The 121,896-nt window shown below is 36.9% G+C and overlaps 3 protein-coding genes across 10 annotated transcripts; 1 reads left to right on the top strand and 2 right to left on the bottom strand.

The window, feature by feature from the left end:
* Positions 1-283: 283 nt before the first annotated feature.
* On the bottom strand, positions 284-51,155 carry CHMP5 (charged multivesicular body protein 5). 3 transcript variants are annotated; one of them, XM_074205868.1, is made up of 9 exons: positions 50,775-51,155; positions 23,513-24,008; positions 18,036-18,140; positions 14,565-14,611; positions 11,952-12,045; positions 11,799-11,870; positions 7,247-7,355; positions 3,438-3,550; positions 284-1,591 (listed from the first exon to the last, which is right to left on the bottom strand). In XM_074205868.1, exons 2-9 carry the CDS (start codon positions 23,579-23,581, stop codon positions 1,541-1,543), a joined length of 660 nt encoding a protein of 219 aa, XP_074061969.1. In that variant the 5' UTR covers positions 23,582-24,008; positions 50,775-51,155; the 3' UTR covers positions 284-1,540. The 3 variants fall into 3 exon arrangements, with proteins under 3 accessions (XP_074061969.1, XP_074061970.1, XP_074061968.1); XM_074205869.1 differs by lacking the exon at positions 50,775-51,155 and adding an exon at positions 50,740-50,757; XM_074205867.1 differs by lacking the exon at positions 50,775-51,155 and adding an exon at positions 43,505-43,551.
* BAG1 (BAG cochaperone 1) lies at positions 29,569-79,321 on the top strand. Of its 6 annotated transcripts, XM_074205860.1 has the most exons (8): positions 29,572-29,797; positions 40,474-40,602; positions 51,410-51,492; positions 55,771-55,884; positions 64,643-64,750; positions 65,654-65,782; positions 73,133-73,195; positions 78,236-79,321. In XM_074205860.1, the coding sequence occupies exons 1-8, from the start codon at positions 29,761-29,763 to the stop codon at positions 78,323-78,325; spliced, it is 753 nt and encodes a 250-aa protein (XP_074061961.1). In that variant the 5' UTR covers positions 29,572-29,760; the 3' UTR covers positions 78,326-79,321. The 6 variants fall into 6 exon arrangements, with proteins under 6 accessions (XP_074061967.1, XP_074061961.1, XP_074061964.1 ...); XM_074205863.1 differs by lacking the exon at positions 65,654-65,782 and having other exon boundaries at positions 29,582-29,797; XM_074205862.1 differs by lacking the exons at positions 29,572-29,797; positions 40,474-40,602 and adding an exon at positions 44,550-46,842.
* Positions 79,322-92,851: 13,530 nt separating this feature from the next.
* On the bottom strand, positions 92,852-109,738 carry SPINK4 (serine peptidase inhibitor Kazal type 4). Its single transcript, XM_074201943.1, has 4 exons — positions 109,516-109,738; positions 105,517-105,557; positions 101,653-101,765; positions 92,852-93,009 (listed from the first exon to the last, which is right to left on the bottom strand). Exons 1-4 carry the CDS (start codon positions 109,571-109,573, stop codon positions 92,964-92,966), a joined length of 258 nt encoding a protein of 85 aa, XP_074058044.1. The 5' UTR covers positions 109,574-109,738; the 3' UTR covers positions 92,852-92,963.
* Positions 109,739-121,896: the final 12,158 nt, after the last annotated feature.

Here is a 121,896-nt window from a genome sequence, read left to right as displayed (position 1 = left end):
CTTGTTCAAGGCTTTCAGAACACAATACCTACCTTGAAACAGTAAAAAATTGAATAAGAAAATTGGATACATATCTTCTAGTTATAGATGTTGTACCAGAGTTACTTTTCCAAAATATAGTCCCAGAAGACTAAAATGTCATTTTTTGCTGCCCTCCATTCTATTACTCAGCAACAGGAATAAGCTAACAAAGATGAGATTAATGCAATGTAACAAGATAACACTGACAACAAGGTAAAGAGTAAAAAATCACAATGATTATCTCAACGATAAATAATACATGCAATTCTCACCAACAATATTTATCCAACAAATATTTATTGAGCACCTATAATGTGGTAAAAACATTATGCATGTATAGTACTTTACAAAGAGTGTATCCATATGTTATTGAATACATATGAAGTTGCACAGAATAGTGGAAAAAACACTGGATTTATGGTTAGAAGACTCAGATCTGAATCCCAGTTCTGCTTACTAGCTGTGAGATCTTGGACAAATCACTTCACTGCTCGAGGCCTCAGTTTTGTCATCTGCAAAATGATGATGGGCTTAAACTACAAATCTCTTAAGATTCTTTCTAGCTCAAAATCCAACAATCATATTTTAATTCATTTAATCTTTCCCATAATCCTGTAAGACAGGCAAGAAAATGTTACTTCTATGTTACGGATAAGATGACTAAGGCCCAGATAAATAAAATGACTAATCCTAAGTCATCCAATTAGTCAGGAGAGAGATACAGACCTAGGGTCCAGGTCTTCTGGCACCCAATGCAGTGCATTTTCTACACTGTCACTGTCCACAACACAGTCATTGGCAAATCTGGGTTTTTAGTGGAGCCTTTAAGGTTGAAGGAAATGTTATTAAATTATATCCTTTTGAAAAATATTTATTGAGTACAAATACATTTAAATGTTAGGATATAATTTCATTAATGATTACAACTCAGCTATAATATTGAGGAAATCTCGTAATTAAAACTATGTCCAGATTTAAGACAAAAAGCATAGGAAGAAAACCAATTTAAGATAGTGATGATTCACTGACATGAAGACACAACAAAACCCACATATTAATTGAAGACATTTTAAATTAGTGTCTGATTCCATAATGATATTTGAACTATTTTAAGAATTACAAGAATGGTCCAAAATAGTTTAATAATCTTGATAAGTAAATAGGACTTATAAACACATTACTTCTTTATCAAGCTAACAGGAATTTAAAGAATTTAAATCATATAACCTTGGTTTTAATTATTTCCAAAATATAATATAAATAAATGAAAACAGAATCCTATACAACCTCCAATACTTTACAAATTTTCCTTTTATAAGAAAAAGAATTTTAAAATCTGAAATAAAGTTTCTATTAAATGAATCAGTGTTCTACATGAAAAAAAAATTAGTGTACTAAACTTTTTTCAGGGAAAGGAACAAGAATATGCTAATTGATAATGTGACATTGGAAAGGCAAAATATTTCCCAGTTTTCTATAATTTGTGTTTATTATACATGAAAGACTGAAAGACATAGCTCTATGTAGCTGGAATCTGTGGCAGTCCAAATTCATCCACCAGGACACCATCCTGTAGGGGGGAAAAGATCTCTTAATATCAAAGATGAAAAGAGGAAAAAAAGAAAGCAGCAAAAAATATGGAAGTTACAGTTGAAAAAAGAGGGTATGATATTAGGTATACACACATACATAATACTTCACTTTAAAGTGAAGCATATTCCTTTCTTGAATCACTTTGATTTACATCATTTAAATTGAAACTACCTTCATTAACACACTAAAGTGTGGGGCAGCCAGGTAGCACAGTAGATAGAGCACTGGTCCTGGAGTCAGGAGGACCTGAGTTCAAATCTGTACTCAGACACTTAATAATTACCTAGCTATGTGACCTTGGGCAAGTCATTTAATCCTATTACCTTGCCAAAAAAAAAAACCCAAATAAAAAAATCAACTATGTAGAGAATGACATGTTGTAATACTTCTATTAATGATGAGTACAGATTCCAGTGACTCAACTTGCATACAAAGCCAAAAAAAAGGGAAAGGTCAGGAGGAAGGGCAGCATGTGATACCCATGTGCCAGAACAGAGGAAGCTTCAGGTCCTAGAAAAATCTAGGATACAGTTTCTTCTTCCTTGTTAAGAATTAGACATTTAGACCTATAAAAGTCATAACCGCCCCCCCCCCCCCAGTTCATTCTATGAGGATAGGAGATATTTTTGAAGACTAATAATCATTCCTTCTAACCTTATGGCTCTGGCTCTCTCCCTTGGAGAAAAAAACTCATAATATGATATTAGTTCCCTCTTATGCCCTACCACCTCCTCAATTCTTACCACCTCACTGATGATGCCTTGGATCCTTCAATATAGAACAAAGCCAGTAAGTTTTTTAAATTTCACACACAAATAACAAATTAATATGGAATTCATTTATACATTAGTGCAATCCCTTCACTATTCAAGTAACTGACTGATATAAAAAGAGAAGCAACATAATGAATGGTGGAAAGGGGCATTGATTTGATAAGAAATTACCTAGATTCAAGTCTGATTCTTTTATTTATTACCTGTATGACCTTGAGAAACTCACTTAAACCTTCCAGATCTATTTCCTCACCTATAAAATGAGGGAGTACCTAATGGCTCTTTTAACTCCTAATTCTATGTTCCTATGTAAATAATTTGCAATTAATAACAAATATGATGCAAGATTGAGGAAATAATAGGGAAGCTAGGTGGCATAGTAGATAGAGCACTGGCCCTGGAGTCAGGAGGACCTGAGTTCAAATGTGAACTCAGATGCTTAATAATTGCCTAGCTATGCGACTGTGGGCAAGTCACTTAACCCCGTTGCCTTAATCAAAAATTTTTTTAAAAAGTTAAGATTGGGGGCAGCTAGGTGGCACAGTGGATATAGCACCAGCCCTGGAGTCAGGAGTACCTGAGTTCAAATTCCGCTTCAGACACTTAATAATTACCTAGCTGTGTGGCCTTGGGCAAGCCACTTAACCCTATTGCCTTGCAAAAAAAACCCTAAAAAGTTAAGATTGGGGAAATAATTAACAAAATAAATCATAATTAAAAAAAAATTCTATCAATAGATGGGAGAAAAATATAAAAATGGATGTCAAAGATTGACATCTCTTTTATGTTAACTTATAAAACAAAATCATCATGATAACATGGACTGTGATGTTTACTGGATAGGAGTACTTCTGTATCAGTGTGCTGTCATCTGTTGGACTACATTTATACTTCACTGCAGGAAAATTTGATTAAGTTGAACCTGAGCTTAAAGGAATAAAGACTGTTACACTTCTTTTCACCTTAATACTTCATGAGTGACTTTCACATTCTCATGGCTGAATGTCAAGAATAAAACCTTATTTTCCTATTAAAAAATAATCTTCCCACCTTGTTTTTTGCATCACTGGGAACACCTTCAGGAATTGCAGGTGCAGATGCTGCTTCGTCTAAGTAAGAGCTGTCTTCATCAGCTAAGAGCTCATCTCCAAGTGCATCCAATTCTGAAAGAAAATCAGTGAACTCTGTATTAACTAGTCAATTTTCTAGTAAGAATATATTTGAGAAATCAAGACACCCAAAATGCCAAGAAAGCAATTCCTTTGATTCATATACGTTAATTAATTTGTTGAACCTATTTTCTTAGTAGAGGAAAAAAATCACAAAACCATGGAGAAGCCAACATTTTGCTTTGAAAAAGAGGACTTGATGGATTAAGTCTTGCCTCTGCAACTCATTTTCTGTGTGCACTCTTCACTTTTCCACAATGGTCTTAGCTTCCTCATCCATAAAAATGGGTTTAGCTCAGACTGAAATTTCTTAGAGTTTGGTCTGGGAACTCCTCAAAGGGTCTGCAAGGTCAAACCTATTTTCATAATAATACTAAGATATTTTAATTGCTAATATAGTAAATATCAATGAATATAACACATAAATAAAAACACTTGGGGGGAAATGTTCCCTAATAATTTTTAAGAATGTAAAGGAGGGGCAGTGGCTAGGAGGGGCGGCGGCTAGGTGGCGCAGTGGATAGAGCACCAGCCCTAGAGTCAGGAGTACCTGAGTTCAAATCTGGCCTCAGACATTTAATAATTACCCATGTGGCCTTGGTCAAGCCACTTAACCCTTAAAAAAAAACCTAAAAAAAAAAAGTATGTAAAGCAGGTTCTAAGACCAAAAAGTTTGAGATCTGCTATCCTATTTTCTTTATAATATACCTATCTATATCTGTGTAGATCTATAGATATATATGGGATCTTTTTTCTTCTTTGGATTCAAATCTAAAAATTGTTCTAAAGAATAACAACTGAGGGGCAGCTAGGTGGCGTAGTGGATAAAGCACCGGCCTTGGAGTCAGGAGTACCTGGGTTCAAATCCGGTCTCAGACACTTAATAATTACCTAGCTGTGTGTCCTTGGGCAAGCCACTTAACCCCATTTGCCTTGCAAAAACCTAAAAAACCTAAAAAACCTAAAAAATAAAAAGAATAACAACTGATCCAGTGTTATATAGAGTAGAAACAGTATTCAATGGATTGCTTTTTTTTGACAATCTTGAAACCAAAGATTATATGAAATGTGCACCTTAAGGTTGTTAACCTTTAAAAACAAAATCTTATATAGGGTTAAAGTAAAACAACAGAAAATATCTGTTAGATAAAAAGTTTTATTCTCTGGGATTTGCCATTAATCTGTAGATGGAGACCATTCTATTAATGACCACAACTAGCTGTGGGAGATCATAAAACTTAAACTATAGGAGACAACAGAATATACATTCAGAGGGGCGGCTAGGTGGCCCAGTGGATAAAGCACTGGCCCTGGAGTCAGGAGTACCTGAGTTCAAATCCAGTCTCAGGCACTTAATAATTACCTAGCTGTGTGGCCTTGGGCAAGCCACTTAACCCCATTGCCTTAGAAAATAAAAAAAGGAGAGAGAATAAAATTCTGTTTGTTACTTCAACTTTGCAGTCCCTTTATTAGAAACAATTTTAGAAAGAAGTTATTTCTTACCTAAAAGACCACAGATTCACTAGTGAAATCAGGAAAAAATTTATGTTCTGGCAAGAGTGGGAGTCTATCAAAAGATAAGCACACCTTTGGAGCAGGCAGACTCTCAATCCCTGTCTGGAACTCAAGTCCTTCCCCTGTTTCCCCATTGGCTGGGTAGTCCAGAGATTGTAACTCTATACTACCAGGCCTAATTTACTTTCCCATTCTTCCCACATAGACTCCATTATTCCCTTCTAAACTAATTTTATTTTCCCTAAATCTTCCTTAGGGTTATTGAAAAGAACTTTTGTTTACTTTCTAAGTTCTCTTCTAAAAATCTTTATACCTTTAAGATTTTTTTGTTTTTTGATTTATTTAACTTTTTACTATTTAAGATGGTTTCCTTTTGTTCACAATCAATTGCAAATCAACTTGTCCTTCATCTCATAAGTCTGGATTCCTTAAGGTCATGTGTAAATTAGTTTGTTCCACATGCAGTAGACTCAAAATCCTTACAGTCAAGTGTAAATTAGTTTGTTCTCCTAGTTATACATTATTCCACATTATAGTCTTTTCCTCATCCTCCCTAGCTTAAATAGTAAAATATAAACTTCTTTCCTCAGCTTATTATTCTATGTCAATATGGAAATGAAACCTTAATCTCTTCAGTACCAAAGTCTGTTAACAATTTTCAAAATTGTAAAATTCCAAATGCATTGACTTAATACCTTCTCCTTCATTTTTTAATGAATTAAAAAGTGAGAGTAGAAGAAGACTTGAACAACTTGAATACAAAAATGATTAAATAAAATTCAACTCAAAAGAATAGTTTTATATTTCCTGGTAGCAAAATGAGTTGGATTAAAAAGTTTAAGTAGGACAAAATGGACAGGAAGGGGAACACCTCAGTTAAATGCAAAATTATCAATTTTGAAGTAAAAGAAACAACAATCATGATTATTATAAATTTTATTTGTATAGAGATTTGACTTTTATCAAATAGTTTCTTCATATAACCCTATTAAACAGGGAACATAAGTACTATTATTATCATCATCCCCATTTTATATAGTAAGGAAACTGAAGCTTAGAGAGGCATGACCAACAGTCACACAGCTAATGTGAGAACTGACATTCAAATCCAAAGATCTCCTTCCTTCAGGTGCAGTATTCTTTCCATTACTCTATGCCCCCCATAGTGATGCAGTAATGTAGTTGAGGAAATATTGGTCAGAGAAATATGGACTTTCTTTTTTTTTTTTTTTGCAAGGCAAATGGGGTTAAGTGGCTTACCCAAGGCCACATGGCTAGGTAATTATTAAGTGTCTGAGACTGGATTTGAACCCAGGTACTCCTGACTCCAAGGCCAGTCGGTGCTTTATCCACTACACCACCTAGCAGCCCTTGGTCAGAGAAATATGATCTATAACTAATTTGTTCCTTCTGCCATGATGATGTCAAATAGTTAAGCCTCTGAGCTGGCTTTACATTAACACTGAACTCCATTTCATATCCAAGCTATGGAGATGAGGACAGCAAACATGAGGGTAAGAGCTGATACTGTCATGAATTTGTCATAATCATATCTGAAACTAGACCACCCTAAAAACATTTTAAAATTTCTTCAATTGGTTACCTCTTCATCAGTAACAATGTTTTGAATAAATAAAATAAATAAATGGGGAAAAAGAGAAACAGATTAGGAGAAACAATGAGGTATGAAATAGAATGGTAAAGGAATCCAAATAAATAAAAGGAAAAAACATTTTATTTAAAAAAAAAAGTTGGGGGGGCACAAGAATTTCACAATATCTTATTACTTGTGTAATACAGGGATTCCTCTGACTGAGAGTGGTCATCATCCTGGCCTCTCTCCATAACATTTCTTTTTTAAAATTCTGCTTTACTGATTCTAAAGGAACTGAACAAATAGATATAGAAAAAAAGAAAGTCTGTCCTTTCAAATAAGGCAGGAAAGGACTAACCCAGAAGGTTCTCAGGAACATGTGCTTCCCTAATTTTTCCTCCTGAATTTCATTTAATGAGATAATTGCTAAATGGAAAAGATAACTCAAATGCCTGACATTTCTATTTCATATTCTCCTTCCCTTGAATTATTTCATATTTTTTGCCTTTTCACGTGGAAAAACTGGCAGCCTCAAGCACTAAATGGAAAAGACCAAAAACAACCAGTTCTCTATTACTCACCTGCCTCTAAGTCATCTTCATCAATATCTGGTGTTCCATAACTGCGGCTCAGGGCCTCTTGGATTTCATTTGCATCTTCCATCATATCTTCCAATTGATCCTGTATATCCTAAATGAATTTTTTAAAAAAGCATTTAATTATATATATATATATATATATATATATATATATATATATATATATATATACACACATACATACATACTTATATATTACTTTTTTTTCCTGTACCTTCTCCCTTCAGTTTTGAGAAAATGACCAAATTTGTCTTCTAGGTTTTCTGGTTGTTAGCAGCAACAGGAGAAGTTATATGGTGAAGGCAGAGAAAATTTAATGGGAAGACAAGGAATAAAGCAAAGCTCCAGAAAAAAGTGTTAGTAGAAAATAAAAAAGAACACTTAAAGAGCAATTAACAATGCAGCACATAATTCCTGCCTGTTTTTAGTAACAACGAGCTACTTAAAATGGGAGAATCTGTGTGAGTAAATATACTAATTTTTTCAGTTAAACTTGTGTCCTCCACAAGCTTTAAAGAGGAGACTCAGATTAAAGATATAAATTAAGTAAGCACTTCTGCTGGCAAACCTTGATTATCTAAGTTAATGGATGAAAGCATGATCTGAATAATCACCAAAAGGAGGCATAAGGAAATTAGTTGGGTTCCACAGGGCAAAGGAGAAGGGGAAGCTCTGCTGGATAATACTGAGAAAAGACAGAAAGAGAAGCTCTTATTAGGTCAAACATCTTAATCTTTTTTGTGCTATTCACCCTATTTCCAAATAATTTCTTTAAATGAATAAAATAAGGGGGCAGCTAGGTGGTACAGTGGATAGAGCACCAGCCCTGGAGTCAGGAGTACCTGAGTTCAAATCTGGCCTCAGAAACTTAATAACTACCTAGCTGTGTGGCCTTGGGCAAGCCACTTAACCCCATTTGCCTTGAAAAAAAAATAAATGAATAAAATAAAATATATAAGATTACAAAAGAAATCTATTATATTCAAACAGTTACCAAATAATAAAAAGAACAAATTTATCCCGTGGAGACATTCTGTTTTCCAGAGCCAAGGCCAGCAAGAAGGCCCTGAGCTTGACATAACAACAATCCTTTATACTTGTCCTCTGTTTAAATGTACTGTTCTGACAGGCACCAGGTATTCTGAGGGATTTGTGATTTTTTATAATAATCAATTTTCTAGGGATCTGAGAGCCAAAAGCAACTGATATGCTGCAGCAGAAAGTAATCAATCAAAATCTCCTGTCATGCTAACAAGTGCTGAATTACTTACTGTACTACAACTGCTAAGTATAAATAATCAGGGCTATATTCCTGTTTCTGTCATGCTACATTTGAAACAATCCCAGGGCTCAATCATTCTAATTAACTCAGGGACTGTTCCCATAGGATCCAAGAGGGCCTTTATTATGCCCAACAATGCCAACCATGGAAACTGTTTTTTCAAGACCAAAAATGATTGTATTGTGGGTCTGCCTTTTTTTTGGTTTTCAGGCTTAGAAGCCTTAATCAAGCCCCAAAATGGCAAACCCTACTTCTCAGGAAGGTGGTCTTCCAATTTCAAGCATTTTTCCTCACTCTGAAATTAAACTTCTATTTGATTCCTGACTGTCTCTAGTCTGCTTTGTTTGACTCACGCCACCTACAGGTTAAGGACTGGTTCTGGTCCAGGTGACACTTGAAAGCTGTCACAGTTTACAGATTAAGAATAACTATATTAACTAGACAAATGGAAAGAAGCCCAGGAAAGGTAAGAACTACTGCATTCAGGACTATTTTTAACCTGACCAAGAAATTAAGAGTTGCTGAAGATTATTAGTAGTAATGATAAACTTAAGTCCAAAAGAATGGCATACAACCTTTAGGCTACTTCAGAGTACCCATAACCCCTTTCCCTTTTCTTGTTTTGACATATCCAGTTAAACTGATGCCAGTTTATTCCTTTGGAGATGTAATATAAAGCATTTCAAAGTTTCTTTCTAGTCCAAAATGTGGATGATTTTTTTTCAGTGCAAAAAAAGGTAGAAATATATATCAAGTTAAAAGAGAGAAATTGCTTAGAGGCACATTTCTGCATTTCTAAGTACTACTTTATTGAACATAAGTCTACTAAAAAAATTAGCTTACATCAAAGTAAAAGAAATAGAGAATAAAAGTGATAGTTAATAACAAAGAGAAACAGAGTAGGCAAAGACTAAGAACAAGAAGAGAACTGGACAAAGAAAGTAAAAGAAAGCTAGAGAGAAGCTCTTCCAAAAAATACAAACAACTAGTAATAGCTTTCATACTAAAAGAAAACTATCAGTAGCTATATGGTGCTGCTATCTCACCAGCTCTAATACATAAAGAATTGGCAAAGAACATAAAAAGGGATAAAAATAAGCCAAGACAAACAAATACACTGAAAAAATATAAACAAATTTAGAGGATCAAGAAGAAATGAATTATATGTGTACAGAAAAAAGTAAAGGAAAAATAAAAACATATAAAGACATACATAAAAAAAAGACCAAAGGAAGTTTTAGAAGAATGAAAAATTTAGGAAAAATGACAAAAATGAGCAATGGGATTCAAAACAACATAACAAAAATAGGACAAAGAAATTGAGATTCAAAAAAGAGTGAAAAAAATAACAGAAGACAGAAAAACCAGGCGAAACACAACTAATAGGCCTATAGAGATATTTAGATTGAGGAAAAGAAAGGCATGAGCATAAGACAGCAGGGCAGATGGTATAGGAAAAAGGAAGTAAGGCAGGTAGACATAAGAGGCAGACAAATGAATAAATTGGTGAGAAAGAAACAGACATTGGACATTTGTTATTTACAAGTCAGAGGAAAGGCAGAAAGGACATGGCACACATAAAGTATAGAATGATAAACAAAATTACATGAAAGATAGCAGAGGGGGTGGCTAGGTGGCACAGTGGGTAGAACACCGGCCCTGGAGTCAGGAGTACCTGAGTTCAAATCCGGTCTCAGACACTTAATAATTACCTAGCTGTGTGGCCTTGGGCAAGCCACTTAAGCCCACTGCCTTGCAAAAAACAAAACAAAACAAAACAAAAAAAGCAGAGGATTTCTTTGGGAACAGTTTGAAGAAATATTCTTTTTATTTTGTTTTGTTTTGCAAGGCAATGGGGTTAAGTGGCTTGCCCAAGGCCACACAGCTAGGTAATTATTAAGTGCCTGAGGCCGGATTTGAACCCAGGTACTCCTGACTCCAGGGCCGGTGCTCTATCCACTGCGCCACCAAGCCATCCCAAAATATTCTTAAAAAAAATTTTTTTTTTTACATTTAAGGCAATGGAAAGGAGAGTGCCATCTGTATCCAAATAAGGAGCTATGGAGTTTGAACAAAGTTCAAGGACTATTCCCTTCAATTTAGAAAAACACAGATATCTTATTGTGTGATCTTGTTACCTCTTAGACTTCTTGTCTCTTCTCTAAGGATATGATTTCTCTCTCATCACACCCAATTTGGATCAAGGTACAACATGAAAACAAAGTAAAGACTGACAGATTGCTTTCCGGGGGGTGGGGGGAGGGAAGTAAGATTGGGGGAAAAACTGTAAAACTCAAATAATATCTTTAATAAAAATAAAATAGGGGTGGCTAGGTGGCGCAGTGGATAGAGCACCGGCCCTGGAGTCAGGAGTACCTGGGTTCAAATCCGGCCTCAGGCACTTAATAATTACCTAGCTGTGTGGCCTTGGGCAAGCCACTTAACCCCGTTTGCCTTACAAAAAAAAAACCCCTAAAAAAATGTGTTAAAAAAAATTTAAGGCAATGGGCAATTATTAAGTGTCTGAGGTTGAATTTGAGCTCAGGGCTTCCTGACTCCAGGGCCAGTGCTCTATCCACTGCGCCACCTAGCTGACCCAAGAAATATTCTTAAGGAGGGAATCTATAAAACTTAGAAAAAATAAAGAGTGAATGCCCTTTTCTGAAAGATACAGCAAGACCTAAATCTCTATAGAGTGAGAGTACTGGAGGCTAAGACCCTATTAGTCTTACCACTTTTAAAAATCTTATAGATAAGCAAGGACACAAAACCAAAATAAAACAAGACAAAACTCAACAACAACTGACAGATTTCTATAGTACCAGAAAGGAAGTCCCAAATCCTTCCAGTTAAGGAACACAGTTTTTTTTACAAATGGCTGCTTTGATAATGAAGTTAAAAACTGAATTTTTAACTGAAAAAGGTTGAGAGCAATTTGAATTAATATAATTCCCTAATGCCTTCTGGAATAAAATTCCATTTTAGTGATTTATTAAAAATATAAAGTTATTAAAAACAAAGATTTAACACCAGCTGGTGTTGTTCTGACAGAAAATATTATGGTCTCTTGGGGCGGCTAGGTGGTGCAGTGGATAAAGCACTGGCCCTGGAGTCAAGAGTACCTGGGCTCAAATCCGGTCTCAGACACCTAATAATTACCTAGCTGTGTGGCCTTGGGCAAGCTACTTAATCCCAGCACTTGCCTTGCAAAAACTTAAAAAAAAAAAGGAAAAAAAAATATTATGGTCTCACCTCAATTTGGTCAATTTTGACTTGCTTGTATGCTTTCTTCATTTCTTTTACACCTAATTTCATAGCATCCACCTAGAAAGGTTAAAAAAAATTAAGTACATGTTATGGTTCTGATAGATTTTAAAGTTTAAAAAACATGATTTTATTCATTACCGTTGTTTTGGTGTCTTTCAATGACTGGATAGTATAATTTGCTTGTTCCATATTAAAAGACTGTTGTGAAAGATTGTCCCGTTGTTGTTCATACCTATTCACATTCAAAGGAGAATGTTAAACATGAGTCAATATTGAGGTGCACAGAAAAAAAAAACTATAATGAATGCTGCTGAAGGCAGCTATCCTCAAAGCTGAAAAATATAAATCACCGGTTGTCTGGTTATTCACTAAGATTCAGCAAAGCTTGTTCTGCAGAATTTCCACAACTGCCCAAGGATCCTGTCTTATCAGACATATCAAATGATCACAATTCATCAAATCCATAATCTTTACCTCCAAGGTCAATCCTACTTTTCTCTAATCCTGCCCTGGATCCTAAGGAAACTTTGCTCCTATTTCTGCAACAGCTATCATCTGAGAAAAGTGATGTTACCCTTGCCTTGCTTAAGTTCTTACCCTACTTCTCTCATACCTAATGGGAAAACTGCTTTAGGATTTTTCCTAATCTCTATTTCTTTCGTCCAAGGAGCAACTGTCCTTCCTTGGAACTCATGTTCAACTGCTAAAATCCCCTACCTATATCCATCAATCCTCACTCTAATAATAATAATAATAACAACAACAACAATAACATCTTTCTAGGTGTCAGGCACTTTATGATTATCTTATTTGATTCTCCTAACCACCCTGGGAGGAAGATATTATTATAATTCCCATTTTACAGATGAGGAAATGGAAGCAAACAGAAGTTATGTGATTTGTCCAGGATCACACAGCTAGTAAGTAGATGAGGTTGGATTTAAGAACTCAGGTCTTTTGGCTCTATCCACTGTGGCATCTCATTACACCTCTTGAAACTATCCACCATTATGCCCTTTTCCACCCTTACCAGAGTCTCTGCAGTAGCTGAGACAGATGGGGGAATAAGGGATGAACAAAGAGAGTCTCTACTGTAGTATAATGTAAGGGGGAATTTGGCACTAGAATTTTTCTTTTATGGGGGGGGGGAAGAGGAGAGACCTAAAGGGATAACAACAAATAATAATAATAATGGATATTTCTATAATTTACATAGTGCTTAAAATTACATAAATTAGCCCCACATACAGTGAAGTAGTTTATTTTTACTATTTATTATTCCCATTTAAAAGATGAACATACTGAGTCAGAGAAATTAAATAGCTTGCCTGTCTATGATCATATAACTATGGCAGATAAGTGATCTAGCATTGTCTATGCTAGAAATTTTCAAATTTTCTGGTCTCAGGATCCCATTCCACTTTTAAAAAATGTACTGAAAACCTCAGTGTTTTTGTGTATGTGAGTTACAACTATCAATATTTACTGTATTAAAAATTAAATTGTCTATTATTGTGGTCTCATGTTACTATGAAAAGTCCTGTCCTAACAAATTTCCTCAGTGTCCTAGGGGTATTCAGACTATACTTTGACAACTGCTGAACTACGCTATGCTGCCATCAATTCATGCTCTTTTTAAGTTAAATTCAAACCACATTTTTCCTATAGAAATAAAGGTAGAAACGTAGATTTCACAGTGAAGTTCAGCTATGCCATAGATTAAATAGGTATATGTGGACTATCCTAGAACTCACTGATATTTCTTTGTAGACAGTTTCTATTGAAAACCTGTCATGAGTTTCAATCATCTAAACATGAACTTTTGAAATAACAACCTGCATGTAAGCTGTGAACAAAACAATCTCAATCTCAAACTATCAAACACTTAAATTCAATCAATGAAACAAATTTCTTGTATTTTTCTTTTTTTCTGTTTATGCTAAATGTAGACAAGGACAGCATGGGAAAATGAAGACTATATTATAATCCTCAATCTTTATTTCAACTACTTGTATCAATTTCATCCTTGAAATTTTATATAAAATTGGCTAACAAGGAACAATACTGATTTTGCATTTGATTTCTCTTTTCCATTCTTTGGTACTAAAATAAAAAAAGCAGGGGAATACACAAAAGATGTCTAATAACATGAAGATAAGGAAGGAGAATTTTTTTTTACAAATTTCATTATCTATTTAAATCAGATAATTAAAAATTAATTATATATTAAAATACTGATATCACTCAAAATAAGGAAGGTATGAGAATTCTGTATCTATTATATGCAGTTGAAATGGAGGAAAATTGGGGTAGCTAAAGTGGATAGAGTACAGGTTTTGGAAGTCAGGAGGACCTGAGTTCAAATTCAGACTCAGACACTTGATATTTACTTGTGTAACCTTGGACAAATCACTTAACCCCACTGCCTTGGAGGAAAAAAAAGATAGAAATGGAGAAAATTCTCAGAAAGATTTGTACAATGTAGACAATGGTCCAGACTAGGGAGTTACTAATTTTTGTGTACTTTATAGTACTTGCAGTCATAGAAACAAAGTCAGAAGGTCAACTAGCTCTAGTTCAACCTCTTCATTTTATGGGGAAACTAAATAAGGTAATAAAGTGATTTGCCTCACATAATTGTATATGTAAATTGAGAATGCTCATAAAATGTTAGCCAAAACATAAAACAGAAGAAAGTATTTTTCTTTTTATAAAACAAATTTGATTTAGGGAGATTATGGCATAACTTACATCCGTTTCTGCTTTAACACTCTCAAGGCTTTCTGTTTGACCATATTCTGAAAAAGAAAATTACACCTGAATTTAAAGAAACTGAAAATTGACCCAGCAAAATAGTACAAATTCCTCAATTTTACTGCAAAGGTTGAAAGCTATGATTCCAGTTGAGTGGGATAAAGTCTGAGAGTCCTACAGTAGAATATTATAGATTAGAAAAATAGTTGAACTATGTGCCCCTCCTCCCTTGACAAGCAACTTCTGGGATATTGGTGAAGAGTCAACTGACCCTGTCTTATCTGTAGAAGTCCAGATGACCATTCAATTCCTGGGGCTGAAGAGATAATCCTGTTTTGGTTTGAATTATATGCTTTTTTCCTTAGATTAATTTATGAGTTTAGATTGTGAAGACCACATTCCTCATTAATGAGGATGGGTCAGTGGGGGGTGGGGGTGGGGGAATTTCTCCCTTTTCCTCAGTCTCTGTAATTGATTGAGGTCTGTCTCTCTGGAGAAATGAATAAAACTTCATACCTTGAGAGAACTCTGAAACTTATTTAAGTGGCATCCCTGTATCAGTGGAGTTTATTTCTCCCTTTTATATAAATGTTCTTGAATTCCATAACCCAAAACCAAATTCATCTTCTTTATGTTTATTCCCTACATAAGTATCTAAATACTTACTGTCTCCCCCACTAGAATGGAAGTTCTTTGTAAACAGGAATATTTCATTCTTTGCATCACTAGTATATACATATCCTAATGCCTGGATCTTCCCAATTCCAAGCTGCCTCCAATTAAACTATACCCTCCCTTCTAACAATTCATTAGATTGTTGTTTAAACTCCTAAACTAGTTCCATGGAAGTAATAATCCATCCACCCTATAAGGTCTTAAGCAAAGGAGTAAGTTAGTAGGATGACAAGCCCTACTACTCTCTCACTACTGGGTAGGGTACCAGGTCTCTTTCCTCTAGTCAGAGCCCTCGGCCTTCTGAATTCTGTGTCTGTGGGTGTTTTCTCATTACCCCTTTCACTTGTGCTTTTCCAAACCAATCAGTGAGTGTTTACTAAAAGTCTACTTACTATAAATCAAGTACAGAGCTAAACACTGAGGATCTAAGTACAAAGAATGAAATAACTCCTCTTGAAAGGAGCTTACACTCTAGTGGAGGAGACAACATATAAATTATATGTATAGAGACTTTATAAATTAAGTATAAAAGACTATATAAAGCATATGTAAAATATAAAATATTACTAAATACAAATATATATGCAAAGTAACTTTCTTTTTTAAAAAGTAGTTTGGGAAGATACATGCTAGTGATTGAGGAAAGGAGAAAAGACCTTGCAGATGGTACTTGAGCTATGTCCTACAGGAAGAAAGGGTCTTTGAGGCGGTGTAAGGAGGGGATCCTAGGCCCATGGGATGAAAGGTAATGGGAGATGACATGTTACAGATAAGAAACGGTTTTTGGCTGGGTCAAAGGGTGCATGATTTGGAGTAGTCCCCAACGAAGCTGAAAAGATGGATTTGAGGTCTGATAAAAAAGTTGAACCAGAGATTGCATTTTATCCCAGAGGCAATAAGAAATCAAAGGATTTAACTGAATAGGATCACATGGTCAGAGCTGGGTATTTAAGAAAAATTACTTTGACAGTTTGGGGAGAAGAGACTCGAGGAAGGAAACTCATCTGGAGGATGCTACAATAAGCCAGAAGGCCTGAACAAAGGCAGCAGCTGTATGAATGGAGAGAATGGGGCATAGGTGAGAGATGTTGGAGATGTGACAACTAATGAGAGATTTCTTTCTCTTCCTAGTTGCTTGACTTCTCCTCTATGCCCAAGGAAGCTCATTACTAGAATCACCTCATTATCCTGCAAGATTTCACCAGTCTTGGAATTCCATCTCATCCTACCCTCTGCTTCTCTAACCATAGAGTAAAGCCAGGAACTTCAAACCTCCATTTAAGTAGAAAGCTCAGCTCAGAAATCTTATATCTCACTGGGCTGCAGTATTTGGAGACTTTCTCATGCCCCAAGCTGGCTACTTTCCTCCTCCTTTTCAATTTACTTTTATGTATTAAAAATTAGTTTGTAAGCTCTTTGTTTCTGAGCAACTTGAGGGCCTGTTTATTTACTATTGATATCTGGGATAAGGAAGAGTAAAGTGGCAAGGACAACTGGAGGTTATAAAACTGGGCTACTAGAAGAATGGTGTCTTTAACAGAAAAAGAGAAGCTGGGAAGAGGGCAAGGTTTGGAAGCAAAGGTAGTAAATTCAGTTTTGGACATGTTGAGTTTAAGATGTCAGTCAGTTAATTTTTATTAAGTGCCCAACATTGTATTAAGCACTGGGGATACAAAAAGAGATAAAACTCCTTGCCTTCAAGGAGTTCGTGTCTAGAGGGGGAGACAAAAGCAAACAAATATATGCAAATTATGTGCAAGATAAAAGGGAAATCATTGAGAGGGAAAGAGACTAGAATTAAAAAGGGGTTGGGAAAGGCTTCCTGAAGAAAATGGGATTTCAACTGGAAGTTAATGAAGCCAGTAAGTGGAGACTGATTGATAGTGTAGGGTAGATGGTCCTGGAGAGAACTGAGGAGTCAAGGTTTGGAAATCACAATGATGAAAAGTAGGATTTGGTAGGGAGAGGTGACAGAGTCAATAGACTGTGATCAGATAAGTGGATTTCAGAATTCTTGAAAAGGATACATTTGTGGATAATAGTAAGATCAAGGGTATGACTATTTTTGTGTGTGGCTAAGGTAGGGGGAAGAGTTCATGGGAGGTGACCAGGTTGAGGAACTTAATGGTTAGGGTATTTGGGGGGGGGGGGGCAGTCAATATGTATGTTGAATTCTTTTAGTATGGAATTTTAGATAGGAGTTGGAGAGAAGAGAAAAAAAAGAGTGACTTGCAGTCTGTGGTCAACAGCTACCAGAATTTTGACTGGGTAATAGATACGAATAACATATTGCTTCCTCCTCCTCCTCCTCCTCCTCCTCAAAAGAATAGAGATTTCTGAACAATGGGGAGAAGAGAAACAGTGATAAGAACCTTAAAGAACCTCTGCTTTGGCAAGTGATGAGGTGTGGTCAGTACTAGAAAGTGATCAAAGGAGGTTAGGAAAGAAATTTTGAGGAACACTTCTTTAGTATTTATCTTTGAACTTATATTTGTGTTTAACTTTCCCACTATTAGGCTGCAAGCTCCTTCATAGAAAATACCATATCTTATCAGTCTCAGAATTGATCTAAAATTCCTAGCATATAATAGATATTCAATAATTGTTTGTTGAATTTAATTCAATTGTGTCCTCCTTATGGTATTTCTATTATAATTCTCAATAGCATCCATCACAGTACTCTCCTTCCCCTCTCTACCCTCCATTTCCCCATTTAAGTCACATGATCATAGAAATTTTTGTATACAATTTTTGTATACAATACACCAACTTCTGAGGAACATTCCATCTTACCTTTGCAGGTCCTTCTCGCATCTTTTTTATCTGATCTTTATATTTTACTAGCTCTGAATCAAGCCTAGAAATCTTCTTGTCAATTGATTCTGCTCTGCTATCAACCTTTAGAAAGAAAAAGAGTAATTATTTCACTTTAATATATAATTATGAAATGCAGGCACACATGGCAAAGGGAGAAGAGGGAAGAAAGAAAAGAGGAAAAAAGGAAGCAAAAACACGTCCATCTAGTAGGGAGAAGCAGATAATAATATCACCTTACACTGGTATAGTCCTTGGGCTTTCATATATATTATATCATTTAATCCTTACAACAACTCTATGAGATAAGCAGGACCAGAATTATCATTCCCACTTTATAAGTTAAGGGACTTGTGTGAGGCCACATTAACTACTAGGTAGAAGAGCTGCCATTAATACTCAGGCTTTTTGCTCCAGTCTAATGCCATTACCCCTATATCTAGGGAACCACAGATAATCATTTAAATTATGAAGTTGCCACTCTATTGCCCTGATGTTATACCCTTATCCTAGAACTGAACATTCAAGGACTGCAAAAAAGGTCATCCAGTCTATTAATTTTTATGAATTCATGAAAATTAAGTGTTCTCAATATTAGATTAAAGGCTTTATTTGGCATGGTTCTTTCATCCATTGACCTATAGTGAAGAGAATCTCAGTATTAGAAGATACATCAGAGGTCACTTCCTAAAACCTTTATCTGGAAAAGAATCTATTCAATAACATCCCCAAGTGGTACTCTTGCCTTCTCTTGAAAATAACTATCGAGGGGAAGTACGTAGGGCAGTCCATTCTTCTTTTGGAAAAGGGAGAAAGATTTTCCATGTATCAAGACTAAATTTGTTTCTTTGTCTAATGGCTGGGCTCCTAATTCTAACTTGGGGGCAAGCAGAACAACCTTCTCTTTCAGAAGAGGGCCCTTTATCCACTTACTATAGATAGTTATCTTATTTCCCTAAGTCTTCTCTTCTTCAGGTTAATTTCCTCAAACAATCTTTATATGGAATGATGTCATGGCTCTTTATCATCCTAATCCTCCTACTCCAAATTATCAATATCTCTCCCAAAATGAGGTCTTCATAACTGAATATAATGCTCCTGAGGAAGTGATTTGATCACTGGGTACATTAGGACTATTACTTCCCTGATTTCCATAGGCTAAGGTTCTTTAATCCTTTCTGTTAACTCATATTTAGTCTACAAATCAGTAAAACCCTTTAAAGCTTAATAGCCAGTTTTTGTGAACTTCAGTGGTCAAAAATATCATCATCTCATGGCTGCCATGAACTCAGGCTCATACTGGCAAAACAGACATTTGGTCTAGTAATGGGGCTATAGCTAAAGTCTTTCCAACTTGGTAGGAAGCGACAAAACATAACATCTGGCATTCATTTTCAAGAATTCAGGGTAACCTCCATACTAGGCATCAGAGAGTAGGAGGTTCTTACTGAAAATTTTATGATACAATGTTCACATCTTAGGATGATGAATTGCTATGTACTATATTATAAATAATGGTAGATAACTATGACAGACTTGCCCATCTCAGTAGTACAATAATCAAAGCCAATTCTAAAGCACTTGTGGTGGAAAATGCCATCCACATCCAGAGATGTAACAATGGAGTCCAAATACAGATCAAAGCTTACTATTTTCAATTTTTAAAATGTATTTTATACTTTATGGTTTTCTTCCCTCTCATGGTTTCTTTTCCTTTTTGTTCTGATTCTTCTTTCACAACATGATTAATATGGAAATGTTTAACATGTATAACCTATATTAGATTGCTCTCTATCGGGGGAGAGGGGAAGAAAAGTGAAATTCAAAAACCTTACAAAAAAAAAGATTGCTGAAAACTATCTTTATATAGAGTTGAAAAAATAAATAATTTTGTTTAAAAAGATGATAAGACAAGAATCAGAAAACCTGAGTTACAGAGCTGACCATGCTAATTCTGGTTGGGTAACTTTAGCTCAATTACTTCATCCTTCTAAGACTCATTTTCCTCACTTGTGGGAAGCAAGTAAGAGGAATAAAAATCTTTTCCCTACATACTTTACAGATTTATTGTAAAGGTAGTGAGATACAGTAGAAAGTGCTGAATTTGGAGTCAAAGGTCCCAAGTTCAAATTTTTTTTTATTCCTTTGGTACTCCTTTAGTACTCTATGCAAGCCTCTCAAAACCTCAGTTCTTCATATGTGAAACAAGATATCTACACTAGAAGACCTCTGAGATCCTGGTGTTCAATCTATGAACCTATGATAAAAAACAAAAATAATGTATATAAAACTCAGTACAATGACAACTAATCCTTCCCATTTCAGGAACAACCATTTATTAAGGGCTTAAAAACACTGGAGTTAAGTGGCTTGCCCAAGGCCACACAGCTATTACCAAGTGTCTGAGACTGGATTTGAGCCCAGGCATTCCTGACTCCAGGGCCGGTGCTTTATTCACTGTGCCACCTAGCTACCCGATACTTCTTTATTAGACCCCCAGATACAATGATGAAACAGACACAGTTTTACACAGTAGCAGCAGAGAAACAGTATGACCATTGGTAGAGAGCTAGCTTTTGGGTCAAGATGATCTAGGTCTAATTGACATGATATTTACTGTGACTCTGGACAAGTCCCTTGATTGCTCGGTGCATCTGGCATCTCTGAGACTGTAAATGAAAAACAAGTTGCTGATATGTATTGGTTGAAGATATCAGCACTTTAGGGGCAGCTAGGTGGCTCAGTGGATAGAGCACTGGCCCTACAGTCAGGAGTACCTGGGTTCAAATCCAACCTCAGACACTTAATAATTACCTAGCTGTGTGACCTTGGGCAAGTCACTTAACCCCATTGCCTTGGAAAAACTTTAAAAAAAATCAGCACTTTGTACAAAAACAACAAAACAAACTGTCATCGTGTTTCCTAGTAGCATGAGCATTGGATCTGAAGTCAAAGCACCAGATTTAAATCCTGACATGGCCACTCAATACTATGTCCATTCTCTGTTCATCATTTTCCTCCTTTATCAAAAAGGAAGATATCTATGAGATTCTATAGGACATTATCATACACCTATATTTTTGACAGATTTAGTGAAGCCTAGGAACTTTTTCTAAGAATAATTTAAGATTAATTTTTGAAGCAAATGCTAAATTCACTTAGAATTAAGTGAAAATAAAGATGTTATTTCTAACACCCCCACCCCCATTCAAAGATTCTCTGAAATCTAAGAAGTGAGTTCCATCATTCTCTAGTCTCTCTGGAGGGTGGGGCAGTGTTTCCAAACCTTCACCTCAAGTGACAGCTCTAATTTGGCTCCTTACCTGGCTATAAGACTAGGATTTCTCAGACTTCTCCCCTAAACTCCTATTGGATCTCTCATTATACTGAAATATCCCTGAAAACAGGAACTGTCTTTTTTTTTCTGTATTTGAATCCCCAGTACTTTAGCCTTTAATGTTTATTAATTAATAAATGTTTATTGAAGGGGGATCCATGGACCCTAGGTTAAGAAGTCTTTCTCTAGATTTGTTTTATTTATTTATTTTTAGATTTTTGCAAAGCAAATGGGGTTAAGTGGCTTGCCCAAGGCCACACAGCTAGGTTAATTATTAAGTGTCTGAGGCTGGATTTGAACTCAGGTACTTCTGACTCTAGGACCAGTGCTCTATCCACTGTGCCACCTAGCTGGCCCTTCTAGATTTGTTTTAGATTAGATCTAAGTGACAGCTAGGTAGTCAGTTTTGGATTTGGGAGTCTGAAAGACCAGTTCAAATCCAGTCTTAAGACACTTTTGTTATCATGTGGCCCTTGGAGCAAATCATGTAACCTCATTTGCTTAGTTTCCTCAGCAATATCTATGGTTTATTTTGTTGATGTTCTATTTTATTTATAACATCTGTTTTACTGTATATTTATTTTGTTAAATATTTTCTAATTACATTTTTTTGGGGGGGGGTAAGACAATAAGATTAAGTGATTTGCCCAAGGTCACATAGCCAAAAAGTATCAAGTGTCTTACAATAGATTTGAAGTCTGGTCCTCCTGACCCCAGGGTCGGTGCCCTAACCACCTAGTTACCCCCCACCCCAAGTAATTACGTTTTAATTTTTAATATTATGGGCCACATTTGTGCTTCTCACCCGATTGAGACAGTGAGATCCAACAATGAAAACATAGCAGCAACAGGGAATCACTATTGTATGGGGTATTGAAACCCTAACCCAAAATGACTACTCCTCGGAGTCCTCTCAAAGTGGCAGCAAAGAGTTAAAATTTAATTCGGTTCTTGCAAGAAGTGGGGCAGTTTCTAACTCTCTATGAAAGAGAGAGAGAGAGAAGGAAAAGCTGAATTACAGAAACTGAAGCAGGATTAAAAAAACCCCACAAAAACCACAACCCCCTTCCCCTCCTCTTTTATGCAGACCCTTACAACAATTGGTCAAACTTGATGGTCTCAAGAGAAGGGGAGTATACAGTATACCTAAGCTTTCCCAGGAGGGTCTGTCTTTGTTTACATCTTATAAAGTTAGGGTGACACAATTTTTCTAGCCGGAGATTTGGGTTCTCATGCTCACCTGATTCTTGAGAAATAGAAACTGAGGCCTTCGGCTTAGACTAATTTAGCACTATGTTTCTGAAAAGTCAGCACTTTTGCGTCTCACACTATGACCAGGGCCATTGGGTTGGCTTTGATGACAAGAAGACCCAGGTTTGGGGCGGTTAGGTGGTGCAGTGGATAGAGCGCAGGCCCTAGAGTCAGGAGGGCCTGAGTTCAAATCCAGCCTCCCACACTTAATAATTACCTAGCTGTGTGGCCTTGGGCAAGCCACTTAACCCCATTGCCTTGCATAAACCTAAAAAAAAAAAAGAGCCAGGTTTAACTCCCAGAAGATAATTTGTTGTGACCCTTGGGGGCAAGTCACTTAAGCTCTGTGCCTGCCTCAGTTTCCCTTAAATGGATAACATCTACCTCCCAGTGTTCCAGTGTGTGCGCCATCTGGCAAGCTGTAAAGCTGGCCACTTGGAGGTCTGTTACCGTCTGCATCATTGCCCTCACTGCACAGCAAGACTAGATGAAGCAGGGTCTCTGCTCCTGAAGGGGCCGGGGGTCCCCTGGACACCTCTCCCCAAGTTAGGGAAAGGAGGTGCTGCCTGGAGGACTTGAGGGCTGGCGCGCCCACCAGCTCCCCAAGGGGGCACCGGCCCTTTTCTTCCTCTCCACCCCCGTCCCATCCCCCTCATTCTTTCTGACCCCCACCTTCCAGCTCCTTCCCTGGAGGTAAAGCCCCCCACCCCCAGGCAAATTCACTTCCGGGTTCGGGGGGAGCAGCCCTGCCCCTTTCCCGCCTCGGCGGCCCGACTCCCTCCCCCATCGCCGTGACCTCGGGCTTATTCCCACCAGGGACGTCGGGGGAAGGGGGCTGGGGGGTCCCACGGAGACAGCGCTAACTCACCGTGCCGATGCAGTCCGTCAAGCTGGGCGGCGGCGCCTTGGGCTTCGCTTTGCCAAAAAATCGGTTCATTTTTTTTTCCCGGCCAGAGAAGGGCTAAGCCGGGAGGGGAACAGAATTCCAAGGAAAACCGGAAGCGAAACCTCCACACTTCCTCCGCCCACCGCACCCCGGCCTCGCTGGCCCCGCCTCCTTCGGGCTTCCGCCCCGCCGGAAGGCCCCCGCTGCGCGTGCTCAGTCTGCACGCCAGAGACGATCCGGGCCTAGCAAGATTCTCTCGTCCGGGTTTTGGAGGCGACCCGCGATCTGGGCGTTCCCTGGGCGGTCCTGCTTCGGGAGATGCTACCGCGGCTGGGACGCGAACTGCAGTTTCCTCGGGGAGCACAGGGCGCTGGGCTCGGGGATGTGGAACTGCAGGGACCCCTAGACATCCTGTGCCTCAGGGCTTCTTTTTAACCTTTTTTTGTGGCAGATAACTCCTTCATCCGTCTGGTAAAGCCTATGGAAACCTCACAATGTTTTTAAATACACAGGATTACAAAGTAAAGCAATTTTTTATATTTAGTTACCCGAATTTTTTTTTCCTTTTTATATTTATTTATTTATTCTTATTTTTGTCAAGTGATTTTTTTATACATTACTAAAATATCCTTGTTTAAGAGTTAACAATACCCTTCCCCCCAAATAATATAGACCCGCATGAGCAATAAAGAGAAAAAACTAAAATAATAATAATAATAATAAAAATAAGTGCTGTCAGGTGGTGCAGTGGATGAAGCACCAGCGCTGGAGCCAGAAGCACCTGGGTCCAAATCCGACCTCAAGACACCCAACAATCACCCATCTGTGCGGCCCCAAGCAAGTCACCCAGACTCTACCCAAATATTTTTCTAAAAAAATCCCTGGACTCAAGGTTAAAAATTCTTACTCTACAACTGTGAAAGACTTAAGTTAATCTGATCAATCAATATAAGAAAATGCTGAAGACTTCATAATGGCAAAAACCTCCGGAGAGATAACTAATGAATTCTGATTAGACACTGAAGCCCCTTGCTTTTCACTTTTTTCCATTTTTTTGGCAACAAGTCTAATATAGAAATATATTTTTCATGACATCACAAGTATACTAAGCATCATATTGCTTGCCTTTTCCTTGGATGTGGTGGGAGAGAGAAAATTTGGAACTCAACATTTAAAAAATGAATATTAAAAATAAATTTTAAAAAATTCCTAATCTAACCCACCCTATCATTTTGTAGACAACTATAAAATGTATGTATTAAAAAGCAAGAAGGAACTTTAGATGTTTGTCATCCTAAAAAAAAAGATGTTTGTCATCTTATTCACCCCCAATATTTTACAGATAAGAAAATTGAGCCCAGAGAGAGGACAGGCCTTGTCTTTTTGGACACACTCCCCTTTGAAACAAATATTTTGTAGTTATTTACTCATAGACTTATATTATTCCTCACTCTTCCTTATAAGTTCCTTAAGAGTAGGGACTGTAGGGGGCAGCTAGGTGGCTGCTAGGTGGCACAGTGGATAGAGCACCAGCCCTGGAGTCAGGAGTACTGAGTTCAAATCCAACCTCAGACACTTAATAATTACCTAGCTGTGTGGCCTTGGGCAAGCTGCTTAACCCCATTTGCCTTGCAAAAACCAAAAAAATAAAAAAAAAAGAATTAAGGACTGTGATTTAAAAAAATTGTATACCTATCACTATCATGATGCCTGATGCATAGCAGATACTAAATACTTGTTGAATTAAATAGGGAAAAACCTAGCAAAAGATGACTTGCCCAAGGTCACATAGGTAGTAAAATAAAGAACAGGATTTGATATTCTCTGATTTCAAATACATTTTCCATATTTTCCCTCCTTTTAGGAAACCAAATTTCTAGTAATGCTCATGGGTATAAAGTAGCATGTTTTCATATTTCAATAAATGTACAACTGATACTACCTTCAGACCACAAATTTACATAGCACTATATACATAGACCAAGATTTCAGCTGTATTTGACCTCACCTTCAATTCTATATTCAGATTCACTGTCCTTTTTAAAATTTCTCTAAGGACCATTTGTGTGCTACCTCATCTAAGAAACAAAATGAACATCAATCAAATAACCTTCTCCCACTCTAATAATAATTTTATTTTTTCAATTAATATAAATGTTATTGGTCTTTGATCATGTCCACAGTCAGTAAGAGACCAGAATTTTGGGAAATTCACCATGTCCAAGAGGTCTGTCCTTCTTTCCTCCTCTGCCCTCTGTTGGACAGGTAGGTTGTTTCCTCAGATTCCTAAGTCTTTTAGTCTTTTAGTTGCCAGGGGACAGAGCCAAAGGTAGGCTATATTGATAATGCATCACAATGAATAAAATCTAAATCTACTTAATCATGATTCTATAGATGGAAATTTAAAAGTCTATAGGTTTACAAATGAGGAAACTGAGACCTACATGGGTTAAGTGCCTTGACCAAGGTCCTACTGAAGTACAATATCAATATTTGTGTAATTCCTGTAGTCCTTGACACCTTTCTGGACCCTGAGAAACTCCTTAGAAATATAACTTTGGCTAGGTGCCTTTGGGTCTGAAAATAATCTGACAGCACCCAAATGCTTGACTCTGGGGGTCACAGATGTACCATAAATTTGCCTAAGATTCACAAAGCACCCTTGTTAGCCTAATTATCTTGCTGTACTGTAAAATTCCTGCTTCCTCCCAGACTGCCTCCCTTCCCCAGATTAAACTGGAACCATAAAATAGTAATTTCACTCCTTCAAACCTGTGGGGAAGCCCATGAATATTAGACTTCCTCCATCTCAGGAAACATGTTCAGACATAACAGAAAGACCTTGACCCTTTCCCACTCTGACTAGTCCCCTATCTATACTGAACCATATGTTTACATATGTTTGTAGTAGTCAAGAAAATATATCTAACTACTGTCTTTGCTTCTGTATCCTGCTTGTTCTCAGTACCCTGCCCCTCAAAACACTATAAAAAACCCTATCCCCTGAACACTTAGGTACTGTCTGATTTGGGTATTTTTCATCCCCAGTCAGTCCCTGGGAAATTAAAGATCTCCAAACATCAAATTTTGGTCTCCATCTCACTCTTTGGGTTCAGCAATACCAATAGCAAGTGGAAGATGAAGCTTTCAAATTCAAATAAATTAGATTCCAAATTCATACTGATGAGATTAGACATAGATGTTAACAATGAATTTTTTAAAAAATGAATGACAGTCTATAAGAACAATTTTCTTTGTTGTTGAGTTCATTTTTCAGTCATGTCCAATACTTCTTGACCCCATTTGGGGTTTTCTTGGCAAAGATCCTAGAGTGGGTTGCTATTTCCTTCTCCAGGTCATTTTACAGATAAGGAAACTGAGGCAAATAGGTTTAAATGACTTGCCCAGGTCACACAGCCAGCAAGTATCTGAGGTGAAATTTGAACTTAGATCTTTGTGATTTCTTGTCACTTAGCTGTCCCAAATTTCTTTACAGTGACTTAAAAATTAAATAAGCATTTTTTATGGCCAAAAGGAAAAGAATTTTCTCAAACTCAGGTGTGGAACCCTTTGAAAAGGGGTATTGGTTTCTCTAATTTGAAGAAACATCTTGTGCTAACTATATGATCACTCACAAGCAACTATAAAGCACAAAAGGATTTTTATTCATTCCTTCCAACACTTATTGCACATAGAATGCCTGCAAGGTTTTGTATTACCTGCTAGAAAATACTAAGATGAAAGTTTTGTCCTTGTTTTTAGAGAGCTTGAAGTCTACCAGGTTTAATTGAGAAGGTAAATAAAGTTCTTGGAGATAAAATCAAGTAGTTATACAGAGTTTTCAAAGAAATTCTTCCTCTTCAAATGCTAAAGAACAATAGAGCTTTTCTAAAGATGTCGAATAATTCTCTGCAGAAAAAATTATCTCATTAGTCAAGTTAGTCATTCATTCAATGATCCATTCAACAAGTTATCAACAAATTTATTAATCTCCTATGCCAAAGCACTTGTTAATTGTAATTTGATTGAGGGAGACCATAAGGAAACAACTATATAGGATCAAAAATATTTCCCAGATTAATTTGGAGGCAATCTTAGAGAGGGGGGGGGAGAGAGAGAGAGAGAGAGAGAGAGAGAGAGAATTAGCATTAAAGGGGACTGAGAAAGAATTCTATGCAGAAGATAGGATTTTAGCTGAGAGAATGGGTGGAGATGAGGAGGGTGAGCTTTTGAGCCATGGGGGGCAACCAGTGAAAATGATCAGGAGTGTCTTGTGTGAGGAATAAAAAAAGAGACCAGTTACTCCTAGAGATGGAGGGGAACAAGGTGTACTAAACATCCCCCCCCATCTTCTCTAACATTAAATCTGTTATTAGGAGAGATAATTGCATTAGTTCAATAAGTATTTATTAAGCGCCTGGTCTACAATGTGCATATGAAACTCTAGTTTCAGAGATGATAGAAAACTATAAAATATGGAAGGAAACAAGTTTTTTTTTTAGAGTCCATGATGTTCCAGGTGCTTTATAAAAATCTCCTTTTATCCCCATTTTATAGTTGAAGAAACTGAGGCGGAGATTATGTGATTTGTCCAAAGTCACACAGTTAGTAAGGGTTTGAGGCCACAATCTGAACAGAAGTAGATGAATATAGACCCATTGTTTTATTCTCTACACCACCTAGTTGTCTCAAGGTCAATCAATATTTATTATTCAGTACCTACTATGATAAACTATAATATGATAAACTCTAGGAATACAAAAAAAGACAATATATAAAATAAGGCAATAGACAGCCCTCAAGAGCTGCCCTTTCTATTGAGGAAGATAGTAAGCAAACAAATATCTCTCTCTATCTCTATCTCTGTCTCTGTCTCTGTCTCTGTCTCTATCTCTATATCTACATCTACATCTATATCTATATCGATCTATATCATCTATCTATATATACAAAAATTTAAATATAGATATATGTATATATACAAAAACATAAATATAGATATATGTATATACAAGAATGTAAATATAGATATATGTATATACAAAAATGTAAATAAAGATTTATGTATATACAAAATCTAAATATACATATACAAAAATGTAAATATAGAAATATGTATACATAAAAATGTAAATATAGATATATGTATATACAAAAATGTAAATATATGTATATATACAAAAATGTAAATATATGTATATATACAAAAATGTAAATATAGATATACAAAAATGTAAATATATATACAAAAATGTAAAAATAGATATATGCATATATATATAAAATGTAAATATAGATATATGTATATACACACACACACACACAGAAATTATATACAGGATAAATAGGAAATAAGACACTCAGCTGCAAAGTGTTCTGAAAGTTTAAAGGAGGAACTTCCACTTGGAAGTAATAGTTGAACTGGGGACTCCAAGAGATAGGAAAGAGAAGAGGTGGGATAAAGGACAGAGTACTCAGGAAAGGGTTGGAAAAACACATAGACATATTTCATTTTATTTTTTCCCCCAGATTACAAGCAAAAACAAGTTTCAACATTCATTTCCAAAATCTTGAGTTCCAAATTCTCTCCCTTCCTCCACTTCCTTGAGCAAGCCAGTGACTTAAATATAAGTTAAAAATAGGGTTGGCTAGGTGGATAGAGCACCGGCCCTGAGTTCAAATACAGCCTCAGACACTTCATAAAAGAAGATTCCCTTTAGTTAAATATAAAATGAAGGAGTTGGATAGCCCCGGAGGTCTCTTCCAGCTGTAGGTTAATGATCCTGTGACCCGTGCAAGAGTCATTTTGTAAATAGTTTCTGTGAAATTAATGCAGATCCAGACACAGCAGTCATAATGACCTAGTCGTGTGGCCTTGGGCAAGTCACTTTGGCCTTGCCAAAACTAACCACTAACAAGCCCAAACTGAAGCGGGTGGAGCCCGGAGGGTGGTCGCGCGCCCTCCCTGCGCCCCGCCCCTTCCCCACGCAGCCCCCTCCCCGCCCCGGAGCCTCCGGCTGGCGCCAAACTCCGGCCAGTGGCCCTGGCCGCCTCGCCGGATGGGTCTTCTGGCAGCCGTACTGAGCATGCTCAGCAGCCGGCCGGGCTGGGGCGCCGGGCAGCTTGGCCCTGGTAGCAGCAGCGAGGGCGGGCTCGGAACCTGGGGGCCCCCCGGTGGATGAGCGCCCGGCCTGGGATTCGGGGCGTCCGAGGGAGCGGCCCCGGCAGAGATGTCAGGGCCCTCCGTGAGCGTCACTGTCACCTACAGTAAGTGGCCGGGGCTGGGGGGCAGAGCCGACCCCTGCCCAAGTGGGGCTTGACTCCAGGCGGGCAGGGGGGTCTCCCGGGGAGCCCTTGGGGGCTGTCGTGGCCGGTGCCCACAGTCCTACTTTCCCCTCATCCAGACAGCCGGCAAGCACCGATTTAAGCTCCGCCACGTGCTGCGCGAGCACTCCGGTTGGGACGTGTCTGTGGAGGTTTTTCTTTCTCTTCCATGTTTTTTCCTCTTTCTTTCCTTTTTTCCCCTCTTCTCCTCTCACTTTGGAGACTTCTTGTATCAGTTCTCCGGGGTTTGGCGGGCGGGAGGCGAGGCGAGGAGACGGCGCAGAAATCCCTTCCACCCGGCTCTCTTGAGGGAGAGGGCTTCGATTGAATGATTTAGCCGCTTCCCATAGACTTTTGTTAATAACAACTAAAAGCTAACACTTTAAATTGAAATGTTAGAGTTGCCAATCATTTTAAGTATGTCAACTGGATTCTGGAAGGATGTTGGGAGGGCTCACACTTTTTCTAGAGTTGTTGATGGGTAAACCCTTTCTAAAAAGTTAGGTTTAACTGTTGTGATTAATGCCACATCTCTTGCCAAAAAAAAAAAGACGTTCTGATTTCAAAGGAGTCTTAATTTTTTAAAAATTAAACAGTATTGGAAGATCTACACCTCTTTTATTAGTAATTTAACAGAAACTATTTACAGAATGACTATTGCACAAGTTATAGGATCATAAATCTAGAGCTGGAAGAGATCTTAGTGGCTATCCATCTCCTTCATTTTATAGATGACTAAAGTAAATCTTTTTTTTTTTTTAGAATTTTTATTTAAGGGGCAATGCAATTAAGTGACTTGCCCAAGGTCAGACAGCTAGGCAGTTATTATCTGAGAGCAGATTTGAACTCAGGACCTCCTGACTCCATGGCTGGTGCTCTACTCACTGCCACTTAGCTGCCCCAAGTAAAGTGAGTCTTAGAGAGTCAATTGTAGTGAGGGTCAAATGAAATCATATACATGTCAAACACAAGATGAACTTCAGCTATTATTGTTTTTGTTGCATACCAGCATTCCACAGAGAATGCCAGAGATTTGAATCCCAGGACCTTTGATTCCAGAGGCAGTGAGTGCTCCTTTCCTAGAGTAGTAGGAAGACTGGATTAAAGAGTAAAGGACATCTAGGTTCTTCCACCCCTACCAGAATGAGGCAGCAACATGGTTTTATGTTCTATCCAGTGAATTTTAAGGTTTACAAAGAACTTTCTAGACAACCATAAGTTTTGGACTACCTGGCCTTATAAATAGATCAGTTTTAGCCAACCAATATTTTTGGATAATTTGCTGTGTACTGGAACTATATTTGGCACAATGGTAAATACAAAAAATGTAAGTCAAAAATCCCTGCCCTGAGGTAACATGCAGTATGGTATAAGTGAAAAGAACATCTGGAGAACTAGGTTCTGGTCACAATTCTGCCTCTGTTTTTGGGCAAGTAATGCTGTTCTGCCCAAGCATAAATTTTCAAAATGAAGAAGTTAGAGTTGGCAAACTCAAGCCAATGAACTTGATTTCAATTCATGTTGGAATTTTAAAACTTGTTCTGGAAAGGATAGTACCACTTACCCTTCTACTGTACATCCTGAAGACATAACAATTATAGAGAGCCATCATACTTTTCATCAAGAGTTAGGGGACTTCTGGGTCATGTAAAAACAAAATGGAGGATAAAACATTTTCTCTGATCTCCCTGACCTTTCAAACCAGAAACATAAATTATCACCTAAAGATAAAGCCATTTCAACTATTTCCATGGCCTAAGACACCTAGAATTCAAAAGTTTAAGAAAAAAGCCCCTAAGTTTATGAACAAACATTCAACTTATGATCACTCAGCATCCATCCCTAACCTTCTAGGTTACCTATAAGCAGGCTATGTTAGAAGATCCAAGGACTGGACACAGAGACCTGCAAAAAAATCTATTCCTGCATTCAGGTCCCCCCTCCCTGGCTCCAGTACTGTGGAGACCCCAACTCCAGGCTATGGAAATTTACTGGAGATGCATCAGGCAATCATCTGGCCACAGTCAGTCAGAAGCAAAAATGTCAGCATGGTAAAAGCCCTGAATTATTGGTACTGGACTAGAAAATTGAAGAACAAAGGGAATAGAACAGGTCACCTGGGGAGGACACTATACGTGTATGTTGGGGAAGGGTTGTGTAGAGAGACAAGGATAGCACTCTACTAAGAGGGAAAGTCACAGCACCCAGCAGAGTCAGTTCTTACTAACCCTAATCCAAAAGTCACTTGGGACAAAGACCCCAAGTTGATGAACTGTGGAGCCTGAGGGGCTTTGAGGCCTAAGTCTAAGGAAATCACTGTCAGAGGGGACTAAGACAAAAAGTAAATAGGTGAAAATCAGGAATTTGAAAAAAAGAGACTGAAAGTACCAGAAATCTCAGAAAGAAGAAAACTCAGACTTTGAACATAAGGTCAATCAATAATCAGTAAAGATTTATGGGGTGGCTAGGTGGCGTAGTGGATAAAGCACCGGCCTTGGAGTCAGGAGTACCTGGGTTCAAATCCGGTCTCAAACACTTAATAATTACCTAGCTGTGTGGCCTTGGGCAAGCCACTTAACCCCATTGCCTTGCAAAAATATAAAAAAAAATTTTATTAAGCATGTACTATGTACCAAACACTGTGTAAGTACTGTGGTCATAAAAAGAGGCAAAAAAAAGTAAGAGAGCCCCTGACCTCAAGGAGCTCAACAGTCTAGTGAGGGAGATGATATGCAAAGATATATATGTGTTGTGGGAGAAATTGGTGCCACCAATAAAGATTGCAGCTTCTTGTGAAAGTGAAAGAATTCACAACTAGCCTTTGAAGTTGAAATAACTTGGGATTTTTTTTTAATTTCACAAACCAGCAAATTGACAGATTAAAATCATTTTTTCCCTGGAGAAAGAGAGCAAGCTTGAGGATAGGGTGAATAACAAAGTTTTAGCTGAGACTTCCTGAGGGTAAGGAAGAAAGGAAAAAGCAGCTATAAGAAAATAAGAGATCTTAGTTCTTCAGCTGCCTAGGCCAGGAGCACATGGTTCTAACTTAGAGAAAGTGGTCATCCTGCAACAGGGAGGAAAGAAGGAAGAAGAAAGCTTCTCTTCTGGGATCCCTTAAATGAATTTCCACAGTGGATTGGACAAGGATGGTACTTGAGGAGTGGTTAGCACCTGACTCCAGGTGCTTTCCAATACGCATGCCACAAGGGTGGCCCTCTACTGGTCAAGACAGTACTCATTGCACATGAGTGATGGTCTACACACTAGTCTTTCCTGTCCCAAAGGGTGTGATCTTTAAATCCAACTTATTTTCTGTCTCCTGCATCATATAGATATGCACACACAGACACACACATACACACACACATATACATATACATACACAAAACAAACTATATACAGGAGGATAATAAACAATTAACAGAGGGAAGGCACAAGAATTAAGAAGGGTTTGGGAAGTCTTCTAGTATATAATGGGATTTTAGTTGGAACTTAAAGGAAGCCAGGGAAGTCAGTGGAAAGAGCAGAGGAGAGAGTTTCAGACCTGAGGGACAGGATCCTTGGAACCAAGAGATGGAGTGTCTTGTTCAAAGAACATCCAGAAGGCTAGAGTCACTGGATCAAAGAGTTCATGGTAAAAAGTTTATTGGGAAAGAGAAGTAACTTGATAAGACCTGCTCTTTAGGAAAATCCTTTTAATGACTGAAAAATCAACAGGGAGAAAATTAGCAGCAGAAGAAACCATGACTTTTAGATCCAGTAAGTGAATTCAGGTGTCTATGAATAAATACTACGAAATAAAGGAAAATTATCTTACATTTAATTAATTTGTAAAGGAATTTGAAGAGAACATGGGAATCACAATATATATATGCTGGTCCTAAATGTTTCAAAAGAGAAATCAGAATTATGAGAGCAGAATTTATGACTTCACTACTAAAATAATGGGCATAAAAGAAAAATTAGAATCTGTAATGAAGAATCTCACCAAAGGGGGAAAAAAAAAGATTGGGAATGCAAATATACAGAAGTGAATTCTAGAAGCAAAAAACATTAACATTTAAGGAAAATATATTTGCTATGCAAGCAAAATATACTGATCTTGAAGATAGGATGTATGGAAACAATCTGAGGATCATAGGTTTTGCCATGACAAGGAAAAAAACCCTTATACCATATGGCAGGAAATAACAGAAGAGAAATGCACAAAACTTCTGAATGTTGCAAAACATACATCTATTGAAAGAATTCACAGATCACCTCCAGAAAAAAAATGAAGGCAGAAAAAACTCCAGGACACACGATTAAATTTAAAAATCCAATTTGGAAACAAGAGGTTATCAGAAGGAAGACTTTCAAATATAAAGGAAATTAAATGCAAATAAGACTATTCTGCACTCACCAGAAAATGCTGGAGAGAATGAAATAACATTTCAAAGAACCATGGAGCTCAGGATGCAGACCAGGGTAACCTATTCCACAAATATGAGCTTAGCCATACAGGACAAAAGATGAATGTTCAATAATAAAGAGATAGTTGAATCTTTTTAGAAAAAAAAAAAACCAAACCAGAACTGAATAGAGTATTTACTTCTTGAATACCCAAATAATAGAAATTCAAAACAAATGTAGCACCCAACAGCAGCAATATCTAGAGTGATTAGAGAACATTAAGAAACTTTTTTCTGGATGGCTTGGTGGTGCAGTGGATAGAGCACCGGCCCTGGAGTCAAATCCAGCCTCAGACACTTAATAATTACATAGCTGTGTGGCCTTGGGCAAGCCACTTAACCCCAATGCCTTGCAAAAATCTTAAAAAAAAAAGAAAAAAAAACTTCTTTCTAAATGTACATAAGGAGACAAAAGTAAAGGTGAGGGAAAGAGTAAATACAGGCATGGGACATTATGGAAAGAACAAGGTATTACTTGACTATAGATGAATTATTATATTTATTTTTGATGGGAAGAAGGGTACATGAGAAAAAGAATAAGGGAAGCAGGAAGATAGAAAGGAATGTATGATGTGTCAAGGGCCAGCAGTAAGGGGCAGGAGTCCTCTGGTTTCAGAAAGAAGAGTTTTTAGAGAATGGGTGAGAAGGAGGGTGGATTGAAAAGTGAGGAAAAGGAAGACCTTACTTTGATAGTGGGAGGAGGTTCCACTGATAAATGTTTCTGAGAGAGAAGAGAAATGGTATGTGAAGGGACATAGGGGCATATCACTGAGTATAACCTGGGGATCTGGTTTTTGATTGGTAGTCTTACATTGGAAAGGGAGATATTGGGATTCCTGTGGGCATAGGAGAGAATAGGAGAACATGGATTGAGGGAGAATATTTTGAGGCAAATGGGGGAAAGATATAATCAGGAGAGTGTATAGTTCAGTGGTGGGCAGTACTATTGGGGATGTGGTAGAAGGGGCCTTACCCTGGAGCAGTGTTCTCATTGATATCTGCATTAATTGGCATTGTTCTGGAAGTGAGGCAATATGGAAAAGAGGAATCCATGGGACAAGTTCCACAGGACAGTGAAAGAAACCACCCAGAGGGGAGAGCCTAGAATAGATATCTTAGAAGCCTTGATTACACTTGAGGAATTCAGAGAAAAGGGATAATTATAGGAATCATCAATCAATGAATGAAGATCTTGAGTAGACAGAGAGGATGGATAATGAAGAGAGTGAGAAAACTCCTTTTTGGAAAGGGACACTGAAAAATTGAATTAAAATTAAAACACTAATGAACAGTACTAGTTGAAGGGAAGGGAAAAAGAATAAGAATTATATAATTAGGGTGGCTAGGTGGTCCAGTGGATAGAGCACCAGCCCTGGAGTCAGGAATGCCTGAGTTCAAATCCATCCTCAGACACTTAATAATTACCTAGCTGTGTGGCCTTGGGCAAGCCACTTAACCCCATTGCCTTGCAAAAAAAAAAAGAATTATATAATCAGATAAAAATCAAGAGAGAGAAAAAAGATCTAATAAGCAAAAGCCCAAATGCAAAGGAGTAACAAATAAGAAGAGATCAGGGTGAGGACCACCTTAAAAAAACATGAAAGAAAAATACCTGAAGGACTGTAATTCTGTGTTTACAAAAGAGGGGAAAAAATCCTAACTTGAATAAATCTATCAATATTAGAGAGACTGGAGAATGTAGTGTCTCAATTTTAAGTGTGAATGGCCTAATCCAATAAAACAAAAGAGTATCAGATTAGATAAGACAACAATCCCCTACTGTCACTTACAAGACACTCATTTCAAAAACAAAGACATATCCAAAATAAAATTGAGATGGGAAAAAATTTACTATGAATCAAACAAATCCAAAAAGCAGGAGTTGTAATCATGTTATTTGATAAAGCAAACAAAAAGAGATGAATGAAGAAACTGTTAACACTGAACGGAACCATAAGCAACAAACTATCATCAATAAGAAACTTAATTACTTCAAATGCTTTAGCATATAAATTCATAAAGGAAATATTATCTAAGCAACAAGAAGACATAGTAACACAATGATGGGACCTCAAATCACTTTCTGAATTTTGGATAAATCTAATAGAAAGATGCTAGGTAGTCAGTGGATGGAATACTGGGCCTGGAGTCAGGATGACTTGAGTTCAAGGCCTTAGACACTAGCTTTTTGACCTTGGGCAAGTCCCCTTAACCTCTGTCTACCTTAATCCCCTGAAGAAGGAAATGACAAACTATTCCATTATCTTTGACAAGAAAACTCCATGTACTATATGGTCCACAGGGTCATGAAGAGTCAGACATGACAATCAATGGAACAACAGAAAAATAACTGAAAGAGGAACTATAGATCTTCTAAAGAAACTAGAGTTAAACAGACTTATGGCATCTTCTAAATGGGTCTGCAAAAAAACAATACACATATTTCTCAGTACCCAAATATTAGCAAAATAGAAAAATAGAAGATTAATGAATTGTATATGTATTTAAAAAATAAAAAAACCCCTCTAAATTAGGCAAAGAAGTTCTTTGAAAAGACTAATAAAAATTGACAAACCCTTAGCTAGGGTGATTCAAAAAGAGAGCAGAAAATCCAATGAATAAAATAACAAATGAGTGAAATAACAGCAAAATAAAAAGAAATAGAAAGAATTCAGTCATATTTCATTTTATTGTGCTGAACTTTATTGTGCTTCATAGATGTGTTGGTTTTTTTTTTTAACAATTTGAAGCTTTGGAGCAACCCAGCATCGTGCATGTATAACAGTGCTCACATTGTGTCTCACAATTTGAAACATTTGATAATCGCATTATTTCAAACTTTTTTGTTTTTTCTCTTTTGGTTTTCACAAGACAATGTGGTTAAGTGACTTGTCCAAGGTCACAAAGCTAGGTAATTATTGTCTGAGGCTGGATTTGAACTCAGGTCCTCCTGATTCCAGGACTGATGCTCTATCCACTATGCCACCTAACTGCCCCCCTAAACTTTTTCTTTATTACTATTATTATTACTATTATTATTATTTGCAAGGCAGTGGGGTTAAGTGGCTTGCCCAAGGCCACACAGCTAGATAATTGTTAAGTGTCTGAGACCAGATTTGAACTCAGGTACTCCTGACTCCAGGGCTGGTATTCTATTCACTGTGCCACCTAGCTGCCCCCCTCACCAAACTTTTTCAATAATATTATATTCAATAATATTATATATACATTACAGTGATCTGTGATCAGTGTTCTTTGATGTTACTATTACAATTTGGGGGGGCATATGTACCCATAAAGGATGGCAAACTTAATTGGTAAATGTTGTGTATGTTCTGATTGATCCAGCAAATAGCTGTTCCTTTCTCTCTCTCTCTCTCTCTCTCTCTCTCTCTCTCTCTCTCTCTCTCTCTCTCTCTTCTCTCTCTCTCTCTCTCTCTCTCTCTCTCTCCAGGCTTCTATATTCTCTGAGACACAACAATATTATTTAAATATAGTTGATAAAGAGTTTGAGAGAATTGACTCCAATTTGGAAAGATGTTCTGTGGATAAAATGCTATCAAATAGCATCACATGCTGCAGAGAAATCTTTTCTGAAAGGAAAGTCAATCAATACAGCAAGCTTCATTTTTGTCATATGTTAAAAAATTGCCATAGCTATCCCAGCTTTCAGCCTCCACCATCTTGATCAGTCAGCAGCCATCAGCATCAAAGCAAGACCCTCCACCAGCAAAATGATTGATTGTTAGCATTTTTTATCAATTAAGAATTTTCAAATTAAGGCATGTACTTTTTTTAGACATTATAATTGCATACTTAATAGATGATAGTATAGTATAAGCATAACTTATGTACTGGAAAAGGAAAAATTCTTGTGACTATTACAATATTCATTTTATTGCAGTGATCAGGAATCAAATTCACAATACCTCTGAGGTATGCCTCTAATCAGAACATATTATTAGATATAAAACTAAAAACCCTCCCAATAGATAAATTGTTAAAGAATATGAACATACAACTCTCAAAAGAAGAAATGCAAAGTATTCACAAACACATGAAAGAATGCTTCAAATCACTAATAATAAGAGAAATACAACAAATCTAAACAACTTTGAAGTTTCATTTTACACCCTGTGAATTGGCAAAAATGACAAAAATGATAATGGTAGAGGTTGGAGGGATTGTAGAATGATAGGCAAACTAACATACTGTTGGTGGAGCTATGAAATATTACAATTATTTTGGAAAGCAGTTTGAAATCATATAAATAAAGTGACCAAAATGTCCATACCCTTTGAATCAGAGATTCACTTACAGGTTCTAAACCTCAAGGGAGCCATTAAAAAAGAAAAAAAATCCCCAATATATTTCAAAATACTAATGGTAGCACTTTTTTGGGATGGCTAAGAATTAGAAATAAAGTAGATATGTGGTATGTGAATGTAATGGAATCTTACTGTTGTAAGAAATTATGTGTATAATGAAAATAGAAGCATGAAAAGGTCCACATGAACTGAGACTGAGTGAAGTAAGGAGAACCAAGAAAAGAATATACACAATGACCATAATCATGTAAATAAAAAGAACAGCCACACACAAAATATCAAAAATGAATGTAACAAACAAAGATCAAGCAAGATTCAAATAGATAAAAGACACCCTCCTCCCACTTCATAGATGAGGGAGATCCACAGGTGTTACACTTTGCACATTCTTTTGGATTTCTTCATTGTATTAAACAGATTTTCTGGGAGGGGTATGGGAAGGAACTCTTGGGATTATTAATTTTAAGGATGTAAGGGAAAAGATATCAAAACTTATTTAAAAACTTAACAAGTCAAATTTTCTAGGTGAGAGCAATGCTACAGATATAGTTTACTTAGATTTTAACAAAGCATTTATTAGACTCTCATGTTCTCCTTTTGGATAAGTTGAAGAAATGTAGGCTAGATGTACATTTAGTACTGATTAGATGACTCAATTAGAATTGTACAATGGATAGTGGGTAAGCCTGGAGGATGTCTTCCTGAGTTTTTATGGCCTCAGATACTTGCAGGTTGTATGACCCTGAAAGAATTACTTAGCCTTATTTGCTTCAGTTTCCTCATCTGTAAGAGGAATTGGACAAAGAAATGACAAACCACTATAATATCTTTTCCAAAAAAACACAAATGGGGTCATGAAGAGTCAGATAAGACTGAAATAACTCAAAACAACAGATGGCTGAATACAAAATATAGTTATAAAAGTTTGGCAGCAACCAATGGAATGCTTTAGGCATCTGTGTCCTATGTAATTTAACATTTTAACCAATTACTTGAATAAAGGGATAGATGACTGGTAGGATTATTAATTTTGCATATGACATAAGGCTAGGTGAGATAACATGTTGGATCACAAAGTCAGGGTTCAAAAATCTATTTGAATCTATTAAGATAACATTTAATAAGGACAAATGTAAAACCTTGCATTTGCTCAAAAAAATCAATTTACAAATGTAAACTGGGGATAAAAAACTAGAAATTACTGTGTAGAAGATATTTTAGTGGACTGTGAGCTCAACATGAGTTAAATAGTGTGACATTAGTTAATAGTATGGCAGCAAATAAAGTAAATGCAAAAGGGAATGAACTCCCTTAGGGGGTTATTTTCTCTTTAGAAGCCTTAGAATTACTGTCTTTAAATATTTCAAAGGGATAGCTTGTGGAAAGGTAATTAGGTGATATTCTGTATAACAAGAAGGCAGATTTGGGTCAACATTAGGCAAAAACTTTCCAAAATATAGATTTACTCAATAATAATAATAATAATAATAGGCTACTTCTTAAGGAATGAGTTTGCCATTGGTAGTATTTAAGAAGGATATAGATGATTTCCATTTGGATATATTATAAAGTGTATTATTAGAGAGGAACTAAATTCCTGCAGTCTCTTGAAATTGAGATTCTCTGATTCTAATAAATTTCTCAAGGGATAGGGACTCTGGTTGTTTTTTTCTCTTGTTACCCATCAAAGTTCTCAGATATTGGTAAGTACTTACATAATTTTTCTTGGAATTGGAAATGTGTAATTTCTGCTCAAAAAATAATTTCTGTATGATTTATAGAACATTTACATTGAAGAATTGCTATTTTATAGCTACAGACAATTATTCTTTTCTTTCAGACAATGAAAAACATAACATTCAAGTTGTAGCACAGCAAGAAAACACTGAACCAACCCTTCAGGATATGGCTCTTCTTCTCGAACAAGTTACTGGAGTTCCACTTGCTTTTCAAAAATTAATATTTAAAGGTAGAAATTTTTCTGTTTTCTTTTTTTTTAGTTTTTGCAAGGCAGTGGCATTAAGTGGCTTGCCCAAGGCCACACAGCTAAGTAATTATTAAGTGTCTGAGGTGGGATTTGAACTCAGGTACTCCTGACTCCAGGGCCAGTGCTTTATCCACTGTGCCACCTAGCTGTCCCTTTTAATATTTTCAAAGAATTCTAAAGTTCATGCTTGAATACCAGTAATAAAGAATAGACCTAAGTTGTGTATCACCTTCTTTGCATTTCTTTTTCTAATTCTTAAGCTAGGATTATAATTATCAATATGAATTATACATAGGGAAGTATTAAACATGAATTATAAATTTAGTGATAAAATAATGCATGTGACTGAAATAATATTTGTACTAAAATATATTTTTGATCGCTTAGGAATAACTAATTTCTATCTATGGTTGACTCAGCTTCATCCCTCTTTCTTAAATCACCAGATCTTTTGCTACTGAAATTCCCTCCTCATCTTGAGACCTAGGCCTTGTCCCATGGCAGCCTCAGTGTAGTAGGTGCAGTTCCTGCTACCTTGAAATCTTGCAGGTCACCATTGGCAGAGGTACTATTATTTGATCTTGGTTCCAGAGCCCTGCCTTTTCCTTTTCTCCCTGAAATCCCGAAGGAAAGGAAATTCTTTCTTCTGTTCAAGTTATAGAAAGAGTATGCTGTAATTAATGAAACAATGGTGATTTCCACTGGAATTCAGTTGTTTCCTCTATGAAAACAATGTTAAAAGTGGGAACCAGGATCTTTAGTACAGAGAAAAAATATGTTTAAGTGGAACAGAATTACTGTCTTCAAATATTTCAAGTACATAGAAGATAGATTAAAATAGTGGTTCTACTTGCCACCAAGGGAAGAACTATGAGCAATGTACAAACAGAACTAATCTGAATTTCAAGAAAATCTTCCTCACAACTAGAGGTGTCCAAAAGTGGAATGGGCTGCCAGACATGCCATCCTTTAGTAGTTATCTTCAAGAAAAGGCTGGATGACTACTTGTCATTGAAGGGATTCATTTTTAGGTCTAGATGGCCTTTAATATCCCCTCCAACTCTAAGATTTTATATTAATTACAAAGAATAATTCTTTAGTACAATTATTATATTCTTATATAGATATATAATATAGAATAAAATATTATTAAAATAATTACAAAAATCATATTTAATAGGTGGTTATTTTAGGTTTGTTTTTTTTTTGCAAGGCAATGGGGTTAAGTGGCTTGCCCAGGGCCACACAGCTAGATAATTATTAAGTGTCTGAGGTCGGATTTGAACTCAGGTATTCCTGACTCCAGGACCAGTGTTCTATCTCCTGTGCTACTGTGCCACCTAGCCGCCCCTACTATATAGTTTTGCAGACTAACCTGGTGGCCTGACTGCCCTTTATAACATTTTTCATGAGAAAATTCACTCTGAATTATAAGAGATCCATTTAATAAATTTGGGAAATATTGTCTCCTCCTAAGTTAGAGAGCTGTGTGGATATGTGATGTACATTGTCCCCCAGAAATGGTAGCTCATTTTAACCTCAAATGTTCATTATGGATGATAACTGTAGGCAAAAATAAGATAAATCATGTGAAAATACCCTTCAAATTACCAACATTGGTAATAAATTCATCCACAAGTATATTTGTGCCTTTGTGAAGCCCATCTCTACATGTAACTTTGACTTCTAGATTTATCTCAGAGAATACTACACAATGACAAATGTGATTTTGCAGACTTGACAAAGTAGTTTTACTTGCTAAATCTCAACTTTTAAAAATTTTTTTTCCAATTGTATACAATGTTAGTTTTCGACATTCATCCTTTTGCATTCCATATTTTTGGGTTCCGTATTTTTCTCTCATCTTCCCTTCCCTTTCCCCTTCCCCTGGCAACAAACAGTCTGATATAGGTTGTACATTTACAGTTGTGTTTAACATATTTTCTTATTAGTCATGTTGTGAAAGATGAATTAGAACTAAGGGAGGAAAAAACTGCAAATGGGGGGGGAAAGAAATTTTTAAAAATAAACATAGTAAGCTTTACTTTGCATTCAGACTCGATAATTTTTTCTCTGGATGTGGATGGCATTTTTTTTTTTTTTTTTAGTTTTTGCAAGGCAAGGGGGTTAAATGGCTTGCCCAAGGCCACACAGCTAGGTAATTATTAAGTGTCTGAGGCTGGATTTGAACTCAGGTACTCCTGACTCCAAGGCCGGTGCTCTATCCACTGTGCCATCTAGCCGCCCCTGGATGGCATTTTTCATAACAGTTCTCTCAAGGTTGTCCTTGATCAGAGTTGTGACCAACATAGTTTCTCATCTTACAATATTGCTGTTAACCTGTTCAATGTTTTTCTGGTTCTGACCACTTACTCAACATTAGTTCTTGTAAGTTTTTCTAGGCTTTTCTGAAGTCTTACTTCTCATGATGTTTTACAGAACAATTGTATTTCATAACATTCATATACCATAATCTGTTCAGCCAGTTGATGGGTACCCCCCTCAATTTCTAATTCTTTGCACTACAAGAAAAGCTGCTATAAATATTTTTGTACATTGAGGTCTTTTCCCTTTTTTATAATATCTGATTTTTTTGGTAGACCAGTTTAAAATTTAAAATGAATTTTACTTGTCATTTTGCTGATTATTTGCTTTTCCTTTTTTTTTTTTTTGAAGTTCAAACTGTATTGAAATTTTTAGATTTCTTGATTTGGAAGGTCTTGCTGCCCACATCTTTAGGGTTGAATGAAAGCTGACATTGAATTATAATCTAAAAGGAAGTCAATATTCAGTAATTATTAAGTCCCTACTTTATGCCATCAGTCTGCTAAAACTGGGAATATAAATAAAAAGGAAGCTGAAAGGTTTGGGGCAGAGAGGATACCTGGATGAGCATCATGATGGTTGTGGAGGCAAAATCTAGTAGAGCAGCTGGTAGGAAATGAAGAGACAAATTAAGTGAGCTATAGGATATAGTAAGTCCTTTTAGATATCTTAAAGACTATCAGATAGAATAGGCAGAAAAGGAAAACATAGCACCAGTGAATAGAAGTTTTAGGAAAGCAGATTTGTCAGAGTACACCATAAAACTTCTCAAAGATTGCAACTGTCTGAAGATGGATTGGCCTGCCTTATTAGTGAACTCTTAATTACTGAAAGTTTTCAAGCAGATACTGGACTTGAAGAGGAATAATGTGAAGGGAACTCATCTTGTAACTAAGGATTGAACAAGTTGCTTCTTCAGATCTGGGATTTTTTGATTCTGGAAATGTAGGTAGAAACCTGATTATAGAGGAGCTTGAATAGGAAACTAAGGCATCTAAATTTGTCATGTTGGCAGCCACTGAAGCTTTTATTTTATTTTTTAGCAGGGCATATGATGAAAGTAACATTTTATATCTCTGAAACTGCCTATTCATCTACCTTAATGTTCATTGTCCATTGGAGTTTTTTAACTGAGCCTGTCTATTATTGCTCAGAAGCTGCTGGAGCCTCCCCAGACACATAATTATATGGGCCTAGTTTCTTGCAATCCTGTTTGGAGCCTAAGTTTAGATCTAGAATAACAAAAACAATGCAGTCACTCCTTTGCAGTCTCAAAGGGCTGCTTACAAGTCTACAATGGTCAGGATTGTCCCTTTAAAAGGGAAAACTTTTATATAATTGGAAAAATCAAACCACCATTCTGCATGGGTCTACTGATTCAGTATTTTTACTGCTGTTTTTTTTTTACATATTCAGTTTTTATTTTAAGTATTCAGATATATATCCCTCAGAGCTAGTGTATAAGTACTTGGTAAATCAAACTGCTTAAGAATTCCCCCAATCTCAATTTAGTATGTATGTATTATGTAATATATATATATATATATATATATATATATATATATATATTAGATTTCATTTAACACACCTCCACATTAAGTCTAGCAAGTTAAAACCTACATATGTAATCAAGATCAAAATAAGATCATAAGTCATTTTTACACTGATATTTCCTCTAGTTGACTATAGGTGACTGGTTTCTTTAGGAGTAAGTAGCCTCATCATCAACTTAAAAAGCCATTAAGATAAGATTAGTATACAAGCAGCTTTAAGGATTTCAAAAGAAAACTATTGCTCTTAATTAAGTTATAATGGCGGGGTGGCTAGGTGGCATAGTCGATAAAGCACCGGCCCTGGAGTCAGGATTACCTAGATTCAAATCCGACCTCAGACACTTAATAATTACTTAGCTGTGTGGCCTTGGGCAAGCCACTTCACTCCATTTGCCTTGCAAAAAAACCAGATATAATGGAGTCATTAAAGGAATGTTACCAATAATTTCCCAAGCTTGAAGGGACTTCCTCTTAATTCATTAAACTTTCCAATTCAATTAGGTGATGACAATAACAATACAAAGGCCTTAGGTCCCTGCAAAATCTAGGCATATCTCACTCTTCTGCATTTGATCCTTTCTCCTGAGGATTTTAATTCCCAAAAATTCAGTCCCTCCCTGTAGGATAAACTGAGATTTGAGGCAGTACTCTAAGAGAACTAAACCCTAGGAGGCATCAACAACCTGCTTTTCAACCAATCTTGATGACACATCATAAAACAACAGAGAATGACAGACAGATGGCATAAATCCTTATGAATATTGGCATTACAGGCATCTGAGTCACAGTATGAATCTATCCAATACCCATGGAGAGACCTGTCTGATTGAAACTGCTCTCTAATTACTTTTAATATTATATCTATAAGGATCTTTTGTGTAGCTACAAGAGATGCCTTGTTTAGAAAAGCCGAGCTCCCAAACCTGTTGGACTTCAGGACCTCTAAGCAGACTTCTGTGACCTTGATCTAAATATTGAGGTCTTCCCATCATATCGTTTGAGAGAACATTAAGAGCCCTTCTCACATCTTTTCAGTAAATATCACTCCAAAGGATTGGATAGGAACTATGGGAAAACTATGATCAGGAATTTAATCAGGGAACCATGGGCAAGAAGAGCTTTCAGATCCAGACAGGATAATTTATGTCTTCTGAGGCCAATTGTCAGTGTGGGTGCTGGCCATAGCTATGTTTTCAAATCTGAATAAATGGGAGAATAACATTCAGTTAGGGCTACTTTCTGCAGCAATTGGAATGAAATCTCCTTGAGCTCAAAGGGTTGAAAAAGAGCAAAGAGACTCTATCAGTTTCTTCTGTCTAATGGCAACAATGCCACATATGTGGCAATCCAAGTATTTACATAATTGGGAGGAGAAAATGAAATCCACTCCATGTTTTTAACTTAACTGTCCGAAGGAAATTCATTAAAGGATATTCTTTATAATTAGCTGAATGTTTACATGCCTTCAAATCATTGTCTAGATTGAGATATGGTAGTAGACTAAGAATATATTTCTGTAGATTGCTCTAGTCTAATGTGATAGCTCCAAGAGTGTCTTCTCAGCTTTCTCGTTTTTGTAAAGGAAGACCCTGAGTTCAACAAGAAGACCAGTAGTACTGTACTACAGTGAATGTCAAGGGGAGCAAAATGCAGGCAAACTGGAAAACTAAGAAGGGACTTTTATGAAGTCTTACATTTCAAAAAGCCTTAAAAACCAAACCGAGGATTAGGGAGCCATTACAGTTTGTTAAGTTGAGAGGTGTTATGGTCAGTTTTGAGCTTAAGACATATCAACTTAGCAACTGACTAGAAGATGAGAGTGGGAAGAAACTTGAGGCATTTAACTTATCCAAATTATTTGTTGTATTGTAGGTATGACTGATGAGGACCCACACCAGGGTGGTTGAAATGGCAGAAGAGAGATATTACAAAGGTAGAAAAGAGAGGACTTGCAAATTATTAGATATGGGGGTGGTAGCGAGAGAGAGTAAAGAATGGAGGATATCACCTAAGTTGTGAGCCTGGGTAATTGGGAGTATGGAGACAGAAATAGGGAAATTTTGAAGAGAAGATTTTGGAGAAAAGATAATCACTTTTGTTGTGCTTACCAGGCATCCAGTAAAAGGTATCTAAAAGGCAGTTGGAGATTGGGGACATTAGAGCTAGGTAAGAAAATCTGAGAGTCAACTGTATAGAGATCATAATTGAAACCATGGATGCTCATGAGGCCACCAAGTGAGATATGGTATAGAGGGAGAATACAAGAGGGGACCTATGACAGAACTCTGTGGGACTCTTATGGTTGTGGCAGTGATGGGAGAGCATGGACAAGAGAATCAGAAGGGTAGGCATGGAGACATGTTCTGCATTACTGGAGTCAGAACTCAACATTGATGAGATCATAGATCTATCAGAGTATTTAACTATTTTAAGTAGAGTTTAAATTTGAATTTAAAGCTGAGTTTAAGTTTGACTGCCTAGATATCCACAAGGAGACCTACCTATCACTTGAAAGGGAGGAAAAGGAATTTAGAAAAAGAGAGAAATCAAGTATTAAGATTGAGAAAAAGCCGTGAAGTTAGGAGGTCACTGATAACTCAGAACAATTTTATAAGTAAAAATAAAAGTAAATTAGAGGGAAAAAAAGTCATGAGATGGTACTAGAGGTAGTAAGAACTGGCTAATCTCTGTTTTTCTCTAACACTCTAGATTCTTTTGCTCTTTTGAAAATGTGGTTGTTGTTCTTTTGCTTTGTTACAAAAGCTTAGAAAACTTTTTTACAAACTCCTTTCCCAAACTTCATCTTAACATAGACAATAAAACTGACTATCAAGAGATGAGAACCTGTTCACATTTGAACCAATATCTTCTATCCCACATTTATGAATAGGCAGATCTAAGTTGGGGGAAAAACTTTATTCTTCCTTGAGCAGGACTCATCTGCCTTTTGCAAATAGCCAAGCCCATTTACCAATGGATATGTCTTCAGAAACAGACAGTATTGTGTTGTTCTTCAGTTCTGAAGTTGGGACAAAGGATTAATCTATTTCTTGATTCTTTTTTTAACTTCAACAAATATGATTCCATGCATGTATATATGTGTGTGTGTGTGTGTGTGTGTGTATACATATATATATATATAGATATACATATACATATACATTTGTAAATGTAGACTATGTCTCCAAATATGTATATATATGAATATGCATTTATCTGCATGTTTAGATATAGGAATATCTATTGGAATATAACAACATATAGCACATTTATATTTGATTCTACATATATGTGTATATCATTGTATATCAATTTATTTGTATATGTATACATGTATATGTATATATATGTATATATATCTATATATATCTATATATATATATCTCAATGTGCCACTTTCTCTACCTGACAAACTTCCCAAATAAGATATGCTATAAAGAAAAAGAATTATGGAATTATGGACGTTATGTTCTCAGTCACCTTTAGTATCTCAGACTAATTAAAAGAATGAAAGAGGATAGTTGTTTCAGAGACATGACTTGGAGAATTATCAGGTTGGTCATTATGGATGCCATACAATGGCAACTAAATCAAAATAAACACCATGATGGATGGGTGTAGTTTTATTTGGAGAGCTCTTTGTTTTGACAGAAAGAATAGTAGAACAAAGACCTTCATCTTGTCACTTTACCTCACCTGGTTTCGTTCATTTGTCATCAGACATAGGTGCTTGCTCAAAATGATCTCTGAGGCCCTCACATATTCTATGATTTCATGAATTGTGACATAACTTGGAGACCTGGGTATTCATGTTCCCACAGGGAATCCCCATACATTAAGAGGCAATTGGAGAGAATAATCCCTTCTGAGGTTGGTATGGTGTTGTCTTGAAAGGACATATTTCTAGTTTTTGTTCTGGTGCTGACCTGTGTGCTCACTGATGAAGGGGACTTCCCAGTGTGGAAATTCCCTTCATTCACAAAGGTCAGTAACTGAGAGGTTAAATGACTTGTCTCTAGTCAGGTAGGTGGTATGGTCACACAGAATTTAAACTCTGATCTTCCTAACTCTAAGGCTCCTACTTACTAAGCCCTTACTGTCTCAATTAAGTTCTTAATTGCCAATTTTTCTAGTCAGGCCCTTTTGCTGATGCCTTCAAATGAAGACTTATTACCACTAAATGGAATTGGGTTCCCAAAGAATTTTTGAGGTATGATTAGTAAAATTTTAAATTTGTGCTTCAAATCTCTATTGGGTGCTTTGGGTAGAAAGGAAAGATCTGGAGACACTGGGATTATCATAGGGGATACAAGTTTTTGCCATAGCTGTGATGACGTCGAATGTGGGTATAGTGTATTGCAAGGGGTTGTAGAAATGAATTAGAATGTCATTTGGATAAAAAGCCAAACCCAGTTATTCAGGAATCACTAGAACATTCCCTTCATAAAATGATGGATGACTGAGAGGGCATTCTGATAACTACCGTCAGGAAATATAGAGATTGTCTCTCAATAACCTGTAGGTACATTAATTGGTTCTTGCATTTCAAAGCTTCATTAGGCTTGATTGATGAGATGGAATCAGGCATAGCCTATATTTCATTGCTTTTGAGGAAAGTTTACTGAGAACATGCCAAGAGAAAATCAGGATATTCTTTAAGGTAGCATTCCTGACTTTTGATAAACCCTTTGAAAGTCAGCATGCTGTAGTTGATTGAGTACCAGTCCTAGTGTCAGGAAGACCAAGCTTCAGATCCTGCCTCAGACACTCACCATGGGAAGCCATTTAAACACTCCCAGACTCTGTTTCCTCATCTGTAAAATGGGGATAAGTTATTCTCCTCAAAGGATTATTGTGGGAATCAAATGAGATAAGGTATGTAAGATGCTTTTCAAACCTTAAAGCATTATATAAAATATTAGTATTATAAAGAATTATCTTCTATGATAAGGCCTATAAGTTTCTCATCTTTGAGAAACTTTTGTCCAAGGGATGGAGAGTAATCCCTGCTATAGAATAAATTTACACGATTATAGATTTAGAGTTGGAAGGGACCTTTGAAATCATCTAGTGTAACCTCTTTATTTTACAGATGAGGAGACAGACCTGGAAACAGGGATTTACTTGCCCAAGATAAGTGTCAGTAAACATTGTTTAACCACTTGCTATGGACCAGACCCTGTGACAAATGCTGGGGGATACAAAAAGGCAAAAGACAGACCTTGCCCTCCAAGAGTTCATAATCTAATAGAAGAGACAACAAGGAAGTTTGTATAAACAAACCAATACAGATTCATTACTAGATCATTAGCAGATGGAAGGCACTAGGAGTAAGCAGGTTAGGAGACTTCCTATAGGAGATGGAATTTCAGTTGGTACTTAAATGGTGGAACAGCCAGGAGGTCAGTGTTAACTGGATCAAAGAGTACATGGTGGGCATTAGGTGTTAGAAGACTGGAAAGATAGAAGGGGCTAGGAAGTAACACAAGTAATGCATGAGAACTAGGATTTGAACCCAAAGCTTAGCAAGTGAGATAGACTTACTTCTAGAATACTTGCCCTACAAAGAATTGGAAATTGAGGGGAAGCCCACCAATTGGTGAATGGCTGAACAAGTTGTGGTATGTGAATGCAATGGAATGCTGTTGTTCTATAAGAAACAATGAGCAGGCAGATTTCAGAAAAGCCTGGGAAGACTTACGTGAAGTGAGCAGAACCAGAAGAACATTGTACACCTTAACAGCAACATTGTGCGATGATCAACTATGATAGTCTTCGATCTTCCCAGCAATACAACGATCCAAGAAAATTCCAAAAGACTCCTGATAGAACATGCTATCCACATCCAGAAAAATAATTATGGAATCTGAATGCAAATCAAAGCATATTATGTTTACTTTTTTGTTTTTTTTTTCTCATGGTTTTTTCCTTTCATTCTGATTGTTCTTTCACAAAATGATCAGTATGGAAATGTGTTTAACATAGTTGTGTACATATATATAAAATCTATATCAGATTGCTTGCTAATATGGGAAGGAAGAAGGAAAAAGTGGGAGGACAAAATTTGTAGTGCAAAATCTTAGAAAAATGAATGTTAAAAATTTACATGTTACTTGAAAAAAAATAAAATACTATTAAAAAAATACTTGCCCTAACATATCTATGGAGGGAACATTTAGCTAGGACATTTAAGGACAAAGGAGAGAGATAATATTATAGGTGGATGTAAATTCACTGTTACCTTCCGGTGAATGTCTTTGACAGAGAAAAACTGACCTCTGTAAGCTTTCCCTATGCAGAGAAGGATCAGCTGCAGCTGTGTAGGTGATTCAGGGCCTTTCCTTCCACAAATGTTCTTTGGACCCCTGTTTGTATGTTGTTCCACTGGGAAGGCTGACAGTGAAGGAGGGTTTATTTCTAAGTATCTTGTGGACCTTGGTTGTGGTTATGCCTGACACTTCCTTTGGAGTTCCAGTCAGGCATTTCACTAAAATATTAAGTTTAGTATAACATAAATTAGGATAACATGATGAATATTCAGATATAGCCTAGGCTGCATATATGACAGAGTGAGCTGAGACTCAGTTCTGTCCCTTTAGAGTGTCCTAGATGTAAAGCCTTTGTTCAATCCTCCTGAACGTCCCTATAACTTCTCCATGCAGTTCAGTTTCTTTGTGAATTTGACCCAATGGCCCTTCTCCCCCCACACCCACCAGCTGTTCATCAGTGTCCATGGTAACTGTGTTCTATACATTTATGTCCAGTCCTAGGATTCTATGACTCTGGCCTTTGTTCCTGGACTATCTTTCTGTTATCATCTGAAAGTTTTTCTTCCTACAGATTTGCATAACCACTAAAACCTCTGTTTTAAAATTTTACTTGCCAAAGGAATAGTTTTCTTTCCCTTTCAGGAAAGTCTCTAAAAGAAATGGAACAGCCATTGTCAGCCCTTGGAGTGAAAAATGGTTGCAGAGTTATGTTAATTGGGAAGAAGGTAGGTTCACTTTTCTTAAGAGTGCCTCTAATTGAATAATTAAATTTCATTTACATATTTTTTTTGAAAAGTAAATCTAGAACATTCTGAATCTCTCCTTTTCCAGGTTAAAACAGTCTCTCAAAAAACACTATCTACAAGTACAATTTAAGAAGGAACCTTCTCTCCCAATCCCACCTGTGCTGTCAGCCTGGGTCCCCAGAGTGCAAATTTTTCTTCTCCCTTTATCCTCCAAAGTAGGGCTAGGAACCTTTTTCTGCCAAGGACCATTTGGATTTTTATATCCAAATAAAGCCCTTCCTGGGCCATATTTAGTCAAGAATTTAATTAGTTCACCTCTAAAAAACTACTAGATTTATTGAATTTTGAGTTTTGCCTGCAGTTGCCTTGGTAACACCAGACCAATATAGGTCTGCTCTAGGGGTACCTCTGAGGGCTTGGGGGTATTTTGTGTTTTGTTTTTTAGTACTATAACTCATTAGCTTCTATTGTATAATTCTCCTCCCCCCTTCCATGATTTTTAGTTATCGTTCAGCCAAATTTAATTCCTTTTTAGAAAGGGATAGTTTTCTAAGATGGTATAGTAAGAGGAGTTGATACAAAGTTCCTTTTGCTGTGGTCCTTAAGATGATCTTCTTAGGTATGATATAACTTTCTATTGATCTCCTTTTAGAATCCTAAACCTCTCTTTCCTCAGTAGACACTACCATCAGTCACTACTATTCCTGGGATGCTACTAGGACTCTGATGAGAAGTCCAAATCTTTCAACCCTCTGAAGTTCACAAAGTCATTCTGTGGTCAAGGTGGGAGGGGAAGAGGTCCTATTCTTCTCTCTTTATCCCTTCCCCAGCCCCTAAAAATTGTTTGTCTCTTAGGGGTTTTGTTAGAACTCTCTTCTAGATTCTAAATTGGTTTGGTCCTTATAGAAGAACTACAGGGATTAAATTTATTTAATGACTTTGATTAATTGAGTGATTCTTTTGAGATGTTCTAACTTAATAAAGTTGTCAAATCTAGAATAGTTTTGTGAAGTAGAACTAATTTTGTTATTTACTTTTACAGATTGACTCAATCTACCCTATACCTTTCTATGAATTTTGTAGATATCATCTGTGATGCTCAAATTTACTCCACATAGAGTTTAGGTTATAGCCTAAAAACCTTACCCTATATGTCTTTTGGGACTTAGCTGATTAAGTATCCAATATGTTGATAGAACAAGAGTCCAGGACTTTTCTCCACCAAACTAATTTGTATGCTTTATGGTTCACAGAGTGATTTCCCTTATTACAATCCTGTTAGGTAAATATTACAAGTATTTTTATCCTGTTTGTGAATGACATTGTGCTGATTGAATCAAACCCAGAAACATCCCAGATGATTCCATGAAAATAAGCTCCATGATCATTCAGAAGTGTACAGGCTATCCATCCATCAGAAAAAACTAAGTGGATGAAGAATGTCTATTATTCAAGACTATAACTATATAATTAACTGGACAGTCTATTCAATTGTGCTATCTGAGAAAGACTATCAGAAGTGGATCATCGGTATGAAATGCAGACAGACAATGAAACTGCCAAGAATTGACTAGAATGAATGGACTGAATAGTTTTTGAGAGGCAGTCCTTTTAATAACCTAAGAGTCAATATGCTGGAATGAAATCTCAGGTCCTGGTTCCCATCCTCTCTGGTGACTCCTAAGTTTCTCTGTCAAACAAATCCTCATCTTTCAGTATCCTTTTGATGATGCTCTATGTGTGTAAATCATGGAAAAATACAGTTTTTGAAGATTTAAAATTATATTATGCCTGAAGAATAATGGAGAAATGCATGGTAAATGTGCAAGACATTATGAAGAAAGAATTGGGCAATAGAATCAATATTAGGAACAGCTTAAAGATATGCATGCCTGAAAAATAAGGCATGCCAATAAGGTAGTTAGGAATGGCCTCTATACTACTATATGTGTCAAGAGATCTGGAAGTTGGCTCCCAGTAGGTCGGATGGACCCCTGTGGAGGACATAGTTAAGAGTCACATAAGTAGAAAATACTTGGATATATTTCTGTCTGTTCCAATAGTGAGAATGCCTGGGTTAATAAAATAACAGATTGATTAACTATCCAGTTACTATAACTTTATAGATGAGAATTTGATGACTTCTAAGTCATACAATAAATGTCAGAACTAGGATTCAAATTCAGGACTCCTAGATTTCTGACTTGATCTATTTTTGTGCCATTGCTAGAAGTAGAGATCAATCCAGACTGATTTTTTAGGAGACCTTTGTAGCAGTCATTTATAACCAAAGCTTCTGCTGTGATTTGAGCCTCCTGGCATGATTAAACTGTTGGGAATGAAAAATTATTTCAGCTCTATAAAATGGCTTTGAGTATAGAGGAATACTCTGTTGTTGTTGTTAGGTTATTTCAGTCATATCTGACTCTTCATGACTCCATTTGGGGTTTTCTTGGCAATGATACTGGAATGGTTTGCCATTTTCTTCTTCAGTTCATTTTACAGATGAAAAACTTGAAGCAAACAGGGTGATGTGACTTGCTCAGGGTCATACAACCAGTAAGTATCTGAGTCCAAATGTAAACTCAGGAAGATTCATCTTCTTGATTTCAAGCCCACTCTTGTATCCACTGTGCTACCTAGCTTCCCTAGATGCTAGATATTAGTAAAATGGAGATTATAATAGTCTAGTTGTGAAATTATCTTGGTCCAGAATGAATTTAAACAATAGTGAATAGAGGGTTGACCTAACTAGATGCCTAGGAGTTAAGTCCTCCCCCTCATCTATCTGTGTGACTATGGGCAAGCTATGTAACTTTTCAGTGTCTCAAAGCAACTCTCGAAGACTGCCTAAATTCTAGGTAGAAATAAGAAGTCTACATAGGTGAAGGAAGTTTTCATACTAGGTATTTCCCCACAGAGATGAAATCACAAAATGAAAGCAAAGTTGGGAAAACCTTGGCTACTGGTTATGGGACAGAATTAAAAATAAACACACAAAATGTTCTAGGTACAAGTGCTATGTATTGGTAAAGATAAAGAGATCTGCTTTATTTAGGAAAAGTGATAGTGGAATAGCTCATTGGAGATTTCCTGAAGAGGAATGTCTTCTATTAGATGAAGATGGAAAAGCAGAGAAATTGGTAGTTATCTGCTTAGAAATGTTAAGAGAATTCCCCTAGGCTTGATTTTTTAAAAATATCTCTGGAGTTTTCTCTCTTATTCTTTCCTCTCTTCTATCCCCAAACCCTGGCATCTGTATTTGTTGATGTCCTACCCATATTGGAAATGATCCTTCTTTCATGATGTCTTTTGTGATCACCCAATAGAACTGATCTCTTTTTAATTTGATTTCATGTAGGTTTGTACTCCCCCCTAAGTTCTTCCTATATTCTATTTTGTATTTACATCTGTCTATATAGAACTGAGTCCCTTGAAGGTGGACACTTTGTCTTATTTCATCTACTTTTTTCCCAGTGCTGTAAACACAGAAATGATGTGTTTTGGGAAAAAAAATGATTACATGTACAAATCCATTTAACCACAGATTGTCTACTTGTTCCAGTAACATCTCTCTATTGACAAATAGCTCCAGATAGGACATGTGATACCTGCTAGAGGTTTGCTCTAGCTAGGAACTAGAATTCCTTTGCTATAAAGATTAAACCATTTTCCTACAAGTTTCCCTGACTTTCTCTCTAGATCAAAATTTTTGAACATATGGATCTAAATATCACACTTTTCATCATTCATACTTATTTTCCAAAGTAGCCACTTAGTGGAATCTTCTTCCTTTAGAACAGGAGTAGGTAACCTTTTTTCTGCCAAGAACCATTTGGATATTTATAACATCGTACATGGGCCATATTTGGTCAAACATTTAATTAATTCATCCTTAAAATGAACCTAGATTTGTGGAATTTCAAGTCCTGCTTGTGGTTACTTTGGCAGTGTCAGTCCAATATGGCTAGCAGGCCACAGGTTCCCTGCCCTTGTTAAAGCTTTATATCAGGTTCACTTGGAATTGTCCTTCCAAAGAACTATGCAGTTCTTGATAATTACTTTTATTTTTATTTTTATTTTTTAGGTTTTTGCAAGGCAAATGGGGTTAAGTGGCTTGCCCAAGGCCACACAGCTAGGTAATTATTAAGTGTCTGAGATCGGATTTGAACCCAGGTACTCCTGCCTCCAGGGCCGGTGCTTTATCCATTACACCACCTAGCCGCCCCCTTTTATTTTCTTTTAAATATTTTTCAGAACAGTCCAGAAGAAGAGGCTGAATTAAAAAAATTAAGAGACTTGGAGAAGTCAGTGGAAAAAATTGCTGACCAACTAGTAGGTGTCAATGAAGAACTTGTTGGTATCCAGAAGGTAAGTCTCTTTCATTATTTTTCTTTAAACTTTCTTGGTATATATATATATATATATATTTTTAATTTTTTTTTTGCAGCCAGCATTCATTTAATTGTGCTCTATGAAATACAAAAGTCAGTTTCACTTTAGGTAAACTGTGTGTCTGCATTTGACACTTTAGATACATCTGTCTACTTGAAATTTCTCAGTTTTGGCAAGAAGAATTGCAAAGACTCCTCTGTGTCCACCCTACAGATTTTAGAGCTTTTTTTTGTCAGTTAACCAAACCTTTAAATATATTTTTATATAAATGTGAATTTAAATATAGGTTGATGATGTCCTTTGCAAAGTTCTTTTTTATTAATGTGTTGCAGCCTACTCCCACCTTCCATGTATCTGACCCTTTTGGGCCACAGTGTGGCATTTTATAGTCAGAAAGCTCTAGAGATTGCATGTCCTCAATTTATAGATCTATATATCTAGCTTTAGCTCTTTAGATCTATAGATTAAGCTAATTTCTCTATAAATAAAATATTCTATTGTGCCTGAGTAGCACATCTATCTTTATATATCAATCAATGAACATATATTATTCTCTTCCCTTTTCCCTATCTCCCACCATATACTGTGTTCCCCAAACTTGGTATTTTGTCTTTGACCTCCTTGCTTTTCTTTGCAATGGCTATCCCACAACTATGGAATGTACTTTTTCTCTCTTCTCTGCTTCTTAAAAATACCTACTTTCTTTTGAGCCTCAGCTCATTGAACCATCTCTTGCCAGAAATCTTTCCTAATCCTCTGGTTTTAGTGTTCTCTCTCCCATCTCCTCAAAACTGTAGTGCATAATTGATCTGTTTACTTGTTATATGTATCCCCCTGGGGAAAATGGAAGATTTGGAATGGTTTTGGTTTTGGTTTTTTAATTTAGTCTTTTTATCCTTAATGACTTGGAACCTAGTTAAATGCTTAATAAATACTTGCTGTATTGGATTAGGTTGATTTTAAGTCACTGCATCTATCATATTGATGACTCAAATAATTCATATGTTTTGAACTTTTGAATCAGTTCTTTTAATTGTAGTGGAAGCCATTAAGCTTATTAAAAGAATCTAGGAGGAAAAATATTGGCCTTAACAATATATAACACACGCAGTGGTTTCAAAGCCTTAAATTATGGATGAATGTATGCATGCCTTGTGGTGGGTGAAAGATAAATGAGTGAGAAAACAATCCAACTCAGCATGAATGACTGAATAAATGAATGAACAAATGAATGAGAATGTATTTGTCAAGGACTTACCCTGTGCGATGCACTGCAAAGATTCAGTTCTGAGTACACACATTGTAAAAGTGAGACAATTTCTGTTCTCTCCGTTCACATTCTAATTGAGGAGAACAGCACATAAAAGAAAAGGCCCAGGGGTCCTTAGATCCTCTGGTCTTCAGATGACAATGCTGGAAGGCACAATTGCAGATCACATGGTAGGTAAGGTCTGAAGGATGTGGGGGGCAGTAGTAGGGCAGATGGGGAGGTGTAGTGACTCTCTCCCTAGAAGGCAAGGAGTTGGTAATTCCCATCTTATCCAGTTGGGTGACCAATGAAGAAACCTGATTATCCAAGTGGCTCAGGACTGGGAGGGAGGGGAAAGGGCAGAAAGCAAATAGGGAAGGGCCCTGAGTTGTACTGGGTGGCCTCTTATTTGAGTCTCCATAATACTTTGGGGCAGGTATTATCATATCTGTTTTAAAGATGAAGAAACAAAAACTCAGTTAAGTTAAATGACTTAGCCATGGTCATGTAGCTCATAAGTATCAGAACTGGGACTTATACTAAGATTTTCAGATCCAAGATTGAATGCTCTTTCCATGATAGTGCAACTGTCTCTGCCTTTCCCATCACCCCTCCCCCCACTCTCATGACTTGACCTTGGGATCAGCTGTTTCCGTCATCCTTTGATATGAGGCCAACACTCCTTGTATAGTCAGTGGGTGACTATGCATTCTTCAGGGGCCTGGAGCTCCATTCTTGAAGGCTTTTGTTTTTTGTTGGTTTCATTATGTTTAAATGAATCTTTTTTCTTAGCTCTATAGGTCAGAATTAGGCACAATGAGAGAGTTGTTGAATAAGCAGATTTAGGCTCAATATAAGGAAGAATTCCCTTTTTAAAAAAAATTATTTATTTTGAATTTTACTATTTTCCCCCAATCTCACCCCCCCCACAGAAGACAGTCTGTTAGTTTTTACATTGTTTTCATGGTATACAGTGATCTAAGTTGAATGTGATGAGAGAGAAATCATGTCCTTAAAGAAAAAAATAAAGTATAAGAGATTGCAAAATTATACATAATAAGGTGTTTTTTTTTAAAAAAATTAAAGGTAATAGTCTTTGGTCTTTGTTCAAACGTCACAGTTCTTTCTCTGGATATAGATGGTATTCTCCAACTCAGTACCCCCAAATTGTGCCTGATTGTTGCACTGATGGAATGAGCAAGTCCATCAAGGTTGACCATCTCCCCATGTTGCTGTTAGGGTGTACAATGTTCTTCTGGTTTTGCTCATCTCACTCAGCAGTCAGTTCATGTAAATCCATCCAGGCTTTAAGAATTTCCTTTTTAAAAAAAACCTCTACAAAATTTGAATAGTTAGACTTATCTAAAGGAAAATGTATGCTTTAGTATGCTTTAGGAAGTAATAGGTCCCCCTTTACAAGTAGTCTTTAAGTGACAGGAATAAGATTGATTGTTGGAAACATTGTAATGTGTTTTTTTTTCCCTTTTTTTCCTCTTTATCCATATTCCCCAGAGAGACATTGTAATGTGGATGTATGTGTATTGGGCTAGAAGGTTTTTGAGTTCCTTCTAATTCTGAAATTTGATCAGACATTTGGTGAGACAAAAGGAGGGCTAGGGGAAGAGATAAAATAAGACCTAGAAAAAGGTAATTAGGACTGAGAGTAGTTATTTAAATAATCGTGTAATGTTAGATTAGGAGGCAACTAAGTGACTAAGAAGATAGAGTGCTGGACCTGAAGGCAAGAAGACCTGAGTTCAAATTTGACATCAGACATCTGCTTGCCTTGTGGCTTAACCTCTGTTTGCCTAATCCACGAGAAGGAAATGGCAAACCTCTACAGTATCTTTGCCAAACCCCCCCCCCCCCCCCCCCCCCCCGCCATGGACAGTATGCTCCAAGGGGTTATGAAGAGTCAGACACAAATGAACAACAACATTTAGGGATCAAATTCAATCTCTTCCATTTTGTAGGTCAGGAAACTGAGGTGCAGAGAAGTAAATGTCTGTATTTAGATAAGAGATAGAATAAAGGGCTCAGAGAAGAGAAACTGTAGAAACCAAGGAATAAGAAATGTTCAAGAAAATATTTAGTCAGTAGTATCTTAAGTTGTAGGAAGATTAAGGAGAATGAAGAATGAAAAAAAGATGGAAGTTCCTGGTGACCTTGAGCTGTTGCAGACTTTTGGATAGGCACAGAGGCCATTTTGAAGAAATGTTTTGAAGAATGAGTAGGTTGGTGGTAAAGAAAGGGAGTCAGGGAGTGTAGACTTCTCTTTTGAGAAATTTGCCCATGACATGAGATGTTAACATTAGGTTGTTAGCTTAGAGAAGCAGAAAGGTTAGGGAGAGGGAAGTGAGTCAGTGAAGGAGAGACTGAAAATAGAAGAGAAGATATAAACTATTGGAGAAAAACTTGTGCTCATGGACTTCAGTTTCTATTAGGCAAAGAAGGAGAGTAGGAGGAGTAGAAATATTTATGATAACTATCTTTCCCTTTGTAGAAATTCTGTTCAAGGTAGGTGAGAGAGGGAAAGTTGAGTGGGGAATTACCCTTCTTGTGACTCCAATTCTTCTCCAAATCAAATTGGAGAAGTCATAAAAATAATATTTTTTTAAAAATAACATTTACTTTCATAAAACCCTTTATAATTTATAAAGTACTTTTATATATTATCTCATTAGATCCTTACAACTAGTCTATGAAGTAAGGGTACCAAATCAGAGAGACTTATTCTTGAATTCTAGCTCTGCCACTAATTAACTGTAAGACCTTGGGCAAGTTACTTACCTTTTTTTTTTTTTGAAAAAAGGGGATGATGATGAAAAATATCTCCTTTTTCAGCAGAGGAAGAATTCTTAGGAATTCTTAGCTTGCTCAGCATTAGTTCATATAAATCCTTCCAGGCTTCAAGAATTCCCTTTAAAAAAAAAGTCTTCAGTATTTGAATAGTTAGACCTATCTAAAGGGAAAGAGTATGCTTTAGGAAGGAATTCTTATAATATTGTCATCTTTAGATATAATCACTGTATTTTTTTTTGCTTAAATGTCTTTAATTGTGAGAAAGGAAGGCTCAGTTTTAAGGTGGATCAGTTCTGAGGAATATTATCCAAAGTTGAATTTAGTAAAAATTAAAGATTCCAAGGGACCAATAGGCAGGCAAGCAGATACAAAAAACATAGCAGGGCTATTACCTTATAAGCATGCACTCTTAAATGAGATTGAGACTTCCTTAAACTTAAAGTTATCCCTTCTACATTGTGTCTTTCCCTATTGTGGTTTCGGCATATCATTGGTCAGCATAAAAAATTAAATGGGAACTTTTGGGGAACTTTGTGGAAGTTGCAGATGATACTTCAAAATCATTAGAAGACAAAGTTTAGATGCTATAAATGCAAAAACTGTATGTATAGTATTGCATGATTTCAACGTATTTTATCTTTTAGTACCATCAATTTATACACTTATTTTCTGGGATTTTCCAGATTGAGGGGTGTGGTGGTGGTGGTGGTGGTGGTGGTGGTGGTGGTGGTGGTGGTGGAGGGGAGGCATCCCTCTCTTGAAATCCTAGGGATGTGGAAGCAGTAACTACTCCAGTGTGTCCCTGGGGAGTGGAGAAGGGGAAAGAGAATAAGTGTAGTGGCCTTTGTTGCCACCTAGAGTTCAAAAGCTCATTCTACAGAATATCAGTTGTATTTCATAGAATTGGGGCACCTTAAATTGGAAGGGAGGTAATGCAATCCATACATTTAACCTTTCTTGGGACTCCCATTCCAGAATTTTAGACAGATGGTTTTTTACTTGCTTGAGCACATTCAGGAAATGGAGCTCACCATCTAATAACTTCATTATTAAACAGCTCTAATTCATAAAATAAGGTAATTTCAGTTGGAAGAGTCCTTGAAGGTTATAGTTGTAATCAAATTCTTCCTTATATTGAGAAAAAAAATCTTCTTTATATCTTGCATGCATTTGCCTTAGCTCTACCTCCTTGATCTTCATAGAATAAGTCTAATCCCCTTTCCATTTGTTAAACCTTCACATATCTATCAATAGGTATGATGGGTGGATACCCTTCTTTAGACCAAAGCATCCCCCATTAGTCTAGAGTGATATAGGAAAAGGAGGATGAATCTTTCATCAGAGGATCTTGATTTATAGCTATGTGACCTTAGACAAGTAATTTTAACTTCGGTAGGTCTCACTTTCTTTATTGGTAAAATCAATATAAGCACTATTAAGCACCAGGAATCATGCCTCATACTCAGGTTACAAAAGGAGGCAAAAGACAGTCTTTGCCCTTGATCTGATGGAGGGGAGGTCATGTAAACAGATAATTACCAACAAGCTGTATACAAGATTAATAAATAATTATCAGATAGAAGGCACTAGAATCAAAGGGAATTGGAAAAGGCTTCCTGTAGAAATTGGAATTTAATTGAGATTTAAGGCAGCCAGGAAAACCAGAAGGCAAAGTTGAGGAGGGAAGAGCATTTCAGACATAGGGGAACAGTCAGAGAAAATGCTAGGAACTGAGAGATGGAGCATCTTGTTTGTGAAACAGTCAGGAGACCAATGTTTACTAGATGAAAGAGTACCTGGCAGTGAGTAAGGGGTAAGAAGACTGGAAAGGGAAGGGGGGGACTTGACTAGGTTATAAAAGGCTTAGAATTCTAAAAAGAGCATCTTGTATTTGATATTAGAGGTTAGAGGGAGTCATTGGAGTTTATTGAGTTGGGGGTGGGAGTGGTGATGGTGATGGTGTTAAGAACAGTATGTGGGTAGCAGAGTGACATGGTTAAGCCTGGGCTTTAGGGAAAACCACTTTTTAGTGGCTGAATAGAGGATGAATTGGAACAGGAAGGTAGACCCACCAACAGACTATTGCAATAGTCCAGACTTGAGATGAGAGTTAGAATAGGGTGGTGGTAATGTCAGAGGAGAGAAGGGTGCACTTGCAGAGATGTAAAGCTAAAACTGACAAACCTTGCCAAGAGATTGGGCATGGAGGGAGGGTAAAAGGGAGTGGATGGGATGAGAGAGATATAAGGAATTTGGGATTACTCTTGTTTTCCAGATCTGAGAGACTGGGAGAATGTTACTGCCCTCTGCAGTAATAGAGGGAAAGTGAGAGGCAGGGATAACTTAGTGGGAAAAATAGTGAGGTCTATTTTGGATACATTGATTTTTTTTTTAAAGAAAGATTTTATTTATTTTGAGTTTTACAATTTTCCCCCTATTCTTGCTTCCCTCCCCCATCCCCCACAGAAGGCAGTCTGTTAGTCTTTACATTGTTTCCATGGTATACAGTGATCTCAGTTCAGTGTGATAAGAGAGAAATCATATTCTTAAGGAAGAAAAATATGAGATAGCAAAATTACATAATAAGATAATGTTTGTTTGTTCTTTTCTAAATTTAAGGTTGGTCTTTGTTCAAACTCCACAATTCTTTCGCTGGATACAGATGGTATTCTCCATCGCAGAGAGCCCAAAATTGTCCCTGATTGTTGCACTGATGAAATGAGCGGGTCCATCAAGGTTGATCATTGCCCCTATGTTGCTGTTAGGATGTACAATGTTTTTCTGGTTTTGCTCCTCTCACTCAGTGTCAATTCATGCAAATCCTTTCAGGCTTCCCTGAATTCCTATCCCTCCTGGTTTCTAATGGAACAATAGTGTTCCATATACATATGCCACAGTTTAAGCCATTCCCCAATTGAAAGACATTCATTTAATTTCTAATTCTTTGCCACCACAAACAGGGCTGCTATGAATATTTTTGTACAAGCATTGTTTTTATTCTTTTTCATAATCTTTTCAGGGTATAGACCCAGTAGTGGTATTGCTGGATCAAAGGGTATGCACATATTTGTTGCCCTTTGGGCATCATTCCAAATTGCTCTCCAGAAAGATTGCATGAGTTCATATCTCCACCAACAATGTATTAGTGTCCCAGATTTCCCACATCCCTTCCCACATTGATCATTGTCCTTTCTGGTCATATTGGCCAGCCTGAGAGGTGTGAGGTGGATACATTGATTTTATATGTCTACTGGCCATCCAGTCTGAGATGTTTGAAAGGCAGCTGAAGAAGTAAGAGTGGAGATTAGCCCAGAGGTTGGGGCAATTGCTTCAGGCTCCTTTCACTACACTAGATTACTGTGATAATTTCTATAAAACACTGGGCCTTATGGGCCAGGTACTATGTAAGCTCTGAGAAGCAAGCACCAATGAGTAAAACAATCCCCCACCCAAGGAGACTACATTCTGATAGGGGAAGACAACACATGAAGAGGAATCAAAGTGGGGAAGGGGAAGGGATTGTGTGTTAGGAGACTGCATAGACTGCAGACAAAGGTCATTTATCTAGGCCAAGGGACCTAGAGATAATATGCATATTACCTTTGAGGAGGTGGAGATGTTGGTCCAAATAATAACAATAACTATTATTTCTATAGCATGTTAAGGGTTATGAAGAACTTTACATGTTATCCAATTGATTCTTATCTTCATTTTTTACAGATGAATAAACTGAGACTGAGGGTTGTTAAGTTGCTTGCTCAGGATCACACAGCTTATAAGTGTCTGAGATAGGATTCTGACTCAGGTCTTCTTTAGGTTTTTTTTGTTTGTTTGTTTTTGGTTGGCAATGGGGTTAAGTGGCTTGCCCAAGGCTACACAACTAGGTAATTATTAAGTGTCAGAGGCTGGATTTGAACTCAGGTACTTCTGACTCCAGGGCCAGTGCTCTATCCACTGCACCACCTAGCCGCCCCCTGACTCAGGTCTTCTTGACCCCAAGTCCAGCTCTCTAACCCCTGCACCATCTAATTACCTTAGTAGTAAGTCTGGATACTTTCATTTCTTTGAACAAATCAGATTTGACTGATTTACTCATTCAGTGATGGTATCAATGAAATGAGTTTGAATTTTAAAATGAATTTATATAATAAACTTGTATCATGTCTTTTGATCCTTAAAACTATGCAGTGAGGTAGGTGCTGAAAGTTATTATCCCCTTCCTGTGAATAAGAAAACAGAGTCTTGAGTTTCTACTTAGCTCTAAGTATCAGAGGCAGGATTTGACTCGTAAGTTATTCTGCCCTCTGGTCTAGCCCTCTCTCCACAGACAATGTGTCATCACAGGCATAGTCCCAAAGTCACCCTGACATTCAAACTCTGTCCTTCCTTCATGTTCCATCCTACAGATCAATCTATGGCCTCAATGTTTGAAACTTGAAGGATTAAACCTATTTCTCAGCCTTTAGTGCCTTGGGCCATCTCAGCACTGGCTTCACTGACATCCTTCACCAATTCTGGTGTGAAGAATGGTCAGATGAATGGTGCTGATGAACAATTTAGTCTTCCTTGACTCTTATTAAACCTAATGTTATCTGCTTTCATGTAGCACATAATGACAAGTCCAGTTGTTGTTTATTTAAACAGTCACACAAATCCCTAGGAATAACTTATTTCTCCATGCAGGGGTTTCTAGCCAAGGACTTGCGGGCCGAAGCTCTCAGCAAACTTGACAAGAGAGTGAAAGGAACTGTTGAGCAGTTTATGAAGATCTTGGAACAGATTGATTCATTAGTGAGTAAATTAGTTACATAAGCAGAGTAAATATTCTTAGAGACATATTTTTGACTTGTGTTTTCCAATAATATTTTAATAGTACCTGTATTTATGTGTGAGACAACACATATGAGATATTCTTGATTTTCTAGACTTACAGATGAAAAGGGAGTTGTGTCTAGACACATATATAAAGGAAAACACCTTTCCACCAACCTCCATACTCTGTCTCTCATCCTTATTATTTATTGTAGGGTCTAAGGTCCCTTCCAGCTCTAAAATTCTATTTTTTTTTCCCTCTGTCTTGTCCCTCCCTTGGTAGGGCCATAAACCCATAATGAATGTATCCAGGGATGAATTAGCAAGGCTACAAAGCCTCAAGGAATTTATGCTGCCCACCTCATCTCAATCCTCCTGCCCCTCACTCCCTATCCCAGGTCTGTATCCCTACCTGCTATTGTTAGTGTGAATTAGAAAGCTCAGATAGTTCTTGAGTTATTGTGCAGACTTGAAACTACACTTATTGCTTAAGCAACTTCAAGCATTTATAAACAAGAGGGAAGTTCAAATTAAAGAGCTAGAGAAGGTTTTTGTGTGTGTGTGTGTGTGTGTGTGTGTGTGTGTGTGTATCTCTGTCTGTCTCTGTGTAGCTCTGTATGTCTGTCTTTGTCTTACGTGAATACGTGTGTGTATGTTTTAGAGCCCCTCAAAAAATTATATTTAAAATCAGGAGCTATCAAAGATGAAATTTGTCTGCATTTGACTGTTGTCCATCAACTGCCTTTCCCATTGAAATAAATTATAATCTGACATTTACCTTCAACTCACCAACTGCCAGAGTGCCTGTAAGGCTTCTGGTCCTTTATTCCCATGCCCTAAGGTTCAGGTTCCCATACCTTGATCCCTTCTCTGCCTTTGTAGACTTTCAATAGCTGCCAGGCCCCTCTTGCTGAGCAGGACTTCCAGTCCTCGACTCCCTCCTGTCCAACTCTCTTCCGTTGCTGCCTATGTCCCAAAGTGACAGAAACCGTTTCACCTGGATACCCAACGGTAGGTATCCTTTCTGTCATTCAAAAAGTGGACTTCTTCATTGTTCTAGAATTGCTCATCATGGTAAAGTCAGCTGTGGTGGTGGCTTCTAAAGATGATATTCTCTTCATTAATATTTCAAATCATTCTCCAGATCTTTCTTCCATATGCTCATAAAGTACCATTATTTGGATCTAGCCTCCTACTGAGAATCTCAGTTCAGAGTCAAATAATGGCTATTTTGTGTTTGCCCTTATTCCTTGACTCCCTGGAGTCCAGCCACCAGCTGACACCTGTTTTAATCACTATTGTTAATAATAATAATAATATACTTAGTGATATTTAAATGACACTTAAAGGTTTACAAAGCACTTTATGATTTCTTCTTTCCTTGGAGGAAGCCCATTTCTCCATGGGCATGTCTGTGGCAAATGTTGAAAAGTCCTTTTTTTTCTTCCCACTTATGAAATGCAGACTAAAAGCAGTAGGAAAAATACTAGGTTTAGAGTGTTTTGTCTGGTTCTTTGTGACCCTGTGAACTGTGGTGCACCAATGTTGTCCTTGGGATTTTCTTGGCTAAGATTCTGGAGTGATTTGCCAATTCCTTCTCTATAGATTAAGGCAAACAGGTTAAATGACTTGCCTAGGTCACACAGCTTCACATCAAGTAGGTGTCTGAAGTCAGATAAGTCTTCCTGGCTTCAGGCCCAGCACTAGATTTGGAATCAGAGATCATGGGTCTAGATTTGAACTCTGCTACTTTGTATGAGCATGTATGAGCATGGACACATTGCTTAATCTGCTTCTTTGACTAAAACGAAGATGTTATACTAGATTAATTTTTAGTTCCTTTCTAGCTCTAAATCTGTGCTCTTTGTCTTCTTTATTTTTCTAACAAATTGCTTTATAATCTTCATGAGAGCTTAGGAACTAAAAATGTTCTCATTTTATTAATTGTATATTCTCAAGTATTGTGGACTTCATTTCCTTTCAAGCTATGAATGACTCTGGATTAAAAAAAAATGTTTCCAAGAATTACAAGATACTATAAGAGTATGTACAATAACAGTCAGTAGGGAAAGTACATGTCTGGAGAAATAAGCTGGCATCGATAATATGGCATGTGAAGGTCCAGATGAAAAGTACAGAGGGCAGTAACTGAAGGATAGATTTGAATCATTTTTTCCTTTTTAAAGTGAGATTGTTAGAATTGCTAAGGACTCTCCTATTTCTGGATCTGTGATTACCTAATACTACTCTGTAAAGAAGATTGTCACCGAGCAATGAAAGTTATTTTAATTCCACTTCTCTTCCCTTTTCCATGAGATGAACTTTCCAAGAAGCAATGAAAGTTAGAAGAAGCTAGAAGAGGGGACCTTTGGAAAAACAAAATGCAGCAATAAATTTTTTTAATAACTATTAGAACTGACCTGCAGCATTTTTGCTATTAGTTGTCATCATCTAGGCCATTCATGTTAAACTTAGACATGACAGTCACTATTCTGTACATATTCTGTGAGTTATATATAGATTTAGTTTTCAAATATAATATTATCTATGTTTTTTATATCTTTATTTTATTAAATATTTCCTAATTACATTTTAATCTGGTTCAGCATTTTCTTGGTTCCACATATTTGACAGTTCTTACCTAAAGCATGACATACTCCAGCCTAAACACTTAAGTTTTTAGCAATAGATTTGGTAAAACTAATTCATGCCCGGGGCGGCTAGGTGACACAGTGTATAGAGCACTGGCCCTGGAGTCAGGAGTACTTGAGTTCAAATCCGGCCTCAGACACTAATAATTACCTAGCTGTGTGGCCTTGGGCAAGCCACTTAACCCCATTGCCTTATAAAAACTAAAAAAAACCCCACAAAAAACCAAAAAAAACCTAATTCATGCCTGACTCTTAAAATTAGATAATTTTAAATTGAGCACAATAGGGTTATTAGCCAAATATCTGAATTTCTTTGCTGAAATGATCTAAATACTAGCTATCTAAAGTGCTTCACATCATGATCAACTGCAAGGCTCAAGAAAGAAGTTGCAGAAACAGTCCAGTCAACTCTTGATTTGCTCATTGACTGATTCTCCTATCTCCATCATAAAGAAAGCCCTGGTCTTTTCTCTAGTTATTTTGTTCTACTAGTAACTTCTATGTAACTTTGGGCTAATCCACCTTTCTGAACCTCAGTTTCTTGCTTTTTTATATGAGATTGGATTAGATGGTTTCTAAGGTCTTAGTCATTTTAAGGCCATGATCCTATGACAAGAAAATAGAGCATTGGTTACAGAGTCCAGGGATCTTTGATTTGTAGCTTCAGCACTTATTAATAACTTCTTTAGGCCTCAGTTTTCTCATCTGACAGATGGGGATAATGGTACCTGCCTCTAGTTAGTTAATGGGGTTATATTTAGAAAAGTGCTTTGTAAACCTTATAATATTATAGAAATATAGATTATTATTAATATATTAATATTTATGATGAGTAATAGCAACAATAATGTATTTTTAAAATAATTTTTTTGCTTTAATCACAATTATTTTCAAAATTAAATAAGAAAAACATATTAGTCCTGCTAGCATTACAACTAATCAAGGCTTTAAAGAAAGGGACTGAGTTCTGGAGATGGCAAATTTGAAATCAAGACATCTTCCTAGACCAGGGATCATTTCTGTGGTCTGGAAAAGAATAGCAGAAGAGTAGAAAGCTGCTTGAACTTCTAGAACTCAAAAGATGAGATTTTTTTTCTCCCCCTGACTCTGCCATTAATTAGCTGTGTGACCATGGGAGAACCATCTAACTTTTTTCATTTCCCCTCATTCATTTTTCCCCAGCCCCCCCTTATTCCCCATTCTGGGTTTTCTCAACTATAAAATGAGATGATTGTCTCTAAGATTCACTGTATCCTTCTGCCACATAGCAGTGGAATATGAATAGTAAATGATCAATCAAAATAGTCTGGGATCTAGAACCAACCATTGTCCTAGCTAATTTGGCATTAATAGTTTGGGTATCCAAAGATAAGAACTAGAGCTAATTGGGAAGTGTTACTGAAAAGAGATGCAATGCCAAAGCAATGGGAGCAAAAGAGAGCTGTTAGTAGGGCAGAGGCTAGTTCCTAGCAAGATGAGTAAACAGCCAGAGATATGAACAGAATGAAGTAGAGAAGAAAATCAGGAGAGAATTAGTTTAATATTTATGAACATTTTCTACCTCTGAAAATTTTTAACAATGAAATAGATTCATAACCTAGATTTCAAAGGTCATATTGTAAGCAAATTAGAGAAGGGAAGGACATATGTTTCATATAGGGGAAATATTTTGACCCAAGGGTCAAGGATAAAATGGATAATATTGTTACATGAAATTGAAAAGTTTTTGTAAAAGTTATTGATACAGTTAGAAGGAAAATGGTAGAACAGGAAGAAAAATCTTTGTAAAAGATTTCTCTGCTTAAGGTCTGCTATTTAAGATCTGTAGAGAATTGACAGAAATATGTAAAAAAAAAAGTAAAGCCATTCCCCAATAATAAATGATCAAAGTTATGAATAAAGTTTTCAAAAGAAGTGAAAACTATGAATGATCAAATGAAAAATGATCCAAATCACTAATAATAAACATTTCTGAGGTTCTCCCTCTAGATTGGCAAAAATGACACAAATGGAAAATGACAATTGTTGGTGGGGCTGTGTGGAAAAACTGGTACCCTAATACTAATATTGGTACCTAATACCAAAACTGGTACCCTAATAGCCAACCACAGTTGGCTGACCTGTGAATTAGTTCAGCCATGGAAAGCAATTTCAAACTATACTCACTTTAAGACTTAAAGGGTACATACTCTTTGATCAATAATATCATCACTAGGTATATATTACAAAGAGGTCAGAGACAGAGGGAAAGCATTCAGTTGTACAAAAAGATTTATAGCAGTTCTTTTTAATGTAGGAAGATAGTGGGGAATAACTGAACAAAGTATATTAGAAAAATGTAATGGTACATTATTATATTGTAAAAAGTGATGAAAGCATTAGACTCAAGTGACCTGGAAAGACTTATATGAATTGATACAGAGTGAAGGGAGCAGAATCAAGAGAAGAGTTCATTCAAAAACTACATAACTATATTTTTAACTTGATTTTTTAAATTAATTTTTTCTCCATTTTTCCCCAATTATGTGCAAAGCTATTTTCTTTTCCTTTTTTTTTTTTTTTGTTTTTGCAAGGCAATGGGGTTAAGTGGCTTGCCCAAGGCCACACAGCTAGGTACTTATTAAGTGTCTGAGGCTGAATTTGAACTCAGGTACTCCTGACTCTAGGGCCGGTGCTCTATCCACTGCACCACCTAGCTGCCCCTTATTCAACTTTTTAAAAGCTTTTGAGTTGCACATTTTTCCACCACCCTCTCTTCCTTTCCCCTTCCTCATGGCAGCAAACAGTCTGATGTGAGTTGTGCATGTACAATCATGTTTAACATATTTCCATATTAGGTATGTTGTAAAAGAAGAAGAATTAGCACTAAGAGGAAAAAAGAGATCATAAGAAAGAAACAACATAAAAGAAGTTTTAAAAAAGTGAACATATTATGCTTTGCTCTGCATTCAGACTCCATAGTTTTTTTTTTTCCTTTGGATGTGGCTGGCATTTTCTGAAACAAGTCTTTCAGGATTGTCCTTGATCGTTGAACTTCTAAGAGGAGCTGCGTCCATCATAGAATAACTACGTACAGTAAAAGAAAATGACATTAAAAGATTTCAGAACTTCCAAAGCATCTACCAGTCATCACTCTAGAAAACTGTTGAAGAAGCATTATTTCCACCTCTTGGAAGAGAGAGAATGGATTGTAGCTGCAGAACGAGATATACATTTTCAGATACACAACCAATGTGTGAATTTGTTTTGCTTAACCATACTTATTTGTTACAAGGAAGACCTCTTATTTTTTGAGGGAGAAGAGAATTGTATGGAGGGTTTTGGGAGGGCAGCCCTGGTGATACTGGGCCTGATTCATTTTCTACTCCTGAAGTCACATGGAGGTTGACAACAATCTAGCTAGACAACTGCAAATTTCTAGTCTGGGATAGAGGATTCTGAATATGGAGGACTACAGAGAAGAGGCAGAGCAGTAAAAAAGGGTAACAGGTAGAAGGATGATGCATAGCTAGGAACAGATAGTTTGTTGGATAAAAGAAGGACTAGATCAGGGAAAAAAATGTATTTTTTTTTTCTGGACTACAATGCTTTTTTAGCCTTCTCTGCCATTTTATTTCCTATTTCCTTCTCTAAAAGTCTGAATGTCCCTCAAGATTTCTGTTTTTTCCACTTTTATTTCTCACTCTTTACCCATCTATCAGGTTCTATCATAATTCTCACCAGTTCAATTATCATCTTTATGGGTGACCTCAAATCTGTGTATTCAGCCTGAATTTCTTCTAGCTACAGTTCAACTGCTTGATGAACATCTCATACCTAACATGTCCCAAGCAGAAAATTTTTTTTTAGGTTTTTGCAAGGCAAATGGGGTTAAGTGGCTTGCCCAAGGCCACACAGCTAGGTAATTATTAAGTGTCTGAGACTGGATCTGAACCCAGGTAACTCCTGACTCCAAGGCCAGTGCTTTATCCACTACACCACCTAGCTGCCCCCCAGAACATTTTTCTTTCAAAACCTGCACGACCTCCAGATTTCTCTATATCTGTTGAGGTCACTATTGTCCTTGAGGTCACCTCAGACTCAACCTTGACTTTTCCCTTTCCACGCCATATGTTCAATCATTACCAAATTTTATCATTTCTGCTGCCTCTTTTCTCCACTCTTTGGGACATCATCCTAGGTTAGGCCTTCATCATCTTATAAAAAGGGATGAAGAAAAGACATTCTCTTTTCTGACCGTCAACATCAAGATGATGAGTGGTGGTGAATGGAGGCAATAATAGTACAGTAGATTTTAGATAAGAGTGGAAGCAGAAAAATAGAGGCATGTATGGGAGTGACTCAAGCCAGAGCAATGCTAGGAGATATTGGTTAAGGTAGAACTGAAGGTTTGGACTTAGAAGAATAGCCAGAGTTGGGTTGCACATAAATCTCAAGAATCTGTTGGCCTTTTTTGCGTCCATAGTTTCCTTCCTTATAAAAGTAAGGATGTTGAACTAGATGATTTTTTTTTTTTAGGTTTTTGCAAGGCAAATGGGGTTAAGTGGCTTGCCCAAGGCCACACAGCTAGGTAATTATTAAGTGTCTGAGACCAGATTTAACCCGGGTACTCCTGACTCCAGGGCCGGTGTTCTATCCACTGCACCATCTAGCCTCCCTGAACTAGATAATTTTTAAAGCCCTTTCTAACCCAAAATGTTTAACTCTTTGAGAAAGAGTCAAGAAGACAGAGAAATAAAGAAAAGCAAGAAAATTTGATAGGACTTTAACTGGACGGTCAGGAGCCAGGAAATCCATAGATATTAAAAGGAGAACAACAAACAGTTGGAAGAACTGATTGACTTTAGGAAAGTGAGTCAGCTTTCTTTCTGACAATTATCCCATTCTATGTAGCAGCATGCCACCCTGGGACCCTAACTCAGGGCTTCTGTAGTGCTTCTGTTCCATTTCTAGGACTTTTAAATCACTTTTCTTTCTTTTCTCACAACTGACCACTAACAATCTTTCTGTTCTGTCAATCAGGTCATACAATAACCTAGAGTAGTTCTAGGTACTCTGTTTGTGTTTGTGTGTGTGTGTGTGTGTGTGTGTGTGTGTGTGTGTGTGAGAGAGAGAGAGAGAGAGAGAGATACAAAAAAAGCTGAATACACAGTTCCTTTCTTTATTGAACTTATAGTGTAGATGTCAAGAAAAAACAGTTAAAGAATGAGAAAGTATATATTAATAGGGTTTGCCTGTATAGTACAGGCAAAGTAAGTAAAAGAAGATATCTTGTGGACTTGGAGCATCTAGGTAGCTAGCACTTAACATATATGAACATAGGAAAATACTTGGAACCTGTAGACTGTTGAAGCTTGCATTTATGGAAAGAATTCTCAACTTAAGAAGTGACAAATTCTTTACATGGACAATAAGCTGGGCTTATTAAAAATGTTCCATAAGATCATAAATCTGGAGTTAGAAGAAACCTCAAAGAATACCTATTCCAGCACCCTCATTTTAGAAACAGAATACTGAGGTCAAGGGAGGTAAAGGAACTTGCCAATGTCATCGCCAAAGTGAAATTTGAACGCAGTGTCCTCTGACTTTGGCGCCAGTGCTCTTTCCACTGTACCACATGGACCTCAAATCTAGTTGTTTTCAGATACAGTATTATTTCCTGTGGTGATTTTATTGAAGATTATTCATCTGTTACTTTATATTTCTGCAGACTCTTCCAGAAACTTTCAGAGACTGTAGACTGAAAAGAAAGGGATTGGTCAAAAAGGTTCAGGTAAGTTATAGAGAAGATGACAAACCTCTTTGGCATTTTCTGCATGTTTGATAGCTGATATTCACTAATAGACTTGTATCCAACATTAACCATAGGACAAACATGGGAAAACACCCACCAGTATCTTTTTTTTATACTTGAATTGACTTATGTAAGGAAGAATAGAAGCTGAAGGTGAATCCAATTTATTAAGAGCTCATTTTTTTCTTTCTTAGCTATTCTGTCACAGAAATGATTTGTGAGTATGGCCTAACTTCTATTGATAGGGAAACTTTCCTGAACCTGTGAAACAAATTATTCATGTTTTTTTGGTTATTACACCTTATATATCAATCAGATAATTGAGAGTTGACTGCAATGCAATAAGATGAACTATTTTCATTGATTCGCATATATTGTAACTGTTCACAGGATCATAGATATATTTTAGAGCTAGAAGGAACCTTACAGGAGAGTTCCTCTGTCCCCTATTATTTTAGAGGTGAGAAAACTTGCTAAATCCCAAAAGTAGCAGAGCTGAAATTTGAACCCAGTTCTTTTCATTCAAAATACAGCTACATTTCTATTACAACAAGCTGATTTATGGAACTACTTTAACTAATCCTCCAGATACAACGATATTTGCTATGATGGAAAAAACAAAACAAAAAATACAAACCCTTCACCTATTGTTTTGTTAGCCAGCAGCCGGGGCGGGGGGATTAACTAAAGCAGAAGACAAGACCTTGGCATTATTTTCCAAATAAATTAAAGGTCTCTGCACTTTGCATGGTGAAGAAGTAGAGTTGGGCCCACATGTGCCAATAAGTAGGGCAGTCACTGGCACTGAGGAGTCTCTTATCCTGCAGGCTCCAAAATGGGATCCAAGGATGCATAAACTAAAAGATCAGGCCTAACTGGCTTCAGAATATCTTTGGACCACGATTCAAAGGGTTAAAATGGAAGTAGGAAACCAATTACAATTTAATTCAAAAAATATAAAAATTCCTTCCTATTATGTGCAAGGTATTCCAAGAATAGAGAATCATGGAGGTAGGTCAGCAAGGAAACAGACTATCAAGCTGACCGTTGGATGATTCATTCTGTTTCCCTAGAGTTTCAATCCTTTTATGGTAACTACATTCATTCTTTACCTTTATGTTGTGCTAGTATGCATTGCTATCTCAGGCCAGCTTCTCTGGGCTTCCTTCTGGCCTTCCTTTTTAACAATAAGGCCTTGGTTTTAACAATGAAGGCTCATGGTTGACAGTGAAGACTAAATCTGGTGAGGCTGAGAGAGCATCAGGACCCAACGTGAGCCCTGGCCTATAACTCTTACCCCTCCCTCCTCTGTTTCTCCTTTTCCTTCCAAGAATAGACCCTCTAAGTTTGAAGGGACCTCAGAGACCATTTAGTCCGCCTGGATAGGAATTCCTTGACAACATTCCTGACAAGTGTTAGTTATATTTCTTCTTATCCTGTGTCTAATATGTATTTTCTATATAAATATATATATATATTTCAGTATGTATATAAAACAAATATGATATATATTGTATAAAATATATATGTGTGTAAATAAAATATATTTATATGTGTTTAAATGTATTTATATATTTACCCACCTATTTTCATATATATATATAGTACTGTGATGGTGTTGAGAAATAAATATGTAAAGTAGATCAATATGTACTTCCCTTCTCCCTCTTGGAACATAAACTCCTTGTAAGCAGAGTTTGTTTTCCTTTATTGTATTTGTGTCTTCAATGCCTATCACAAATTACATGGTAAGAGTAGGTACCAAATAAGCACTTGTTGATTGATTGGCCATCCAGACTCAGTTTGAAGACTTCTTGTGACAGAATCCTGAGAGAGGCCATTCAGTTTTGAACAATTCTCAGTTAGAAAGTCTTTACTTATACTGAGCCAAAATTTACCTCTCTACAGTTTCTATACCCATTGCTTTTAAGTCTGCTGTTTGATATCAAATGTTACAAGATATACAAATCTACTCCTATTTCTATATAATAACCCCCCCCATGCTGATTTCCCCTCAAAGAATCCTTACAGGATGTCAATGCCAGTCCCCTCACCATCATGCTTACCTTCTTTGGAATACTTTGCAATTTATCAGTTCTTTTTTAGCTAAAGTGCCCAAAATGAATACAATATTTCAGATGTGTTCTGATCCATTTATTTTCCACCTCTACCCCTATCCCTCTGGATAAGTACAGGACTGTTGCCTCCTTATTCTAGGCAACTTCATGCCATACTTGGCTTCATCAGAATCACTGAAAAAATATTGAATAGAATAATCAATCAATAAACATTTATAAAATATGCCAGATACTCTTAAAAAAATCTCTGGGGATACAAACAAAGGCAAAAGACAGACCCTGCCCTCAAAGAATTTACAACCTAGAGGATGAAGACTGTATCAAAAAGGAAGCAAAAAAGTAACAACAGGGTGGGTTAGATGGGGGAGGAGCATAAGGGACTGAGCCCAGCTTGGAGGGCATGATGGATAGGAGTGCAAGCAGGTGGAAAATGAAAAATAAAGCCAAGAGTCCCTCCACTAGCGATATTACTTAAGATGAGAACTGTTTGTTCATTAATCCAGTGCTAGATCCACCTCTTAGAACTGTCATAAACCCTATAACCCACTTTTCTTCAAATTGTCCTCATAGCATGAAAGACTTTGTCATACTCTTTTTCTGAAATTTAGTTTATTCCATGACTACCTCATTCCTCTGAAATATTCTTATCAAAATATCTTGTCCAAAAAGGAAATGGCAATTGTCTCGCATGATTGCAATATTCAGTTGATTAGTAAATTCCTGCTAAATCCCTAATTTAAAAAAAACAGACTATTTTCAGTTATCTGTGAGCTTTTCAGTGTGTCATCATCTCTTTTTTTCCTGTTGATTAAACTTGTGACATTTCCCATCTTGCTGCCTTGCTCTGTTTCGTTGTTTTCTTCTTTGTGGAAGAAAACCCTTCAGAGGTTTTTAGCCAAAATATGTAGCATAAGAGCTATAGTCCCAGCAGTGGAGATAAGCCTTCTTTAAATAAGTATAAGTTGAATCACTATTGTGTAGAGTTTACTTCTTTTAAGTAAATCAGAAATTCACCATATAACTTTCAGAGCTGTCTATCTGTTATTCCTTCTGGCCATCTTTCTGTTCTTTTATGTGCACCTAAGTTTTGATAAGTGACTTTGGACAAGACATCCAAACTTTTTGAATCTCGGGCATTTCTGAGACTATAAAAGATTTTGAGACGATTCTAAAAGACTTGTGATGGAAAATGCCATCAGCATCCAGAGGAAAAAATGAGTCTGAATGCAGAACAAAGCATATTTTCACTCTTTAAAATTTTTTTTTATGTTTTTTCTTTCCAATGTGTCTTTTCCAATTTGTTCTGATAATTGCACAATATGACTAATATGGAAATCTCTTAAACATGAATATACATATATAACCTATATCAGATTGCTCATTTTCATGGGGAGAGAGGACAGAAGGAAGGGAGGTAGAAAAAATATGGAACTCAAAAATCTTACAAAAATGAGTATTGAAAACTATTTTTAACATGTAATTGGTAAAAAATAAAATAAAAAATGGAGGAAAAAAAGACTTTAAGGCTTCTCTTTTAAGCTCTAGTAGCGGGAGAGACTCCATGGAGGTTGTTCCCACATGAATAAATTTACAAATTCTTAATTTATTGAATCTGTTTTAAAGGCTAATTTAAAAAAAATTTTTTGGCTTAATATTTAATATTGAACTCCATGTTCAGCTCCTTGTCCCACTCACTATCACTGGGTCAGTCATTTTATCATTCTCCCTCCTCCAAAAGGACAAAGCAACTCCCTCTGAAAATGTGCTGCTTCTGTTCAGATTCAAAGGATAGGATAGGGATCAATTAAAGAGATACCAATATTGATGATCTTTTTTTTTCAAAAGAAGGGTTATAAATAATGTTTTTGTTATTAATATACTGCCTAACTCATGAATTTGTATTCCATATTTCTGACCCTTTTTTCAGTTTCTTAAATAATAGTTTCCTTGCTAGATGTATCCCTTTAAAGTCTTGAAATCTGACTTTCATTTCCATCATTCAACTGAAACTAGCCTTTTCCCAAGACTTTTATTTTCTTCACTTCAGTCTTCAGTCTCCTTGACCTTTGCTATAGATAATCCTCTTTTGGCAGTTGTGATGTTATGTTAGTCTGGCTCTCATTCTGCCTCTTCAACCATTCCTTTGCTGGCCTTTCTTTCATTGTTCAAGGCTAGGTCCTTGACCCTTTGCTCTTTTCTCTCTATATCAGGAGCTATCACTTCAGCTATTGATACAGTTCCACATATTGCCTTTCTCATATCCCACATTTTACAGGAGGCCTTTCTCATTCCTTTTCTATTCAATCTCCCTACCCTCCCATCCTGTTGGTCCCTTCCTTCTGAGATTACCTTATATTGTACTATATGTTCAGAGTGTTTGCTAGTTGTCTTTCACATTCCCAGAATGTGAACTGCTTGAGGACAGAGTTTGTGGTTTTTTGCTATTTTTTTGTTTCCCCAGGGCTTAACATCCCACCTAGCATATAATAAATGCTTGTTGACTGACTCTTCCTAGTCTTCTGTGAATCTCTTACATTCTTATTTCTGCTTTCCTGACAGGGCTTGGTTTTGTTTCTGTAACCTGGAATGGCCTTCTCTTCTCCCCTCTACTTCTCCAATCCTACATCCTTCAAGACCTATCTCAAGTTCTACTTCTTGCCTTAATCCTTCTTTACTTTGACTATCCCTTATTTATCTCTCTTAAAATTCTTACAACACTTATGACCCACCTAATTCTATACCATTTTATATCACTGAAGAATTTTTTCTTGTATATTAGCCTTATTTCTCCAACTACCATATATACTTGAAATGAGAATCATTTCTTGTTGTTTCTCTGACAACTATAATGTCTACCAGAAGCCTAAATTCACAATAGTTAGTACTGAACATAGATTGACTTGATTTAGTCTCACTTTGCCTTGTATTTCTGTTTTTACAGGCCTTCCTAGCTCAGTGTGACACCGTTGAAAGAAGTATTGGACAAGAAACAGATAAGCTGCGGTCAAAAAATCTGGCCCTAGCTGAATGAGAGTTCTGTATAAATTAGAGGGTATGCTTTCTCTGAACACAAAGAAAAGTTTACTCTATTTTGTAACACATGCCTACCTTTGTTTTTAGATCATGCCTGGTTTTACTGGTCCCCATTGGGAGTTGTTTTCTAAATATCAAATTTATTCCTCAAACCCATTCTCCATAGGTCCTTGAATTGTTTTACTATGACCTGATCCCATCAATTATTTTACTCTACATAGTTATCCTTTTTCTATAGTGTCTCCAGGAGGCAGCAGCATCCACAGGATGATGGGAAAGTTGTTTGTTTGTTTGTTTGGTTTTTTTCCCCAAACTGAATATAAATCAGAAGTTGGTATGGATTTCAAGACACTTGACTGGGTTATTTGGTTTATCTCCTATCAGACTCATACTTAACTAGGCAGGTACTGACTAGGTCATATTGAAATTCTAATTAACCTCTACACGCCCACATTGATGATTGTAAAAATCACATGATTAGTGTAGCTAACAAGTCAAATCAGGCATTTTGTGCCAAATAGGTTGAATTACAAGCTGACTCACTTATAACATTTTTTCAATGGACTGTTTTGGTATTCAATATATACCACAGAAAGAGCATTAAGAATTGTCATTCCACGTGGCCCTGACACTGTAGAATAATGGATATGGAAGCCAACAGCTGCACAGAGACCAGTCTCCAAAGTCTAGAAGCCTATTTCCAAAAGAGAATTTGGGAGAGGGTAGAGAATGTAGTATTGTGACCTTTGGAGCCAAAAAAGGAAAAATTGGGCAGGTACTAAGAAATGTAAAACTCTCAAAAACAGGCAACATGTATTTTCTTCAAGGACATCTATTTTGTTCCCATTATATCTTTTGTGATATGTGTTTTCTTCACTTCTCATTATATTATTTTTATTATTATTATTAAAATACAAGTTCAAACAACAGGCCAAACAAACAGATCTGGGAGTTTTTCCTTATTTAAAAATAAAATTATAATCATTGTATATTATTATACTGAGTCCATTTTTAATAATAGCAAGAATTGTAGACAGACTGAGAATTGTAGACAGACTCTGTATTCAGCTCCTTTACCCATTCACTGTTACTGGGATAGTCATTTTATCAGTCTCCCTCTAAAAAAGACAAAACAGCCAACCCTCTGAAAATATGCTGCTTCTGTTCAGATGCTAGGGATGGAATTAGGGACCAAATAAAGAGATAACACTAGTGATGATTTTTATCAACACACACATATAAATATATATTTATGTATGAAATTTGGTTTTATGTATGAATATTTGGTTTTATGTATTTGGAAATTATCTTCCCTTGGCCTTATTGGTGCTACCAGGATGTGTGTGTGTGTGTGTGTGTGTGTGTTCTGGAACATGGGAGATTGCTACATACAGATTTGTTTTTCCCGTATTAAGCTGGTGAAGGGCGAAAGGAAATGTCTACATTTCCAAGATTGATTTAACAGTTTGATATGCTAGTGTAGACCAGCTTTTTCTTGTTTTAGGTTTTTGCAAGGCAATGGGGTTAAGTGGCTTCCCCAAGGCCACACAGCTAGATAATTATTAAGTGTTTGAGGTCGAATTTGAACTCAAGTACTCCTGACTCCAGGGCCAGTGCTCTGTCCACTGCGCCACCTAGCGGCCCCCAACAAGGTTTTTTTTTTTTAAATAAAGAAGATGTAGCCTGGACTGAATTTTCCTAACTTAGAAATCTTCTTTCCTTCCCTTTCTCTTCTGGATGTGCAAGTTATATAGAATCTCTGAGGAAGTCACTTGTTTGATTTTTGTTGTTGTATTTTGATTCTAATCTTCAGATTTGTCAATGAGATTTGTTGAGAGAGGCTGAATTGGGGAAGAAATGGGGGGAGGGCTGGATTGTGGGGTAGGTGATTGGGATAGGATTTGGAGTGAAAATTAATTTAGCCCAGTGGAGGGCTTTGTTGCTTCTACAGTTTAGTCATAGTGGTCAAAGTGTAGGTATCCCTGGATTTGTTTTACATGAAGGCAGTAAGAGGCAAGTAGGGAGTAGCTGAAGATACTGGTTCAGTTCCTGGTACCTGGTGGCTATAGAGGAAGCCCAGGAAAATAAATTCATTCCTTTTAAGGTTTAGTTCTTATTTCCTATTCCCTTTTTCCTTCACATTCTTTAGTTTTTTGTTTTTAATTATTATTAACATAGCAGTTAGCAACAAACATTTCAAAAAACAAAAAAAATAATTTTGAGTTGTCATAATTTAAAAAATAATATATAATTTCATACATAAATATATATTGATATGTGTGTACATTAATTTTAACAAGGTAGTAACAAATTTGTCCTGTTTGTATCCCCTTCTGAACTCCTCTTTTAGTTTTCTTCGTTGTTTTTGTTTTATTACTACTTTTTTTCTTTCTTTTTTCTTTTTGCATACTTTTCACTTTCTACTAACATAGTTCCTCTTCCCCAAGCTCTCATTAGACTTCCCTTGAAACAAATAAATATAGATAAGCAAAACAAGTCAACACATTAACCAGGTTTGAAAATGTATATCTCATTTTGTACCTCTAGTCCATCACTTCTCTTACTGTCAGCCAGTCAATTGTTGTTTGTCCTTCATTCTTGAAGAGGACCTATGGCATCCCAAGGGTGATGTCTTCACTTAGGCATGACATGTATTTAAGTGAGCCAGAGCTGCAAAGAGTCATTAGCCTCAGTCTCTCCTTTAGTCATCCAAGTCCAGTGGCTGGATAAAAGTGAAGACTACTGGAGATGACCCAGGAACTTATAGTTTGTAAACTATCTAAGCATTTATTTATTATCTGTGCCAAGCCTTATTCAAAAGGGAATACAAAAAGAGGCAAAAAAGACAGTTCTCAGCCTTCAAGGAGCTCCTGGCCTATTGAGGGATTCGACAGGCAAACACACATGTACAGACAAGCTATATACAGGATAAATGCAAGGCAATCAAGGTTAAATGACTTATTAGTGTGAGGCCCAGCAGTCTATCTACTGTTAGGTGGTAGAGTGGATGGGGCACCAGTTCAGGAGTCAGGAGGACCCAAGTTTAAATGGGTCAGACACTAGGCATTAGACACCAGACTAGCTGGGTGACCCTGGGGCAAATCTCTTAATCCTGATTGCCTCATATCCAGGACAAACATCCCCATTCATATCTGACCACTGGAAGAGAAAGTGAGACTGGTGACTTAGCACAACACTCCCCTCACTCAAATCCAATTCACATGCATGTTATGGCATCACCTCTCTGACCTCGTGGTCATCTTCAAGAGACAAAAAACACCCATCATCATCATCATCGTCATCATCCCACAGGATAAATAGGAAATAATCAAAAGAGGAAAAAGAAAAGAATTTAGTGGAATGGGCAGGAGGCTCACTTCTTTCTTTACCCTTCTAGCATCATGATTGATTTTTGCATTGAGCAGAATTCTGAAGCCTTTTCAAAGTTGTTTTCTTTGATGAATTTATCTCATTTAGGCATCATTTCTATATTAATAGCTCTTAAAATCCCTAACTCCAAATTTATTTTTCCATTCAAGCTCCATATCTTTACCTAAAGGACATCTTTTGGATGTACTACCTTGCAAAAAATGCTAAAAATAAAAGAATGTTTTTAGCTTTATAATGGCAAAGGGGAAATTTTTTAAATGGATAGAGCAACTTAAAATATAACAAAAAATAAATTAAAAATTAAGGATGGATTATGATATTGGGTAATGAAGTGGTTACAATGCTAATCAACTATTTCACTTATACTTAAAACTCTGCCAAGAAGTCTGATCATCCACCTGGAAAGGGTAAAATAAAAGTAGTTAAATGGTTAATCATTAGAGAACTGGAAATCATAAAAATTGAGATTGTGAAAGAATACTTAACTGCCTTGCCTTCACTGAGTTCAAATCACCAAACCTAGAGTAAAGAAAATTTATATATGTGACTGCTAATCTGTTTGTTAGTGGTCTTTGGTGAATGGAAGAAGTGCCCTGCTATTTAAGACTATCCTGATTTAGACAGTATTTTTCAATTAAAATTTTTTTTATTCTCTCCCTTTTCCTTCCCCTCCGTTCCCATTAAGAAAAAGAAAAGAAAAACAAAACCTTTATAAAAATAGTAAAGAAGCTATGTTCTAAAAATTGTCTCATTCTGCTCTCTAAGGACATCACCTCTCTGTTAGGAAGTGGATAGGATGAGAGTCTGTTTCATCAAATGTATTCTGAAATTATGATTAGTCATTCATTGATCAGTTCTTAAATCTTTCAAAGTTCTTTGTTTTTACAATGATGTTGCTATATAAATTTGATATTGAAATTTCCACCCTTTCCTTCTGGTTTTGAGCTCTGGAGCCAAAGTCTTTTCTCTTCAAATACCTGAATATCATGCCCTTTCCTCATCTTCACCCTCTGGTAAATGAATTCAATTTTATACTGAATTTATCTTGAATCCTTGGCCTCCTTATAACAGCTCTTATACTTCAGGCTTGGATTACTTCCTTCCACACTTGCCACCAAACCAAACTGGAGAAAAAAATCCATAAAACTGTAGACTGGGACCATTACAATTTTATGTTACATAAGATTACTTTGGCAAAGCAATCCTTTTACACTTCCCTAATTGATTTGTTATCTCATTTACCACAGTGGCTTTTCCAGATCTTTTCATCCTTCCTTAAATTTCCCATGACTTTTCCTTTGCCTGTCCTTTCAGATGAGAATTTTGCCTCATATTGAGGCTATCTGCTGAGAAGGCTCTCTTAATACTTTCTTCCACATTTCACATCACCTATTTTTATTTTTTATTTTTATTTTTTTGGGTTTTTTTTTTGCAAGGCAGTGGGGTTAAGTGACTTGCCCAAGGCCACACAACTAGGTAATTATTAAGTGTCTGAGGCCACTTAGAACTCAGGTACTCCTGATTCCAGGACTGGTGCTCTATCCACTGTGCCACCTAGCCACCCCGACATTTCACATCACCCAGATGCCTTCTAACACTATTTCTCTTTTACCCCATCTCACATGAAGAGGAAACTCTTCTCCTTGCCATGGTAAATACATGCCTATTGTATCTCTTCTCCAGAATATTTGCTCCATCAATCATCCCTCCTCTCTCAGTAATTTTCAGTCTTATCTATTGACCACTTCCCTCTTGCTTACCAACAGGCTGAAGTCTCCCTCTTCAAAAACTCCTCACCTGATTTGTCTATCCCTGCTAGCTGTCATCCTATATCTCTTCTTTCTTTTTTGATTAAAATCCTTAAAAAGACTCTACAATTAATGTCTCCATTTCCATTCCTCTCAATTCTCTCTTTTGGTTTATTTATTTTATATTATTCCAATACTCTTGTTGTGAGAGTAAACATAAACCCCTCTCCCCCCAAAAAAGATAGAGAAACTTCAATAATAGTGAGAGAGGGGAAAAAAAAGTATACTTCAATCTGTGTTCAGATTCCAAGGGCTCTGTCTCTGGGATGAGTTCTTCTTCTTTATCATAAGTCCACCAGAGAAGTTACTTCAATATCTCTTCCCACAGTTGCTTTTACTAGTTGTGTTTCCCTCTACTCTATTCCTCCCCACTCTCATTTATTCTGTTCTCTCTCTCTCCTTTCACCCTGTCCCTGCTCAGAAATGTGTTATATCTGAGCACCCTCTCCCACAATCTTCCCTCTCTTCTGTCACTTACTCCCCCCCCCCCCATTCCCCCTCATCCCATCCCTTTCCTCTTATTTTTCTGTAGGGTAAGTTAGATTTCCATACCCTATTAAGTTTGTATATAATTTCCTCTCTGAGCCATTTCTGATGAGAATGAAACCTCGCTTATTCCCTCCATTCCACTCCATTGAAAAAGCTTTTTCTTGACTCCCTTATGTAAAATATCCTAGCCCCCTTTTCCTCTCCTTTCCCTTCCTCCCAGTACTTTCCTTTATCACCCATTGACTTTGTACCATATTGTTATATTCAGTCCTTCCTGTGCCTTGTCTATATATGCTCCTTCTAACTGCCCTTATAAATGAAAAAGTTCATATGAATTATCAGTAGCTTCTTCCCATGCAAGAATACAAACAGTTCAACCATTAAGTTCCTCATAGTTAGTCCTTCTCATCTACCCCTCTATGGTTCACCTGAGTCCTGTTCTTGGAGATCAAACTTTCTGTTCAGCTCTAGTTGTTTCAATAGGAAAGTTTGAAAGTCCTCTGTTTCATTGAAAGTCCATCTTTTCCTCTGAAACAGGTTGCTCAGTATTGCTGGCTAGTTGATTCTTGGTTGTAATTCAAGCACTTTTGCCTTCCGGAATATCACATTCCAACCCTTACGAGCCCTTACTGTAGATGCTGCCAGATCCTGTGTAATCCTGACTATGGAACCTCAGTAGTTGAATTGTTTATATCTGGCAGCTTTTAGAATATTTCTCTTTTATTTGGGAGTTTTGGAATTTGGCTATAATCCTGGAAGTTTTTCTTTTGGGATCTCTTTCATGGGGTGACTGGTGAATTCTCTCAATTTCTGTTTTACCCTCAGTTTCTAGGATCTCAGGGAAATTTTGCTGTATTATTTCTTGAAAAATGGTTGTGATTTTCAGGTAGCCCAATAATTTTTAAATTATCTCTCTTGGATCTGTTTTTGAGGTTAGTTGTTTTTCCAATGAGATATTTCACATTTTCTTCTAATTTTTGGTTCTTTTGGAATTGTTTTATTGTTTCTTGATTTCTTGCAAAGTCATCAGCTTCCTTTAGTTCCAATCTGCATTTGAAGGAGTTATTTTCTTCAGAGAGCATTTTTGTCTCCTTTTCCAGTTGGCCAATTCTGCTTTTTAAGGCATTCTTCTCCTCATTTACCTTTTGGGTTGCTTTTTTCCATTTGGCCTAAACTGTTTTTTTTAACATGTTATTTCCTTCAGTATTTTTTTTTTGTATTTCTTTCACCAAGCTGCTGGCTTGGTTTTCATGATATATCTTCATCACTCTCATTTCTCCTCTCAATTTTTCCTCTACCTCCCTTGTTTTTCCAAGTTTTTTGAGCTTTTCTATTTCCTGAGCCCCATTTTCTATTTCTATTGAAGGCTTTGGTTCCAGGAGCTTCAACTTTGTCATCTTCTGAGTGTATATTTTAGTCCTCCATGGGACCATAATTTTCTATGGTCAGATTCTTCTTTTCTATTGTTTGCTCATCTCCTCAGTCTATGACTGATTTGCCACACTTCTAAGGCTTTGGGAGGTTTTTGAGACAACCTACAGGTACTTTTAATTCCTCCAAGGTCTTATGAGAGGCTCTGAGTGCTCTCTTACCTGTGCTCTGGTATGTGGATGACATCAGGCACTCTCCTCTGCCCTGGAGCTATGAGGAGGGTCCTTGCTCCACTTTGGTAGTATGGAGGCCCAAACTGCAACCTGGATCTGAGTTTGGGCAAATAGCAGAGTCCTGCCCCAGGGAGAGCAGAGAGACCTCTGCAGTCTCCCCCATCCCCTTATTGCCTGTGGATTGGGAGCTCTAGAAGTGCTGGGTGGCTCCACTGATTCCCACTGCAGGTTCTCACTGCAGGGCTGCTCTGAGGCCAGTACTCCGAGCTCACTCTGGTGCAGCAGAGTTCTCTCAACACCCCTTAAGGCTGTCCCTGGGGCCAAGAGGTCTGGAAACCTCACCACTGCCACAGACCTAGGTACCCTCAGGGACCCAGGCACCCCTTGGGATGTTCCTGGAAAGCTGGAGCTGGTTTGTTCCAGTTTGATTGTGCTGCAGCTGAAGCCACAGCTACAGCACAGCACAGCCCCCATCCTGGTGAAACAGACCTTTTCCTGCAGAACTTCTAAGTTATCTTGGACTGGGAAATTGTATCACTCAGTCTTTCTGTGGTTTCTCTCTAAATTTTGGCTAGAGTCATAATTTGACAGCTTTTGGAGTTTTTTTTTTTTGGTGAATGAGTTTCCAGGAATTCCTGCCTTCATGCTGCCTTCTTAGCTCCACCCCCTCAATTCTCTTTTAAATATATTATTTTTTCCAATTACATATTGAGTTTCCAACATTCATTTTTGTAAATTTTTCTCCCATCTTCCTTTCCCTCCCTTCTCCCCAAAACAGTAAGCAATCTGATAGAGGTTATATATGAGCAATCATTTAACTTTCCTCTTAACTCTTGCAGTCTGGCTCCCAACTTCATCATTAAATTGAAATAACTTTCAGGGCGGCTAGGTGGCGCAGTGGATAGAGCACCGGCCCTGGAGTCAGGAGTACTTGAGTTCAAATCCAGCCTTTGATGCTTAATAATTACCTAGCCGTGTGGCCTTGGGCAAGCCAACTTAACCCCATTTGCCTTGCAAAAAACCCTAAAAAAAAAAATGAAACAACTTTCTCCAAAGTTATCAATGGGCTCAGTTTCCAGATCCATTGGCTTTTTCTCATTTATCATCCTTGGCCTCTGTATCTACTTTTGACACTGTTGATTACCCTCTTTGATACTTTTTTCTCTATAGATTTTTATAACGTTAATCTCCCCTGGTTCTATTTGTCTAATGGGTCTTTTTCAGTTTCCTTTGCTGGATTTTCAATGAGTTCTTGACTATAAACAATGGATGTCTCTCAAGACCCTGTCCTGGACCCTCTTCTCTATCCCTCTGTAGTATTTCACTTGATAAGCTTTCTCAAGTCTTCCAATCTATCCCTAACCTTTCAACTGTCTCTCATCTCCAACTGCCTATTGGCTATCTCAGACTGTATGTGCTATAGACATCTTGCACTTATCATGTCAAAAACAACTCATTATCTTTTCCCCTAAGCCTAATTTCTAATTTTTTTTATTCTTGTCAAGGAAACCACCATTCTTCCATTTTGCACCACGTTGGTGGTATAGACCATCATCTCCATATCCAAGCCTGGACTATTGCAATAATTTTCTGGTTGGTATTCCTTCCTCAAGTCCCTATTCCAATTTTACCCTCCATTCATTTGTAAATCAATCTTTTATGCACTTTAGCATATATGATCAGTAATTCCCAATCACTTCTGGTATCAACTATCAAATTCTCCATTTGGCATTTAACACCCTTTATAACCTGACTCCTCCTTCCCTTTCCAATCTTCTTTTACTTTACAATCTACCATAAAATCTGCAAGCCACTGATACTAGCCTCCATGTTGTTCCTTGAACAAGATACTCCATTTCCTGGCTTCATGAATGTTTACTGACTGTTCCTTATGTTTTAGAGACACTCTTTTTTTTTTTAAGATTTTTCAAGGCAATGGGGTTAAATGGCTTGCCCAGGGCCACATGGCTAGATAATTATTAAGTGTCTGAGACTGGATTTGAACCCAGGTACTCCTGACTCCAAGGCTGGTGCTCTGTCCACTGCACCACCTAGCTGCCCCAAGACACTCTTTCTTTACTTCCATTTCCTGGTTTTCAAGTCTCATCCAAATTTCATCTTCTACAAAAAGTCTTTCACAATTCCCCTTAATGCTAGTTCCTTCTCTTTGAGGTGAACAACAATTCATCCTGTATATGTCTTGTTTGTATGAATTATTTGAATGTTGTCTCCTCATTAGACTGTGAGTTCCTTATGGGTAGAGAATATCCTTTACATTTCATTGTATCCTGTGAGTTTAGTAGAGTGCTTGGTATCTAGTAGGTATTTAATAAATGCTTGTTAACTAACTAGAGTATACTTCCCTGAATGCAGCCCAAGATCACATTAACCTCTTTGTCTACTACATCACACTACTGACATATTGAGATTGCCATTAAAATTCTCATATCTTTTTAAAAACAACTTTTTAAACCATGTCTCCTTCATCTTGTGATTTTGAATACTACATATGGTATAGGACCATCTGCCATGAGGACTAAGTTAGGATTCTGGTGTCAATCTATATATTAAATTTTAGCAGAGTTTAATTTCTTTTTGAGATAAAAATTTAAGTAGAATCTCTCAGAATTTATTTCTTGTATATCCCCTGATATGCATGCACCTCAACTTTAGAAGTCAGTAGTTGAATCTATGTTTCTCCATCTTTTCTACAAGAATTATATGATGAACTTTATCACATGACTCTCAGATTACCCTTAGATATTCATTTAAACCTTGTCAAAAAGGAAATAAGGTAAGTTTGACATTATTTATTCTTGATGAAGTCGTGCTGATTCTTTGTAATTACTAATTAGCAAATCAATAAACATTAGATACATTTATTAGGTGGGCCAGATATTTCTCTTTCTAGATCTCCACTAGCCATCTCATTAATAATCTTCTCTTGAATTGATTTTGACTATTCTCTTCCATTATTCAAAAACTTTGACAACATTCCTAGATTGTATGGTATAGGAGACATAGCTAAGACCAGTTTTCATTGATTGGGGCTCATCCCAGAGTATGGGATACAATTGCCCTTGACACGGGCTTGTCATAAGGCATGGAGGGGTTAGCAGCGAGATCCAGTCTACTGACACCACATGGGAGTCCCCCATCTATGTTACTCCATTCACTTCTTGAATGCCTCTTTTTGTATCTCTAATACTTAGCACAGAGCCTGTCACTTAATAAATATTTATTGAATACTGACATTTTTTTATTGATGACCCAGGAGAACCATATTGTCAGCACAAGAAAAATGAAAGTAAATTGACTTAGCTCATTCAGCAACTAGCGAAGACTGTTTTTCAAGTTTTTGAACTCTTGGATTTTAAAGACTTTTTTTCAAGGAGAGGCACAGAAGATAGTCAAATATATAAGGAATTGCACAAGCAATCAGCTAACCTAGAAGACCCCCAGTAGGTATATAAGGGCACCTCAGTTTCCATAGGCATTTTGGGGTAGACAACTGAAGGGAGGGGCATTCTTCCTTGGTTCTAAGAGGATGGAAGTCAATTAACAAACATAGATTAAATGGCTTACTATGTGCATGTGTTGCTAACAATTAGATTTGTATTTTTCAATGAATGCAAACTTTATTCATCAAAATGTGCAAAGAAATACCCTCTAAGAATTAGTCACCACCGGGTTGTCTCAGAGGTTCTGATTGGTTTCTTTCATACCGGACTTGACTGTATTTCCTCTCTGCCTAGCTGGAGACCTTGTATCTTCTCTTTGGGATAGTGATCTGGCAAGTCTATGCAATCTCTGTCAACCAATCAGTATTGTCCTCAAGTCAAGATGAATTTTAAGTAAGAAATACAAGAACCTGTGCTACTGAGATCAATGTGCCTCTGGTTTGTTTTTATATTTTTAACTATGAATATGCCAAAGTTGTTCCCACAAAATATGATTTGTAGTTTACTTTTAAATTGCTGATAATATCATACTGCTTGCCTTCTCATGGGGAGGAGGGAGGGCATGAGGGAGGGAGAGATTAAATGAATGTAAAAAAAATATTTTTAGTGTATTTGGGAAACATTTAACAAAATAAAATATATTTTAAAAGTACTTATAAAGTTGCATATAATATTTTTATCTATTTTAGAGGGTCTGTACATGTTGATGAACTATTTAAGAATATACACATTACTTAATCACATCTAAATATACAAGTTTTTTATCATATTATTGAAAAACAACTTACTCAAAGCAACTCTGACACAAAATGGAGGTTTAAGTCAAAATGGAATCTTTTTTTTTTCAGTTTTTACAAGGCAATGGGGTTAAGTGGCTTGCCCAAGGCCACACAGCTAAGTAATTATTATGTGTCTGAGGATGGATTTGAACTCAGGTACTCCTGACTCCAGGGCTGGTGCTCTATCCACTGCGCCACCTAGCCACCCCAATGGAATCATTTTTACTAAGTTGACAAAGTATTTTATTAAGGTATTAAAACTTATTTTCACATTATCATTCATATTAACAAATGACAAACATTGCTCTATAACTAAGATACTAAAACTTTATCTCCCAACAGCCAGGTGTTAATATTAAACTCTGGGGTACAAAAAGGCAAAAATAGTCTTTGCTCTCAACAGGATGAATGACTGAATAGAAGATATAGACAGAATAGGTGTAGGTTAATAGGAAGATACTTAGCAACTGGGGAAACCAGGAAAGGTCTCTAGTCAAAGGTAAGATAGGCACTAAGTCTTGAAGAAAGTCAAAGAAAATTAGAGGTGGAGGGAAGGGGGTATGTCAGTCCAGGCAGAGACAGGAGATGTAGTGTTTTTCTAGTCTTCAGTTTTGTTCATGTTCAGTTATTCATTCAAGGGATCATTAAATGTTTCCCAAGGAGTAATTCTCATGGACATAAATTATTCTGGATATCAGCTTATAAAAAAACAGCTTGTAACAATTCTAAGAGAGCTGCTCAACAAGGTAATGTTTTGCTCTGAAAAGTGGTGAATTTCTGTCAGTAGAGGCACTTAAATAGAATTACATGCAGAAGTCATTCGTTCTTGGGGGGGTTAGATGAGATGACTTTTAAGATCTCTTAAAATTCTAAGATTCTAAGTAAATCTATATTGGATTTGTCTTCATTCTGTTGAGAAGTGCCTTCCTGAATATAGACAAAGGTTGCACTCTGTAACCTTACTGTTTTGATCAGGAAACTTCCTGATTAGTTCTTATATAAAATGGAGAATGGAAGACTAAAACCCTAGGAGTCAGTTGTATTTGGTCAAGTCCTTATTGACTTGTAGCTTGCTAGTGATTGTGATCAAATCACTTAACCTTTCCAGCTCTCAGTTTCCCCATTTGTAGAATGGGAGTTGGCTTAAATGTGCACTAAAGTTTTGGAATTCTATGATTAGGTGAACTTTTTATCTTGGTATCTTTTTAGTTAAAAAAAAAAAGAAGAAAGTCAAGTCTGATATTGCATGCCTATAATTGCTGCTACTGGGGAGGCTGAAACTGATGGGTCACTTGAATCTAGGAGTTCTGAACTTTGGCATTAACAGCAGGATCTGACCTCTAAGTAGAAGAGACAAAGAGACAGATAAAGAGACACAGAGAGAAATAGAGATAAAGTGAGAGGAAGGAGGAAGGAAGCAAAGAGGGAAAGAAAAAGAAAAAAGAATTCTATCTCCCTTATCTTCCCTATTTTCCCTCTTCCTTCCCCAGAACCCATTTACTCTCTAAACTTCAAATGTTTTCCCTTGATGAAAAACACTTAGTATATTCTCAGTTCTGAAATGAAAGTAGTGGTCTATTGGTTATAATCTCTGAATTTCTTGAAATTTCTTTGGTTTCTTTTTTTTTCAGTAATTCAATAATTTATTCATCTTAAAAAAGTGTGTAAAAGTATATAGCTCTCATCCATAAGGTATATATGAATGACATTTAAAATGGAGGTTTTTTTATTATTGTTTCTTATCAGTCTTTTTAGTGTGTTGTACCAACGATATGCTGTAGTTTTTTTTAAAAATGAATTTCACATATTTTTGTATTCTTTCAAATTGTCTGCTATATATAAAAGAAGCTCACTGCAAAATGCTTGAAGGAAAAAAGACGAAAATTCAGAATTTCCCAGAAATGTACATTTACATTTAAAAACAGGTTCTGAAATATACATACACACTTGCGGGAACCTCAGCTCCAACCACAGTTAAGAGTTCTGATTTCTGCATGATCACCAAAATTAGAAATTTAAAAAAAATAAAATAACTTCTTCACTCTATAGCAAATCCAGGGCTTGTACACTTCAGATTAATTAAGTAAAAAAACTCACAAGTAAAGTAATGCATATTTAAGGGAAATAATATATAGACTTTCACAAAGAAGTACATAATAAGATTTTTAAAAATCTATTGCCAATCATTTATTTTGCACAAAAATGTATAAATATGTCACCAGCTTTTATTAACTCAAAAAAATTAAATAAAAATGATACCAGATAAAAACTACCCTTTACTGTCTTTTTTAAAAATAATTTTTTTGTGTTTTTTTTCCCCCTTTTTGCTTAGAATTGGGTTTCTGGGGGGAAAGCCCCTGCATAAAAACAGTCCATTAAAAAATTCAGATGAATTCTGGGAAAAAACAACTCCAAAGTGGTAAAAGATTACAAATGTCTATTTTACAATTTGTCTTTTCACCAAGGTAAATTTTTATACAAGTTTACAATCTTCATGTTTTTATGAGCTTCAAAGGCTTCAAAAAGCCTTGAGAATTTTCCTGATTAAGAAAAAAATAGCACTGGAATATATATATTCCAATTTTTTTTTTTGCAAGGCAGTGGGGTTAAGTGGCTTGCCCAGGGCCACAAAGCTAGGTAATTACTAAGTGTTTGAGGTCAGGTATTCCTGACTCCAGGGCTGGTGCTCTATCCACTGTGCCACCTAGTCGCCCCTACTGCAATATTTTTAAAGTCAATTCTACACTGTATACATTAGATACAAATGGTTTGATATATCAGATTCTTTTTAACCTATACATTGAGGAGATGCCCTGCCCTCCCCACCCCACGGGTGCCTCAGAGAGTAAAATAAGCCATTTACATGGTTACTTCTCTGCTTTCACATTCCCACTGTACAATAGACTTTTTTCTTTAATATAATTTGCTTATAAACATTAGATTATTTCAAGCCTTTGATGGTTTCAATGATAACACTCATGATAATTCTGCATGTTGATTTTATTGTATTCTATACAGAACATATTCAGTGGGGGAGGGAGAAGGGACCATATTTCTGAAGCAATTAGAAAAGATCCACTTGGTCTCCTATAGAATGTTTCTTCTTTAACATTCTCCATCCTTTGTGATCTGGATATCCTGTCTAGTTTGTCTACAATTAAAGGAGAAAAAAAATTAATTACAAATCATAAGTAGATTCGTTTTTTCACCACTATGACTGTCATATCATAGAATCATAACTTAAGAACTAAAAAGAAAATATTAAAAATGCTCTAGATGCCCCATACCCCAACCTCATTTTTTTTTTACATAAGGAAACTTAGATCCAGAGAAGTGACCTGTGAAGGGAGCAGAGTTGGGATTTGCCTCCAGGTTCTTTTACTCCAAATTCACTGTTTTTTCCCCCCCACTGTACCTTGCTACATAGTTACATTCATAATCTAGCAAGTTTGTTTTTAATATATGCATTTTTAATATGTTTCCTAAAGGCAACATATTAGATGAGTGCTAGGATTTAAGTTAGGAAAATCAGAGTTCAAATTCTTCAAATTTGAGAGTTTTTCTTGGCTTTAATCCAGTTACTTTGATGAACTTGGATACATGAAAGTTATGTCAGTGAATATCCTACCAAGCTATAAAGGCTTAGAAGACAAATCTGACAATGAACTATGATCTCAGGAACCAGGTTTTTTAAACTTGAAGAAACTAGATACCAGATAATGAATATTTTTCAGTCATAGTAAACTCTTGAAACCATACACTAAAGAAGCCTGGAGGAGTTGGGGTCTACATTGCTGGAAGGAATGCCTACAGAAATCATGAATATTTTCAAGTATTGAAAAATTCATCATCTTCCAAAAAAATAAAGATGAAGTTCCATCCTTGTGACATCACCAACAAGATGGAAGACTAGACAAAATGTATTGACCCACATTTCCCTCTAATGCCTCAGATCTACAAATAGCAAAGTAGTTCTTTGTGCTGCAACAGAACTTAGGCAGAGAATGAAGTAATGAGACTAAAGAGGGCAATTCACATATGTGTAGCTATGTGGCAATCAAGTGAGCTAGAGAGAAAAAGCCCAGCATTCATTTGGGGCCAATCCTATCCCCACCTACAAGTCACTTAGGACAGAGATCAAGAGCAGTGAAAGGTGAATTGCTTAGCATGGGAGGAGGCTGAGATTCTTTGAGATCCAATCCTTTGGGAAACTGCTATCAAAGAAGAGAGATTCAGAAAATGAGCAATAAGGAAAGAAATATTCAGGAAATCTCAGAAGAAAGGAAAATCAGTTAAAGATCTTAAGTATATGCAGATCTGGCTTCCAAAGCAAGTAAAAGAGTTCAGACATCTATGAATAACTATTGAAGACAAAGGAAAATAATTCAACACCTGATTCTGTGCATTCCCAAGAGAGCATGCAACCACAGGATGATGTTGCTGAATGAATAGTTTAACAGAGAAATGAGAATAATGAAAGCAGAATTTATGACCTGGACAACAAAAATAATTGGCAGAATAGAAAAACTCAAGTCCACAGTATCAAGTTTTATCAAAGAAATAAAAACTAGGATAACTAATTGGGAGTATAAATGCATAGAAATCAAGGACACCTTGGAAGAAAAGCAAAAGAGGTAAAATGGAAAGCATGATTTTTAATCAAGAAAAACATTGATCTCAAAGACAGGATATCATGCAAAGATGACAGTCTTTCATAGGAACACAACAAATAAAACTCTGTACAACTAAATATAAGAAATAATATGAGACTACCTAAAATTTTTGAATACATAATAAAATGCCAATTGAAAGAATTCACAGATTGTCTCTAAGGAAAAAAACAAAACAAACCTGTGACTACAAACACCAAGACACAAAGTGGTTAAATTCTACAAGCGACCAGGAGAAAAATGTTCAAATTTAAAGGGAAATAATTGCATCTTTTCTCTTTGAACTATCGTGGATCTATGTCCCTCATCTTTACCCTTTAAAAGCTCATCCTCTCCTCAGTGAGCTGCTGTCTCCCTTTGAGAGGCAAGACTGTTCTTGGGGATTGTGTTCATTTAGAACATCTTTCACTAAATCTGGGAAAAAACAAAAAGAAATAAAGCTGAATATCATAAGACTATTCTGTACCTACCTTTATTCACAAGGAATAATGGAATAATCAAAGAGCAAAAGTGTTTTTCAGTGCAGAATAATCTATCCTGTAAATCTAAGCCTAATTATAAATGAAAATAGATGGATGTTTAATGAAAAAGAACATTCAAAACATTCCTAAAATTAAAAGTGGATGACCTGAAGGAATTATTTACTTATTAAATATCCCAAACAATAGAAACACAGTAAGTATAAACAAATACAACAACTAAGGCTAAAAAACTAGGGTAAGACCATTAAGAGATTTCTTTCTAAATATACATGAAGAAGCAAAGATAAAAGTAGAAGTCAGAAGTGTTTTTGGAAATACAGGCTTGAAAAATAATAGACTAAATCTCACAATACCCTGCTTAGTGATTCATTGCTTTTTGGATGGGATTAATTGATAGTATAAGAGATTGAATAAAAGGGGAGAGGGGAAGAAGAGGGGAATGTGGAATTTCCCTAATCAAAAGTTATTAGTGAAGGAAAATAACTATTGTCTCTTGGGAAAAAGAGAGCCTATAGAAAGAGGGCAAGAAAGCAAAGGTAGGGGGTTGACAAAGGAGAAAAGAAGGTGAAAATCTTATTTCGGTGTAGGTGGGTAGTACCACTGATGAGTGCTCCTATGAAAGAAATAGAGAATTTATAAAGTTGGGGACCTTACAATCTGTACAATCTGCAGAGATTTAGTGCTTAAAGAGCATTCCTCCTGTCTCAAGGGGAATCAGATGTCTTGGAACAAGTGTGATGGGGCCTGGACACAGGAGAGAGAGCTTAAGATAAATGAAGTAAAATGATAGAGGACAGGGTAAAAGTCAGTAAATACACAATCAGAGAAATAAGAAGTTTGTACAGTGGGACACCTCTATGAAATTATTTCTATGGCCTCCTTAAAAAGGGTAGGGAGAAGCAAAAGCTACAAGACAGAAATCTGTTTAGAAGAAAGATCCCAAAATAGATTCTTGAAAATTTTAATTCTATGAAGAATTGAGATTAAAAAAAGGACTAATTAAGTATTAGGGTCATTAATCAAAGAATAAAAGTCTAAAATAGAAATGGAAGATAAATGGTGGATTGAGGGAAAGAAGCTCTTTTAAGAAAAAGGTACAAAACTGTGATAGTAATGCATTGTTGGTGGAGTTGTGAACTAGTCCAACCATTCTGAAGAGCAATTTGGGACTATGCCCAAAAGGCTATAAAATTGCATACCCTTTGATCCAGTAATACCACTGTTAGGTCTATATCCCAAAGAAAGTTTTTTTTAAAAAAAGAAAAAATGACTTATTTGTTCAAAAACATTTATAGCAACTCTTTTTTTGATGGCTAAGAATGGGAATGATTAAACAAGTTGTGGTATATAATTGTAATGGGATATTATATGCTATAAGTGGGATGATTTCAAAAACACCTGGAAAGACAGACATGTACTGATGCAAAGTGAAGTGAGCAGAACCAAGGAATCATTGTACACAATAACGTTATTATTGTATGAATAAGAACTGTGAAAGACTTAGCTACTCAGCAATACAAAGGTCCAAGACAATCCCAAAGGAATAAAAATGAAGCATACTATACTATTCACCTCCAGATAAAGATCTGATATTGTCTGAATAAAGACTGAAGCATGCTATTTTTTCATTTTCTTTGTTTCATTTTTCTTTTATCCAAACTTCTTGTACAAAATGACAAATATAGAAATGTTTTACATGATTGCACATGTATAACCTATACCTGGATGATTATTGTCATAAGGAGAGGAGTGGGAGAAAGGGAAGGAAAGAATTTTGAACTCAAAACTTTAAAAAAGTTTAAAAATTATTTTAACATGTAATTGGGAAAAATAAAATACTATATACATTTTTTTAAAAAGAAAAAGCTACAGAAAATGAAATTTTAAAAAGTTGATTACCAAAAAAGTTGAAGAGAAAAGGGGGAATTCTATTTGACTATTACCTGAGAGAAAAGAGAGGAAGAAGTTAACAATTGAATAAATAATAAACCAAGAAAAAAGAATAAGCAAAACTTCAAAGCTAGATAAAGGGGCAACAAAAGAGAAGAGGTGAGGATCTGAGGATGAGAATAGGTTTTATTCAAATAGATTAAGAATTTATACCTTTCTAATGTGTTTCAGTGCTTCATGAGTCACATGCTTTTTTTTTTTTATGGAAAGTAACAATGAAATGTAGATTTTTAAAATGCTAAACATAAATAGAGGAAACTCCTGTACTGGGTAGGAGGATAGACTTGAAGACCTTTAAGGTTCCCATATTCTGTATATTGATTGATGATTCTCTATCATTGTATTGCATATTATAATATTCCCTAGTTTTATGCTCATGGTAAATATATATTAATAGATATGCTGATTTTGCTTCACCTAATAAATTTAAATCAATCAATAAACTTTCATTTAGTAAGTATCTATGTGCCAGCCTGTGCCAAATGCTGAGAGTGCAAAGAAAAGCAAAAAACAATCTCTGCTTTCAAGAAGTTCACAGTCAAAATGGGAAAACAACATGGAAACAACTATGCCTAAAAAAAGATATAGAAAGGATAAATTAGGGGGAGGGGGGTGTTTCAGAATGAAGGCACTAAGAATAAAGAGAACTGAGAAAGATTTCTTGCAAAAAGTGGAATTTGAACTGAGATCTAAAGGAAGCCAGAAGAGCCAGGAAATGGAGGGGTGAGAGTTCCAGTTCTGGAGAGACAGCAAATGAATATGCCCAGAGAGTTGAGAAATGGAATATTGCATACAAGTTACATCAAAGAGTCCAGTGTCAATGGAATGTAGAATATGAGGGAGTAAAGAAAACTGGAAAGGTAAGAAATATCCAGGTTATGTAGTTTTGAACTTCAGAGGCTTTTATATTTGATCCTAAAGGGAGCTTCAGGAATTAATTGAATTGTATGGTGACTTTATGAACATAACATTAACATCTGGGAAACACTGAGAGCTGACTTGCCTCAGTTTCCTGCTCTACTTCTGATTTTTTTTTTTGTTTTTTTTCTTGGATCTTTATGTTTTTATATAAAATTCACTTCCAGATATACCTTTCTCTGCCTGAACTTTGCCTTTTCACAAAGGTAAACATTTTAAGCAAAACCAACCAACACAGCAACCAGATGTGATGGTTTATGGAATTTTTCTACCTCTGGAAAAAAATAGGTGGATGCTTGCAACTATTTTTGGTCTTCTCTGTGAAAACGTAGCCCTAACCAAGATTTGAACTTGACTTAAGCATCTTAGATTCTAAAGGCAGTAGCTTTTCTTCACTAGAACCCATAGCAGAAGGCACCTGGAAGGGTTTTGGATTGACCTGGAACTTGAGATCAGAGGAATCCCCGAAGGGAGGAGAGAACGGGCCATTTTTTGGCATAGTATTAGAGTACAAGCAGTTCAGCTATAACACTAGGGGTTTCAAAAGCACAAATTTGTTCTGAAATTGTTCCAATGCCATTAATATATTAGGGAACTTTCTGAGCATAACTTGAATTATGAATTAGTTTCTGCATAATTTCTTTGGGAAATAATGAGGTGGAAAACTGTACCCCTTCACAATCAAACCAGGTCTTTTCAAGGTAAAGTTTTATCATGTTTTTGTGTCTCTTCTGTTGAAACAGGATCTGGGGGGCAGAGAAGGACAGGGATATATTAGGCTATTCACAGCTCTTTCTACCCCCATCCCCTCCCATGAGAACACAAGGCAGGGAGTTGCTGCCTGCCCAACTGAGCAGCAGTAGCCAGGGCATAATCACTTTATTATAATATTTATATATGTTTTAACCATTTAACATATAAAGAACTATGCTTCTGCTTGTTTTAATTAGGTTCCTGGTTTTTTAAATGTGTCAATGAAGAAGTTTTTGAGCATTGTGCCCCTAACTTCATTTCCCTCATAAGGTTTTTATTGCATAATTTTTCATTTTGCATAATGAGGTGCTTTTTGGGGAACAACTATATCTTGTTATGGCAGAACTGCTGGTACTTTTAATTTCACTAAATCCATCTCTGCAGGGGAAGGGTTTAGTTTGTCTGAGGACTTACTGTACTTACAGGTACTATCAGTACATTCTGCTGAAGAAGATCCAAGCATTATCAGACAAGTGGGATGAAGGGAAGGGGTTGAAGAGAGGGAAAAGAGGAAAAGCTTTAATTTCTTTTCTCCCAAATACTTGGGTTTTGTTTGTTTGTTTGTTCTTGATGATGTTAGGGTCGGCATGAATATAGTGGAAAAAAAGAAGATGATAGATTTAAAGTTGAAGGGGACTTTTGTGATCATCTAGTCCATTCTCTCGTGGGTGGATAGAGTGCCAGATTTGGAGTTTAGGAAGACATATCTTCTCGAGTTCAAATCTAGTCTCATTTACCTTGGGTAAGTCACTTAACTGTTTTGCCTTAGTTTTCTCATCTGTAAAATGAACTGGAGAAGTAAATGGAAAACCATTCTGGTATCTATGCCAAGAAAACTCCAAATGGGATCAGGAAGAGTTGGACACAACTGAAAAATGACTGAACAACAACAAAATTCCAACCTCTCAATTTAAAAATGAGGAAACTGAGGCTCAAGGGATTTTCCTTAGATCAAATAGGCGGTAGATGTTGGAGCTGGGATATTAAACTCAGAGCTCTGTCTCTGGTGTCTGTGCTTATTTGTTTTGAAAGGGTTTTTAGTAATCTAAACTCCTGATTCTATAGATGAGGAAACAGACAGTTAGTGTGAGACTCTGGACTTGGACCAGATATGCTGCATTGTTTCTTTTATGAGGTAATTGGGTTAAGTGATTTACTCAGGGTCACACAGCTAATGTCACAGGATTTGAACTCAAGTCCTCCTGTCCACTGAAATCCTTAGAAAATAATATTTTGCTGCTGGGATAATTGGAAGTTAGTATGGAAGAAACTTAGATTAGACCAACACCTCACACCCTTTACCAAGATAAGATCCAAATGGTTACAGGACTTAGACATAAAAAAAAATACAATAAACAAATTAGAAGATCAAGGACTAGTTTATCTGTCAGATCTATGGAAAGGGGAGCAGTATATGACTAAGGAAGAGTTGGCAAACATCACCAAAAACAATTAGATGATTTCGATTACATTAAATTAAAAAGCTTTTGCACAGATAAAACCAATGTAACCAAGATCAAAAGAAATGTAGTAAATTGGGAAAGAATCTTTACAACTAATGATTCTGGCAAAGGACTCATTTCTAAAATATACAGAGAACTGAGTCACATTTTTAAAACAAAAAGCCATTTCCCAATTGACAAATGGTCAAAGGATATGCAAAGGCAATTTATAGATAAGGAGATCAAAGCAATCCATAGCCATATGAAAAAATGCTCTAAATCATTAATTATTAGAGAAATGCAAATTAAAGCTTCTCTGAGGTACCACCTCACACCTCTCAGATTGGCCAATATGACCAGGAAGGATAATGATCATTGTTGGAAGGGTTGTGGGAACTCTGGGACACTATTACACTGTTGGTGGAGCTGTGACCAACACTTCTGGAGAGCTATTTGGAACTATGCCCAAAGGGCAACAAAAATGTGCATACCCTTGACCCACCAATACCACTACTGGGTCTATACCCTGAAGAGATGATGAAAAAGGGTAAAAACATTACTTGTACAAAAATATTTATAGCAGCCCTGTTTGTGGTGGCAAAGAATTGGAAATCCAGTAAATGTCCTTCAATTGGGGAATGGCTTAGCAAACTGTGGTATATGTATGTCATGGAACACTATTGTTCTATTAGAAACCAGGAGGGATGGGATTTCAGGGAAGCCTGGAGGGATTTGTATGGACTGATGCTGAGTGAGATGAGCAGAACCAGAAAAACACTGTACACCCTAACAGCAACATGGGAGTGATGTTCAACCTTGAAGGACTTGCTCATTTCATCAGTGCAACAATCGGGAACAATTTTGGGCTGTCTGAAAAGGAGTGTGCCATCTGTATCCAGATAAGGAGCTGTGGAGTTTGAACAAAGTTCAAGGACTATTCCCTTTAATTTAGGAAAAAAACAGATATCTTATTGTCTGATCTTGTTACCTCTTAGACTTCTCTTCTCCTCTTTAAGGATATTATTTCTCTCTCATCACACCCAATTTGGATCAAGTTACAACATGGAAACAAAGTAAAGACTGACAGAGTACTTTCTGTGAGGGGATGGGGGAGGGAAGCAAGATGGGAGGGGAACTGGAAAACTCAAATAATATCTTTAATAAAAATAAATTTAAAAAAGAAAAAAGAAAATAATATTTTGAACAAAATGGTTCCTGTGGTAATTAAACAGCAGCAAGGATCACTAAACTGTATATAAATATCATTGCTGACTTTATGTTAACTTAGATAAACAGTTAATTTGAAGTCAGCAACAATGTTTATATACAGCTTAGTGACCCTTGTTGCTATTTGAATATGATATCACTGATGGGATTATATATTAATACCAAAAGGCTCAGTGAAAGGTATAATTAGATGGAGCAGCTAGGTGACACAATGGATAGAGCACTGGCCTTGGAGTAAGGAGGACCTGAGTTCAAATCCAAACCCAGACATATAATACTCACCTAGCTATATTACCTTATGCAAGCATTGCCTTGCCAAAAAAATAAATGTACAATTAGGAAGTGAACTTACATTCTTGCAGTACACAGTTGGCATTCATTTTCATAGGTCTTCCCATTGGTTCCACAGACAGGTTGTTTCAGTTTAGGACACTCTGGAATTTTCCCCATGTGTTCACAGATTGGCTAAGGAAAGACATATATGTAATTCAAGAGAGAAAAGTTCATTATTCTCATTAGCATATTAGCCATTTGGGGAAAAACTTTGTGGCAAAACTTGATAATTTAACTAGGTTTCAGGAAAAGACTTTGCCATCCATATTCTCTGGAAATTGAACATTGCCTTCATATTTTAATTTTAAAAATTTATTTATTTGTTATTATTATTTTTGGAGGCAGTTAGGATTAAGTGACTTCCCCAGCTAGTAAGTGTCTGATGTCAAATTTGATCACAGGCTCTCCTGACTCCAGGAATGGCAGAACATTGCCTCTCTTGAGATAAAATCAGATCTTCAGATAGGCACCTACTCTCTCAATTTCATGTTAAAATTTTAATTCTTATTGCCTGTTCCTGCCAAATCAGCAGTAGTGGTTGGCTGGCCTTTACAGATATGAATGATTCAGTAAGATAGAGCTCAAACATGGTCCAGGATTAGATGGTTCCATTACTTCAGTCTCAAAGGTTTTTAATTCATCTTTATGACTATCATCCACATTGTAGGTTGCAATTCCCTTATGCCTTAGGAGGGAGTTTTATGAGTCACTTTGATTTTTAAAAAATTCCAGTTTTTTGATATTTCTCTTGACTTGGCTAGTCCGAGTCTCCAGAAACAGATGTCAAGTTGAGACAAGTCAATAGGCATTTATTAAATGCTTACCTATTTGTACATACAGTAGACACTTTGCTAAGTACTAAGATACAACAAAAGGAAAAAAACAGTCTCAGCTCTTAAGGAGCTCACAGTCTTAACTGGCAAAAGAGTATGTCAACAAGTAGGCATTGAAGTAGTTCAACAGATAAAGCTCTGGACCTGGAGTCAAGAAGATCTGAGTTCAAATTCAACTTCAAACACTTACTGTTACTCTGGGCAAATCACGACCTCTTTTTGCCTTAATCCACTGGAGAAAGAAATGGCAAACCATCTCAGCATTTTTGCCAGGAAAACCCATAGACAATAGGACCCATAGAATCACAAAGAGTTGAACACGACTGAACAACAAATATAAATATTAGCTATTATAATTGACTATCATTAACTATGTACAAATAAGATATATACATCATAAATTGGGGATAATCAACAAAGGTAAGCATTAAAACGGATTAGGAAACATGTTTTTCAGAAAGTAGGATTTAAGTTGAGACCTGAGGAAAGCCAGAATAGCCAGGAGGAGGCAAAAGCATCATATGTAAGAAGTAGCTAGGAGACCAGACTCACTGGACCACAGAGTATAGGGAGTAAAATAAGGTGTAAGAAAAAGAGGCCAGGTTAAGAAAAGCTTTGAAAGTCAAGTAGAAGAGGTTAAGTTAGAGGAGGTGCTCGCATAGTGCTTAACAGATAGTAGGCACTTAATAAATGAGAGCCATTGTGATTTACTGAATAGACATTTAAAGAATTTAAAAGACCAGATTTCTATACAAAGACTATAGAGTTTTGCAGGACCCACCAGAGTTTGTGCTCTGTGAGCATGACCTTTGAGAGTCAGTTGTCACTTGAGAGGGAGAAAATTGGGAACTCAAATTTTTTTAAAAAATGAATGTTGGGGCAGCTAGGTGGTGCAGTGGATAGAGTGAGCACCAGCCCTGGAGTAAGGAGGACCTGAGTTCAAATCTAAACTCATTGCCTAGCTGTGTGACATTGAGCAAATCACTTAACCCCATTGCATTAAATAAATAAAAATTTTTAAAAATGAATGTTAAGGGGCAGCTAGGTGGTACAGTGGATAGAGCACTGGCCCTGGAGTCAAGAGTACCTGAGCTCAAATCTGACCTTAGACACTTAATAATTACCTAGCTGTGTGGCCTTGGGCAAGCCACTTAACCCCATTGCCTTGCAAAAAAACCACTAAAAACTAAAAAAAAAAAGAATGTTAAAATATATAAAGCATAATTATTTTAATAAGTAAATATATATATATATATATATATATATATATATATATATATATATCCTCTCTCTTTTTTTCTTCCTTCTTGAGAAGGATGTAGCATATTGACAAGAAAACTCTAGCTACTTGTTACCAGATGTTTCTATGCTCCATGAACCTAACATGTTTACTGAGCTCTTTGAGATAACGATGCAAACACAAGGAAATCCAGAGGCCTTCATTCTTTCAAATTACCTTGAAGGTCTACAGAAGGAAGAATAACTCTAAAAACTGAAACTAAGTGACCTGGGGTCAGCCTAAAACAAGATGATGACTGTTGGGTTGTGAATATATATAGATTTGGATTAGATGTGTGTGCATGTATGCACATATTGTAATATATATATAGATATACACATATATATATGTATATCTATATATATATATATATATATATATATATATATATATATATAGTGTGTGTGTGTGTGTGTGTGTGTGTGTGTGTGTGTGTGTGTGTACATAAACAATGTCTCACAGGAAGGACTCTTTACTGTGACTCAGGAAAGTTGTTTAGTTGTTTCAGTCATATTTGGCTCTTTATGACCCCATTGAGAATTTTCTTGGTAAAGATCCTGTAATGATTTGCCATTTTCTCCTTCAGCTCATTTTATAGATGAGGGAACTGAGGCAAATAGGGTTAAGTGACTTACCCAAGTCACAAAGCTGGTAAGAGTCTGAGAACTAATTTGACTCCATCCATGGATTCACCTCTAGGTAAATGAAGAGTCACTTCTGTGCATGGTTCATAGTAAGGAAGGAAGAGAGAGAGAGAGAGAGAGGAAGGAAGGAAGGAAGGAAGAAAGAAAGAAAGAAAGAAAGAAAGAAAGAAAGAAAGAAATGGAGGGAGGAAAGAAGGAAGGGAGGGAGGGAGGGAAGGGGGAAGGAAGGAAGAAAGGAAGGAAGGAGGAAAGAAAGAAAGGGAAAAAGAGAGAGCAAGAGGGAGGAAAGAAAGAAAAGAAGAAAAAAGCAAGGAAAGAAGGAAGAAAAAGAAAGGAAAGATTATTGTTGTATAGTTGTATCAGACTCTTTGTGACCCCTGAATGATAGCGCACCAATACCATCCATTGGGGTTTTGTTGGCAAAGATACTGGAGTGGTTTGCCATTTCCTTCCAGTGGATTAAGGCAAAAGATCACACAGCTAGTGTCTGAGACCCAAATTTGGCTCAGATCTTTTGACTTTAGAGCCCATTGCTCTATCCAATGCACCCCCTAGCTGCTTAAGGGAGAACAATGGTCCTTATATATAAATGATATTCATAATTTATAAAGCATTTTAATCATGTCTTCTCTGACTTTAGGGGGAAAGAGGAACAGTCCTCACTTAGTTGAAGGTTGGACAGATTATGGAGCCAGACAAATCTAGGCTTGTTTTTACAAAGTGATGATAGGATGGAAGTAAATGTTTCATTTTCTAGTAATCTGGGGTACTGCTTTATTTAATAGAGAAAATTAAGGAAAATTTCCATTGGGCCTAGATCTGAACTAACTTTCTATAAGTTCCAACTAAAAAAATCCTATCTTTTGTAGGAAGCCTTTCCCAACCCCTCTTAATTCAAGTGCCTTTCTTCTGTTAATTGTTTTTCATTTATCCTATGCCTAGTTTGCTTTGTCTATATTTGCTTATATGTTGTGTCTCCCCATTAGATTATAAAGTCCTTGAGAGCAGAGACTGTCTTTTGCTCATTTTTGTATCTCCAGCACACAGTAGATGCCTAATTAATGTTTATTGATTATTTTTGGTTGATAGATTGAATTAGAAGAGAAGCATAGATTCATCTTTCTTACCATTCTCTGAAAAACTGTTTCTTTTGCCTTCACCGGTTCTCCTGTAATACATGGTAAAGTTTGTTAAGATAAGCAGGACAATTCACAAGGTTTTTATTGCTAAAATCTGTCATAGACCTTGTTCATGGGGATTCAGTAAACATTAATTGAAAGAATTAAGAAGTGAACCCTGATATGTAAATAGGACTCTGCCTTACCTAGGGAGTAATTTAGAGCAAAGAGGCTGAATTCTGTCCTGGGATATCCCACTGCAAGAAACTTCTGGATCTATTTAGTTCCAGAATATTTCAGAGTTTTAGAGTTGAACAGGTTGGAACCTTGAGAGAAATTAGTAAATTCCCATGATGAGAGGCTTTTGGAAAGAGTAGTCAGGAGCTAATGTCCTTAAAAAAGCATAGCTTGCTCATGGGGTACAGGATACACTTTACAATTTCAGAGTTAGTAAGGATCTCAGGGGTCATCAGTCTGACCCCAGATCAGATACATGAAATTTTTCCTTTCAGTAACCTCTGGGTAAATACTTTAAATTACAAGCAGTATACTAAATATCTAAATGCTCTCTGGGGAATGTACGTAGGGGTGTGTGATTGGAAAGAATATCCCAGAAAATATAGTAGTCATCATTATGACTTCTGACTCTCTCGTACTCAAGATAATTTTTAAACTAGAGAGATATTTTGCAGACAAGCAGAATGCTACCTTAATCCAATCCATTACTCTTTTTTTAAAAGGTTTTTGCAAGGCAAATGGGGTTAAGTGGCTTGCCCAAGACCACATAGCTAGGTAATTATTAAGTGTCTGAATCTGGATTTGAACTCAAGTGCTCCCGACTCCAGGGAGGGTGCTCTATCTACTGTGCCACCGAGCTGCCCCCACTGTTACTCTTTTTTTAGGGTTTTTTTAGGGTTTTTTTAGGAAAGATAATTAGTAGTTTGCATTTAAGTGACTTGCCCAGGGTCACAGAGTTAGTTCTAAGGTCGAATTTGAATTCAAATCTTCCTGTCTTCAAGCCTGTTGCTCTATCCATTGCACCACCCTGCTGCCTCTAGCTATTATCTAGACTCATTTGGTACCTGCTTACCATATGGTGTTCTTAACCATAAGCAACTAGGGCTTTGTCTCAAGGTGCTGACATCCAAGGACATACTTCCTCCAGGTGGCTACTCACACCTTCACCCATGATCAACCACAAGCCCCTATCTGCCATATTGTTAAATCAACATGATGCCATTATGGGACTTGCATTCCTGCTAACTCCCATGGATATAAGAATCAGACTCTACCTTATACAATGTAGTTGTACCCATGGTTGGGCTGTCCTCTATGCTTCAGCTTATCTTTGTTCATCCTTTCCCATTCCCATCCCAGCTCAATTATTTTTCTCCCAGTAATAATGTTCCTAGTTTTGCTTCCAGAGATATGGCTTTAGATATGCCCATGAGCCTTCAAAATTCTTTCCCCCTTTGCTCCAGTGAGGCATATCTGGCACCAAATGGGATAATGAGATGAAGGCAATGGGACCTTTACTCTCTACTTCTCAGGAAAGAGATCCTTATATTCTCTATTTTAAAAAGCTACAAACTTATTCTTTATCCTTTTTTTAAACAGTATTTTTATCAAATTATTTGACCTAAAAATGCTACATTTATACATAGGAATTATAAAAGTGCAGATTTTGACTTATCAGAGGGAGAACTTTCATGTAATGTGAACTATAAAAAAAAGTAATGATTTTCCTTACAAAACAGAAGTAGGAAAGAAAGGCTGAATGATCTAGTTAAAACTGGTTTAGAGAGAATTCATGCTTAAGGCAGGGATTGAACAAGGTAATCTCTAAATTCTTTTTCCTTTGCTAAGAAGTTTTTTTTTTTTAGGTTTTTTGCAAGGCAATGGGGTTAAAGTGGCTTGGCCAAGACCACACAGCTAGGTAATTATTAAGTGTCTGAGGCCCAATTTGAACTCAGGTACTCCTGACTGCAGGACTGGTGTTCTATCCACTGCGCCACCTAGCCACCCCCCCCCCCAACTAAGAATTTGAATCCCAGAAGTCAGTGCTTTTCACTTAGAATATTTTTTGCTTCTTGGGGTAGAGGGTTTGGGAAGAGGCACACACTTTCTTCAGAGTAGGTAGCTAGTGGCAACCAGGTGATGCAGTGAATAGAGTGTATGACCCAGAGTCAGGAAGACAATGAATTCAAATCTAGCCACAGTGTGAACCTGGCAAGTCCCTTAACCTGTTTATCTCAGTTTTTTCAATTGTATAATGAGGATAGTAATAGCACCTCCTTCCCTTTCTATATATCATGAGGTTTAAAGTAGAGGAAGGGAACCAAAGTTGACTCTTTTGCTGTTCCTAGCCTTGTTTCTGCCCCTGTTCCTTGACCCCAACCAGTTAAGGATTTCAGTCTACCAGATCCCAGTTGAATAAATTCAACAAACTCAGTGTAAGAAAGAGTTTCAACTTGGTCCCAACGTATTCCAGTCACCAGTGATGATAGTCAGAGACTACCTTCTACTATTGTTGTGAGGATCAACTGAGATAATATTTGTATTGTGCTGGGAAATATGGTAAGTACTATATAAATTCTAGTTATTATTATGATAAAAATTATTTTACAAGCCTTCATTCAGTTTTAAACCTTCAAAGCTTAAAGTTGAATGAAGACTTCTGGGATGTTCTGTATAAGAGCACAATTATCCCTTTTGGAGAGATAAATTGAAAAAAAATGGGAGAATCACTGTAGCTCCATCTCTTCCCAGTCCCATTCCTAGCAATTTATGGAGGAACAATTAGAAAAGCTTCCCCTTTCCTCATAATTGTCCCCTTTGTCTCTCTTCCATTTTATCTATGTGCAACAAGGTAATTTCAAAGAATAAATCTGCTCACCAACCTGGTACAGCTGTCGGAATGTTATTACAAGTGGCTGGGCTTTCCTGATATTTGAAAGAAGAGTCATGAGGAACACAGGGCAAAGAAAGCTTTGCATAAGGGGGGCTGACATCAGGGGGTGTGCTTCCTTCTCATGGTCATTCACTTCATGGTCCTTCATACTTACACCTGCCACATCTTCCCTTCATCAAGGGATGGATTAATGAGGTTAAAAACTCTGCCCATCCTTTCAGTGCAGATACCGAGTAATGAAATACATCTCCTCTTGATATCCCAGCACATAAACTATGACTTTTAGGAATTTCTAGGTTGTTCTTTTGATCTACCTAATGACAACTCTCAGGCACAAAGGAAAAATAGTCCCATCTCCTATGAGCTTTTTTCCTCTCTGTCTTTGCCTAAACCATGCTCCCTCTGCCAAAATCTTCTATTCCCTACCTGTTGAAATCCTACCCTTCTCTAAGACACAGTTCCAATGTTATTTTCTCCAGAAGGCCTTTCTTGATAGGATACCACTAGTCAAAAGTGATCATTCTTTCTTCAGAACTCACATATCACCATATACCTGTCTTAGGATCTTATTCCACCTTTTCTCATTTACTACCTATTTGTATAATATATTTCTTCTATCTAGGCTATAAGCTCCTGAGAAGCAAGTGCAATTTTTTAGTCATCTTTATATGCCATATAACATTTGCATATTGTAGGTATCTGGCAAATAGTTTGATGAGTGGATGTTGAATGAATTCTAATACTTTATAGAGATCTAAATACATTTCATTATAGAGCAGATATATAACACCACAAAATTTTAAGAGAGGTCAGTCAAATGGGCATCCTACATCAAATTGAGTTTTTTGAAGCCACGAGATGGGTGTTACAAGGATATTACATAATCCTTAGAGTTTTTTTTCTGGTTTATACATGTCATGGGGAGTTTTAAAGTAGAGAAGGAGGGTTGCCAAAGTTGATTTCCTTGCTTGTTCCAAGCCCTGTTTCTGCCCTGTTCCTTGGCCCCAAATAACAAAGAATTTTAGCCTGCCAGATTCCAGTTCAACAAATTCAACAAATTCAACACAAGATACACGTCTAATTTAGTCTCAACTTACCCCAAATAACAATGACAGCAACCAGAGCCATGGTGAGCATACATATTTTGACCTTCATGTTGAATTCAGCCCTGAGATTATGATGGGGACTTGAGATGGGAAGCAACAGAGGTGGAGAAAATTACTCTGGTTTTATATCCTGAACCCTATTTATAGCCCAAGTCAGCCCTTTTTATCTTATCATGGGTCAGCTGTGAAATTCAGGATCTAAGATATGGTATTCTCAAAACAATTAACCCCTCTATTTCCTGGTGAATGGAAATTTTCAGGATTCCTCCATCTGAATCAATCCCTTTGTAGATGGCAATGTAGGATGCTCAGAATAAAGCACCATCCTTTAATATTATCTTCCTTGATACCCAGATACAAATATCCTTCATTAAGCTCACATGTTTCCTGGAGCCAGAAGAGTTACCTCAGGGAATCCTTTTTTAGAGGAGCACAAAGATGAGTGCCTTTCTCCAAATCACACAACAGAAGAATAAGAGAAAGCTTGTCTGTGCCTGGCCAGAAGGTGAAGAAAATGGGGAGGGACAGGGTTTAATGCAGAGGTACAGTAGAGCCGATTTTTACTAATGAGAGCCCATTGTTTGTTTTTAGGTGAAACAGCAAATATTTATTGAGAACCTAGTATGTGCCAGAATTGAGCTAGTTACTGGAGACATTATAAAGAATGAGACAATCTCTACTCACAAGGAACTTACGTTTATTAGATATGCATTTATACAATGTAAAGGGAATAAATACAAATTTATGAGGTAAGGAGAGAGAATATTTCAGGCAGGTGGGATGGCTAGGGCAAATGTTTGGAGACAAATCTGATCATGTCACAATTAAGTCAATTCCAGTCCTTCCCTATTGTCTCCAGTATCAAATATAAAATTCTGTTTGGCTTTCACATGCTTCCATAACAAGGCCCTGTATGAGAGCTCATTCTTAAATTTTCAGTATGAACATTTACACCTCAGAAATCTATAAACTGATCAGGGCTTGATTTATTGTTTGGTGATTGCCTATGAGTAAGGAAATGATGGAGAAAATGTAAATGACATAAATTAAACTCTTTTCAGAGAGCTGGTTCTTAAATATTCAGCAGCACAGTAATGCCTCCATCTTTGATAACTTTCATCCTATATTTCTCCTTCTATTTGTGACTTCTTTTCAGGAGGCAGTTGGGGTTAAGTGACTTGCCCAGAGTCACACAGCTAGTAAGTGTTTGAGGTTGGATTTGGATTCAAGTCTTCCTGATTGCAGGCTGGTGCCATCTAACTGCCCCAACTTTCTAATCCTAGTTTTGTTGCTTATTTTCTACGTGACCTTGGGCAATATCAATAAATTAAGAATAGTATCAATTATTCTGCCTCTTTCTCTTTTAATGAAGTTTTATTAAGGCTTTTTGTAATTTTTGACATATCACCTACCCTTCTCACAAAGAAAACAATTAAGCAAAACTGACAAGTGCAGCATATTTATCCAACAGTGCATGCAACATTCTGCACCCATAGTCTTCCATCTCTCTACTGAGATGTGTGTTTAGACATTTGGCTTTGGAGCCAAGATTTGTCACTGCATTCCATCTGAGCCCACCTTTTATTTTAATTCTTATTTTTAGCAAATTATAACATATGATTGTCATGGAATATTATAAGAAATGGTAAAGGTGAAGAATTCAGAGAAATTTGGGAAGATTTGCAAGAACCAATGCAAAGGGAAAAAAACCAGGTGAATAATATATAAAATGCTCTACTTCTATTAAGGATTATTTTGAATATTAAATGGGAGTAGTGAGTATGAAAATCTTTGGAAAACATTAAATTCTAGATTGGATAATTCTTTTTTTAAAATTCAAATTGTCCTGGAAAAATGAGAATTCTGCTTCTGAAACTGTGGCACTAGTTTATTAGGATACTAAGCAAAGGCTATCTTGTATTTTAGTTATTTGTAAAAGTTTTAGAAGCAACTTGAGGGCAGAAGCTGTGGACCTCTCACATAGCACCTTGTCTATAATGGGGGATTAGTAAATGTTAGTAATGGCTAGTATTTTTGTAGCATCCACCACCAAGCACTATGCTAAGTGCTTTAGTTGCATCTGATTTGATCCCCATAACAAGCCTAGGAAGTAGGTGCTTTTGGGAGTATCATTTTACAGTTGAGGAAACTGAGATAGACAGAGGTTAAGTGACTTTTCTAAATTCACACAAGCTAATAAGTGTTTGAGGCCAGATTTAAACTCATGGTTTCTTGAGGTTATCCACTGTACCACCTAGCTGCCTCAATATTGAATGAAAATCTCCAAATATCTTCCTCTTGGCAATGATAGTGATAAGGGAGCTAGATGTCTCAGGAGGAAGCTGGGCGGTTCAGTAGAAAGAGTGCCAGGACTGGAGTCAGGAAGACTCATCTTTCTGAGTTCAAATCCGACCTCAGACACTTACTAACTGGGTGACACTGGGCAAGTCACTTAACCCTATTTGCCACAGTTTCCTCATCTGTAAAATGAGCTGGAGAAGGAAATAGAAAAACCACTTCTTTGCTAAGATAACCCCAAATAGTGTTACAAAGAATCTGAACACATCTCAACAACAACTAACGTCCTAGGGAAAAAAATTACCCATGGGGGAAAAAAATCAATCTTCATTACTAAAAGATTACTGTTTTGTTAATGAAGATCCTGACCCTGTGGGGGTGGGTCAGTCCCTACCTCAACTGGAAGAGTTAGCTGCTAATCCTTATCATTTTTAATGCTTATTTAAAAGTCAATATTTAATGATATAATTTCCTGTATTAAAAAAAAAAGATGATAATAGGGAAGGGAGGTGACCAAAGTGACTGTTGGATTAGTGACTCCTGAGATCTTTTGTGCTGATAACATCATAGAACAGGAGGATGGAATCTAGTATTCATAAATATCTACTATCATGCCCAAGAATATCCATATCACCTGAGGCCATTTTTGGTGCATGTCTCTCTGTCTCTCTCTTCATTTTTTCCCCCCATTACCCTCCCCAAGTTGTACCTTAGTCCCTGTGCTGACATCTACAGACATACTTAGCTTCATCTTGGATGATATCTGCTGAAGCATCACAGAGGTCATGGGATTTGTGGATAGTCACCAGTTTAGGACCATATTTTTCTTCTGAGAGTCTATCACCTCTAGAATCAAATATAAAATCCTATGTTTGGCATTTAGGCTCTTTGTAACCTGGCTCCTTTCCCACCTTTCCAGGCTTTTTGCATCTCACTCATCTCCACTTTCTCTGAGATCTTGTAATTCTGGCTCCTTGCTATTGCTAATACACAACAGACCACCTTGGGGGTTGACAGTTTCCAGTGTTTTGAACTCTCTTCCTTCTCATTTTTATTTTTTTTTCTTTCAAGTCCCAGCTAAAAATTCCATCTTCTTCAATAAGAATTGGGAATCTTTTTTCTGCCAAGGACCATATGAATATTTATAACATCATGTGCCTGCTATATTTGACTAAACATTTAATTAATTCACCCCTAAACAGCTCCTAGATATATTGAATTTCGAGTCCCACTGTGGCAGGGCCAGATCAGCCCCAGCTGGAATTTTCTGCCCCGTTCTACCAAAAAACCTTTCCTGATCCCCTTCAGTATTAGTGCTTTCTGTTTATTGATTCTCTCCACCATATATACATATATAAACATATATATGTATATATATACATGCATATATGTGTCTCCCACTTATATGTTGGAAACACATATAACTATATATAGTCTGCATATATTTGTTTGCACTGTATATATCATATTGTTTATACACATACACACACTCATAAAATTTGTACATAGTAGTCTGCATATTCTTTCAGTGTTCAAATGCAGACTTCTTGAGAGCAGGGACTGATTTTTTTATCTTTTGCTGTATTTCCACTATTTAGGATAATGCCTATCACAGCCTAATTGCATGACAAATGATTGATGTTGACTATTCCATCACCTCTTCTAGTAGAGCTAGGAAGACCCTTAGAAGGTATCTGGTTGAATCTCACCATTTTACAATGGAAACTGAAGCCTAGGAATGAGAAATGTTGTTCTGGAGGTAATTTGAGGAGTTAATGACAAAGCCCAGATTAAGGTCACCATATTTCCCATTTAGAGCTTCATCCATTGTACTATCAATGTCCTGATGGGAAATACTAGATTGTAGAAACTTTGCCCTTGCTAAGTTAAAAGGTATACTTCTCCAACTTAGCATATAACATGATGGTGGAACTGACTGAAGACAGAATGCCTATAAACATACAATTTATACAGATTGCTCAAGATTAACTAATAACACAATTGGCATTTTTGACCTTTATTTCTTATGACACTATTGAGGGATGGGTTGAGTCAGCCTATGATTGACATAATTGGCAACTTTATTAACTCTAGAAATAGCTTCCTTTTGGATAGTGAGAGTCAATGTAGTCAAAATGGAAAGAGCATGGGCCAAAGAATCAGAAACCTAGATTCAGTTTCTAATTGCCTCAGACTTTTTAAATTACGAGACCATACTATTTCATGATTTCAGATCATGTCATAACTTGAGTCTTTAAAAGGATCAAGATGGATGGGAGACTCAAGAATGAAATTCTCATACCCATTCTCAAATTATTTCATCAAGGGGGAAAAAAGTGGAAGACAACTTAAAGAAACCAATATTGCTGTCCTGGTTTGTTTTTGATAAAGTCGGATTTTAAAAGGACATGTACAAAAGACAGAAGCAGGAGCATAGTCTTGTTAGAATGGTTTTTATCATTGCTATAATCAGTAAGCCAGGTAAGTTGATTTGTGGGAGTAGATAAATAGCCAATGTTTCCAGTAGCTCTGATGAGAATATTGATCTTCCACTCTAAGAGTGGAACTTTCTTTTTGTATTTTTTTCCCTTTGTGTAAGGCAATGGGGTTAGGTGACTTGCCCAAAGTAACATAGCTAGGTAATTATTAAATAACTGAGGCCGCATTTGAACTCAGATCTTCCTGACTCAAGGGCAGGTGTTCTATCTACTGAGCCACCTAGCTGCCCTGGGGAGGTAACTTTTAAAAAAGCACAGAGAACCCTGTTTGTTAAAAATAGTTCCTATGTTATAACTGTTAGCAATCAATGAATAAACATGTACCACTATTGTTCTAATCACTGTGCTAAGTAAGTTCTGGGGGATACAAAAGGAGTCAAACAGACAGTCCCTGTCCCTGCCTTCAGGAACTCACAATCTAATAGAGAAGACAAGATGCAAACAAATATATACAAAACAATAGGGAAAAATGAAAGGAGAGAAGTTCCTGTCATTAAGAGGGGTTGGGAAAGACTTTCTGTAAAAAGTGGGATTTTAGAGGAAATTTAGAGAACTTAGAAAAAAAGAGGCAATACTTTTTTTTTAGTTGTTTTTTTTTTTTTTGCAAGGCAATGGGGTTAAGTGGCTTGCCCAAGGCCACACAGCTAGTTAATTATTAAGTGTCTGAGGCTGGATTTGAACTCAGGTACTCCTGACTCCAGGGCTGGTGCTCTATCCACTGAGTCACCTAGCCACCCCAATACTTTTTTTTTTTGAATGAATATTGAATGATCCTCAACTCCATAAAGTTCTACTTTCCTGAAACTAACAGAATTACTCAGGTTTCTTTTTAAGTGCTTACTTATTAGGCACCTGGGAAGGCAGGCCACCAACAATAAATCAGCGTCTGTAGGGCTCATACCATATCATATCTTTCTTAAATAAACCAGAGTTGATAAAAAAAAAAACAACTTAACAACTTTAAGGTAAAATATGTAGCAAATGAGGCCAATAAGTAAGTAATTATAGTTCCCAACCAAGAACTGAGTCATCTTGAAATGATAAAGAGAACAATTCAGGGTGTGTTTGATTGAGTATGAACATCTGGTAATTAGGATGTCATTTGAAACATAGGATGTCATCGCAAATATATCTACTTCCTGGAGGTTTGCTAAGTGGAAACACCCTGCCTTTTCTTTCCATTAGTCTGCATCTAAAAGCACATTTTTTGCCAATCTCCATTATCTACCTACTATAAGATTCAGCTCCAAGCACTCTCTAAAACCAGGTGAAGAAGATAGGATTGTAGGTTAACAGTCTATTTAGAAACAGGCTCCAAGGACATAGGCAATATGAAAAGAAAGTCTTGTGCTGTTTTCATTTTGGTTTTCTGGCCCACTCCAGTGAATATTTTTTGAGCATGCATTTTCCCCTATTTTGTTGTTTTTTAGTCATGTGTGACTCTTTGTGACTCCATTTAAGATTTTCTTGACAAAGATACTAGAGTAGTTTGCCATTTTATTCTCCAACTCACTTTATAGAAGAAGAAACTGAGGCAAATAGGGTTAACTGACTTGTCCAGGGTCACACAGTTGCTATTAAGTGTCTGACATCAGATTTGAACTCGGGAAGATAAGTTTTACTGTCTCTAGGTTCCAACTTTTATCCACCATGTAAGCTAGCTACCCCAATAGCTATATTTACTTATAAATTTATTCATAAATTTATATTATTTGCTTACCAATTACATTGGTCACAGAGAGAAAGTCAGAATATTTTTTACTTTTCATTTCCACTTACAGACTTTCCCTGTACCTCCAACACTTAGCAACCTTTCTTCTTTTGATGGTCATAACTATGGGAAATTATCATCAAATCCAGATTCCTGTAACTATTACCTGCTGATGTCTCAGAACATACTCTCTCCTTTCTCAAATTCAGTACCTGGATCCTAGTCTTTATCTCCAGTCTAAATTCTGCCCTCTTGGCGGGGGATTTCAACATTTATATTGAATTCTTCAAATATTTTAATTTTTCAGTTCCTCAATGTGCTCAGTTCCCATGACCTCCTCTACCTACTCCTTTTAAACTACTCAGAGATGATCACATCCTTAATCTTGCTATCAAGCTGAGGTAGAATATGCTAACCCATATTCTACTTAAATATTCATGAACTTTGAGATTCATTTATTTGACCACATTCTTTTATTATTCTATCTTTCCTCATAATCCCTGACCATGTTTTTAGGTTTCACTATGTTTTCACTTACTTCAAGGGCAAGTGAGTGGTTCAGTGTTGGGCTGTGAACCATAACAAAACCATAACATAAGGGCTGGGCTGGACTTCAAGAAGTCTCTTCTTCCTGAGTTCAAATCTGGTTTCAGTACTGAACTAGCTCTATGACCCTGGGCCTTATTTGCCTTAGCTTCCTCTTCTGTAAAATGAGCTAGAAAATAAAATGACAAACCAATCTAGTATCTTTCTCAAGAAAACTCCAAATGGAGTCATGAGTCTAACACAACTGAAAAATGACTAAACAATAAGAACATGACCTTCAGTTCCTCTACCCCTCACAGTACTTTCTCAGGCCATCACTCTTACATTGGCTACACTCTCCTCCTTTCTCTGTGTTAACCCCTTCTTGGTGAACCAGTTATATTCTACAGTATTCTCTTGAATCCTTGTATTGTCAAAGACTAGACCTTAACAAACTCTAATCCTTTATTAGTCCTACCAATTGCCTCCTCTTCTCCCCTGAGAGTTGATTATAACCTGTGTCTGGCTTTTCTCTAGCTCTGTCAGTCATGTTCGACTCATCATGACCCTGTGAACCATAACAAAATCTGGCTCCAACCTACTTTTCCAGTCTTAATAATAATAATAGTTGACATTTATATAGCTTCCAGCTTTAAGAAATAAGACATGTGCTACCAGATTCTCTTCAAGGAGAGGTCTCTGAAGGGGAAAAAAAGACTGGGAAGAAATTGATACTTCTAGGAGCTAGCACCTCTTTTAACATGTCAGCTTCTCAAATTCAATATATCCAAAACAGAACTAATTAATTAATTAATAAAAGTTTATTAAGAACCTACTGGAACCAGGAGAAATGGGATTAAGGGAGGGGAGTTCATTTTGTGAAGAATTCACCACACTCTGACTCAGGGAAGTGAGAAATTGCTTAAATTTTAATTCGCAGTTAACTACAAAAAGTTCACAGGTTAAGTTCTTTGGAGAAGCAGCAAGATAGTGAGTTTTAGTAGAAGTAGTAGAGTTAAGTATTAAAAAAGAAACAGCTGCAAACTAGGCTGATGAGAACATCCAGGACAGCTAAGAGGGAAGAAAAAGTGTGAGAAGTTATTTGGAGGATCATGATCCCCCAAAATGGGCTGCCTTCACAGAAAGATGGGGGGGGGCAGTAAATTGCTGAGAATAGTTGAGAGATGGGGGAATCATATTCCCCCAGAGCAGGCTGTCCTCCAAAGGCACAGAAGCAACTCAACTGAAGAATGAGTGAGCATTTAAGGAGGACTTGGGAGCCATAAGTGGGGGAGGTCAGAGACTAAGTAATTTAGGTATATATATTGAAGGGGGCAGTAATTCAGCAGAGATGAGGTAATTAGGATTATGTAGATGTGGGTTGATGGGTCAAAGATTTACTCCTTTCTGGTTAAGGCAGGGATTCATTATTTTGTTGATAAGGGCTTTTGGACATACAGGTTGTCCTGATTCATGTCTGGTCACTGTATACAGATGCTTCCAGAGGAGAAAGTGAAGCTGGTGACTTAGCACAGCACTTCTCACTCCAATTCATGTGTATGTCATGGCATCACCTCCCTGAAATCATGGTCTTCTTCAAGAATGAAGGACAATAATTACCTAGCTGTGTGGCCTTGGGCAAACCACTTAACCCCATTTGCTTTGCAAAAACCTAAAAAAAAAAAATGAAGGAAAAACATCATCATTGACCTCAACTCATAGTTTGGACAATGGGACAAGTGAGTGTGTGTGTATGTGTGGGGAGGGATCAGTGATAACATAAAGACAGTGCAGAGGGAGCAGATTAATGATAGGAGTATTATTATAATTATATTGTATTAGGATTATAATTATAGGATATATTTCCCTTAACATTTCTAGTACTTCACTATTAAGTTTTTGGGAAACAAAAAAAGGTAAAAACCCCTGCCCTCTAAGAGCTTACAATTTAATGGAAAAGACAATAGGAAAACAAATATATACAAAGCAAGCTTTTATTGTACTAGCTATATAGGAAATAATTAAAAGAAGAGTTGAAGGAGAAATGCTGGAGAAATATTTGTCTAGTTTTTTCTATACCATTAAGGAACTATTATTATCTATACTTGTCCAATTTTCTCTGGACCTCTAACTCCCTTTCCATTGTTTAGTATAACCCTCTTCTCAAATGTAAATTCGACAAAATAAGAGAAAGAAACCTCAGTTCATCCCCTCTACACCTCCCCCACCTTCTTGATTCTTAGCCTTCCAAGGTGGATGCCTGACTCCAGTCATGGCCAGGTGGGGTTACTCCTTGACATGCTCTCCCTGACTTCCTGCACAGGATATGGGCTAGATTTCCTATAAAAATTTGGCCAACCCCCTCCTCCATGCTGGATCCACATGAGTCTAAACCAAGTCACATCCCATAGTTGTTTCCTTTTCCTTTCCTCTTTCCCTTTTCCTAAATATCTTTGCTGGGGACTTCCGGCCAAGATGGCAGAGAGAAGACAGGCACAGTTCTAAAGTCTCCGGATCTTTCCCCATCTATCACATGAAACAAACCTCTTAAAAGAAATCCGACCCACAAAACTCGGAAAGAAAAGCCAGGAGAAAGAACATCTACCTCAGGATTTGTCTCCGGCAGAAGCTTTGGCCGAATTCAGGCGGGTGAGTCTGGGCTCTGAGGGAAGATCAGCCCGGGATCAGCCAGATTGGCAGCTGGGTTGGAACTGGGAGTCTGAGGGCTGGAGAGCCGGACCTGCTGGATCAGAGGTGGGGCTGGACCGCGGGGGGTGTGAGTCGGCAGGAGAGCGGAGGCGCTGGTGTTGGAGCTGTCCCCCGGAGATCCTGGACAGGGCTGGGGGGGGAGAGTTATGGAGAAAGAAGGCTTTGGACACCATCCCTGGGCCCCTCTGGTCTGAGTCCCATTACTACTCAGACCTCTTCCCTTACAAACAAATGCAAACTACTTCTGCCTCAGTCCCAGGTGTGTGAGCAGAAGAATCAGCCCAGCTGAGGAATGACCTCAGGCCAGGGTAAAGCCCACCATTGATTAAAGGCAAAAGAATTCAATAGCTCCAGTTCCTTCCCTCAAGCAAAGGGAGAAGACCTCGCAACCAAGGTCACATACACTCCAGAGAAAGCAACCAGCACCTCCTACTGGCCAGCCAGAGAAGCTGCACTCAGTAAAGCCTTTAGCAATCCCAAGCCCAGGTGAACCAGCCCCCCCCCCCCCCAAGTCTTAGCAAAATGAAGAAGGGTCAGCAAAAAGGTGGATCCATAGAAAAATTCTTGGAAGGGAAAGACCCTAACTCAGAGAGACCTGGAACCTCTAAGGAGAACACGACCTGGTCTTTCAGAAAGACTTCCTTGAAGAAATAAGGAAGGAGTTTAAAAATCAACTGGAAAATTTGGGAGAGACAATTAATACCTTGCAACAAGAAAACAAAACCTTAGAAAGTACAATTGGACAAACACAAAAAGAGAATAAATCTCTCAGATCTTTAAATGGGCAAATGCAAAAAGAAATTAATTCTCTCAAAACATCAATTGGTCAAATGGAAAGCTCTTTCAAAAGTAGAATTGACCAATTGGAAAAGGAGTTGCAAAAGGTTAATGAAGAAAACTCCTCCCCCCAAAAAGAATGGAGTCTACAGAAACTAATGACTCCATGAGACAGCAAGAGTCAGTTAAACAAAATCAAAAAATAGAAAAAATAGAAGCAAATGTAAAATACCGCATCAACTAAATATCTTTGCTTTTGTAATAATCTGTGAACCTTTTTTTGTAGCCTGTGAATTAAAATCTAAACCTTTCTTAACTCCCTGAGTCTGAGTGATTGGTGTGTTTTTCACCCCAAATGAACCAGATCTTTAAGCCCCTTATTTCCCTGAGATCATTTTCCCATCTTCAGAAGAAGGGCACTAGAATTAAGTAGGGTTTGGGGGAAAAGTTTCCTGTAGAAAGTGGGATTTAAAGGAAACCAAGACTCAATCAAAAGAGAATTTTTTTTTGCTCACTGTCAAGAGAACCACTACCTTTCTAACTGTCACTTAGACTCAAAAACCTCAGCATCATCCTCACTTTATTCTCATCCACATGTATGATTTCTTGCTAAATTTCGTCTTTTCTTTATCACAACATCTCTCTTATTTCCTTCTCTCCATACACATAACTACCACACCAGCTTGTATCCTTGTCCTTTTCCACCTAGGCTATTAAAATAACCTTCTATTTAGTTTCCTACTACAACTCTGTCTTCCTATTCAGGATTACTGAGATTGACAGTTATTTGAATTCTCCATACAGCTTCAAAAGCTACCTAAATAGGTAGCTCTAATCATATAACCATGTCATGATACCATCATAAATGAGAAGCAAACTTTTGAGCTTACCTATCACATCTGTGCTTTTATGGGCATTGAAAGCTCTTCAGTTCCTAGCCCCTTCCTTCCTTTCTATTCTTTTCTCCCCTCTACATTTTCTGTGATTCAGTTATACTGTTCTACTGTAACTACTTGTATCTGACACTCTCTCCTTTCTTCAAGCCTTTGCATCAACCACTCCCTGTATCTTGTATGCTCTATCTGATCACCATTGCTTCTTAGAATCATTGCTTTCTTGGAGGATCATCTCAAATGCCACCTACTACAAGGCCTTTTCCGGTGTCCCTAGCCATTAGAGCCTTCCCCTGTAAGATTACTGTCTCAGCTAGGACAACTCTCAAAGACTGGCTGTGGACAATGCTATCCCATCCAGAGGAAGAAAAACAAAACAAAACAAAAACCAAAAAACCCTACAGAATCTGAACACTTTTTTTTTTTTTTTTTTTTTTTTTTTAGTTTTTGCAAGGCAATGGGGTTAAGTGGCTTGCCCAAAGCCACACAGCTAGGTAACTATTAAGTGTCTGAGGTCAAATTTGAACTCAGGTCCTCCTTATTCCAGGGGTGGTGCTCCATCCACTGAGCCACCTAGCCGTCCCCTACATTCACTTTTTTTGAAAAATTCTTTTATGTATTTCTTTCCTATCTCATGATTTTCTTTCTTTTTTTCCTTAACCCTAATTTCATACTGAAACTGACTATATGGTGAACACCTTAAACACAAATGTTTATGCACAATGTTTACCTGACCATTAGGTGCTGAAGGGTGGGTGGTAGGAAATTATGCAACTTAAACATATACATATGCATGTGGATGAATGTTGAAAAACTTTCATAACATGTAATTGTAAAAATAAAATATCAATTTAAAAAAGTTAAAAAAAGATTACTGTCTCATTATTCTGTATACATCCTGTGTGTACCAAATCATTTGGATGTTGTCTAACATTTCCCATCCTCCCTCTACACCCCCCCC

This window comes from Macrotis lagotis, chromosome X (genome assembly GCF_037893015.1).
Source record: "Macrotis lagotis isolate mMagLag1 chromosome X, bilby.v1.9.chrom.fasta, whole genome shotgun sequence".
Taxonomy (NCBI): domain Eukaryota; kingdom Metazoa; phylum Chordata; class Mammalia; order Peramelemorphia; family Peramelidae; genus Macrotis; species Macrotis lagotis.
The sequence above is the reverse complement of the archived record's forward strand: the minus strand, read 5'-3'. Positions and strand labels throughout refer to the sequence as shown.

Excerpts from the sequence above, each read along its gene's own strand:
- CHMP5 (XM_074205868.1), bottom strand. The coding sequence starts at position 23,581 with ATGAACCGATTTTTTGGCAAAGCGAAGCCCAAGGCGCCGCCGCCCAGC. Across the intron at positions 14,612-18,035 it reads TGCGAGAAGGACCTGCAAAG|AATATGGTCAAACAGAAAGC; the intron begins GTAAGATGGAAT and ends TTTCTTTTTCAG. Across the intron at positions 1,592-3,437 it reads CCAGTGATGCAAAAAACAAG|GATGGTGTCCTGGTGGATGA; the intron begins GTGGGAAGATTA and ends TCCCCCCTACAG.
- SPINK4 (XM_074201943.1), bottom strand. The coding sequence starts at position 109,573 with ATGAAGGTCAAAATATGTATGCTCACCATGGCTCTGGTTGCTGTCATT. Across the intron at positions 101,766-105,516 it reads AAACAGTTTTTCAGAGAATG|CCAATCTGTGAACACATGGG; the intron begins GTAAGAAAGATG and ends GTCTTTCCTTAG. Across the intron at positions 93,010-101,652 it reads CAACTGTGTACTGCAAGAAT|ACAAACTAGACAGGATATCC; the intron begins GTAAGTTCACTT and ends CTTTAATTGTAG.
- BAG1 (XM_074205860.1), top strand. The coding sequence starts at position 29,761 with ATGTCAGGGCCCTCCGTGAGCGTCACTGTCACCTACA. Across the intron at positions 64,751-65,653 it reads TGGAACAGATTGATTCATTA|ACTTTCAATAGCTGCCAGGC; the intron begins GTGAGTAAATTA and ends CTGCCTTTGTAG. Across the intron at positions 73,196-78,235 it reads GATTGGTCAAAAAGGTTCAG|GCCTTCCTAGCTCAGTGTGA; the intron begins GTAAGTTATAGA and ends CTGTTTTTACAG.